The 105,184-nt window shown below is 41.8% G+C and overlaps 4 protein-coding genes and 1 pseudogene across 5 annotated transcripts; 2 read left to right on the top strand and 3 right to left on the bottom strand.

Moving 5' to 3' along the window:
* Positions 1–7,792: 7,792 nt before the first annotated feature.
* Positions 7,793–45,267, bottom strand: LOC144536370 (arf-GAP with dual PH domain-containing protein 1). Its single transcript, XM_078279462.1, has 11 exons — positions 44,921–45,267; positions 28,622–28,749; positions 24,438–24,529; positions 19,544–19,626; positions 17,067–17,179; positions 16,784–16,930; positions 12,707–12,790; positions 11,603–11,665; positions 10,661–10,732; positions 9,011–9,239; positions 7,793–7,920 (listed from the first exon to the last, which is right to left on the bottom strand). The coding sequence occupies exons 1-11, from the start codon at positions 45,009–45,011 to the stop codon at positions 7,892–7,894; spliced, it is 1,131 nt and encodes a 376-aa protein (XP_078135588.1). The 5' UTR covers positions 45,012–45,267; the 3' UTR covers positions 7,793–7,891.
* An 842-nt stretch (positions 45,268–46,109) lies between these two features.
* On the top strand, positions 46,110–49,595 carry cox19 (cytochrome c oxidase assembly factor COX19). Its single transcript, XM_078278818.1, has 3 exons — positions 46,110–46,267; positions 47,805–47,916; positions 49,172–49,595. Exons 1-3 carry the CDS (start codon positions 46,186–46,188, stop codon positions 49,263–49,265), a joined length of 288 nt encoding a protein of 95 aa, XP_078134944.1. The 5' UTR covers positions 46,110–46,185; the 3' UTR covers positions 49,266–49,595.
* Positions 49,596–51,952: 2,357 nt separating this feature from the next.
* On the bottom strand, positions 51,953–55,778 carry LOC144535971 (uncharacterized). The gene is made up of 7 exons (XM_078278816.1): positions 55,139–55,778; positions 54,685–54,841; positions 54,424–54,492; positions 53,898–53,996; positions 53,303–53,459; positions 52,233–52,311; positions 51,953–52,115 (listed from the first exon to the last, which is right to left on the bottom strand). The coding sequence occupies exons 2-7, from the start codon at positions 54,764–54,766 to the stop codon at positions 52,089–52,091; spliced, it is 513 nt and encodes a 170-aa protein (XP_078134942.1). The 5' UTR covers positions 54,767–54,841; positions 55,139–55,778; the 3' UTR covers positions 51,953–52,088.
* A 794-nt stretch (positions 55,779–56,572) lies between these two features.
* Positions 56,573–66,739, bottom strand: LOC144535970 (RNA-binding protein with serine-rich domain 1-like). 2 transcript variants are annotated; one of them, XM_078278814.1, is made up of 7 exons: positions 66,685–66,739; positions 65,206–65,352; positions 64,276–64,440; positions 63,980–64,082; positions 61,998–62,151; positions 60,484–60,625; positions 56,573–58,080 (listed from the first exon to the last, which is right to left on the bottom strand). In XM_078278814.1, coding segments are annotated over exons 1-7 (813 nt in total). In that variant the 5' UTR covers positions 66,687–66,739; the 3' UTR covers positions 56,573–57,980. The 2 variants fall into 2 exon arrangements, with proteins under 2 accessions (XP_078134940.1, XP_078134941.1); XM_078278815.1 differs by having other exon boundaries at positions 64,276–64,434.
* A 300-nt stretch (positions 66,740–67,039) lies between these two features.
* Positions 67,040–70,446, top strand: LOC144536638 (solute carrier family 2, facilitated glucose transporter member 11 pseudogene; annotated as a pseudogene).
* The last annotated feature ends 34,738 nt before the right edge of the window (positions 70,447–105,184 follow it).

Below are 105,184 nucleotides of genomic sequence, written 5' to 3'. Positions count from 1 at the left end.
GACAGGTGACATGAGGGCTGAAGAACAGTTGGAATACATCAGTGCAGACAATCACAGAGGCTGGAAAAAAGACAAGGCAGGAAGTAAAGCAAGACACGACACAGAGGGAAACAGACACTACAAAGTAAAACAGGAAACTGAAGCATAAAACATACACACATGGTAAAACATAGAGAATACAAAAACACATGAGACGGTAAACAACAAGGAAACAGGGAATAAATTAACACCATAAAACAGGAACAACTACAACTGAAAACCACAACCATGACAGGATGTTAACCATCCCAGTTATTTCGCAATACAGTTCTGTTTCTCACACATTTAGGTGACAGGGTGTAGTCTAAATCCTTGACGTTCCACTTCCGGGATTGCTCCAGTGCTGCAGGATTTGTATTTTCTGTTTTATTCCACTTCCTTTGTGTTGAAATTTTAAATTCTGTGGATTTCTGAGGACTATGGTTAACTGCTCCTCAGATCTCTGCAGGGTAAATCCAGACAGCTAGCTAGACTATCTGTCCAATCTGAGTTTTCTCTCGCACGACTATTTTGCAGCGGCTCCGTGCGGAGCTTAGCGCCGCCCATGACTATTCTGATTGGTTTTAAGAAATGCCAATAAACCAGAGCACGTTTTCCTCCCATCCCCTAATGCTGTGTGGAGTAGCCAGACCCTCCTTCTGCGCACTTTGGAGGAGGGTCTGGCAAAGCGAGACTACATCAGGTGCAACTAGGGCTGAAAGATTAATCGTTTTCAAATCGAAATCGCAATTTTGAAAGAATGCGATTAGCCAATCGCGAAGACCGCGATTAATCGAATGTGAAATATTTAGTTGAATGTTTTTGTGTAACATTTGTTTTAACAATTTTTATTTGTCGTTTCATTATTATGTTTACTGTTTTTTCATAAGATACATCCTGTAATAATGTTACATATCCCAGATTGTTTAAAGGAATGTCCTGTTTTCAGTGGAATTTTTCATATATTAGTTATTACTTTTTTGAACATGATTGTAGAAGGTGCAATATGCAGCTTAAAAAAAACCAAACAAGTCGTAATCTCAATATCTGGCCGAAAAATCGCAAATTGTTCAGCCCTAGGTGCAAATGTAGAATAATCGGAAAACTGTAGCTCACAACACGACAGGCTGCTAAAAGGAAGGAACGTAAGGGTCAGAGTCCCAACACACAATGGATTCATATCTGGTATCCTCGCTCATACTGCGGGCCTGTTCCGCTCTCCTGCTGCATTTCCAGTTGGTTTCCAATCCAACAGCTGCTCCTGCTGGGTTTCCTGTGAGGAGATTAGCTGATTTCACAGTCCTGGCTCTGGCTGGAGTGTCGGGCTGCACGGCCTGATGGACTGGACAGCTGGGTTGGATTTTTTTCATGCACTGTAACAAGAAATGCTCCATTGACTTATGGCACACACAAAAAAAAAAACTTGTTGTCACGAGTAAAGTCTGACTAATGAGATTTTAAAATGATCTAAAGCAGGTGTCAGCAACCTTTAGTATCAAAAGAGCCATTTCTGGCCCTCCAAACATGAAATATGTCTGGAGCTGCAAAACATATTTGAGCCTTAGGATGAAGGTAACAGCCTATTAAGTCAACATTAGCTATTTTATCACTAATAGGCCTAAATGGAGTGTTTGTTGCCATTTTTGACCATTTGATCCACTTTAGGCCTACAGCATTGATAAATTAAAACTAAAACGTTTAAAAAAAGAACAGTTATTCATTTCCATATCATTTTTTTTTGTCAAAGCCACTGGAGAGAGGCTAAGGAGCCGCAGGTGACCCTGATCTAAAGCTTTTAAATGAGTTGTAAAGAACATGTCCTACACTCTGTGGTGATTTTCTAAACTCACAAGAACCTGTAATGTTCAAACGTAGAAATAACCAAAACAGAAGTTGCTCCTGCAATATTCAGGCCAGTCTGTATCCACGACGTTCCACTTCCGGAATTGCTCTCGTTCTGCCGAAAATTCCGCCGGATGTCGCTCTTTTCGGATGTCCCTCACCTTCCGCTTTCTTTGTGTTGGCGTTCTAAACTCCGGTGTTTCTGAGGACTATGGTTAACTGCTCCTCAGATCTCTGCAGGGTAAATCCAGACAGCTAGCTAGACCATCTGTCCAATCTGAGTTTTCTGTCGCACGACTAAAACTACTTTTGAACGTACACACGTTCCACCAAAACAAGTTCCTTCCCCGAGGCTATATTGCAGCACCGCCCAAGACGATTGTGATTGGTTTAAAGAAATGCCAATAAACCAGAGCATGTTTTTCTCCCATCCCGGAATGCTGTGTGGACTAGCCACACCCTCCTCCGCAGCGCCGTGGGGGAAGGTCTGGCAATGCAAGACTATATTCAGGCCAAACTACTGTGTACTGAAGCAGCAGCTTTACTATTAATAAATGTCTGCTACACGTGCCAGCACCTTCACCGACTGTATTATCTTTAGGACCGACATGGTGGCTGCTGAGCTGACGTTCCACATGCTTTTAAACACTTCCTGTGTGGGTCCGACCCGCCTGCTGTAGCTCAGTGGCTCGCTTGTCTGAACATTTACCGTGACAACCTGGTTGCCAACGACAACAAGACGGCCAGACAGAAGGAACATTGATTTAACCATAAGGCCCCAGAGCCAGTGGGTGTTATGTGGAAGTTATGAGTGGCGAGATCATCAGGTGACATTAACACCACCAGACCGGTTCACACTCTGTCCCACTGTGAGTGTGCAACCCTACACATGGTGATCTCCTTTTACAAGTGACTGATGAGCGCCATCTACTGTCATATAGAACAAGTGAACAGTATTCCCTCCTTAGGAAAATACTGCACCTTTCTGCAAGGAGTGTTGCAGTTTGCCTTGTGCTCTGTATGGAAACACTTACATTTATTATGTCTACACTCATTTATCCAAGTTTGTTTTTATTTTTACTTTCCTTTAACCTTTGTGTTGTCTTCCCGTCGACCATGCCACTTTTTGAAATTCAAACGTTTAGTTTTGGACGTTTTTTTGTCACTTTTTACGATGTTTTTGTCGATTTTTTTTTTTTTCTTCCAAATTCTTTCCAATTTTTTCCAATTTTTGTCACTTTTTTCAACATTCTTTTATTGGTTATTTTTCAAATGCTATCAAATTGAATAAAACACCCAAATTCCATGAAAGTAGTGAAGTGATCATTTATTTTACTTGTGAAGAGCGTCGTACGGAACCATCCACGTTATTTTTTGGATGATCAATTTGGTTGAAAGAAACCCAAATTTCTCTCGAGGACAACAGGAGGGTTAAATGATGTTCAACTTGTGAAACATATTCCGGGCAGAGAATCAAAGCTCTTATATCTTGTTTCTTTAGTCTGCAAACAAACAAAATGTTTAAAAAAAAAAAAAAAAAGTTACAAACTTTTGTAAAAAACTATGCAATCTTTTTCCTTATGCTTCCAGTCTTTATACAAAGCTAAGCTTTTCCTGGCTCAAACCTACACACCAAAGTCTGTTTACAGGTCTCGGAGAATACTCTCACACTGCACGTGTGAAAAACATTTGCAAACTTTTTGTGGCTTCATAGAGATGCTGTGGGACAGCATCAGTTGTAGCTGAAGACTAGGAAAAGAGCCTGATGTGTGTGAAATCAGAAAGAAGTGAGCTTCCCAGACAAGCTTCTCATCGGTGTTTGGTGTTTTTAAGCCCCCAACGTCGGCACTAGGATTAGGCAACGGTTAGGGTTAGGGTTAGGTGCCTTGAAGTCGACAGTCGCAACGCTGCCTTGAAGTGGACTTTGAAAACACCCTTATGGCCCTTATTTGATAACTCCTCGGTCCTCGACTGAACCGGAAGTTGTTCTGTCCCTCCTCGGTGAAGGCCGTCTCAAAGCTCTTATTTGTGCCCCAAGGACTGAGGAGCGAGCATCGAGGAGGGCTCATCTAGGAGCTATAGCCGAGGACACACGGGCAGCAGCCTTCCCGGAAGCCGTGCAGCTCAAGGAGTTGCTAACTTTGCCCAAACAGCTGACAAATTCATGTGAAGCTTCAGAGGAAAGGACGTCTCATCCCTCTAAAACACAACTGGTCGTTGCCTCTCTCCTCCCATGATTTCCTTGCGTCTCTCCCGTGCTTCCTCGGTGGGAGGGACTAAGAGGCGAGGAAGGGAGGCAAGTGGAGGAGTCAAGGAGGCCATTTAAAGTGCTCATATTATGCTTTTGGCTTTTTCCCTTTCTTTTACAGTGTTATATATCTTTTTATGCACGTTATAGGCTTACAAAGTGAAACAGCCCAAACTCCACCCCAAAGGGACTTACCATCTCCAACAGAAAACACTGTTCACAAACTGCTCCAAACAGCTCTGTTGTAGTCCAGCCTTTACTTCCGTGACGAACACTTGTCACTTTGTAACACATGTTATAATGCTCGCCAAGCTGCTAGCGTGGCACGCCCTCATACGCAGCTTCTGACTGGCTAGTAGTCCTTACCTAGGTAACACCCCAACAAAGATGGAACAGAAGTGAGATGTCTCACTCTGTAGCTAAAACAGAGAGCTCAACACACAGGGTGAAAAGAGGAGCTGCAGCAATGTGCAGTACAACAAAAAATATGGTGATTTTTGAAAATTAAACCATGTAAACCTATTCTGATATAACCTCTAAATACAATTATGAACCTGATAATGAGCATAATATGAGCACTTTAAGGGCTATGGGATGCACCTGTAGAATGGCACACCTGATTCTCTGTCTGCGGTTGAGTTGCATTGTGGGTAATGTAGGTGCCAGCAGGGTTTCTGCAGGTTTCAACAAGTCAAATTTAAGACTTTTTAAGACCTTTATGAATGAAATTTACAACAACGTAAACATAACATAAAAGTACACCGAAATGCAGAGTCGCAAAAGTACTTTCAAAGTAAATAAAATTATTGAAATTGAATAAAAGTGACACAGAGTAATAATGATTTGTACATATACAGCAAATTATATTTGGACACGTGAAAGAAAGAAAGAACTACAAAACCAATATGCATTAGAGGTAGCGTTACATGGACGTAGGAAAATTAAGACCTGTTTAAAACTGTTTAAGACCTAGAACACAATACTTCAGCAAATGTAAGACTTTTTAAGGCCTAAAATTTGGATTTAGAAGTGAGACTTTTTTAGACTTTTTAGCAGAAACTCTGGACAGGGAAGAAGAATGTGTGGAATAAGACCAGAGCAGACGATAATCCTGGTTCTGCAGCATCGATTAGTATACTTTTTTTATTGTCCATTGTGAGTCTGACAATGTCATGGGAGCGCATTATTATTATTATCTAATCTCTTGTAAGAAAGTCTTTCCATCTTCCTTTAATTCGTCACCTGTCTGCATCGCTGTCCAGGAAAAAAAAAAAAAGCCATTTGAAGTAACAGAAGAGCTCCATCTGCTGGATAAATAGAAGTAACTGCACTTTTTATTATAGCATTGCCTTTACAGTGCTCGTGCTGTAAAACAATGGGAAGTTCTCAGGGGCTTTAAAGGGGGATTCTGATTTATTTCAACTTGGGTGTCGAACCAAATTCATTTCTGAGATCTGGGAATGGCGTCACTACAGCGTCACAGTCTGACCAGGCAAGAGACACAAAGCTAACCTGGGGTGTTTGTTCAAAATGAACTTAAAGGAGACATATCCTGCTCATTTTCAGGTGCATACTGGTAATTTGGGTTTCTACTAGAACATGTTTACACTCTTTAATGTTAAAAAAAAAACACACTGTTTTTCCTCATACCATCTGTCTGAATATACCTGTATTCACCCTCAGTCTGAAATGCTCCTGTTTTTGCTCCTGTCTCTTTAAAACCCCTTCCTAAAAAAGGACAATCTGCTCTGATTGGCTTATGAGAAAAATATGGCGCCCCTTTGCAAATGTAGTTCTCAAGACGTTGGACTCACTCAGTCAAAGTCACTCAAATAGGGGGCGGTACATTTTGATCTAGGCGGCCCACAAAAAAACTGATTGGGTCGTCTTACTTTTTGTTTGTAGGGACTCCAGATACCCAAATATATGTGCACAAGCACTGAAAAGCTGTGGTTTTCATACTGTCCCCTTTAACCAATTAGAATCGGGGCCAAAAGTATGACATTTTGACCCAAATTGTAATTAAACAGAATTATCCTTGATTTAATCTACCTAAAGTTGAAAAGTATCATATTTGTACTAGGGATGCACCGAATCCAGATTTTTGGGGTTCGACCGAATACCGAATCCACTGGTTAAGCTTCTGCCGAATCCTACTCCCATCCTCAGTCCATTAACACAGTAAACACATTATTGAAGTAAACAACGTCCACAGCAGTGGTGTAGGGCTAGCAAAGCTAGTAATGGTCGTCTGGTTAACATAACCAACATGACCGTCCTTCATTTGGCGTACCTGAAGTTGCTGCATGTTGGCTGCTGTCTGTAGATTCCTCGTATTCTTTCGGATGTTTCATACGCACATGTTTTAACGGCGGCGATGTTGTGTATTGTTTAGGGTCCTTGCCACCACGAGACAAATCGACAACATGTAGCTCGACTTGAATCGCCTTCTTTTGACTGAAAGTACTGCCAAACAACACTTTTTTCTGCTCACGAGTTCCATTTTCACTTTCTCACAGCCTACGGCATTGAACGGTCCTTCCCGTAATTACCGGCGGTGTCATTACGTCGACCAGCGTAGCGCGCGTAGTTGAAGCGTAGGGTTCGGTGGAAAAAAATTCTCCCCGTCAAAAAGCCCAATATTCGGCCGAATCCTGGATAATTTGGTGCATCCCTAATTAGTACAGTATGTAGTCCCAAAAAAGACGCCGATATGCAAACATATCTTAAACACTGAGGACAACTCAAACACTGCCACTTGATTTCAGGTTCATCTGTATTGATGTTAAGATTTTTTTTTTTCATAATGAAACAAACGATCACTGTGATTTAAGGGTCAACCCAACAATGTGTCTTTAAAACAAGCTGCAAAACGTAAAATTAAACAGTTGTAGGGTAGAAGTGTATAAATTACAATCCTGTCACATTACAATCCTTTAAAGCAGCAATAACGCGTCTACGATGACTCCGTACGTTCAACAGTACAAATAAATAAGAACAGCTGTCAGATTGAGGTCGTAAAAGAACCCATTCTGGATATTATCAACCACCTCAAGCTACGCTAACAGCTACGGTGATCACTGAGAGTTTGTGCGTGTGTGCGTTTTTATGCATAATTTGTTGTTAACAGCACTTTGTAGGTTCGGGTTCCTCAGTGCCAGAGGCTCAACCTCACAGCGTCCTCAACGAAAACGTCACGACTCCACGCGCACACACACGCACACACACACACACACACACACACACACACACACACACACACACACACACACACACACAGTAAGCCACTGTCATCAAAACTGTACATTCAATAAATTAACAATGCATTGTCTTTGTTAAGCAACCAGTGAAATGACTCTAGATTACATAATTACATTAGATTACAGGTAGAATGAACCATTCACAAGACGGAATCTGAGAAAAAGGTTGTTGCAGGGAAAGGGTCCACATGGCTGAGGAATGGTAGGATGATAATGTATAGCACAAAAGTTGGTAGGCGCAATAGTGATGACATCATCTACCCTTTGGCTTCTGATCACTGACGTTTCACCCCATGATTGGGCCTTCAGTCCTATTAAGAGTTCGATGTTTCTACGCGTAGATAGGCTCAAGTCCCGCTTTCTCTTCTTTTTCTTCATCTTTTCTCATGCCGAACCCCCCCCCCCCCCCTCCCCCTCCTCCACCCCAACCGCCTCCCGCCACGGTCTCTGGTCACACATTGGGATTGTCTCAGGTCTGAATGAGACTGGGCCGGTCCAGCTGAGTTGTGGCTTCCTGCAGTCTTCAAGGCTTGTGTTTGAAATGGGCCTCCACTGCAGAGACACAGAAAAAGGTTACGTTGTACAGAACAACGGACAGATAGTTCTGTCTTTCAATTGATGTGTGTTGTTCGAAAGGGCAACAAGCTGCTGAGAGCTAACACTTTAGCTGTGTTCGAAACCGCTCCCTCATTGACTCACTCACTGTTCCCTATGTAGTGTTTATTAAATAGTGAACTATATAGGGAACGACCAAACGAGATTTCGGAAACTCACTGAAAACACATCGTAGCGTGACTTGCGTCAGTAGATGCGCCCGTTGTTTGTGTGACGGAGGCGGGTGCGCCCAGCATCATGTAAACAAACCGAGACAAAAATACTTCTAATACGTCCCTGAAACAAGGCGAGCACTCAGAACAATAGACCTCAATCCCATAGAAAACCTGTGGGGTGACATCAAAAACTCTGTTTCTGAGGCAAAACCCAGTAATGCAGAGGAATTGTGGAATGTAGTTCAATGGTCCTGGGCTGTAATACCTGTTCACAGGTGCCAGAAGTTGGTCGACTCCATGCAACACAGATGTGAAGCAGTTCTCGGAAATAATGGTTATGCAACTAAATATTAGTGCAGTGATTCAAAGTAAAGCAAACCCTCGAGACATTTTTCAGTTTATACAGTCTAATATTCCGTTTTCTTCACTTTCTGTAAAGGTATAACACAAACTTGATCAATTTTGGTCATGTTTTGATTTGGAATTGAATGTGCAGTGTTCCCAATGCATTGATATTATGGAATTAAAAGCTATTCTAAGGATTTTGTGCATTATTCACTTTTTTAAACACACTGCTATTATTCTGAACACAACTGTATGTCTCCCGTTGTATTAGTTTATCGTCTTATGGACATAATGCACAAACATAGATATTCCAGTATATTCAAAAGTGTGTTTTATTACAAAGAATATTTAAACGTCATTTTTTTTGGGCAAATTTTTGACGCTCCTAAATTACAGTGACCTGCTGAAAAAGCAGAAAACTCCAAAGGGTACCTTTAAACATAGAAACGTAAACATTCAAAATAAAACAGGAAATAGGGTTGCCTTAATGCAAATAAAACCCTACAGTATTCAAATGTTTTCCACACCTGCATATTCCTGCGGCCTCATTGGTCGATTGATGACCCTCTGGAAGGCCGATATCCAATCCCGTTGCTCAGCTTCGGTTTCACAGGCAAACAGGAACTTCCTGTCTGGTGTGACAATGGTGATGCCGTGGTTCCAGTGGTAGCCCTGTGTGGAAGAGGGCAAGCCGGACAGGACAGTGTAGCTGTTCTCCTTACTGCCGATGAACACCTCACCACGGGCGTAGGCGTCCTGGGACACAGACAGAGACAGAGGAAGTACTGCAAACAGTATTCAAGTCAAGTCAAGTCAAACTGGCACAGTAGATACGGCTGCGAAACGACCGGAAGTCATTCATTTCCTATGGAGATTCGCAGACCGCATGCGAATGGGTCCGAACCGATGCGCACGAGTGCGGTGAGGAAAAAATCAAAAAAATCGGGTCCGTTGGTCATCCGGATGCGTTAAAAAAATTGAACTCGTACGACAGGCAACGGGCGGTTCCTATCCGACAATCCGAGCGGAAGTTAGCGTTGCTATGGCACTGATAAACAAATCTGAATTCTTAAAGCAACACTAAGTAACTTTTCCCGCTTCGGTCCCCCTACAGGTTGGAAGTGGAATTGTCCATTACATTACATAATGCAAGTTTGCCAGATCTGGTAGCGGATCTGTAGTTGGAATGAACTGGACAATGTAATGTAATGGACAATTCCGCTTCCAACCTGTAGGGGGACAGAAGCGGGAAAAGTTACTTAGTGTTGTTTTAACTTCTAATAAAATAAATAATGATTTCATAACGATATGTTGTCCATTTTCATCTTTTTTTTTCATGACGATTCATTTAGGAGTATGAGAAAAGTTCTTCTGTGCATAAACAATGCATAGGATACCTGCTCTGACTAAGTTGGTTAGCAACAGACATCAAACTATTGACATTATACCGCTATATCACATTTAACCGACCTGACATATCAACATCCTGGGCAACTTTTCTCCACGCAGCAGCCTTTCTGTTTATATCTCTATAGCCCTCAGATGAGAGGTCATAGAGAATTGGACATTCGGGACACTGACAGAATGAGTCACTCTCCACCATTTTTTTTTTTTTTACTCGCTTCCGGCGCTTTCAACGGCGTAGTACGACGTCCACTGGGGTCGCATTGCGTATTACGGAGCTGATGTCAAGTGCCAGTGTGAAGGCGGCATAGAGCTTAATTTATGGTCGCTGCGGCGTACCGGGCGCGAGGTGCGCGTGCCATAAAATGACGTCACCACGACGGTCGTTTCCAGCGCGAAGGCGCCGCAAGCTGTCGCGGCGTGTGGTCGTGCACCTCTGAATTTTTGCAAATACGCGCCCACTGCGCCCGCTGCGCTTTCAATTCAACACGGTCGGCCGGGAAGTCTGTGGCGGTACGTCTGTGTTTAACATGGATGTGTTTACTACTGTTGCCAGGCAGCCTGCTTCCCTTTACTTCCGCTCTCTTCTTCTCTACTGCTTCTTGCTTATTTACAGATTATTTTGACAGTGCGTTGAGCATAAACGTCTCCGTGCATGCTCGTACGCACGCGCGCCATCTACGGGTGCACGGTGTCGCACTCCAGTACACCCGGCGCTTTAGTGACCAGTCAGAACAAAAGGACAGGTCATGATAGCGCAGGGCTCTTCTTACCAGGGGGTCTTTGAAATACATGAGTCTCCTGTCATCCATAGTAAACCACCTCTTCTTGAAGCCCTCTGTGTGCTGTGGCAGACCAAGAGAGACAATTACATTTAGAAGAGAGAAAACAAAAAAAGAGTCAGTGTAACTTGTCATAAGAGGTCTATAGTACGGTGGCCCTGAGAGGCCACTGCACTGCAACTTAAGAAAATACACGCAAACACATCACATCACGCAACATTAAGAGAACACATGAAATAGATCACAACACGCAACATTAAGAGAACGCACGCAAATAGATCACAACACGCGGCCTATTTGCATGCGTTGTCTTAATGTTGCGTGTTGTGGTCTATTTGCGTGTGTTTTCTTAAGTTGCAGTGCAGTGGCCTCTCAGGGCCACTGACGAGAATTAAATGGAAGAATGTCTTGGCTACTAAAATGAGCATTAAAATATCATCAAATAAAATCAATTAAATTATGAATAAATAATGTGCATACCTAGCCTTAGTATTGAATATTCTATATTGCATTGGTATACAAACTGGGGAGGGGGGGTTACAAGATAAATTTGAGGATTTGGAGGGGTTGGTGATTAAGAGTAAAGAAAAGAAAAAAACAAAGTATGTAAGTAACAATGTAAAATACCAGATTGTTTTTACTTTTCAGGGCTCAATTACTCAAATTAATTTATCTCAATTATTCAGACAATTATTATTATTATTATTATTCAAACATTCAGAGACAAAAACAATCATTCAACTCAATGGGTTGAGGGGTTGCAAGTAGACATTGCTCCATTTGAAGTGCTCATACGTAAAAACATTACACTGTACGCGTATAACTGCAGAGATGTGGTCGAATTTGGGCAAATGTAACTGTGAAATTGAAGTGTAACATTATAATTATTCCTGATTTGACTTTGTAAGGGTGGTAGGATCAAGTGAGTGTAACCTTTGGACCCGTTTTCTCCATAAATCCTTCCTTCATGAAGTTTCGGGTCAGTTTGGGCACCAGCTGGAAAAGAAAAGACAAAAGAGAATGAAATGAAATAAAAGCATGCATGTAACATAAAAAAAAATAATGATTGAGATGCACATGTCAACCACTGAAAGAAATCTATCTTAAAGCAGGCGGGGGTTTGATCACGCACAACAAAACAAAACATGCGAGAATGAAATCCGCCCTTGCAATACCCTGGATATAGAGCCACTTGGCCAGGCATGCCAAAACACTTAAATATGCACTTCAGTATTCAATGGAAAATACAGCGCCTTTGAGGCGGAGTTCACTTCGTGACGAAAACAAAATACCTTCACCCAGTAAACGCTTGTTTGTTCCTCGGGAACGTCTTAATCCAAACCACTTCTTTTTCCCTAAACTTAACAAGTCATTTTGGTGCCTAAACTTAACTGTCATCGCCGCCATGACGCTCACTTTTTTCTGGCTAAACTCCACTACCACAGCCCCGGAAAGGACCGACATCTTGCGGTGCCTTGTACCCGGCTCACAGTCGCCTGTTGGCGGCTAAACAACTGCCGCTGGTAGCCGGCGTCCCGGAGCTCTGTTGCGGCTAAATACAAGCAGTAACTGCCGCTCAGAATTTATTGTTCTATCGCACTATAGACTGTTCACGTCACTGCACTTTAGTTTAAAATACTTCTGTTTTTAGTGGACTGTAGACCTTTTTTCACGGCAGACATGTTGACATGTCATAGTAGGAACAGCACAGGTGTGTTCAAAAGCATTAATGGTGGCTGCATTCCACTTAGGAGAGGCCCTGGTGTTGTGCATGCTGACTCACTGAGATAGCTCACTGGGACACTTGATGGAACTGAGCCATCTTTAAGGTTAAACATTTCAGCTGTGCTTTTCCTACTATGACAAGTCAACATGTCTGCTGTGAAAAAGGTCCATTGGCGAAGTAGCAGTGATCACTTTGAGAGGGGGTACACACATAAATAAATATGGAATGTCTGATGTCGCACCCTGCCTTTTACAATTCTTTTCTCGACAACGAGTACCGTGAAACGGTGTGTTGTGCAATTGAATCCTCACCTCCTCGTCACTTGCTCCAGGAAAGGCCACCTGTAGGTAGTGGAACCTGGCCGCTCTGATAGCATTGAACCAGTCGACCATCTCCTGTAAAAAAAACAAAAAAAAAACACCCTCAGTGGCAACATGTCCTGCTGGAATTCACACAGTAGCTCTTCACAGTATGCATTTTGGGCTTGGGGTTCGTAATACAGTATATAGCAGTGGTTCTCAAGCTTTTTTTCAATAATGTACCCCCTTTGAACAGTTTTTTTTAAGCCATGTACCTCCTAACCAGCGTGATAATTTTTGGTAGAAAAAAAAAAAGTCTATATAAAGAGGACAATACAGCGATGTCAGCGATAGATTTACTAAACAACAGCCTTGTACCTGGAAAACATTGAAATGCTGATGAAAAAATGTGACAAAACCTTGGAAAAAGACGGTAGAAAGAAGGAAGTAAGGCAAGAATAGGTCGAAAATAGTAATAAAAACTTTTGAAAAAAGCGACAAACTTTGAAAAAAGTGACAAAAACTGTCACGTTGACGAACGTGACAGTAGAATAAGACAGTAGAAAAAAACCTTCAAATAAAGGTGACAAACTTCAAAAAAAAGCGACAAACTTGGAGAAAAAGAAAAGACAGTAGAAGTAACTACAGCCTTGCAACTGAAAAACATTTTGCAAAAAATGTCACGTACCCCCTGCAGTCCTACAGAGTACCCCCCATTTGAGAATCACTGGTATACAGCATCAGTAAGGTGCAGTCGAAGGCACCTGTGCTGTGTGGATGCTGCAGTGCTGTCGATAACTCCACAGAACAAGAGTGACGGTGACACTGGATGAACCCGATGAACTCTTTCTGTCACAGCCTTCAGTGACACTACTCAGCCAGCAGAGGGAGCAGCGCCATTTCTGCCTCATGCTCCACTAACTCTCCTGAATGACTTTTAATATCCGTCTCTCTCTTCTCTCTAATCTTTTCCTTTTTCATTAACGCTTCCTCCCTCTCTCTGTCTCTCTCTGAAAAAAGACAGAATGCACATATAGATATAAAGGTTTCAAATGAAGAATGGCGAAAGTTCATAATTCTGTTTATGAAATCTACATCACTAAGAAACTATTTCTCAAAAACCCAAATAAACGAGTGGGTAGTAAGTGTGCTGGCTCAAATCATCCATCTGGATTTTCCTATCATTAGTGCAAAATGACTTATATGGAAATTATGGGACCCATAAAACGAAGTGTATTTACACATAATTTCCTAAGGATTTGTTGTCGATCCTACAAACTAAACAGCATTAAACACTTCCACCACTGCCTTACTGTAGATACATAACATGACAAGGATGCATGCATCTGGATTTCAGTCCACTCATGTGGAATAGATTAATATGTGAATATGTACAGCACTGACATTTGGTGTCTAGGCTCTGACCTCATCACTCCCCACAATGAAGCACCACGCTGAGCACAGCAGGGGAGTGGGGTGTGACGTTAATCCCCTTCCCACCCCGGGGAAGGTACAGTATAGTCACACACTACTAGGTAAATGCTGGGGTGGATGTGGGGGATTTTCTATGATTAAATTCAAATCCATTTAAGAAAACAGAGCCAAAATAATGCAACAAAACTGGCTAAAACAGTATATTTCACATTAAACATGCAGTGCAGACAGATTTTCTATTGTGTTGTATTGAGTTTGAGCCTGAAATGGAACAATGCCTATAAAAGGTAAAAGTGTTGACGTTTAGCAATAAGGCTGTTTGAAGTTACTCACATCCATACTGCTTGTACACACCGTAGCAATCACAGTTATCCATAAAGAGTAAGGGCTCCTGCACACTGCCTGCGTGGCGTGTCCGTTTTTATTTCGGCTTCCATGTCAACAGGTTAGAGCTTGCACGCTGCCTGCGTGACACGCCGAAAACGCGCGCATGCTAGAAATAGAAACAGCGCCTATTTTTCACGCGACACGCAAGCGTGTTGGAAGCGTTTCCAGGCAAAATAGAATAGGAAAACATGTTTATATGTCATTTTGACACGAATACATATTCATAAATGACATTTTGATGTTTGAAAGTCTCTAGGTTTTGACATGAATGCAGATAGAAATGTAATTTAAACTAATTATCGATTTTCAAATATTGCACCTGTCAATACAGAACGAAATATTCTGTAGCATATTTTGCCGTCAATACTGCCGACGTTGTCTTTGCTGTAATCAAATCAGTCTATATTTATGTTTAACATGGAGTATACTACTGCTTGAGCAGCAGCTCCGCGTCAGACACGTTGCTGGTGTGCAAAGACATAGAAAACGCCACGCAGCCGCCACGCAGCTGACACGCAATAGAAACGCCACGCTCACGCCACGCAGCCAGTGTGCAGGAGCCCTAAGTCACTCTTTTTCCCTGAATGTGGATGGAGACACCTTTGAATTCAAGCTAAGAGTCAGCACTTTACCCTTGTAGTCATTGTTCCAGAGCCAAAACAACACAAACTGTGCCACTATCCAAACTGCCTGCACTGCAGCTACTGAAGCCACTCATACTACAAGTGAACAGTTACGGAAAAAAAGCCAAAAGGAAATTAATTATTCAAGGGACATTTCCAAGTCCAAGTGGGTTTGGTAGGGCAGACAGCATGCATATTATACTACTAACCTTGTATTAGTGCCCTGTATTACTGCATTCTAGGGCCAAAATCAGAAGGAGTGCTTTTTGCAGGTTGCAAAACGAGAGGCACACCGCACTGGCTTTTTTTTTGTTGAACCCTACAATTTAAAAAAGAAGAACGGCTTGCCTGCTTTTTCTTATTTGTTGCTAGGCAACTACCTGTCAATTCATCCAATTGGACAATGGGACAAAACGTAAATGACGTCGGGAGCTTTTCTGCTCCCGACGTCATTTACAGGTGTTCAGAACGCTTCTGCAGAAATGCAAAGGGGCATAGATCGGAAAAACACGGGGGGGCAATCAGCAACGCAAAAGAAGGGAGCAAAAAGTTTCATTCTCATTGAAAACAATTGCAAAAAGCAGCCTCAGGCTGCTAAAAAGCGCTGCCTGATCGGGGCTTAAGACTTAACATGGAGCATACAGTATGAGAAGAATGGCACTGCGTTGTACAGAACACTTAGGAAAGTTTGTTTTTTAACCCTTATGTGGTCCTCGGGTCAAATTTGACCCGTTTTCAAAGATCTGTATAAAAAATATGGGTTTCTTTCAACCAAATTGCCCAAAAATAACATGGATGGTTCCATACACGAAAACAGGCTGTAATTATGCATCAACATACGTTCCTCTGATCTTAATTATTAGCTAAAGTAATTCATCATTTCTGGGTTTTTTAACTCAAAATTAGGCATATTTTAAAGGTCCAATGTGTAGGAATTTCTCCCATCTAGCGTTGAGATCATATATCGCAATCAACTCTCTTGCGCCGGGCAGTTCAAAGTACGTATTACAGCTACGGTAGCCTTCACGCTTCAAAAAGCCGGTCTCTTGCTCTTTTCAATATCCTTTTTCTTTTTCTGGGCGAAGAAGAAGACTCCTGTTCCTGAAATTTGGATTTTGAATACGTGTGGTCCTCCATGTTTCCTTCTTCAAACTTACCGGGCCGGGAAGCTACGATACCCATTAGCAGCATTAGCAGCACCTGTGAGTTTATCATGTGACAGTGAAAACGTGAAAGGCGGAGCAGTATGTCCTGTATGGAGCGTCTACCCCAGTTCATGCAAACGCAAATGTAAAATTTCAAGCCAATAGGAATACTTGGAATTGATGGTGGTGGTAAATATTCATGGAGAAGGACAAGTTTGTGAACGGGCAACGCAGATTTTGATAATGAACAACTAAACACGCTACACACTGGACCTTTAATATGAATGAGGTTTATTGACCATGAATTCCAAACATAAGTGTAAAACTAGCGGTGACAAGTTGGAATGAAGTCGGCTTAGAAGATGTAACACAGAATTTGAAAATGTATACTTTATGCTTTATAAAACAGGCAAAACAGACCGGAAGACAACGCAAGGGTTAAAGGGCAACGCGTACTGTAATATAATTCAAACGTACAGTATGTGTGTTTGACGGTGTACCTTAGCATCACTGTGGTAGACAAAGATGTTCCTTGTGCTGTTGTCTTTCAGGTAGGTGATCTGCAGGCCACAGGGGTTGCCAATCTTGGCCGGTTGGAAGGTGGCATTGAGGGTCTCAATTTTCATCACTGCTTTGGGATCCCTGGCCTTGGTGGAAGAAGACATACAGACAACAAACAAGGACTTTTGAAGTCTCATATTCCTGAGCATTGCTGGCTTTTACCAACGTGATTTTATTTCTGCTGCAAACACCCTTCAAGATCAGCTGCATCATCTCGCTTACATCCTGCTTGTTGAAGTATTTCAGCGCCCCCTCCCTCTCCGAGAGGATGAACTTTCGGCTGAGAAACTGACCGTTGTCTCTTCCTCGTTTCCATAGAAACCCCTCTCTGTACCCTGGGCAGGGAGGAGAAAAATAAAGTGTTTGAGGTTGGTAGCCTGTGTATGAAAAAATAAAAAACCATCGGAGCAGATGAGAGATTAAATGGAGGAGGCATGTATAACAGTCATGGGGAAAATGTTGTAACTGGTCGGAGTAACGCGATATTTCAGTTTAGCAACAATTAAAGGTCGTTTGAAATCTTATTTAGAAGAGGAGGAGGAAAAAGGAGACGGAGAGAGATAAAACACATCCAAGAGGCAAACAAGAGACAAGAGAGGGAAGACTTTAGCAAGGAAATGCAGCATGAGACAGCACACAGAGAGATTGTATTGTCTATAAAGGCCAAAGAATATCCTTTTCTATGCTAATGATATGCTGTTCTATTTATAGCCTGTAATGTCTTTTTCTTCTTCTTCAATCTATTTTGGTAAAAAGCGCTGCCTACACAGACTCCTTTTCTGTCTTTTCTCTTCTATTTCCGTCACGCTGTGATGTGTTTTCTTTCTAATCTGGATCTATTTTTGTCCCCTAATGGGAGGAAAACATCTAAGCATAATCAGGTGACTCATTTACATGTTAGCCACTTGACTGATGATGTTATCCAGAGTGTTGCATAATAAGCACCAATTGTAGAATAAACTTGCACTAAAAATGACAAGTAAGGGATGAAAAAGCCTCTCCGGGAACCATCACCTTATCGTGGTGGAGAGGTTTGTGTGTCCCTATGAACCTGAGGGCTGTGTTGTCTGGAGCTTTGTGCTCCTGGTAGGGTCTCCCAAGGCAAAGTGGTCTCAGGTGAGGGGCCAGACAAAGAATGGTTCAAAAATCCTATGAAAAATCGAGGAAGGGATGAAGTGACCCTGCCCGGAGGAAGCCCGGGGCCCCCGTCTGGAGCCAGGCCCAGATGGAGGGCTCGTCAGCGAGCGTCTGGTGGCCGGGTTTGCCACGGAGAAGGCAAAGCTCTCAATCTACCGGTCAGTTTTTGTTCCTACCCTCACCTATGGTCATGAAGGCTGGGTCATGACCGAAAGAACAAGATCCAGGGTACAAGCGGCCGAAATGGGTTTCCTCAGGAGGGTGGCTGGCGTCTCCCTTAGAGATAGGGTGAGAAGCTCAGTTATCCGTGAGGAGCTCGGAGTAGAGCCGCTGCTCCTTTGCGTCGAAAGGAGCCAGTTGAGGTGGTTCGGGCATCTGGTAAGGATGCCCCCTGGGCGCCTCCCTAGGGAGGTGTTCCAGGCACGTCCAGCTGGGAGGAGGCCTCGGGGGAGACCCAGGACTAGGTGGAGGGATTATATCTCTAACCTGGCCTGGGAACGCCTCGGGATCCCCCAGTCGGAGCTGGTTAATGTGGCCCGGGAAAGGGAAGTTTGGGGTCCCCTGCTGGAGCTCTGTATTTGTGTGTGTGTGTGTGTGTGTGTGTGACGGTGACTTTCTGACATGAACCATTTACCTACATGGGCATTACCTCATGGATCAATAGCCCTCCTTGTTCCCACCCTTGTCTCCTTCCCTCCCTGACGCTCCTTTTCTTCCTCCTATCCTTTGCATACTGGGTCAATATTAACATTGGCCGCTGTGGAGGCCAAGTTACTGCCAATAGCCAATCTCAGCCACCCGCACACACACACACACACACACACACACACACACACATACACACACACACACACACACACACACGTCATGCACATCACAATGTGTGATGAAGAGAGCATGAACACACAAATATAGATGACAGAATGAGTCATATTATTACTTTCTGTGCATGTGTGTGTGTGTGTGTGTGTGTGTGTGTGTGTGTGTGTGTGTGCACGGTTCTCCACTGAAACAATAAACGAATGAGGTCACTGCAAGCCAATCAGAAAGCTCTATCTTCAACAAGACGTGAAATGTATACTAGTTGACACACACACACACACACACACACACACACACACACACACATCCACTATACACACAAATACTGCACACTCGTCCTCCATACACACACACACACACACACACACACACACACACACACACACACACACACAACACCAACCAACCAACCAAACACACACTGTTTTTATGGCACCTCTATTTTCCTGCATTGACAATTAAAGTGCCACTTTAAACTGCAAACACATACACAACCACTTGGGAGAAGAAGGGTGAAAATGAATGTTTGAACGTCAGTGATAGATGTTTTAGGATAATTGAACTCCAGGAGTTTTCAAGGTTGTGCTTATCAACGGGTAAAAAAAGCAAGATTGGCACAACAAGAGACCATCCAGTTTTGCTTCTTTTTAAAAAAAAATGCTCTATGAGTGTGCTTGCGCATGCATGAATGAAATCTGCAAATCTGTATTGGACGAGGGTCTTCACAAGTACAAACAAACCTGCAGAGTAGGGCTCCTGCTTTTCGATAAACTCAAACTCATTCCTCTCGTACTTGGCTCTGATCCACTGCTCTCTCAGCATCCTGGAGACATAGAAAAACACACACAGTTCAGTTACACACTCACTAACTGCCCCGTTCTACACACACAAAACCTTTTTTCCCCACACAGTATTGCTTTTTACTACACAAACATTATGAAACTGAAAGAATATCCCAGTTTCAAGTCAAAAAACATGTATATTTGACCTACAGTAAGTACACTATGTCATGATATGGTCTCACAAGCAGGTGGATAGAGGAGTGCTTATACAGTTGTGAGGAACAAGACATGTTAAATGAGTGAAGATAAAAACTGAGGGATTGTTACGTTATTATCATCTCTTCTTCTTTGACAATACATAGAAATGTGCTAGTGTCTTTGCTTTCTGTCGCCATGGATCCAACATGGTGATGTGTCCCTGCAGGGTAAAGTATTGTATACTCAAATGGCACTTTTAGTTAGCCTGACGTCGTCATATTTAGATTCTAGTCAGAATATGAGTCTGATACTGCTCCACTGGGCTGTGATTATGGGGCGTGTTTCAACCGAACCAGGAAAGAAAATGCCTCTGCACTCAATTGGATAGACCTACAACCAATCAGAGCAACGGCGACCGACGTCACAGAAGCTGCAAGTCAAAGGCAGGCTTCGACAGAGCAAAGGAAGAGGCGTCAGTTTCCGTGTCGTGAGGACGGGTGTGGCAATGTGTATTCATACGTGATCGCGGTTCTCTGTTCCTCTTTTAAAATGAATGCGCTGTCGATATCTTCTATAACAGACGCGATGGCAGCCATCTTTGTTCAACCCAAGCGCTCTTTGGTGACGTGGTTGATTACGTTACTGTTGATCATCTGTCCATCATTGTATAAAGCCCGCCCTGACAATTTGATTGGTCCGAACAGCTCTGGTTCGAACATAGTTGCTCCACAACGGATCAAGTCCAGACCGAACTTCCCGACCTCAAATGTTGTGGGCAGGGCTAAGTTCGGCTGGCATCCAGGCTAACTTTTAGTCAAATATGACTTAACATCATCCGAAGCTGTGAGTGTATTATCTGCGTTTATACTATTTGTAGAAGTAAAAATGCACCTGGGACGACAGACTGGAGATGACCATCTCTCTAACGACCGACTGCCGGCTGTAGCTTCATATTACACACACATATGAGAGTGGTATTGATTATTGGCAGAGCATTATTTTTGTTTCATTTTTTTTCTATTTTGAACACTATCTCTCTTGTTACTTTAGGATTCTGAATAAACTGAATAACGGAATAGTCTTTGAACTCACGTTCTACAAGACTCCTTTGTTTCCACAGTTTCTACCAAAGCTGCATATAAAGGGAGCGATTTCAATTTCAGACCTTCTTCCTCTTCACTGTGAGGAGAAACAAATGGTAACAGTCAGCACATCACCATGCCAACAATCTCTCTCATGTGGTTTCCCTCTCTACCTCTCCTAACCTTGCAGTCTCCCCTTCAGGCTCCAAACAAGCGTTCTATCAGCATCAAGAGGTAATGGCCCTACTCCGAGCAGATATCTCTTTGAATGACACCTTCTCGTGACACCGGATTGGAACTACAGTCCACCAAAACAATCTTTTTTTTTTTACCCGTCTTCCCTGGATTCGTTTCAAGAATAGTTGCGTCCAAACGGATCCATTTGTAAAAGACTCAACACGCTACTTCATATTCCAGGCCTATAGGCGGCGCTGTTTCTGCTACAGAAATTCACCAAAAACGAAGAAGAGCATCGTCACTTCCACTTCCCATCATAACATGACTAGACTATAACGTTCTCTTAATACATCCAAGGACTATAATAACTTTCACCACTGCTCATTTTTATAAAGGCCGCCGCAAGAAAACGTGTCTTTGTTTACATATTTACAATATGCTGTTGGATTGCTTTTTATTTTGCAATTCTGTCTGCCATCGGACGTGATTGCAGCACGCTAGCTAGCAGAGCTAACGTTAGCGCACTAACACTGCTAGCTAACATTTATAATAAAATGTATTTTATAAACTACATGCGTTTTGTGTGTGAAAATCTTAATTTGTAAAGTAACTAGTAACTAAAGCTGTCAGATTAATGTTGTGAAGTAAAAAGTAAAATATTTCTCACTAAAATGTATTGGAGTAGAAGTAGAAAGTGGCAGGAGAAGAAAAGACTCAAGTAAAGTACAAGTACCTCAAATTTGTACTTAATTTTATTCCACCACTGCAAAGATAGATGCATGGACAGGCCTAAAATGTCCAAGAAAATCTAAGTCACTACATCTGCTTATATAACCAAAGTGTATGAAGTAGGAAAAGGTAGAAAAGAAGTCAAAGTATTCCTAGAGGCAGATTCAAAAAAATATGTTTGTTGGTATACAGAAAGGCCTATACTATACAGCAGCCTCCAGATAACATTCAAATGTATGCATATAGAACTGTAAAGTTTTCAAAAAAGCTTAGGCCTAACCTTAATTTATCTCATGATTCAAAGTGGTAAAACATGAAATAGTCCACGGGGTGTGTGGACACTTTTTATAGGCCTTTTGTACACACAAAGAGGAAGAGGAAGTAATATGTAAGTGATATGCAGTGAGAGGTGTGAAACAGTATGTCTTCGGTCACACTAGGCGTGTCCCACTGCACAACATAGTGTTTGCTTCACTTTAGCACTTATCATATTTTGTTCACTTATTACCGCCTCTGCATTCAATTCAATTCAATTTATTTATTAATGGTATCAAATCAAGAGTTATCACAAGACACTTTACAGAAAGAGTAGGTCTAGACCACACTCTATAATTTACAAAGACCCAACAATTCCAGTAATTCAGCATTTTCTTTTCACGTAGAATTGTGAAGCTCAAACAAGGGCCAATTTGACATAAAGAAATAAGACTTTAAAGCTGCAGTAATCAATATATTTCTCTTTATTATTAACAATAAGTAAAATGACTGTGTAATATTAAAGGCACTGCTCTTTTGTAACTTACCCACAGATAATTACCTAACACACCCGACTCTATAGTATGGATGTATTCTACAAACTGGATACTGTAGACTCAAAGATGGCGCCCTGTCAATTGAATGAATATTGCTCACCCAGCGCATCAGCCAAAAAGGTTTTCCAGCTTCAGGGGTTTGATTCTGTATTGTGCGGCATATGGGCATTAATGTTTCTCCCATTAGCCCCGTCCACACATAGAGCACAGAACAGTGTGGTTCTGGAAGTGAAAATTCCATTCATTTTCTCCATAAGGATTTTGATCATTAGCCATGATGTCTAAAACACCTAAGGTAGACTGACCACGAGCTACGAGGTTGTGAAACAATGTTTTACGCCCCTGTAGAAGCCACAGGTCTATATGATATCAACCTTGTTTTTAAAAAAAAACATTTTTTAATTCACAATGTCATAGAGAAGTACTACACTACTCAAAATCCTAAGCGTAACAGCAACGTCCCTGATTGGTGGAGCTCACTGTTACCATGGAAATGTTTACCGCGAACCAGTGAACGGCTATAGTAAGTTGATACCACTGGAGTCTATTTTTTTATGTACACAGTCTTGTACCTTTGCCTTTTTTTCCCGTTTTCAAATTCATTTTGGCGCCAAATCAAATGTTTTATTGGCTTAAAACTCTATATATAGGCATTTTCTGAAACGTCAATGGAGCAATTGAATGGGTAAAAATTAGGTGGTCACCGTTAAAATCGTACACATTACATTGAGGCGTCAAGCACATAAAGATAGCTTTTCTAAGCTCTCGGGATGTTTTACAAATACAAAACCTCCATAAATTCAAAATTCATAATACAATTAATAATGGACCTGGTTTGCAGTTTGAGTTGTCTTGTCAACAGTTTTAACAAGGGGGTAAGCGAGCATCCGCAAAGCGTACCTCCTATGGAGACGTTTTGATGCTAACAAGCCATCACCTGCTGTTAACATTCCATTGACTGCCATTCATTTTGGCGTCACTTTGACAGCAAATAACACATCTGAAGCATTTAAATACTCTATTTGTCCATTGTTTATTTCTAAAGAAACACGACAATGTATAAAAGATACATTACATTACCTTGTATCTCACGTTATGATATCACGTGTACCGAGTCGACCGTTCTCTGGAATCATGCTAATCGAATGTGACCAGTGTTAGCGCAAACCGCTAATTAGCTTATAACGCTAGTCGTCGGGGCACGGCTAAAGTAAAAAGAAATCGCTATTTCTATACCACTAACAAGGCTCAAAATAGCACCACACTTCCAGGGTAGCATAATGAGGGTCCCTACATGTAAACTGAAGCATTGAGAACTTTGTATGTGTACAGACAGTTTATTAAAAAGATAGTTTACAAAGACAGTACCGTTCACGTATACAGGCAGGCGCCTTCTTGGGAAAACAGTCACGATCAGTCGAACGTAGAACGCCGTGCTTGAGCTATGTTACTGGTTACTGGTTACACGGCGGTCTTCGTTCGAACGGTCGACTCGGTACACATGTGTTATTACAATTGGTTATTAACCCCTAGGTTCATTTTGAGCCGGATTTGTCCTTTAAGTGACACTGATGCCTTTATGAAAGCTCAGTGGAAAACTCAGACAGAATATTTAATAACCATGCGGAAAAAAAGAAGATAGTTGTAAAGTTAATACTGTTATAAAATGTATATATATTGTCTGTAACACTAGTCTATGCTCAGTTAGCCTAAGCAAAGTGTTATCTGTTAGCTAACTAGCAAGTAGGCTAATTCGGTTAGCACATATGCTCTCTTTTCAGACAACAGACAAACTGCTTCATACTGGCTGCACCTCAAGTATTCGTGTTTTGAAAGTGAAAGAACAGCACTTACTTGCAGTCAGAGTGTGTTGGTCTGTAGTAGAAAGCAGGAACCTTCTGCTCATATTTGGCCTTGGCTGCATTGTTTCCTGTAGCTGCCATCAACTGAAAGGGAGACATACAACACAACTGGGTCATCTTAATACTGTTCACAGTTAAATATTCACTATTTCTATCTAATATAATATGCAGCAGTTTCCACAATGCTGCATTTAACATGGTTAGGGTGAATGAGAAGCCAGATATATTTTATCTAACACCACATTTAACCAGTTGTTGTTGACTAGTTTATATCCACGACGTTTCACTTCCGGGATTGCTCTGTTGCCGCTGGAAATTCCGCCGGATTTCACTCGTTTCGGCCGGATGTCCGTTACCTTCCCCTTTCTTTGTGTTGGAATTACTATGGTTAACTGCTCCTCAGATCTCTGCAGGGTAAATCCAGACAGCTAGCTAGACTATCTGTCCAATCTGAGTTTTCTGTTCCACGACTAAAACAACTTTTGAACGTACACATGTTCCACCAAAACAAGCTCCTTTCCACAGCACCGGGCCTGCTGCAGGTGCTCAGTGCCGCCCATGACGATTGCCAATAAACCAGAGCACGTTTTTCTCCCATCCCGGAATGCTGTGTGGACTAGCCAGATCCTTCTCCACAGCAATGTGGAGGAGGATCTGGCAAAGCGAGACTAGTTGTTAACCAGCCAAATAAATGTATTTTATTCTGAAAACCCATCTATCATACCAGCCATAGAGATTCTGAGTGGATCTACACTGCAGAGCTATAATTAGGGTTGGGCATCGTTTTGATTTTAACAATTGTGGTGGAGTTGAAATGGGTCACATGCTTATTTCACAGATAAAAGGGAACATTTTATTTTTATTCAATGGTGATTTACAGTTTTACATCTTCAATGTAAAATAAAGCCACACTTGACGGCTCCGCATACTGTGCTCCATGGCTGCAACACAACAAGTGCCTGCAAGTACAGTGGCCACCACGGAAACCAAAACCTGCGTGTGTTAAATTTTGAACCGATTATCAGATTCCAAACGATTCCAATAAAACGATTTCAACGATTGAAACGATTTCAAGTTGGAACTGGTTCTCGATGCCCAATCCTAGCTATAATAGTAATTTTAATAGCCTATATGTTTCCAATCTTAGAGAAAGACACTGAATATGTCATCTTGTCACTTGGATTTCAAAATAAAATCTGATAAAATAAAATAAAAAAAACATACAGATTTTTTTTCTCATGACTCATGCCAGCATCATCTCCCCCAAAGTCACCCAGTGGTGGTGTTAAAGCGCTGACATGATTCATCCAAGGGACAACTTCACTCTTCCGTAGCAGAGCAAAGGCCAATTTTGTGACTAGTCCTACAAACGACAAGCTTAAAATATGTATTTCTGTGTTTGTTTGTTTTTGCATAATCTTGCACAGAAGTCTTATTTCTTGGTGACATACAGTATTTCTGAATGGGGCATATTTGCGAGGCACACAACAGCTCAGCTTTTTCCTGATACACTGGAGGAAAGTGTAAACAGTCTGACTAATGGAATGGTACTTTATTGATCCCTGTGTTCTTCCAAAGGGAGGTCCGAGGTCAGGGTCAGCTGAAGAGCAAGATTCTTGAGCAGATAAGATTTAATTGTCGCGCACAGGCACTTGAGATGTGTTGAGGCGCTGGTATCAGCCGATTAAAGCATTTTTAGCTGATTGTTATTGGCTATATATTAAGCCAGGTAAAACTGTTCATTGTTTCAGTTGTAACCTATTGTTCTCCAGTTTCCACAACAGCAGTCAGTGGTTTAAGGGGGAGCGTGCCTATGTTCCCATAGCCCTATTTTCCCACATTTTTAAGAAATTTTTTTTTCACTGTAAATTAGGCCCTATGTTCCCAAAGCCCTATGTTCTAACACACCTATGTTCCCACATTTCTTTCTTTTTTTCAACTCTATTTATTTTAAATTTTCACACCAAATGACATACAACAGAAGCCACGGCGAACGAAACAACATTTCTAGGATTTTTTTTCTCCAAAATTAGACCACAATTCCTTTTTCATACATTTTTATCAGATTTGATCCCACCTATTATCCAGTAGCAATGGACTACAGATTAAATGTAACCTAACCCTAACCCTAACATAGGGCCTAATTTAAAAAAAAATCTTAGAAATGTGGGAACATAGGGCTGTGGGAACATAGAGCTGACTCCGTTTAGGGAGATCTGCAGCGACAGCATGAGTAGAGCTTCTTCGGCTCAAAAAAAAGAAGAAATATCCATCTATTTGCCTTTATTTCAGTGATATGTTTACTCATCCTGCTCATCCTTTTCATATTGCTAAGAAATTGACAAAACTAGGTTGTTTCCATAGAAACAAAAAAAAGAATGGTACAGTTTTAGACCCTGGAGTTACCATGGACCCCATACATACTATGTGTCTGTATTGTATTCATATTCCATTCACATATTAAATATGCATACGTATGTTGAACATACTGGGATTTGCACACCATCAGTATGCATATTTTAGGAATTTGGCCACAGTTCATGTCATTATATTGGGCCTCGATCGTGCAAGAACCAAACAGATTCCTTCTTAAAGATATAGTTCCAACATTTTCGAAAATATGCTTATTTCTTGCTGAGAGTTAAATGAGAAGATCAATACCAGCAACTTTCTGGAGTCTATACTGGTTGCCTAGCAACTGGCCTCACCCAAGAAACCATTTGGCAGAAAACCCCTCTACAAAAGAGGGGACGTTTGGCTGAAACTAAATTGCATACTATACACTGCATACTCAATATGTGTACTGTGATTTAACCCATTTTTCAGTGAACAAACAGTAAGCACTAAGCTGTAATTACCACGTCGGTTCCTGAGAGCCTCCTTGCTGGTTGGGGATACATAACCATGGTAACCCGTGCCGACCTCAGCTCTATCGACATGACCAGAATGCTAAAATCACTGTAAAACTAGTCAAATGGTCGCAGGTGACAAAATCACAGATTTTAATGAATAGAAATGTAAATTGAAGGGTTTTTTGATGTTACAGCGCTGCCTTGGTCGCTGTCCGTTTGTCTGTTATGAACGATGTTGATACTACCGCATTGCATTGTGGGATATTCATGAGGGCGTAAAATCCAGTGTTTGCATATTGAAACATTTCACTGGAAATAGTATGAAATTCATATACTATTGGTTTCAAATTAAGGTTTCGGACATACTACAAATCTCATATACTGTTTTAGCTACTAAATATCATGTTAAGCCCTATTCACACAGGACTAGTAGTACCAGGGGACCTCATGCGATTCGGAACACCCCCCCCCACGTTTTTGTTTTGTGCTGCGTATTTACACGGGAAAAGTTAAGTCTGTATTTTACACGAATGTACTGACATTATCCCCGGATATGATTTTAACCTTTCATTCATAATTGCCAACGCAGCCAATACGCTCTCGAATCGCAGAGATGCCGATCCGTTTGGCAAAATATTGTAAATTACAGACATGGCAGATTCACACAGGATTAAGATCACAGACGACCTCCATAATTATTACAATTTACTAGAGGTCCCCAGGTAATCCTAGAATAGGGATATACTATGTATTGTGTATGGATTGAACAAACAAGACATAATACGGTAAGTAGTGAGCTTTAGAGGTGCTGCTAGACAGATGTAGTTACCTTCGAACCAAGCTAGACTGGCTGTTTCCAATCTTTATGCTAAGGTAGTATAACCAGAAGCTGGATGTATAGCTTCATATGTACCAGATATGAGAGTGGTATCAATTTCCTCATCTAATTTTATGCAAGACAGCGAGTTAGGCGTATACCCTAACACTAAACCTCAAAGTGGAACGCATGAGTGATTTAAGAAAGGGTATGCACTCATTAATTTACTTGTGTTTAAAATCTTCTCTTAGGTATAAAGGAGAATCCCTAGTGGTCCAGGTCTGTCGTACAATCCATGTACAGTCTGCCTTTCTGCACATGGGGAAAAAAAACCTTGTTAAACTTGAAAATTATAACGCCTTCAAGCTGGATGAATTTGGACAAAGAGAAGGGGGAAGTGCTGTTTTCTTTAGAATGTGTACATGTTTCCGATAGACATATTAAGTAAGGGTTGTTCTAAGTGTTGCGTTGCGAGTACGATGTACTGTTTGCCGTTATTGCCCTCACCTCTACATCACTGGCATCCCACATGTCCTGGACAGACTTGACCCGGCTGATGTGGGGGATGCTCCGGTGAAGGAGTGAGCAGGCCTGGCAAACAAAGACACCCAAAGTCAGCGACGCCCAGTCCGGCTCTGCAGGGGAGAGAGAGAGAGAGCGAGAGAGACAGAGACAGAAAGAGAGGGAAGGAGAGCCGGGGGAATGTAGAGAGAACAAGCATGGAGGTGAAAGGAGGGGAAGTGAGATTGGGCAGCAAGAGAGAAGGGAGGAAATGAAACCGGGCAAAGCGGCACAGAAGGACGATAGTGAGAATGGTGGCGGGGTTGAAGAGAGATAAAGGAGGAGGGGTGAGAAAGTCTTGTCATAAAAGCTCTGCAACAAAGAGAACACCAGCTCAAGGTTAAGGCTATGAATACTGAAAAGTGCTGATCCTGGCGCTGTTACGGGGGTAATAGGTAAGTAAGTAAATGAAGCAAATATTACAAGGGACTCTGTTTGAGTGTGTCCCTGCTCACAAAGGAGAGCAGGGCAGGCAAATATGATTTTGGGGAAATCCTATTTAGCGTACAGACAGGAAACAGACCGCCTGAAATCTGATAAGAACTCAGCCGAGGTAATTATGAGGTTAGGTATCACCAGACACACACACACGGATGCACCATGCAAAAAGACACACTCACATTTGTATGCCCCATGCAATCTTATATTTTAAAGGACACAAGAAAAACAAAAAAGACACCTGACACGCGCGCATGCATGCGCACACACACACACACACACACACACACACACACACACACACACACAGTGCGTCTCACTATCTTTGTGGGGACCCGTCATTGACATAATGCATTCCCTAACCCCTTACCCTAACCTTAACCATCACAACTAAATGTCTAACCTTAACCCTTACCCTCACCCTAACCAGAACCTAATTCTAACCCTAATCCTAAAACCAAGTCTTAACCCTCAAACAGCCTTTTGAAGTTGTGGGGTCTAGCATTTTGGCCCCACAAAGCTGTCCGGACCCCACAAGTATACTGTATTCCCGGTTTTTGGACCCCACGAATGTAGTTAAACAAGAACACACACACACACACACACACTCACACAGCATCCTCTAAACCAGAGATCTTCAACAGGGGGTCCTCAGAGTCAATGCAGGGGGGCCTCCAAATTAAGTTTTTTCAAAAATTAAATAAAAAATTAAAAAGCAAACATAAATCCCCACTGATAGGTTAACTGGCCTATAGGTAAGGCAGCCTAAGATCCACAGATACAGTAAATCCTAAGGATTCAATGTGTCACATGTACATTATATTTAACAGTAAAAGATGACTTATAAAATCATGCCAACAATTATTAGGCTGTTTTAATATCTCAGTATTCTATGCAAAAAAAAGGGCATGTGTAAAGGCTTTAGGCCGCCCTACACGTTATTTTAGGCCCAGTTTAATAGGTAACCTAATTTTATACAATATATGTAGTAGGTGGTCCCTGCTCCGTCTCTCTTTCAGTTAAGGGGTCCTTGGCTTAAATAACGTTGAAGACCCCTGCTCTAAACGATAGACGATATGCTTTTGTCCCGATTCGATTCTTTCGTAATACATAGGTGCCGATTCGATTTGTATTGCAATTTTCATTTATCGCGATTCTAGAAGTACTGCCATTCGATAGTATTGAGTATTGCGATTTTCTTTGCCTTCTTTAACAAAAACTAAAGTTGAATAATAACACTTCTAGAGACAATATATCATGAGACAGTCAGTCAGTCTGACATTTATTTCACCCCTAATCCCCATTACCAACATGAGCATGTGGCTATGTGGCTAAACACACACTTTGACTACAGCTCCACAGCCTCATCAGCAGTCAGACAGAATGTGCCAAACAAAAAGAGCTTTTTTTTTTCTTTCTGCAGCGTGATGCAGCAGCATCTGTGGGTGTTCAGCAAAGGTACAACTGAGTCACACGCAGACTTTAATTCTGTTCATGCAAATGAGGGAGTCAAAGTGAGAGACACAGAGTGTCAGAGACGGTGACAGAGAGAGAGAAAGCCAGAGTCTAGAGAGCACCGACTGTCAGAAAATGAGGAAAAGAGAGAGGGAGATGACTGAGATGAAAATGCAGACGTTTTTTTTTTCGCACACAAAGGCAGAAATAACTCTCTGATTGGTGGAAATTAAAGCTTAGTGGGTATATAAAAAGAAGCATTTTAAGAGCACTAGTTAGCTAACTTTTAAAAGATAAATGACAAACTTTATATATAAAGAAAAAGAAAAGTGAATATTATATATATTAGTATTTCTCATTCCACTATGAGGGAGAGGGTTTACCCTAGACAAGTTGTTTAGCCCAGTGGCAAGTGTCTTTTTTTTCGTCGAGGGCCCAGCTGGGGCCAGTCACAGACTGATGGCAGCGTTAATGTGGAGCCCAGTAGTTTCTGTGATAACAGAATCATGGACGCAATCGCGAAATTCGGAATTTAAAAAAAAGCTATACAACAGATTACATAGGGCCCTACATTAAGTCAGTGCTGAAGGCTAACTGGAGATTTGAAAATCTGACTACGTCTACGTTTCCAACCGAGCTGCCCCACTGTAACTGTAGTTTAAAAAACAAACTTAAAAATACATTAAAAAAGAATTCCCAGTTGCCCAGCTTGCGATACACTGGGGGAAACCCTGAGGAACTTGTGTTTGTATATGTTTTTATAACTGTGACCATAGGCGGACTGGCAATCTGGAAGTTCTGGCAAAAGCCAGAAGGGCAGATGCACTCTTCGGCCGATTTGGGCCGCTGGAAAAAAGAAAAAAATGCGGCAGCACTGGCGTTTCACACTAGTTTGACATAAATATGCAAGACTGTACGGCTGCAGCCTGGAGCCTCCCGTCTTGGCATGGTAGTTTATTTGAAGGTTTTATGAATTGTGTGCATTATTTAATTATTAAAGCCTGTAAGTGGCCTCATGCTGCTGGTGCCATAATCTCACGTGAATCTAGTTTTTGCAATTATAAAGCAAATAATGTCCCCGTGTGAAATATCACGATATTACCAGATCCAAAATCTCGATATAATATCGATATATTGCCCAGCCCTAGTTAACAAGCATTGTGTATGCATGGTCACAAGCGACCGTGAGTGCCATGTCCGCAACGGGTAACGCTCAAAAGTCACCACGTTTCTCTCTCCATCTCGCTCTCTCTGCAGCTGCCATTTCTCACACAAGGAGGCCCTCAGCGTGTGAAGCCATGTGAAGACACACACGTGCATGTGCAGTGAGAGTGTGTAATTCTCAAGGGAATCATATGAGAGGGCAAAGGAGAGAGAGAGAGCGAGAGAGAGAGAGTAATACAACTCTTGCATTTCTCTGTCCTCTTGAGGCTGGAGAAAGCATAGATGGAGATGCCACAGAGCCGGACTGGGGAGCAGCAGGCGAGAGGGAACGAGGAGGCGATGGCGGAAGAGAGGTAGGAGGCAAGGAGGAAAGGGAAGAGAGCAAGAGAGAGAGTCTGGGTTCTTTATATTGCAGAGAGATGATGTGAGTGCACCAAGATCCCCCGATGGTGTTGCTGGCCTTTTTAAGATGATCTTCCTTCGATTTATCTCTTTTAATCCATGACAAGTAGTCAATAATATTTTATGAATGCCAACTCACCTTTTAATTAGATTAAAAAGTCTGGATTGCGATCAAGCGCAAAGCACTGGAGCTGGCGCTTTGATGTAAACAAATCAAACCACTCTGTTTTGTTTTTTTCATTCGTTACATCTCCTTTTTTTCCATATACACCTACACACGACCCAGCCATTCAGCAGTGAGGTCATCGCTGTCTGAGTCAGGCAGACAGCACTCATGGAGATTAATGTGGCCGCATGACTGACTAACCACACACACACACACACACACACACACACACACACACACACACACACACACACACGTCTCCGAGCAATCGTTGTTTGGTGAAGAGACAACAGAGCTTCTGATTCGACCACACTAGGTTGAAGAAAGAAGTGCCTGTGGCGTTACTGCAGGGCAGATGCGGGATTAATGAATGAGTGCCTGGGAGCATTCGCAGGAACTTTTTTCTGCATCTGCAGCAGTTCATTTGTATGCCTGGACGTACACACACATCAGTCTGTCAGTGGCTGCTTCATGGTGGGGGTTAATGACGAGACAGTGGGGAGCAGCACAGGTTGCGACCCTCTCATGTCTTGGCTGAACCCCTCGGGCACTATAGCACAGTTTTCTTTTTTTTCTTTTTTTTACAGCAGTGGTTATAGTCTTACTTAAATTTTGTTTAACTTCAGCGTAACCTGAACCTGCTTTTGAAAAACGTCAAAAATGCCCAAGGCTTTAATAAGAAAATCATCTCTTCACTGATCCTCACTCTTACAGTTTTTTCCAACTGCTTACACACGTTTTCAAAACTATAGACACAATTCCTAAAACTGCACACACAAAATGCAAAATGCCTCACATCTCCTTCAAAATGAAACGCTGCATTCAAAATACCATAAACACATCTCAAAATGAAGCATTTGCATCAAATGACAAACACTTTTTTCCTAATAGTACATTTTTGGATATACCATGTATACACTGGTGTTCTAAATCTAAAGCTCTTTTGTCTTTCCTAATATCTATATTATTATATATAATATACTATATATATATGCCTATATCTACATTTACAATGTTCTAGAGTGAAAGTAATCTGCTGAGAGGGTTGAAAAGTGCACTGTAAAAAAACTATGTAATGTTACAGTAAAACAGAAAGTATTTATTGGGCAAAACAATACATTTGTAAGAGTAGCACAGTGTTGTATACAGTAGCATGAAACAAGAAAACAAAAGAACAAACATATGTAAACCAAAGGTATCATTTTTAGAATAAAGAATATGTGTGTGTGTGTGTGTGTGTGTGTGTGTGTGTGTCGGGGCGGGGGGGGATTGTATGCACTTTGTGCAAAACAAAGTCTGATTGATTTGTAATGCTGAAATAGTCATTAGATAGTTGCATGCAGTATGGACGCCACTGTAAAGCTACTCAAACCGTGGTTGATCACATGATGAATAAGTGTGGCCCTGATCTCATCAGAGATGGCTCTCCTTCCTCTTCTTTCCTCCTCCTCTTTGTCGTCCCCTGTCTGTCCCTCCTCCTCCCCTTCCTCTCTGTCTATTGTTGGCATCCATTGTTCAAAACAGGTAATCTGACCTTTGACCTCTGTATAGGCCTATACTAAAGCAGCGATTGGTTAGTGTTCAGTTATGACATAATGTGTTTGCACATGTGAGGAGTGTGTGTGTGTGTGTGTGTGTGTGTGCCCGGGTAAATAAGTGTAGCATTTTGATTGGTTGTGTTTAGAAAAGGAAAGCAAGTCACTTCCTGTTAGATTTTTGTGTCTTAGATAGAGAACTGTGTGTAATGTTTTGAAAAAAAGTGTTTTATGCAATTGAGAACTGAGTGAGAGGCTGAGAAATAGCTCATGGTTTTGGAGATTAGCTGTGTAATTTTGCACTTTGAGTGACAGGTTTCACAAATCGTGTGACATGAAAAGATTTTGTGTGTAAGCAGTTTGAAAAAAACTGTAACGCACCAACACACAATTGTCAAAACAGTTCATTTCACGCTAAAAGTCACACGTTGTAAACTAAACTCCAACACTAATTTTCAAAATACAATAATACACTAACACAACACACTAGGTCTACCAGCACAATGCAAACATAGAAACATAGAAAACACTAACATCAGATGGAATTACAGAAGCTACATTATTTTATATGTGTCAGGTCTGTCCTTATACAATACACAATAGTTTATCGTATGGATCATAGATTGTGTTTTGCACTGCAGTTTCTCTTGAAGCCTCTCTCCATTTTTGCTTTGTTGGGTTTGGTAAATGCACGCACTTTGTTTCTTTTGCTGCAGAAATTCAATACAGAAAATTGAATGACCCATCTCAGAGTATCTTTATAGAATGTACGGTTTGACATGGAAAAAAAGAAGACAGAGACAGAATTGTCCCGGTAGTCGTCTTCCTCTCCCTCATGCAGGCATTTTTCTTACTTTCTTTGAGTTCATCTATATTGTTCCTTTTCCTCACAAGATCGGCCCAAATCATTTATACAATCATTTTTAATAATGTATACTCTTTATTGATCCCCAATGGTGAAATTACAATGTATACTCTGTTGTTATTACACACAGGCCTGAAACACACACACACACACACACACACACACACACACACACACACACATGCTCAGGTCCTTTACATGCACTAATGGAGAGATGTCAGAGTGAGTGGGCTGCGACTGCTTTGCGGTTGGAGGTAGGGCTGCAAAATTAATCGCAGTTTTATCGAAATCGTAATATGGACTAGTGCAATATCCAAATCGCAGGGGGGGGCGCGCAATATTTGGGGTTGCAGAGACGTCCTGGGCCTACAAATCCTATCCTACAGACCAAAGGAAAACATCTTTGTTTGGTACAGATTCTTGCCAATAATCACACTACATGACTATAGTACATTTTTATTTGTATTTCAATGAAAATGAGAATGATGATCCAAAAAAATTGATCATTCCCTCTAATATCGGTCAAAATGATCACAATATCATGCAGCCCTAGTTGGAGGGGTCTGGTGCCTTGCTCAAGAGCACTGTGGCAGTGCCCAAGGTGCTAGCATCTCTTCAGCTACCAGTCCACATTCCATACTTCGGTCCGTACGGGGACTTGAACTGGTGACCCTCTGGTTTGTGACCCAACTCCCTACAGACTGAGCTATTGCCCCCATCCTCTTTCACCCTATGTACTACCATACGGTCATGCGATTGAAAGAACCTCAACGCTTGAGGTTTAGAACATGATGTTATCTGTTCTGATATACAGTGTGAAAGCATTTCTAAATGTGGCAGTACAAATCCATTGTTTTGGTCTTGGTTGAGCTTGTGTGTAAAAAAAAATGTTCAAGCATTTTAAATGTGTGTTAACTGTATGCATTTTGTGTCAAAGCAACAAGAAATGTGTTAATTGTATAGCCTACACACAGAAAATTGTCATCGGCAATTGTAAAAACACTGTAATACTGTTCCCCCACAGGGTTTGTAAGGCAGAGACACACTCCCCTTTTTTTTTTTTTTTTATACGTTGCGTATATTTAAATACTAAATCATTTGTATCTCAAAGAATGTCAGATGCTTAAATGGAGCATTGCATTAGTTCAGGCAGAGCAATGAAGTGGGGCTTGCATTAGCTGATTGGCATCAGCTACTTCATTCATGCTTTACCCTCAGTGGCTCATTCATCTCAGCTCCTTGGCAAACAGCAACATTATTAGGGGGGGTATTAGTCTCCCAGATGGACCCTTGGGGGGGGGGGGCATTAGTCTCCCGAATGGACCCTTGTTGCTGCTCGAAATCTTTGAGAGCTCTCTCAAATTGAAGAGCTTTTTCCACCAAAATCTACCTAAGTAACCATGTGCTTTTGAATGTCAATTGCTTGACATAAGTGTCTCTTAATTTGCCAAAAAGGACAGTTTAAAGGTCACAGGCTGGAATCTTTTGGTAAAGTGTGGGTGGACCTCAACCTCCTTGACCAAAGTGCAGCATTTAATAACATATTCCCCTTTTTTCTTATTAAAAACGGTGTTACTTGTAAGCTAGCAATAGTAACAGCTCATCCGTACACTTAGGTATTTATCCCTCAAGAGTCTTGTTTTTACAGTATGCTCAACTTCGGTAACCTAATTTAATAGCTAAAGCATCAGTTTTGCAAACCCTGGGAGCAACATTTGGAGCAGATCTCACTTTCAATTACATTATAATATCACTACATTTCCCTATTTTCACCACTGTAGGTAAGGATTAGACTGTTTATCATGTATATGATACTGCTACTGAAGTACATGCTTTTGTAACTTATTGACCAGTCTGTTGTAATGGCATTTTCTCTGACTTTAATACTCTTATTAAAAGGTTCCAGCACGGATTCTAACCAGTTGCTAGGCCTAGCCATATACCTCCAGTATTAGCCTCCCTGTAGTGCCTTCCTATCCATGTTAGGGAGGATTTTAAATTGCCCCTTATATTGTATTGAGGACTTGCTCCACTATACTTATCAGAACCCTAAATTACTCCAGTAGAGTGGCTAAAATACTGTAATTTTACTGTGTAGCTACTGGATGTGAATACATATGTGCAAGGGTGTAAGTACAAAACAAGACGTTGCTGAAAGAGATGGTTCATTGCCTGTTTGTCAAGCAGGAAAATCTTCCTCCTCCGTATCATAAAAAGTGCACCAGAGTTCACCACTGGGAGTTTCCACTTTAGTGCCAATTTGAAGACAACTTCCTGGTGGTGAACTTGAAAATCTTTTACTTTATAAGTTGACTAGGGCCTCGCCAATGTACCATGAGTTTTGTGTCTCTGAGGCTAGGGGCAAAAACTTGACATGATGCTTTAGACGATCGGTGCATTCGCTTCCACGTAAAATGGTTGCTTCAGTATAGGGTTAGAATTAACAGTAAGCTTTTGGGGAAATAAAGGATGTGGGAAAATGACCAGTCACACCAAAAATGGAATAACGTAATCATACCTTTGCCTTATACTACAGAGAGATGAGAGTTTGACCCAAAGATGTTGCCTTGGGTTAGTAACGTACATATTTAGCTACATAATGAATGCAAGGTATCATGGGGATAGGAATTAAGTGGATAACAATGGTACAAAAATGCTAGCTTTGAGCAGGAGGTGTGTCCTTCAATTTAACGCATGGGGAGAACACAAAGGTTGACTACTGTAGGTGTGCTATGGCTGTAAAAACCTAAGCCTACAAATGTAAGTTGTCACTGAATTTCCGTTTTAAACTGCAAATAAAACAAGACATCTATGGGAAGGTAGGACCCTGAGAATAAAAGCCTCAATTTGCATGCAACAAACACATTACCACTGCTTTAATTGGCTAGGGCTAATTTTTTTTATCAAGACACTGAGTTGCAATGGGAAAGGCGGAAACGTTTTTGTATTTTTCTCATTTTCCCTTAAAAACATTGAAAAACTGTCTGGTCTCCCATCTCATCATAGTTCCTGCTGTTTTCGCTGTTCAACACAGAACGTCCTCACACCTCAGAAGACTGCTGAGGCTTCTCTCTGGAGGGAATTACTCATTTATACGCCCTTAGCGAAGGGCAGAACTACAACGCTGCTGAGCTACAGAGAAACCCTGCCGTATAAGCTCCCAGCTCAGCCTCTCAGCGGTCTCATCTGAGCACACCAGCAGAGAAAAGATAAGGAAGGGCAGGGTAAGAATGACTAAGCATTACAAAAGCACAAGCGGTGTTGCCACTTTGTGTGTTTTAAGACCAATTACAGCAGACTTTCTGACTGGTTAATGAATGCTGTATCTGTGATGGACTAAACTGTGTAGGTCTGCACATTCCCATACAGTATACAGTGGGGTGTCATGTGATGTAATGCAGCAGCCATATTGGAGGTCTTCAGCTTTCTATTGCTTTTATAGTTGGACACTTTTTTGCTGGTTTTGACTGAGGGGAAATATATTATTAATATATGTGACTGCATTTGTGCCTAGGTAATGTCACTTTGTCAGCTATAGCAAATAATGTCAGCTAGCTAGTTTTAACACATTTGATTGATATTTAGAGTTGAATGCGGGATGGGAAAAAATAACAAGCTTCAGCTTCGTCCCGCTCCTTTTCGAACATATTAAACATATTGTTTGTACGCCTTTATAGTTATTGTTTTTCCTTTTGGTGTGTTGCAATGCACTTATTGTGTCTTTATATTTTATTGTATTGCTATTTTTTGTTCGCAAGTGAAAGAAAGAAAGAAAGAAAGACAGATTAGGGGTAACTGCAGTGAATCGTACACGTACACATTTAGCCAGTTAGATTTAATGATGTATTTTTGTAGTTTTCCTCTCGGTTTCTGTTTGTTTAGCCAGGCTTTAGTTTTCCATTGTCTGTTTCCGCCACTCCCTCCTGCTCTGCATTACCTGCTGATTCCTTTCACCTGGCCTGCCCCACCCCAATACTGCTCCCCTACAGCTAATCAGCCCCTCACTATATGGTTTACCGGTTCATTTCCTCAGTTCTTTGCCAGATTGTCTAGTGCGTTTAGCGCGCCAGTGTTCATTCTGATCCTGCTGATCCTGTCTGGCTGGCCCTACTGGATTTGCTTGCTACGCTGACTGACTACCTGGTTTGAGCTCCACTTATTAAATACTGAACCTGAACTGTTTTCTGTGTCGTGCTATTGGGTTCTTGCCTGCCATTTTGTGAAACCTGACAGTTTCAGCCCTCCATCCACACTAAAAAACAAAAACTGAACTGATAAAAGGTGGGGCACCATAGAGAGTGTTCTGACCAGCAGCATCTCTCTGTGGCTTGAGAACACAACACCTAATGCCTACCATACACTAAATGACTTTAAACAGACTTTGAAAAGACTAAAGTCTGACACCATCTCACATCTAAAGACAACCATCTAACATTTAACGTTAAAGACTGTCACACATTGCAAGACTACAACTAGATTCGTTGTGAAAAAATGTAACCTAGCGAGCTTGCTACCGCTAGCGTTAGCTGGTAACTTAAGGGAAAGTTTGCCGATTTTCTGGTCTGCCGTACATGCAGATGAATGGTGACAGTACCCGGAGGTCCTCGTTTATCCGCCAGTAAAACTCCCATTGGATGACACTCTTCAGAAGGGATGAAAATTGGCACCTCTCCCTCTTTAGCGCTTAGCTTAGCGTGGCGCCATAGCAACAATAAACACTGGCTCTAGCCGTTTGCTGCTTCCTGTTTGGAGCTGAAGGGAGCGCACCCATTGGTTGTTGACAATGTTCACATGATTCAACTTTCCTACCAAGACATAAAACTTACGTTTGATTTTGTCGGAATGTCAAGACGGGAAAAAGACTGACTCGGACTGAGTTTTATGACCAACTTACACCAAGCGATTGAGACGATGGCGGCGCGACCCAACTCTAGCAAGACTCTCATGATTTCATTCCGATATTGCAAAGACAAGAAAGCCCTGAGAAGAGTGGTGAGGTCAGCAGAGAGGACTATTGGGGCCTCAATTGTTCTACCGCAGCCTGCATTGCAGCACGACAAGACTCAAAAACAGCTTTTACCTGGCTACTATCAGACTACTGAACTCAAACACCACTAAACTATGCTTTACTATGCAAATGTGCAATACTATTTATTCATTTACAAGTGCAACACATCACATAGTCGTACTGCTGGAAATTATTTATTCTGTTTTTGATGTATATTCATAGAGCTCTGTTTATTATCCTGTTTGTTTGTGTTTTAAAAGGAGCCATGCTCGTAATTTCGTTTATGCTTTACATTTCTGTGTTTTGCTGAGTGACAATAAAAGGAATCTTGAATCCTGGATCTTGTTTACAGTCCTAAACAATACAGTATGAAAATAGCAAGGATACAGAAAAACATTTTGTCTATGAGAATTTAGTTTTCTCGTCTTCTACACCCTTAATTGTCTAATAGTACATTGTTTGACCCCTGATGGGGATTCCAACCCCCATTATGGGAGGGTATGGTTTTTACCATGTCACGTAATCTACTTATGGAAAAGACCTTTTCCAACTTGAAATATTTATACATAACAATGCTGAAATCCCTTTTTGAATGACAAAGTGTTGGTGTACCTGATTTATATAATATATATATTTATTTATTAAATATACACATGCAATTTAGGTAATGTAATCCGATTACAAACAGAGGTAATTGTCATTAGACAATGGGGCAGCTGTGGCTCAGGTGGTAGAGCAGTCGCCTGCCAATCGGAAGGTTGGTGATTCGATCCTTGGCCCTGCAGTCCCTGGTCGATTTACATTTACTCAATTAAAGACAACTAGAAGAATTATATAAACTGTGACATTTAGAAATGACCAGTAAAGAAGTAATTCTCTAATTGGGAAGACATGGAAATGCCATAGACTACCTGTTACATTCTCCTAGGTAACCTTAGCCTTACACCTTCTCCTGTACAATACATGTTTGTCTGTTTACTTTGCTGTGTGGGAGATACTTTGTGGTGTTTTGAGCTGTAATGTAATTGTTCTGAAAAGGCCACAAAGATAAGATCCTGTCCCCATCTGGGACGGAGCCGCCGAGCCGGCATCAATAATTCATATCTTGACCATTACGAGATATGAACTACGAGCTTGGGAATGTCTGATCTGCTAGCGGAGGGATGTAGAAAGATAAATTTGGTTGATGGATGGCTATCCTACCACTTTTTCATCTGTGCAGCCTGCTCTAGTGAAATGTCATGAAATGAGCCCAGCGTTTTCAATGCAAAAACGGAGAGAAAGCAGCTGTTTGATTCGTACTGTTGACCACAAAGCAGCTTCACCAGCAGTTGTGTTTACGTGCCTTGCTAAATGGAATCTCAGCCCTTGTTGTTGGAAAAGAAAGCATATATGAGTCACTTCACCAGCTGAGATTTTCCAAGTCGTGATCCATCAGTCACTCTGCAATTACCAGCTTCTCTGACTATTCGGCAACTGCTGCTCAACACAGAACGTCTGTCCCACCTTCGCTTCACCAAGGCTAAATTTGATTATGTAATGATTGCAAAGGTGAAAGCAGCATGCATGCCTGCCAGGCAAAACTGATGAACAACCTCAGCAGGGGAACAATCTGAGCCAATGTTTCCTCTAGGCACTGTGGATCGTTGCAGAACAGTTAAAGTCAAATAAGGCCATATGTTTTCCGAGATTGTGCCAATTATCCCCAAACAAGGCCGTCTCTGTGAGGCTGTACTAAATGCTAATGCTAGATCAACAACACGCTCACGATGACAATGCTAACAGGCTGATGTTAATATATAAAGTATTTATATAAAGTTTATATAACTTCACTCTCTTCACATACTGCCTTGGTCAGGAACGCTTTTGGCGCCATTTTTCAACATGCAGGGTAGAGTTAGGTTTATATGCAGAAAAACTATGTGGTTAGGTTTAGGAAAAGTTCTTGGTTTGGGTTAAAATAAGTATGTTTGTTACGTAAGTTACATATGTGACGTTAGTAGGATTGGGGATCGAGAACCGGTTCCAACTTGGAATCGTTACAAAAATTACGATTCCAATGGAATTGTTTTTTTTGTTTTTTTTTATTGGAATCGTTTGGAAAATTTGGTTTCGAATCCGATCATTGGTTCCAAATTTAACATGCACAAGTTTTTGTTTCCGTAGCGGCCACCGTACTTCCAGGCACTTGTTGCTTTTACAGCCAGGGAGCACAGTAAGCAGCGCTCTAGTGTGGTTTTATTTTTACGTTGAAAAAGCCCAGTAAAACTGTAAACCACCAATGAATGAATGAAAATAAAATAAATCACAATTGTTAAAATCAAAACGATGCCCAACCCTAGGTGTTAGTTAAGTATGTTACGTAGTGAACTTACGTTAAAAAAAAATGTCATCATAGCTTAGCGGTTAAAGCCTGGTGCGTCTCATATGGACGCTAAGGTACGGTGGCCGACAGGGGGCAAATGCCCTGCAACTTAGGAAAACACACACAAATAGACAAAACACAAGCAAATTAAGAAAACAACTTCATTCATTTGACAACACATGCGCAGCATTCAGCAAACGCGCTGCAAATACACACAACACAACCAAATACATAAACGCGCTGAAAATATGAAACGATGCAAAAAGAAAAGCACACAAACCCAGAAAACAAATGCAACAAAAAAAATGCAGCATCCAGATTACACAACGGAAGTTCTCCAGACCTCTAGAGGGAGCAGCTAAGTGGAACAGCTGGATTTTTGACTCCACGAGGAGAGAGCGCTCTGCCTTTTTATTAGAGTCGGGTATGGCTACAGCCTGGAGAACTCCATAGACTGTATATTAAATTAATATTATTATTATTATTATTAATAACATAATATATTAGTAATATACAGTCTATGCTCCCGTCTCATGCCCTCCCGACTGGTGCCGTCCCCGAGCTTCGGCTTTTCAAAATAAAAGCTCGCGTCTGGTCCGCTATGTGTTTGTACTTTGGTGTTTTGGATGTTTGTGAACTAAACAGTACGGCAATCATGCTAATGAATACAATAACTTTTTCAGCAGATGTCTTACTTACAACACGTTGGAGTTAGCAAAGCAATTTTGTGTTTATATGTGCGAGCGGGATTTATTCAGATTGATAAATCCCACGGTAAATTGGCTGGTTGTATATATGAATACAGATTGATCACTTATTTTGTTGGTAACCGTTGTTGTATAATCACAATATTACACTTGAGGAGGCCTATACTTCAGTGATGCGCCTTTCGGACCTCGAAATTAAACCCTCTCATGTAATATGGCTTAAACAAACGTCAACGTTAAACGCTGATGCAGTTTTAAATGTTTTATTACCACAAGTTTACAGACGTCTCTGCTGATTGAGTATCACCTGTGACCTGAGCCGAGACACACCCACCAAACCAGAGAAAACATATCTCAAACATAGACTTAACAGTCTATTATATAACATTTACAGTCTATGCAGTCTCTCTCTCTCTCTCTCTCTCTCTCTCTCTCTCTCTCTCCCCCCTTTCTCTCTCTCCCCGTGGGGTTGAAAATCCAGCTGTTCCACTTAGCTGCTCCCTCTAGAGGTCTGGAGAACTTCCGTTGTGTAATCTGGATGCTGCATTTTTTTTGTTGCATTTGTTTTCTGGGTTTGTGTGCTTTTCTTTTTGCATCGTTTCATATTTGCAGCGCGTTTATGTATTTGGTTGTGTTGTGTGTATTTGCAGCGCGTTTATGTATTTGGTTGTGTTGTGTGCGTTTGCAGCGCGTTTATGTATTTGGTTGTGTTGTGTGCGTTTGCAGCGCGTTTGCTGAATGCTGCACACGTGTTGTCAAATTAATGAAGTTGTTTTCTTAATTTGCTTGTGTGTTGTCTATTTGTGTGTGTTTTCTTAATTTACAGGGCGTTTGCCCCTGTCGGCCACCGTACTAAAGGGTTCCTTGTGTGTCGGTATCAGACACTGAGATCCACTGAACAAGTTGGTCTTAGCATGCTAACATTTGTTATTTAGCAATTAAACACAGAGTACAACTGAGGCTGATGGGAGTGTCACACAGGGAGTGTCATCAGTTTTGCAGCTATTTGGTCATAAACCAAAGTACTGGGCAATCATTGACCTGATGATGGAACTACAGGAAAAATGAAGGGATCACCTTACAAGTTATTAGGATACATCCTCCGGGGAACCATGAATGTCTTTAAGAAATGTCATGGCGATCTTATCCAATAGTTGTAAAGATATTTTAGACCAAGTGTGAGTAAACTGGCTAAAGGCTGAACTGTGTTATGGATGTTGGGGGTACTAAGAAGCAAAAGGCCATATAGGAATTTTAAATACTTTAAAGCTGCTTGCCATAAACCAACCATGGAGAGAACCATTTCTCTGCCTATTTCTCAACAAGATAACACCTTCTGGTCAAAATGAAATCCCTCTTCGAGTGTCCAAAGCTCAGAAAAAAGCTATCTAATTTTGCGAGAGCTCCTATGGCTCCAAAAGCTGCTCCCAAACAGCCAGTCCTCAGAGGAGCTGTAACCAGGGCCAAGGAACAGGCATCCTGGGCGGGCTCGGCTCCAAACACTGGGCGTACGGCCCGTACTGGAGCCTCGGTGGCCACTCACTGGTTTATTGCCATTTCAGTGAGAAGAAAGGAGGGGGAGGAAGGGGGGGGGACTAGAGAGATAAAGAAAGGGACGAAGCTGCTTAATAGAGAATAACATAACCCTGTTAAAAAACTGAGCCCCGTTTAAATGAAAAAACAAACAAACATGTCAAACAAAAACGCACACACCAATAATTACTGAGCAAGCTGTGTTGCTGACAGTGTAGAACATGATGACACCAGACCACAACACCAGCACACACACACACACACACACACACTAATGGCTGTGAAGGGGATAGTTGGCATGTCTGTGCACCTTGACAGCCACACATAGGAGTGTTTTATGCATTCATGATTCAGACTGAGTCCAGAGTCCAGTCTGTTAGGGATTATTAAACCTACAAAAATGGGAGCTTTTCAGGTGTGTCCTGCCAGGCCTTTGTCATCATATCTGGACCAAATTCTCTCAGACTTGTTGGGTTTTTGAAGCACCAATTTGGCACCTCCCCCCCTCCCCACACCCTAATCACAGCATCTTACATGCATTAGTGCAACTGCAGTTGCATGCACAGGCTCTACATCAGACCAAGGGCTTGGTTGAGGGGTTTCTTACCTGGATTGCCGCAGTCCGCGCACGTTTCGTTGCCCGGTCTCGCCAGCACGTCCTGCAGGAGCCGGTTGTTCCCCTCCGGTTCCAGCGCCATGGTGGCTTTATCCGTCCAGCCTCACCGCGGTGGGAAGAAGCGTGCCCAAGAACATCCGCTGCTAGAGTCCGACAGACAGACACACAGCCGGACTGCTCGGTCACCTGTCAGTCAGTCACCTCCAATCTGGAGTGAAGAGAGAGAGACTGAACGATCCGAGCCGGTGCTGGAGGATCTCTTTCTCTCTCTCACTCACTCACTCACTCACTCACTCTCTCTCTCTCTCTCTCTCTCTCTCTCTCTCTCTCTCTCTCTCTCTCTCTCTCTCTCTCTCTCTCTCTCTCTCTCTCTCTCTCTCTCTCTCTAAAAACCAAGCCTATATGTGACCATCACCTCCTCCCTCCCACCATCCCTCCCTCCCCCGTCTGTCTGTCTTCTTTCCCCTCCACCCCTTGTCATATCTTATGAAAGTGAGACATCCAGCGGTGGACTCCCAGAACACATTTCATGATTTAACAATAGGCCTACAGTACATTTAATGTTTAAAATCCCCATAACCCGTGCTAAAACTTAAAATAGGCCAATAGCCTAGTATGAACAATAAATCATTTCAGACTGAATTCATGCACAAAAGGGAAATATATATGAGAGGCCTACTATTTTTTTTTTTAATCTAAACAAAATTAGTATATTAGGCTATCAAGGTACTTTTATTTTGTATGCCTAGTTCTCAACAGTAGGGGTGTATGCTTTTTTTTATTAAGTCAGTATTATGGTGTTTCATCATTGGGCCATATGGTGTGATATTGTACATGTTAACCTTATATAATAACCTCCATACATAGTTATTATTTCATTATTGAGGCTATCTGATACTCTCTCTTCGGAATGTTTGCAGATGTCCATTTTATTTAGCTCAATCACAAATAAATAAAATAATAAAAGTGTCTCAATAAGCTTATTACTTTATAAAGAACAAAATGAACCTCGATTTAGTTAGGATGTATTAAATTATACCGGGCTAATGTTGTGTTTGGTGGCGATTTGTAGTTCTTTGTGAAGTTATTAGGACTTTTCCATCAATCCTTTTGGATCATCAATGCGATTCAATCGACTAGTAATGTCTGTTTGCGGAGTCGGCCCTGAAACAAAACGTCATATTTACGCGACTGTTGCCACCCTATTTTATAGAAGACTCGCAGCCTTTTAAAACAAAAACAAAAGCCAATAAAACATGTCTAACGCCATGAATTTCGGTACGAAGAGTTTTAAACCTCGGGCTCCTGATAAAGGCGCGTTCCCTCTGGATCATTTTGGTAAGATAAGACACAGACAGTTGTTTAAATGTAGTCTGCAGCTGTTTGATAAACAGCGGTGTTGTCTTTAGAAACATGCAGCTGTTCTTTTACGGATAAAGACAGGACACGTGACGTTAAGGACATTGGGTTCAACTGCATTAGTTAGTTTTCTTTGTCAAATTTTAATATAGAGATATAACATTACGGTATACTGCTCAGTTCTGTAAGACTGTAACGACAATGTAATAATAACGCATGACAACGTTACATGGCATGACAGGCGCAAACTGGAGCTGATGCAGCCTACCGTTTCCTGAAGGCTAGCGCTAAACCCACCAGACTCCATTAAAAAAAAAACAATACTGTTAGCGTGTATAGAGCCAACATATTTTCACATGTAAATCGGTAAACTATTTGTTAATTTCAACCAAAACTAGAGTTGTCATTGTTGGAAAATTGGAAAGACTACCCAAAACGGCTTTTCATAGTTTTATTTACTTTCTGTCGACTTTGAATGAAGTGTATTTTACGATGCTAAAATTACTGCTTATTTACATGGAGTCTGGTGGCTTTAGGGAACGCAATTTTGCGGGTGTTTTTATATTTAAAAAAAGTATTTTACTCTTTAACAGAAAGGTCGACCTCCTTAGACATCTTTTCCATAATGTTGTCAGACACTTAGAATATTAATCTGAGCCTGTCAGTGGCGAAAACGAGCAATTTTGTGGACGTAAATTGAAGCTGCACAATTGCCCTATAAGTTAGCTACGTTGTAGCTTGTTTCGCTGAATGCCGACAGCAGCGGTCTTGCTTAATACCAGAGTCTGGACCAATGTCAAAGATTGTTGTTCCCATCAGTCACTTAAACACAAAAACATACGAAAATAGGGTCCAGGTTACCCTTTACCATTACACACAGTCCAACAAACTGTGAGAACGTCTCCATTCTTCTCTACTACATAGCTTGAGCCCAAGTTGGCTATTTGTCAGACCACAATGGAATGAAACTCCGATGTGTGTCGTTGAAGAAATTGTCTTGTGCGGTTACAACCAGGCCTGGCTCAAGATAATACCAATAGGAGTACAATGGGTATCTTCCATAATAAGCAACATAAACAAATACAGAGGACATTTTAAAACATATGTCAAGTAGGGCTGTGCAGTTAATCGAATATCAATCGCGATTTTGATTTTGGCTTCTAACGATCACAATAATAATGTAATCGAGAAAAAACGATTATTTTGCACATTACGTTTTTGCAAGTAAACTCTTATTTTAAACTCTTGTGTTCTGAATGAAAAGAGAAAAAAGTATTAAAGGGACGTTTCACAGTTCACGGACGTTTTTCACTGTTTTTAAAATTACAAAAAAACTGCAACGTCTTTCCAAAAGTCAATGAGTCAACGTTTTAAATAATCGTGATTCCAATATTGACCAAAAATAATCGTGATTTTTTTTTTCCCATAATTAAGCAGCCCTAATGTCAAGCAATAATGTCTAATGCTATGCTCCATGGCTGGACCTTCACGCTGAAATGGGCCTTCTTATTTTCAGGAGAGTGTAAAGCCTTCAAGGAGAGGTTCATGAAATGCCTGAAAGACAACAGCTTCGACAACTCCAAGTGCCGACTGCAGTCCAAAGACTACCTGGAATGCCGCATGGACAAGTAAGAAACCTCATCAAAAATAAAGCCTAAGGGCTCCTGCACGCTGCCTGCGTGGCGTGAGCGTGTCAGCTGCGTAGCGTGTCCATTTTTATTCCGGCTCCCATGTTAACAGGTTAGAGCTTGCACGCTGCCTGTGTGACGCGAACGTCTCCGGCGCAGCTCGAGCCGCGCCGAAAACGCGGGCATGCTAGAAACAGGACCGACGCCTATTTTTGGAAGCGTTTCCAGGCAAAATAGAATAGGAAAATATGTTTTTATGTCATTTTGACACAAATACATATTATTAAATGACATTTTGATGTTTGAAAGTCTCTAGGTTTTGACATAAATGCAGATAGAAATGTAATTTAAAAAAAATAATAAATAATTATCGATTTTCAAATGTTGCACCTGTCAATACAGAACGAAATATTCGGTAGCCTATTTTGCCGTCGTTATCTTTGCTGTTATCAAATCAGTATATATTTATGTTTAACATGGAGTATACTATATATATTTTTTGGGGGCCCTTTATTTGGAAGTGGATAGACATGAAAGGGGGAGAGAGATGGGGGATGACACGCAGCAAAGGGCAGCAGGTCGGACCCGAACCCCACGCCGCTAGAGGACTCAGCCAACATGGGGCGAACGCTCCCACTGGGTGAGCCAGAGGCCAGAGGCCGCCCCGTCTGTAGCCTATTTCGCCGTCAATACTGCCAACGTTGTCTTTGCTGTAATCTATTATTTCATTTTATCAATGGGAAACATACAGGTGTACAGACAAGGCTAGCAGCAGCAGCAGCAGCAGCAGCGCCGCGTCAAACACGTTTCTGGTGTGCAAAGACATAGGAAACGCCACGCAGCCGCCACGCAGCTGACACGCAACGGAAATGCCACGCTCACGCCACGCAGCCAGTGTGCAGGAGGCCTAATACACCTCTTATAGTACTTATGTGGTGACTCTGTAAAGTGAAACACATTCTAACAATTCTTTTAAATAGAGCTGCAAAGATGAATCAGTTAGTTGTCAGCTATTAAATGAATCACCAACTATTTTGATAATCGATTAATCGGTTTGAGTCATTTTTTATTTTTTATTTACCGATTGACATTCTTCACCATTTTATAGACCAAACAACTATTTGATAAATGGAGAAAATAAATCGACAGATTAATCAGCAGTGAATAATCGTTAGTTGCAGGCCTACCTTTTTAAACGAGAATTGTCATTTTTCATAATTTCTAGATAGTTTCCTTGTTATGTTGTGTTTTCCAGTCAGCTGATGGCCAAGGAGCCTCTGGCCAGACTAGGTTTCAAAGACCTGATGGATCCTCCTCCCAGCCAAGCAGACAGAGACACAAAACCCTGACCCCGCTACTCCACCACAGCCGCCGTGCCAAAACTGGCAAGGATGGCGTCGCTGACTGTGGACAAGACATATCAAACTATTTGTTTTTGATGTCAACACAGGTCCTACACCAGCATATTAAAAAGGCAAAGACTGCTGTGAGTGTGGAGCTGAGAAGAATGGCTTCAAGGACTGTGAGAATGTGGGCCTGCAAGAGGATAGTGTGGTTTGCATTGTGGCCTTAGAGAAGTTTGAGGTTGCAGAGAAGAAGTGTACTGTGTACATATGATAACATGTATTATATATGGAGATGCTATTTATGTGAATAAAATATTTAGTTTTTAAACTAAACTGTGCACGTCGATTGACTCCGGTGTTTGATAGTTTATTATTGATTAGTGACATCTGCTGGAAATGTGTCGGTGTTGCATTTGTATGGATGGATTTAATCCACTAGTACAGTGCCCGTTCAAAATGTGCCTGTTTGGAACGGGCCGATTGCTTTTCATTGAGTTTCCTCTCAGCGAAATGATCTGAGTGAATTTAAGTTGAGCTTTTACTGTAAAGGGTAGACGGCATGTGTTTTTAAATTTGCCTCAAAGTTTTGTGGATAACGCGCTGGGCACTCCATTTAAATGTAAATGTAAATGGCCTGTTCTTATATAGCGCTTTTCTAGTCTTAACGACCACTCAAAGAGCTTTAACGTAGTACAGGAACCATTCACCATTCACACGCTGTGGCCGAGGCTGCCGTACAAGGTGCCAACTGCTCATCAGATAACACATTTAACGCACATTTACACTCCGATGGCGCAGCACCGGGGGCAACTTGGGGTTCAGTGTCTTGCCCAAGGACACTTCGACATGGGACTGCAGGGCCAGGGATCGAACCACCAACCTTCCGATTGGACCGCCCTACCACTGAGCCACAGCCGCCCCATTTAGCAAAGAAAATCCCAAGATCTTCTCCATTAACATTTAATACAAGTATTAAGAATGCGGAGATACATATTCTCACTGTATGAAAATAAATTGTATTATCCAATTTTTTTTTTTGGGGGCATTATCGGCCTTTATTTTGATAGGACAGCTGAAGACATGAGAGGGGGGGGAATGACATGCAGCAAAGGGCCGCAAGTCGGAGTCAAACCCTGGCCCGCTGCGTCGAGGAGTAAACCTCTATATATGGGCGCCCGCTCTACCAACTGAGCTATCCGGGCGCCCCAATTAGTTTTTTTTTTTATATCATACAATTTCATATGATATGACTGGACTGATACACATTCGAAATTCAGTCTGTGCCTATAAACATGCTATTTCACACTGAGTATATTATTCTCAGCTGCCCTTAAAGGACTACTAGTAGTCAAAGCCACACTCAGGAGGATCAGCAACATAGTTAAATACATGAGACACCCTTCAACACTAATGGAGAAAGGCATCCTGGGTGCCAGGATGTGGTAGAAGAAGTATTGAGCTCCTTTACTTAAATGTACTAATACCACACTGTAAAAATACTCTGTTACAAGTTGAAGTCCTGCGTTGAAAATGTTACTTAGCCTAAGTAAAAGTATGTAAGTAGCATCAGGAAAATGTATTTAGAATTACATAGTATTAAAGGCTATGAACACCCACACAGGTGTTTTCAGTTACTCTGGCTGATTAGACCTGTGCTCAGATTGAAGGTGGGCCGGAGCTTAGATGGGAGTTCATTAGGTCACAGATCCTTTCTACCAACAAGAATGATACAGCTGTCATTTGTCCTGGCCTTACATGTGCAACAGAGCTAACAAAAGGCTCAGGAAGATGTTAATCAATCAGTCTATACACACCCACACAGTCCTGGGAATAGATCTGATCAGCCAGATTCACTGAAAACACCTGTATGGGTGTTCAGGGCGTTTAAAAGTAAAAGTACTCAATGCAGAAAAATCCTCACATTTTAGAAACTGGAAACGATCAAAACAGTTCTGTGTTTAACCGACGAATCATTTCAGCTGGACTTGTAGGCCTGTATATGGCTGGGTAGTTTGATTCATAGTAAAACGTATTTTATGAACTGCATGTATTTTATGTGCACACATCTTAACTTGTAAAGCAACTAGTACCTAAAGCTGTCAGATTAATGTAGTGGAGTACAAAGTACAATATTTACCTCCGAAATGTAGCAGAGTAGAAGTAGAAAGTGGCATGAAAAGAAAAGACTCAAGTACAAGTACCTCAACATTTGCACTTAAGTACAGTACTGAAGTAAATGTACTTGGTTGGATTCAACCACTAGTTCCAGGTACTGTAGGTCTCTGTACAGTATAGTGGAGATGTGGTAGTAGTGAATAATGAAGTGCCTGATTCTGGAAACTCACTGAACAAACATTTGGTGAACCATGTGTGTGTTACAGAGGGGACTATGTGCTCAGGGAGATGAGACGATCTGCAGCGCACCGCTGCACAGCTGCAGAGAAAGATAGTCAAAACATCTGGATTGGCAGTTGTAAGGGCTACAGACTAAGCAATATACGCCTCACCTGCAAATTCCAGGTTGCATGTGTTTGAAATGTTCCGTGTGAAATTCAAGATGGGTTGGGTCATGGCACATAGACATTTTCCCAGTCTTAAGTCTTTGTCATGTACACATGTAAAAAGCCAATAAGATACCTGGTTACGAAGACAATACAGATTCCTACAAAGACAATGTTAACAACTGCACATGTATTTAGTAACAGAGCGACTTGATCATTCGGTTTTAATTGTTTAAAAAAAAGAAGAAAAGAAAGAAAATAACGTTGTAGATTTCTGCATAGGAGCTCATGATGCTTGATCTTCCTTGTGGCTGCCAAAGACTGTTCAGAGGATTTGGCAATATATTCCTCTCTGGGGTAAAAAAAAAAAAAAAAAAGTTAAGTTAGAAGTCCCATATTATAGGGCATCATAATAAAGAAAATAAAAACATGAATAATCAATACAAACAAGCTGTGAAATCTTACTTACCCGCTCTAACCTCTTGAGTCTTTGTTGGAGCCACCAGGCTCTTGGGTCCACACACCGGTCACCATTGTTAGTGCTAAGGCTTTAGGGGTGAAAAGACAGGTAAGAGACCAAACACACACAAAGGTGACATTGATTAGGGCTGCAACTAACAATTATTTTCATTGCCGATTATTTTCTCAATTGAGTAGTTGTTTGGTCGGTAACACTTTACTTGAAAGTATCTACATAAGAGTGACATGACACTGTCATGAACACGACACAGTCATGACACATGAACCCTAACCCTAACTTGTCATGACTAACCGAATGACACTTACTGACAGAAGCGTTATGTCATAAACGACTTGTTTATAATGTTCATGACAGTGTCATGTCACTCCGTTTGGCTTCAGCGCTTCTTTTGTTTGGGCCTTTTTGTCTGAAGTTTTTAAAGCCGCCGGTGTGGTCGACATGTTTGTTGTCCTCTCTCACTTGTGGCTGTGAAGCAGATACGTTACCTATTACGTAGAGGTTATAGGTTACGCAGGGAGGGCAAGAACATTCAGTTCATCAGATGTTTCCTAAAAAAAGTCCAATCAGTAACCGTTTGGTCTATACAATGTCAGAACATGGTAAACATGTTGTTCAGTGTTTCATAAAGCCCAAGATAAAGTCTTCAAATGTCTTGTTTTGTCCACAACTCAAAGATATTCAGTTTACTGTCCCAGAGGAGTGAAAGAACTAGAATATATTCACATTTAAGAAGCTGGAATCAGAGAATTTGATGTTTATTCATAAAAAAGGACTCAAACCGATCAAAATTGTTGGCGATTAATTTAATAGTTGACAACTAATCGATTAATCGTTGCAGCTCTTGTATTGATCTTCTCATGTAACTCGCGGCAAGAAAGCAAATACGTGTATTTCCCAAAATGTCGAACTATTGCTGTTGTGCCAAGGTTTCTGCTGGCCTCTCTCTCTTGTTCACATCACTCTTGTTTGTCAGCTCGGGATCAGCTGTAGGAGGAACTACCTGACTCAACACAAACACAGACACAAAATGAAGCTTGTGCGAGTGTACTTTTACCTACATGTATGCATGTATTTTACAAAGAGGAAACGTGTGTTCCTCATGTACATAGCAGGCGTTGACAGGTTCCTTAATGGTGGCATTGTTGGCTTTCATACAGCAGCTGGGGATAGGTCCTGATGGACTCCTGGACCTAGGCAAGTCATACTGAGGACACACTACAATGCACACAAAACAGAATCAAAGGCTGAATATGTTTTAAGAGCAAACAAAATTGTATGTTGCTAGTTTTATACCCTCCCCCCTCCCGAAGTAGGCAGTTTTCAGAATGTACAAGGAAATACAAATACAGGGCACAAATAGCAGATATTACATAGATAAAACATGTTAGTTAGTGAGCTAGCCACGGGTGCCTGGGCGGCTTAGTGGTGGAGCGTGTGCCCATATATAGAGGCTCAGTCCTCGACGCTGAGGCTGCAGGTTTGATTTCTGACCTGCTGCACTTTCCTGCATGTCATTCACCCTCTCTCTCCCCTAAAGTCCTAAATGCCAACAAAAAATGTTTTAGCCAGGCTAGATTTTATTCTATTATTATGCTATAGGCTAAGCTGACAGCTAGCTTCACCGTACAGACATGAGAGACAGACCACACTCACCTTGTGTAAACAGTATGGTTAAACACATGAGAGACAGTCCATAGTGAAAGCAGAAAGGCATCCTGGGTCCCAATATGATCGTCTCCGTACAGTAGAAATCTGATTATAGTGATTAATTAACAACTTTATTCTGGAGAGCCAATAATTCAACACTTGTCAGTGAAGTAAACAGTGAAGCTCTGACTTGCCAGAGGAAAAGTGCTCGATATAAATGAGGCCAATGTGCGGGGACACGTACACCCCCAGAGTCCAGAAAAGAGTAAGACAGCTGTCTGTTTAGGGATTTTACATAATGAACAGTCAGTGTTTGCTCCCTTTAGGGTGTTTTGGGTAATGGTGCCTAATAAAAAATCCTAGTAAAAATGCTTGTTTGTTACTGAAGACTTAAAACTCAAGTTACACTTGCAGTATGCAGAATTTCTTTTTTGTCCGACCAATATGTTCCTCCCTGTTCCCCAACGCATTTGCGTTGAATAATGAATAATTTTTACAAACAAGCTGTGAAATCTGACTTACCGCCTCTAACCTGTTGAGTCTTTGTTGGAGCCACCAGGCTCTTGGGTCCACACACCAGTCACCATTGTTAGTGCAAAGGCTTTAGGGGTGAAAAGACAGGTAAGAGACCAAACACACACAAAGGTGACATTGATTAGGGCTGCAACTAACAATTATTTTCATTGCCACTTAATCTGTCCATTTTTTGTCCTCGTTTGTCAGCTCGGGATCAGCTGTAGGAGGCACAAACACAGACACAAAATGAAGCTTGTGTGAGTGTACTTTTACTTACATGTATGCATGCACTGGACAATGAGGAAACGTGTGTTCATAATGTACAAAGCAGTCGTTGACAGGTTCATTAATGGTGGCATTGTTGGCTTTCATACAGTTAGGTCCTCCTGCATTCTTGACACTGTCCTTATTAGTCCGGTAACACTAAGGACACACTACAACGCACACAACACAGTCATATTATCAGTGTGAGGGAAAAACTCTTTCAGGCTGATTGTTTTTTACTTTACTTTGTTGCTATTTTTATCCCCCACCCCTCCCAAAAAAAGTATTACATTTTCAGTATGTATCAAGAAATCCAAATAGAAGACAAAGAATAGCAGTTAGGATACTACATAAATATAACATGTTAATTAGAGAGCTAGCCAGGCTAGTTTTATTCTGTTTTTATGCTATAGGCTAAGCTGACAGCTAGCTTCACCGTACAGACATGAGAGACAGACCACACTCACCTTGTGTAAACAGTATGGTTAAACACATGAGAGACAGTCCATAGTGAAAGCAGAAAGGCATCCTGGGTCCCAAAATGATCGTCTCCGTACAGTAGAAATCTGATTATAGAAAATAATTAAGAATGCTATTCTGGAGAGCCAATAATCCAACACTTGTCAGCGAAGTAAACAGTGAAGCTCTGACTTGCCAGAGGAAAAGTGCTCGATATAAATGATTTTAATACGCCTCTTTATTCCAGATAAAGAGGAACACAGCTGTCTGTTTGGGGAGGTTACACAATGATTTCATCACTGTTCTCGCCTTTTAGGGTGTGGTCAGTGAGGGCGCCTAATAGAAATTCTTAGGAAAAATGCCTAAAAGTGACATGTGACTATTACGGTTTTAATTTGTGCACTTTTAACCGACACTAATTCCCTCATGTTGAAACAAATACCACTATTCAAATAGCACTGAAATATTTAACTTTGAACCTATCTGTCTGAATTTATGTGGTCAGAAAATTCCAATATTGAAAAATGGTTATGTTGGATAGGTCAAATTCAGACACCAACTTCCAACCAGAACACAGTCAGAAGACCTCACATTATGTTGGTGAGAGTTGGGCAGATTGTGTGTTCAACACCTTTCAAGGTCTTGTTTAGCATCTCAAATTTAGCATGATACAGACACAAATTGAGAGTGGCTTTTTTTCAATTTAAAACTGAACCTACATCATGTATTTTCCTAAACATTAAAATAATTTGTTCTACATTTTGGGTAATAGGCTTATTCACTTGAGTTGGATAAAAAACACTTATATCTGTGAGATAAATATGACGCTAAAGCCAGCAGCTGGTTAGCTTAGCCTAGCATAAAGCAGAGATGGGGACTCGAGTCAAAGTCTCACACACAGTGACTTCAGACTTGACTTGAGACTCGGACTTGAGATGCGGGACTCGTGAACAATCTTTTTCTTTTTTTTAGGAAACATCTGATGAGTTGAATGTTCTTCCCCTGATAGCTTAGCTAGCACACATGTTTAGCTCTGGTAACGGTAGCTTGCTTCTTGCTTTAGCCAGGACCCGCGGGGGGTTAACTCCGACTGTCGTTTGCTAAAGTATGAATAAGCGTTGGGGGTAATTTACGTAACCATTTATGTCCCGCTGGCAGCCCCTATGTTAATTATTAATGCTGGCTGCAAATCCGTTGCAGGTTTATTGTTGATCATGTAACGCTACAGTTTTATTTAGCTAACGTTAACACTGGGTTTCATAGTCTCGGGGATGTGCGTGTTGACTTACACTAACTTATAAATTATTAGTTGTAGAGTCTACAACTAATGACATCCGGTGTCTTTGTCACCGGATGCTCAATGCTCCTCCCTGCAAAGATAAGAGTTTAAGTAAACACTGAGTAATAGTGTAATGTATTAGAGTCACAGAAAGACAAACATGTTTGTTTTTTTACAGTTCAAATCATGAACTTTATTGTCACGCCATGAATGTAATCCCAACCACTTAGTTATCTATACACAATATGATTTGTGGGGAAAAAAAAAAATGAAGACACAGTTAGACTAAAACCACAAACATCTGGACGATTTAAAGTGTGACACAATAAAAATTGAGGAGAAAAAAAAAATCCTGATGCACTAAGTAATCCGCGCAATAACCCTCTGACCTTTATGTACTGACCATGTAATAATGACTATGTCATTTTCAGATTTCTATTAAAGCAGATGCATACTGTTAACTGGTGTTTAACTTAATCTGACTCACTTGTATAGCTGCCTTTGTAGTTTACTGTGAGAAGTGATGCTGGAGAATCAAATGAAGAGGAGGGTTACAGAGGAGATTGTTTTAAAACAGTACACTGATTTAAACTTAAATTAAGAGAAGTAGCACCATCTCAAATCTGCCAGTCAGTAATAGTAATTAATTACACTGGTGGACAGCACTAAAAAAAGTGAACATCTGGGCCCCTGCCAGACCACTGATTGCCATATTGTGGGATTATTTTAGGACTTTTTTTTAAAGTAATTTGTCAATTTACTGGTCAAGATGAGAACACAGACACTAGAATCACTTGCGTGATCCCAATTGATGATGTGCTCGATGCCAACCCCGGAATTCCCCCTCGTCTGCGCCGCGGTTATGTTCGGTCGTCCGCCATGCCTCATACTGTACCACAGCGAGAGCGTCACAGCAGTGGAGCGTTTTGCCTGCCCAACTCGCAGATTTTGTTGTTTTGGTAATGTTTTCCTGAAGATTTGTGCTTCTACCATAAAAGTGAGTAGCCTACATAGTTAAATGGTTTCTTCCATTTAGTCCAGTTCAGAACGACACGGATCAAACATTTGTGGCTGTGTTTTAGTTGTCAAAACAGTGTAGTTACGTGATATACGGTCGGGAGTCTGCACAGGCGGTTTATTTTGAAAATTGACCGGATGCTCTGGCGCTTCTACTTCCTGCCCGGCCTTTGCAACGCCCTGCGGCTCCGTCAAAAGACAGCCCAGGTGCGTATTTTTATATGCGCATTGTTTTGAGTGGGCGCGATTGCTGGTGGCGCCACCGGATACACAGCACAGACGCGCCTGGGGGATTCCAGGAGCTACATGAAGTCAATATGTGACGCTGGGTGCCTGTAAAACAGGAAAGTACATTTCCACTCACCTGTTTTTTTTGCGCATTTGCACACTGGCTAAAACCATTTACTCAGGGATACAGTTATGATTTGGCGTCTATGCTGTCACTAAAATGGCTCATGATTAACCGGAAGGTTTGGTCACACTGATCAATGCATAACACAGCAGCAGAGCAGATCCAGAGGGGAGGAAGGAAGGGGAAGGAGAGTCCTTTTTCCCTAGCGGGAGGAGTTGGAACTAGACCGTGACCGGTGCCGGCGGCGGCCGGGGGATCGAGACCTGCGCCGTACTGGAGAGCGTCGCCGTGGAGACCGAGACCTACAGTAAGAGAGAGCGAAAGACAGCAAGAGGGAGTGAGAAAACAGATTGGAAAGAACAATTTTACAATATATTATAGAGTTTGAATATCAAAGCAACCAACTAGGGCTGGGCGATATAGACCAAAAATCATATCTCGGTTTTTTTTTGGGCTGAATGGAGCTCAAAGACGAGAGCTAAGTAGCATGCAATGGACTTAAGTGTATGATACAAAAACCTTTCACTGTACAGTTCTCTGGCTTATCAGGGAAGTGTCTCAACTACACTGCAGAGTGGAGTCTCTACTCCCAGAGTGACAGCTGACTCATTATGAACGGGTCCAGCGCGGGTTCAATTGCACATCGGCAGGTCATAGGCGTCATGACATTTTTCAGAGTTTTGTCACTGTGCTGCATTTTCATGAACTATGATAACCTTGTCATAGGTCACATCTCTCGCCCCAGTCCAGGCGCCGCCTTACTCGCTCTTACTCATAGAAATGAAGCTCAGCGTAAATTCTTTCAGGAAGACTTACTAAACTTCATCACCTCTCTCTCGCTTCCTAAAACTGATCAGCTGTTTCGAGGCGTTCACTATTCAGTTAAACCAACCGGAATTGGCCATGAATTTCACGAGCCAATCACAGCCCGGCATCCCTGCTTTAATTCTGTTCGTCTCTCTGCTGCTGTCAGTTGTCATTTCAGGCAAAGCGTGCAACCCTCCCCCTCCCACCTCCGGTCATCGTCACCCACGGCACCCTGGGTCCTCCTCTGGCAGACTGCTCCCGTCGGCTCCTTCGGTCAGGTCTTCCGGGCTCCTTCACCACCACCAGTGTCTAGACTCTATCCGGGGGGGGGGATATGCCTTGGCTTCTCTACCCCTTTAAAATTATTTTGTAACTTTGGAGTCTAATCTCCAAAGACTCTGTACATTTCATATTATGCATATGTACAAATACACTTTTGCATATTTGCAACAAAGTCTCTCCTGATTGAACTGAAGTTAACGTCGCGGAAACACTGGTACAATTACAATTCTCTTTGGCCTAAGAAAATATAGAGCCGTGCAAATAACAATTGAAAATGTAGGCAAATGTCAGCAGTGCGGAACAGCTCTGTGTCCCCTCCATGTTGCAGGAGAACCAGTGAGCGAGTGGGGGAGGGGTTGCCTGGAGAGAGTGAGAGACGCAAACACCGGCACGGCTTTACGGAAGAAATGGGTCGTGTGACGCAACATCAAACTACATCCATATAAACAGTAGTCTTGTAGAAAGTACTTGAAAGCAATACTTACAATACTAAAAGTATCTTACCAGAAAATGACTTTGGTAGAAGTTGAAGTCTCCTTTTAGAATACTACTTGAGTAAAAGTCTTAAAGTACCCGATATTGTGGCCGGGTCGGCTCAGTGGGTAGAGCAGGCGCGCATATACTGAGAGGTTTATGCCTCGACGCAGAGGTCCAGGGTTCGAATCCGACATGTGACGATTTCCTGCATGTCTTCCCCCCTCTCTCTCACCTGGATCTGTCCTATCAAATATTGGCGGAAAAGCCCAAAAAATAATCTTGGGAAAAAAAAAAAAAATGAAGTACCTGATATTTACTGTACTTAAGCATTAGAAGTAAGAGTAAAAAAAACTTGAATTATTAACTTTATGGCCAAAGGTGTGTAACGTTATCTTCATCGTCTGTTACTGTGGCGGCAGAGCCTGCAGCAGGTGCTTCCATGACACCATCAGTCATTATGCTTCATCCTCTTTAGTTTTGGCCTATGTTTTTTTTTTTCCCCCCTTTGCAACAAACAGGCATCACGTCACCAACTGGAAGGGAGCCTGCATTATCTTGGCAATTTTGGAGCAATGATTCGCCAAACCTGCTTTTTTCCAGCAACAAATTTCTTCTGATTTTATTTTGTAGTAACGAGTAACTAAGATGCTTAGGGAAAATGTAGTGGAGTAAAAGTATACATTTTATTTAGGAAATGTAGTATAGTAAAAGGAAAAGTTTCCAGTTCTGCCTTTCTGTCGCCTTTTTCTTTCTTGCTGCTAAAATACAGCAAATTTCTTGTTGAATTTAAAATGTAAAAAACAATGTCCAACATTTTATTGAACAAAGTGAACATTAAGAACATAAAAGGCTCCATTAAAAAACTGTTTTAAAGTGTAGTTTTCTAATGATACTCTCTTTCAACTAACCCCCCAAAAAATTTGTTTTTTGCCATGTGTTTATTGCGCGAGTTGATATCGTGATAACGATAAAAAGCAAACAATATATTGTGCAGCCCTGATCGATGTACCTTACAAAGTGGATACAGCCCAGCCCAACAACCAGGAGTAGCAGCCAATGGATCCTCTGCATTCATTGCTCCCCAAACCAAGCACTGCTGCACCATTCCCAGCCCCCGGCGCTCATCCCGCGCTGCTTACCTTCTCCTCATTCGAGGCGGAGTGCGTCGCCACATTGGTGGAGGGGGAGGCATCCTGCGGGGAGGGGACAGCCGGCGGGGGGGAGGGCGCACTGTCGGAGACAGCACAGCTGTGACTGTGATCTCCTGACCGTCGATCTGACCTGGGAGAAAAAACATCCAGGAAATTGAGAATACTGAAGAATTGGCATTTTGACATAATTGAAAAGGAGTACGTTCATTTACATTAACAGGGCTCCGGACTAACTTTTTTTTTAGGAGCACTGTAGCCCCTAACTACAAAAATGTGTAAATGTAGGGGCGCTCACCTTAAATCGACCTGCAAAGCAATTTTTCCCCATTTAAACTGTATTACTGATACATGCTTTGGTAATAAATACAGAAACTACAATCCGTTGTCTTATTTTAGTTCACGGTCACATTTTAATTGAATGGTGCGTAACAAATGCACATTCAGAAATTTTAACAAAGTATTATTACTGTCAGTGTACTGTATTATTGCCTCTGGTTCTCCCTCCCTCACTGAAATATCTGATCATATGATATGAAATCATATCTAAAGTGATTAAACTTCCTTGGAAAGGGGAGTACTGTATCTAACTCATACAGTGTGGGAAATATTGAGGGATTCAGAGAGAGAAGAGCTCACGACACTTCCATAAGCACTATTTGATTTAGTTAGATAGAAATAGTTATATATATATATATATATAATTTTTTTTCAAAGAAGCAGTCTCCGCTCTCTGCTGACACTCTACCTCTCTCTTTCACCACAGCTTACAGTCTTTCAACACAGTTTACAGTTGTAAAAATTACTCACACTATCTCAAGAAATTGTCCAAAATGAGACCACTTTGTTGCCGATGTATATTACAATAAAAGTGCCAGCCTTTAATCTCTTCCACACACACAATCAATCATCTATCATAATTACTCTAACACAATGTTTATGCAATCTATTAACTTAGCTCTGGGGAGCTTAATAACAGACCGTAGAGTGCCACAAGTAAAAGATTTTTTTTTTTTTTTTTGCAATGATTTTTAAAAATCAATTCCTTTCACTAGAATATTCGCTAGATATTTTTTGATTCACCTAAATATTTTCTGTTTAAACAGTACCGCCGACGGCGACTACATCACATCTGTTGCCAGCAAAACGGAGCGAAAGAAGAAAATGCCAAAATGACGTGTTATGTACTTTCTTTACAAATGAAATACATGTCAGACTGACTGACTGTGATGTGCATTCTTCTTATAAAAACAATTAGTTTTTAGAAATGTCTCATGATACATTGTGTCTAGAATCGCAACGAATGAAAACCGCAATACAAATCCAATCGGCCCCCATGTACTGTGAAAGAATCGAATCGGGACAAAATCATCACCGTCCCAGCCCTATCATCTGCAATGCCTTATACAATCATCCATCCATCTTACCCAATTGCTCTAAAACAACGTTTATGCAATCTATTCACTTTCAATCTTCCATGTTCATGTTCCTCAACACGCGCTTACCTCCGTCCATGTGTTTCAGGGCTTTCTCCGCCTCCTCGGGGGTCTCAAACTCCACATAGGCGTAGCCTTTGGACAGGTTAGGGTGCACGCGGTTGATGGGCATGTCAATCATCTTGATCTTGCCATAAGTGGAGAAGATCTCCTGGATGTGTTCCTGCAAAGGCACAGCAGAGAACGCTTTGAACGCTTTTGACACATCTAGACACAACAGGATCCTCATTGGCCTCTTTTTACGGGAGGTACAGGAGCTGGGTAAACAGGAGCTATTCGGTCCGGTAGATACCGGTCGTTTAGGCACCGGTGCCATATTAGCAGGGTTCGAATTACGTGGGAGCCAGTGGGAGCTGAGCTCCCATAGGGAGAGGATGAGCTCCCATGAAATTAGTAAAATCGTACACCTGTGGGGGTCTCTAAAAATCATCAGCACCATTATTTAAAATCACAAATAAAGCACTTTTCCCCAAACACACGGAGCTCTGAAGCAGACCTGTGCGTCGCTTAGTGTCCACTCTCGCTGTAAAAATAGAGCTGAGCAGCGCGCTTTCTGTCCGTAGTCTGTGCAGCTTCAGGTTTATAATGGAGGCGCGCGCTCTGCTGTCGAGATGCTGCGTCGTTTCGGTCTCCCACCCCCGATGTAGAGCAGCGTACGGCCACTTCCCTCATTCAGAGACCAGAGTCTCAAACGGGGCTCTGAGTCTGTCAGGAGGTCTGAGATCTACCGCATCAGCAGAGCAATCACGTAATGCACAGCAGACTGTGGTGCAGGTGGATTATTTTCTGAAATATAGTGACTTTATTCTTGTAATAGCCTATTATCACTTTATTTTTCTCAAAATATCACGACTCCTCCAAAACTCACAGAGAGCACAGATGGGATATATTTTGAATGTGCACAAAGTTTTGAAGATGAGCAGTAATCTTGCTCAAACACATCTGAAATATTACAGTCCAGGACTTTATTAATCCATTCAAATGAATGAATGTATCACTGAGGTGAATAATTGTCATATGCACATTTAAGGAGGTTACTTCCTCAACAAAAGACGCAAAAGAGGAGGAAGGAGTAAATGATGCTAGGCTTACATGTGTGCTGACTCAGATATAATTAGAAAAGGCGATCTACAGGAGCATAAATAGCAATACAGAATGCCTGAGAGCCTTACTGTAATATATTCCATTATGTTTTTATATTTGGATTGTATTCTATGTTTCCCTTTACATAAAGATATTTGCAGCATACATTGATTCAGAAAAAGGTAAATAGGTGCATACAAATTCACCAGAATGCAGGAAATGAAATGTTTAATGCTCAAAATTTGCTGCTCACAGACTACTTTTTTTTTTTTTTTTTTTTTTTTGAAAAGAGACCACCACAAAGATGAAATCATAATTCGAACCCTGCATATTAGCACCGGGTTTCGGTACCCAACGTTATATGTGTGAGGAGATAATGTTACATCCTAATATCAGAGAGGGTTTTCCCTGGGGATTTAGAGCCCAAATGACATCATTCGCTCATTTGCATATCAGTGACATCATCGCACAATTATTTGCATTAAGCTCAGTGGTTGCCGGTGGCAGTGAGGGCAAAAAGCAAAACTTGGAGGAGCAACTTGTCAATGAAAACAGCTGGTCCACCTAAAAGCCAGCCCACCTTAAGTTTGTGAGCTTGTGCTGAAGCTGTCGCTAGCTCCTCGGCTGCTAACCCCCTTTACTTTAAGAAAACAAAAACGTTAAGGTGCTGCCCCTAAGCCGTATAATGGCAGGAAAAACCCCCTGTTAGAAATGTATTCGGGGCTTGTTGTTGCCTTTCGCCCTGGTGCCCGATGCCTCTACGGATCATGCAAAGACTCCAAACGGTTTTATGTGATCCCCCAACAACAGTCAGTCAGTAAAGAAGCACAAAACAGCAGCAGCATCGCTACGAGCAGCCGGCTCAAAGACACGTGCCTCAGGCTCCGTAGCTCAGTAAAAGCATTCACCTTGATAACATTTCTGGTCAGCCGGCCCAGGTAGACCTTGGTGGGTTTGGGTGTGGGGCTCCTACGCCGTCGGTCCCGGTCATCCTTCTTTGCTGATTTTGACCTAGAGTGACATTTACATCTCCTTTAAGATCGTAGCCCATAACGAGATGCTCTTATCCAGAACATTTCCTAGTGTTCCCTGACTGCAGTGTGAGAGATTCATAAGTTCCTCAGTTATACAAGAACAAATTCAAAAGATACTACACGACTTGCGTCATTTTCCTATAAACAAGTCGCAGTGACTCATTGCGTACTTTGAGCGTGAGCGTCGTCTGTTGTTGTGGCGCTGGCGGCTGGGGCTGGGTGAGGAGGACGAGGAGGAGGAAGAGGAGCGGGGGCTGGAGGAGCCCGAGTGGCTGGAGGCCGAGGAGCTGGAGCCGCTGGACGAGCTGGAGCCGGAGCTGCTGCTGGAGCTGGACCTTAACGAGAGCAAATTATGGGATGGGCTGAACTGGGGCTTGGAGATACAGAGGAAATCAGATACCACGATATCTTTGACCAAATACCTTGATCTTCACAATGAGATTTTTGATAAATAATCATCAGTACTGTGTATATAATGACTAAGTGGGTAAAGGCAAACAATAGAACAGCTACAACAGTCTGGTAAGTTCAGAAAATAGCATCACTTTACTGGAACGAAGCATGTAAAACCAGGAAATGACAACACTGTCATATTACAATATTACGATATCCCAAATCTAACACGATATCTAGTCTCGGAATACAGAGTAGGGCTGCACGATATGAGGAAAATATGCGATATGCGTTAACGTTACTACTCGCGATAAATAAATAGATATTAAAATGTTTCTGCTGCTTTCAGTATTCTGCTAAAATACAACAAATTGCTTGTTGAATTAAAAACAAATGAAACCAAGTGCAGTTTTCTACTGACATTTTCTTTCAACTAACACAAAAAAAAATCTCTTTTGCGATGCGTTTATTGTAGCAGTTGATATTGCGATGACGATAACAAAAAGACGATATATTGTGCAGCCCTAATGCAGAGCATCTGGATATTAACAGACAGATAACGAGTGTTGAAATTAGACCACCTTTTGCCTAACATTTCCTTCTCATCCAATGAAAAAAAAAGGAATTCATTGGGAAAAATAGAACAGGGAACCAGCAAACTGGAAGATGGCAGCATCTGGTGTTAGTTTACGAGAGCGGCCTCTGACCTGCTGCTCCGACTGGACGCGCTGCGCCGTGTGCGTTTCTTCTCTCGGCCCCGGTCTTTGTCAGCTCCTTCTTTTGTGGCGCCTGACTTCTCCTTAACTCGCTGTTTACTCTTGTCATCCTCCTTCCTCTTTGTTGGGGAAGGCGCCCTGAGGGAGGAGAACAAAGTAAACAAAAGTCAGGATTTGAGACATTGGACAACACTAGGGATGTAACGATATGAAAATGTAACCTCACGGTTATAGTGACCAAAATGATCACGGTTTTCGGTATTGTCGCGGTATTTTGAAAAGTGTGGTGTACAAATGAACTTAACTTGCACTTACTACAATGATGGTAATAATTTAATGAATAAGCTTCAAGTGAACATGTGTGTGTGTCTTGTCTATCTGCTCTTTGGGTTACTTACCTTTACACAACAAGTATGTATGTATTGAGTTGATGTAAATTAATGCTTTTTTGTTTTTTTTATCCGATTCATCGATTAATCGAAAAAATAATCGACAGATTAATCGATTATTAAAATAATCGTTAGTTGCAGCCCTAGTAATTGTTATCGTCAACATTTTTATCGTGGTTTACCATTACACCGGTAATCGTTACGTCCCTTAGCAGAAAACTGACACTTTCAGGCAGAAAATCCAAGAAGAGATGTGTGGTAGCTAATGTATATGGTGTTTGCAAACAATTCCATCAAAACTTCCAAACTGACTATTCAGTAATCTTGAAAGATGCATAGGTAGGTATCAGCGTACTAAGTAGTAATAAAGCAAATATAACTGCACTTTTATAACATTGAGCAATAAATAAAATGTCAACATTATTTAGATTGGTTAAACACTATTACGGTTGCAAAATAAATTGTGCTTATTCATACAACGTAGGTTTAATTTAAAAAAAATAGATATAATGTCAGAAGACATCGCATATGGCACTTGGCACATGAAGCGGATAATTAATTTCAGTTACCATTGAAACTGAAAATAAGTTAATACTTAACAATAATTAATTAATTAATAATTTGCACCACACTCAGTGCTACGCGCCGTTTCAGATAATTCAGAGCCAGAACTGACTGCTCAGAATTTGACTTGTCCCATAAATGAGGGCGATATTAAACGAAAAGTAATCACTTCGCACACAAAAAATACATTATGGCATAATTTATTTCGACTATACGGTTGTGCATTTTCTTCAAGTGGTTCCTCTGAATACAAATGCTACTTGACTACAGCGATCCACTCGGAGCGGATTAAATACGATTTAACGGTAATCAACGTTAGCTTAAACACTTGTTCATGTTAGCATTAGCTAGTAAGCTAATATTGCCTTATTACGTTGTGCTGATATTCAGATGCGCATGTTTGAAAACAAAATACTGCAGTACGACTCTGACTCGATAGCGTTGCTATTTAATACATAAATATATAGATTTTAAGTAAGCAACGATAAGTGGTACTGAACTGTTGCCGTTTACTCACATCTTTCCACCTACTCGCGACAGTCGTATAAAGATGACGTAATGTTTTTAGTTCGATGTAAACCAATCAAAAGACTGGCTGTACACACGCACAGCTATGCGAAAGCATAATTTTATTTCCTCAATTCGGTCTGCCAGGTTTTATTTTCCTATTTTGTTTAGGTATGTAGACCGTGTAATCTCAGTTTAATGTTTAATGGTAATAGTTGAATTTAGACACTGCAACAATTTTACCGTTCGAACTTTTCCACTGGCTTGGTGTTTCAATTTGCTTGGTTGTTGTGGCTGTGTCAATGAAGCAGATTGCCTGACAGGTAAACTGAGGGGAAAGAAATACACAATTAAAACCGGCTTTTACAGGCGAAATCAGTTTTCCCTCGCAGGACAGCAAAACGTTAGCTTGTCTACAGAATACCAACGACTCAAAATGCCATATATTTAAACACGAAAGTTATCTTTTAAGCTAAAGCTAACTGTAGTGTGTGTAGGGATATTAAGTGCCAGTAGGACACAGAGGAAAGGGCACAGACACGCCTTCTTCCCCTCTGGGACAACCTGGCTTCAGATGAACTCCACAGAGGAGCCAGAAGAAACCAGCAAACCATCAGGTGGTGACAGGACACTTGCTTTGGCTGTTTGCTCTGCTGCCATTGGAGGCACCTTCCAGTATGGCTACAACATCTCGATTATCAACGCTCCTACCAGCTACATCCAGAGCTTCATCAATGATACCTACATGGAGCGCTGGGGCATCAGCTTGGAAGCCCCTCAGGTGACTTTAATGTGGACTCTGATTGTGTCTGCCTTCTCACTGGGCGGTTTGCTAGGAGCTCTGCTAGCAGGGCCTCTGGCCGTCCGCTTTGGCAGGAAGAACTCGCTGCTTCTGAACAATTCTTTCCTGTTTGTTGGTGCTGTGTTGGTGCTAGCGTGCAGAGTGGCAAAATCATTCGAGATGATCCTATTTGCTCGTTTCCTGGTGGGGATAAACTCGGGAATCAGTATGAATGTCCAGCCTATGTACTTTGGGGAAAGCGCGCCTAAACACCTCCGGGGTGCTGTGGCGTTTTCCTCTGCTGTTTTCACTGCATTTGGGATCTTCTTGGGTCAGATTGTGGGACTCACTGAGCTGTTGGGCACAGAGCCTCTTTGGCCCTACTTACTTGCTAGTAACGCTTTGCCAGGGTTGATCCAGCTCCTTACCCTACCCTGGTTCCCCGAAAGCCCCAGATACCTTCTCATTGACAGGGGGGACAGGGAAGCGTGCGTCCGGGCGCTCGGAAGGCTTCGGGGTGGGGATGCGCCTGGCTTGGAGATGGAGGAGATGCTTCAGGAGCAGCAGCAGCAAAAATCTGCAGCCTTGGAGTCTGGAAACGCGGCTTCTGCGAAGACGCCCTGGACGCTGTTTAAAGACCCCGACCTGCGTTGCCAGCTCAGAACAGTCATGGCGGCCAGCAGTGCCATGATGCTCTGCGGCAATGACTCCATCTACTTCTACGCTTACTACATCTTTCTCGCCGCAGGGATCCCTCCAGAGAAAATCCAATACATCACCATAGGCACGGGGGCATCTGAGCTAACTGCCTCTATTCTGAGTAATCTGCTGATTGAACGTGTTGGGACGCAGGCACCTTCTTGTGGGAGGGTACTCTCTTATGTGTTTCTGGACTGTGGTCTTCACTATAGCTCTAAACCTCCAGATGGCTTACCTCAGTATGGCATGTGTTTTCGCCTACATTCTCAGCTTCGGCTTGGGCCCTGCAGGGGTGACGGGGATCTTACCCGCTGAGATCTTTGACCAGGCGGCGCGGCCGGCAGCGTACATGGTAGCTGGCTCGTGTATGTGGATCAGCCTGTTCTTGGTGGGCATGCTGTTCCCCTTCTTCGTCAGAAGCCTGGGGGACTTCTGCTTCCTGCCGTTCTTGGCCGTTTGTTTGGTGTCCGCTGTGTTTTTGGGGCTCACCTTACCAGAGACTAAAGGCAAGACGCTGGCTGAGATCACTGCAGAGTTTGATAGCAAGAATGGCGTGAAGAAGGAGAGGTCGGGCACGCAAGTGGAGGAGCCCATTGGGGAGGACTACCAGCTGGGTAATGCCTGCTCCTTCACTAGCCTAACACAAGGTCCTGGCTCTAAACCTGACCCTGGCCTCAGAATAGAGACTGATATTTGACGTCCAGTGCAAGTGGAAATGAAAGTGCCTTTGTGGCTTCTTTATGCACTTACAATATAGAAAGGATTACTCCGTAGTGGAAATCTGAAGTGTCTTATTTATGAAAGGTGATCTCTGTGTAATGACAAGTGCTGTCCTCGACCAAGAAATTCTTCGTCGACTAACACTCATATGATTTTGTTGACTAATTATTCAACAGATCTGTAAATTGGAGTTTCTCCCCAATGAATCATGCAAAAGCACCACTTTAAATCGGAGATGTGCTAATTAGTTTCTCGTAAATAAGTCATTCAGCATGAAATAGAATGAAAACATAAGTAATTGACTCAAGAAATTCTAGTCGACTCTGACCAAAACGACCGATTAGTCGACTAATAAACTAAGAGGGGGCAGCCCTGGTAATGACGGATAATTTAAAGCTTTAGTGCGTAACTTTATTATATTAATGAACATCTGTTACCTTCAATCCATTGCCAAATTAGTTGCTAATTAAGACTATCAGCTCCACACAACTCTCTCTGTATTTCTCAGTATGGCTATGTTCAGAAACTGGTGTCATCCGGCGACATTTGCGCTCAGAAAATCGAGATATAGATAATGACCTCTTCTCCATCATTTTTTTTTTTTAATCCTCCGTGTCCTACTTGGCAACTGCGTGGAGGAAGGGTGGCAGCTGTGCACGATCACGGAAGGCTTGTATCATGTGGATGCGTCAACAGTTTTGTTGTCATTACTTAGAATTCCTCATGGGGGAGACAGAAACTACGCACTATAGCTTTAAGCTAAGTCATTGGAAAGTATTAAAATGTCCTGTTCAAGCAGAAGTGTTTAATTGACTACGCCCACTCAAAGCAAGAGAGTTAACTTGTGTTTAGAACACAGGATGCTCTTTTATAGACTTCCTTGTTAATTACCTCCTGACAGTTAATCAGTCCCTCCAGGATTTCGCGATGTCGCGATCGCAAAAATTCACGCAAATTCAACCAATCACCGTGAATTCGGTGCGACTCGCAATTTTGACCAATCACTGCAACTTTTCCGCAAATTTGACCAATAACCGGAGTTTCCCACGACTTCAACCAATCCCAGTAGTCCCACGTACCAGACTTCGTGTCAGTATGTGACTCTGAGAGCCACTGACGAAGCGGTAGTTAGAACGGGTTGACATAACACACGTACGTCGCCAAATGAATTTCCTTGTTTCTGATATGAAGACCAGAGGTGTGTGACTCGAACGTCTCACATTTACCAACAAAACGTACAGCGAAAGACCGTGCAAAACATTTCAGTTCCTCCCGAGACTGACGTGCGCACACACACGGTGGATGCAGGAAAAACCGGAGATGAGACGTACAGGATGACCTAAATTGAGGACAGCTACGCTCCTTATTGTAAGTACAACGATAAGTCCAATAAGTGTTTTATCAAACCGTATGAATGTGTGTCCTAGGCCAGGTTAGGAGATTAACTAACAATGTAAAGATCAACAAGCCACTGACACATATGTTCAAATTTGATTAATTCAATAAATTATTATTTTTTGTCTTTAATCCACCAGCCATTTTCATATTATACCAACATTTGCAGCATCCTGAGCTTTTTTGCTAAGGTTACTGGGAAAACTCAGCCCAGAGTAAGTTTCCTTTTATTTTTAAAGAAGTATACCAAAAAAAAAAATCACATTTCTTTTTTTCTTTTTTTACAATTTTCACTGTCTCCCGCAACTTCATTGCAACAAAAATACAAAAGACATGGCATATTTTATCGAATTTTTTTTAACAAAAGCTGCCACAAATTCAGGCATTTTGGGCTGCAACAATCTAAAAAAAAGGCCGCAGAATCCTGGAGGGACTGATTAATTCACTCTTAGTCAGTCAAAAAGCAGTGTCATTGACATTATAAATTTTGGTACCTCTGCTAATTCCAGAATCAGAAAGGAAGTTATTGCCACAGTTTAGGATTTAGGATAAGACTTTATTGATGCACTGTCACTGTGAGGTTCCAGTTACAGGGAAGATTATATACGTCAAATGTAGCCACATAACTCACATTCACACTCACTCAAACTCTCCGAAGGTGTTAATAATATAGATGGGTTTTTATTTAAGTGGAGTGGGTAATCATTTGAATCGCATGTATTAAAGGATTACTCTAATTCAACACTTCTGTTCCGTTTTGTTGACATACCTATCCAGTCGAGTGATCCATACTTGTTACATTTCACTGTTCAGTGATCCAAGTGGGAATGTTACCTCTGTAAACTCAGGTTTAGTGTCACAGGACTGATGATTTATGCATTTTTAATTTTTACATCAACTGTACTGTATTTATATTAGTTGGCCTCCCATCCTAGTTTTTTACTAGTTCTACAAATTGAGATGAATGTTTTTTTGTGTGTACTCATGCACTGATTTTTATGAATGCAGCTCTGCCAAACAGCCAGTAGATGTAGCCATTGTCATTGTCCTTTGCCTCTTCTTCGGTCGCTTAAATATGAAGCTGTTGAACATGAAAACGACTCACAGATGTAACACCCAGGCCAAGATGACACAGAGCTTGCAAAGCCTTCTGTTGACCATCTGTCACAGCCCCCGTATGCTCCCTTTTTTGGCCTTTTTAGATAATGTCTTAAGACTGAATCAAGATGGAGCAGATATTTATTATTTTGTATTCAAGAGGCTTTTTCCAAAGATATTTATTTTTTATTAATAATCCAAATCACCCTCTCTTGATCCTACTTTTCTTGCTGGATTTCTGGTATAAAAAAACCCACTTCTGTAGCATGTCGAAGATGCTGTGCACTGACTGAATGAAATATTGTTATTGTTTGACGCTGTCGTTCCAAAGTATGCCATGACAAACCTTGATGATAATAAGGATTCTGTAAAAAGCTCACTGTACAGGGGTGGGGCTAGAAGGGGGTGGGGGGGGGGCCCAATCCATAGAGTGCTGTCATTCTGACTTGTGATTTGCATTGGATCAGAGTACTGTCACTTGGCTGCCTGATCTGCCAATTTTCCCAGCCATTGTCACATGACCAATTCATGTTGTATCCAATATCCCCCACCCCCCACCCCCCTGACTGGTTATTGGTACATCCTGTAATCGCCCCTGTCACTGTATGGTGCTGCTCAGGCTTTATTTTGAAGGAATTATATATTTTGTGCATTGCAATTATGTATGTATTAAATGGTATTTATTCAATGAGAAATACTACTGTATGTACAACAGTAAAAAAGTGCTAACCAACACCATTGTCTTCTTTGCGATTGAATTACTTTGACTGATTCCACCTGTCTGGTCCAACTGCTTTCTTAATTACATTCAATCACATTAGTTTGGCTCCCTTCGTTTCTCTGCACTTTAATCCAACTGCTCCTACCCACTCCTATTAAAACTGTTAGCCTCATGCTGTTTATTTAAGGAAACAAGTGCTGTTTCAGAACATCTCACTCGAAGTGGGGGTAAGGTTTATGTGTGCCGTTTTATTGGACTCTTATTACATTATTTCAGCACAAAAATGTAACACAGAGCAAATGTCTCCTAGCTGTTTCAAACGACAGAATACACTCATTTTAAGTATAGTTTGTTTTTTGGTAAGTATGGTTTGTGTGTGTATGAGACATTCAACATACCTGCAAACTAGACGCTTTTCGTCGTTTTGAATGGGTTGTGTCACATTTTTCAGCCCTTCTGAGTTTGCAGGTATGATTCAAGGTAAAAGTAAGTAGACTTTGGACTTTATTGTCCCCGAGGGGAATTTCTTATTGACAACACTACATTATGGACAGCTTACACAAAAACGGAAGTACACCATAACCGAATGACACAAAATAACACAAAGTGGCACTGATGGGTTTTATATGTGTGTTTTGTTAAGGGCTCCATTGGCTCCAGGCACCAGGCATTTACCATAGTGAGCTCTCTTGCACCTCAGGGTCCTGTACCTGCGCCCAGAGGGCAGAATGGTGAAATGGCTGTTTAGCTGGTATGTGTTGTCCTGTGCTATTGTGGTTGTGATGCTTGTAGTCTATATCCACGACGTTCCACTTCCGGGATTGCTAGAGTGCTGTTGGAAATTCCGTCGGATGTCAGTCTTTTCGGCCGGACGTCCATTACCTTTCGCTTTCTTTGTGTTGGAATTTTAAACTCTTTATTTAGATTTAGTTATGCGGACTATGGTTAACTGCTCCTCAGATCTCTGCAGGGTAAATCCAGACAGCTAGCTAGACTATCTGTCCAATCTGAGTTTACTGTTGCAAGACAAAAACAACTTTTGAACGTACACGTTCCACCAAAACAAGTTCCTTCCCGAAGCTATTTTGCAGAGGCACCATGGCTCTGTCCGGCGCTTTGCGCCACCCAAGACGATTGTGATTGGTTTAAAGAAATGCCAATAAACCATGTTATATAAATAAAGCTTGTTTTTCTGCCATCCAGGAATGATGTTTGGACTACCCAGACCCTCCTCCGCAGCGCTGTGGAGGAAGGTCTGGCAATGCGAGACTATGATGCGTGTGATGGCCTTGAAATTGAGCTTTGAGAGTGTGAGAGATCGATTAAATTGGCAGCAATGTTGGTTACAAGTACGTGTTATGGTTCAGTCCGGTGTGCTAGGGAGTAGGTGTGGTTTTAGCTTGATTGACAGGGTCAGACTGACGTGCACATATGAGGGTTGTGATGTTTGACTCAATTAAGCCCAACAAGCTGCCAGCTGACACACTGAAAGAGGACACTGATGAAGACAAAAGGTGCATCTTAATTTCCTTATTTGATAGCTCCTCGGTTGAACCGGAAGTTGTTTTGTCCCTCCTTCATGAAGGCCGTCTCAACGCTCTTATATTTGCTCCGAGGAGCTAGGAGCGAGGAGAGATCTCTGAGGCGCTATGAGCGAGGACACACGAGTGCAGCCTTCCCGGAAGCCGTGCATCTGAAAGCCGTTGCTAACTCCACCCATACAGCTGACGGAGTCATGTGACGCTTTATAGGAAAGGATGTCTCATCCCTCTAAAACACATTTCCTCGTTTCCTCTCTCCTCCCATGATTTCCTTGTGTCTCTCCCATGCTTCCTTGTGGGAAGGGCTAAGATGTGAGGAAGGGAGGCAAGTGGAGGAGCCGTGGATGCAATTAAAGGGAAGTGAGATGTACCTAGAGAAGACTGAAGACTGAACAACTAGACTAAACTCTGAGCCCAGTGGTGGAGTGGGTCTCACTGTCAAGTATAGTTGTTGATTTTGGTAAGTATGGTTATTGGCTTTCTTGCAAAGAATTAGATGAGAAGATAAATAGCTGTCTGTAAAATATGAATCTACAGCCAGGAGGTGGTTATCTTGAGCTAGCATAAAGACTAGAAACAGAGTAACTGCTAGTCTGGCTCTGTCCAAAGGTAAGTAAAATCTGCTACAAAATGTTGACAGTTGGATTGGAAAAAAACGTCTACTACGCCAATTCTTAATTTGCTAAAAATCCTAATTAAAGGGGATGCACTCGATATAAAAAAAAAGAATTGGGCTGGGATTGCCTCCACACAGCTATCACAGACCGTGCCCCTTAACTCACTATATACCGGCGCCTTGTCACGGCCCTCGGCATCTGATACCGATGCACAGGGCACTTACATGCACTAACACACATGCGCAGCCGGACTGGCTATCAAAACAAAGAACAGAAAAAGCTCAGATTACAGCACACACGCAGAGGGAGTGTAGTCTTGCTTTGCCAGACATTCCTCCACAGCGCTGTGGAGGAGGGTCTGGCTGGTCCACATAAGATTCCGGGATGAGAGAAAAACGTGCTCTGGTTTATTGGCATTTCTTTAAATCAATCACAATCGTCTTAGGCGGCGCTAAGCCAAGGACAGAACCACAGTGCCGCTGCAAAATAGCCTCGGGAAGGAACTTGTTTTGGTGGAACGTGTAAGTTCAAAAGTCGTGCAAAACGGCATCCGGCCCAAAAGAGGGTCATCCGGCGGAATTTCCTGCGGCAACCGAGCAATCCCGGAAGTGGAACATCGTGGCTATACTGTAGACTACAGGGAGTGTGACTTAATTCTCTCCTCAGAAAACCCATTACTAAACTATATTTATAAAAAGCAAATAGGTTACTGCTATATTAGTGTTGTGATGCCCCCCTGCTGTGTTTATGTATTGTGTTCGAAACTGTACGGACATAGTGTACACAGCGTAGTGGACAGCGTATTTGAATTCTCTGCGGTTCATTTCATTCACTATATAGTCCACTATAAAATACCCACAATGTACTGCTAATTTAAGCGTACATACGATGTACCCTACATTTTACTCCTGTATACCACAATGCAACGCGGGTGTGTTTTCCCGGAGGAGAAGAATAAATGGAGGTCACCGCGAAAACTGAAAAGGAAAAATGGACCAAGCTTTCGTTTTGAAACATTGGAAATGTAACATGCAACATATATATATATATATATAACCTTTTACTATTCTTCTGAGTGCTCGCTTTGTTTCAGGGACGTATTAGAAGTATTTTTGTTTCGGTTTGTTTACATGATGCTGGGCGCACCCGCCTTTGTCACACAAACAACAGGCGCATCTACTGACGTAAGTCACGCTACGATGCGTTTTCAGTGAGTGTCCAAAATCTCGTTTGGCCGTTCCCTATATAGTTCACTATTTAATAAACACTATATAGGGGATAGTGAGTGGGTGTATGAGGGAACGGTTTCGAACACAGCTTGTGATTCACCTGTTGTCGTCTTCTTCTTCTTCTTCTTTATTTAATGGCGGGCTACAAACTAACTTTTAGGTGTATGGCGCCACCTACTGTATCGGTGTATGTAACATCATGACCCTGTTGATTGTAATGGAAAAAAATAAAAAAAACCTACCTACCGTATTTTCCGGACTATAAGTCGCACTTTTTTTTCATACTTTGGCTGGTCCTGCGACTTATAGTCAGGTGCGACTTATATATCAAAATATATATAATTTAACATGTTTTAAATGTTATTTCATGCTGAAAACATTACCGTCTACAGCCGCTCTAGGCGCTCTAGGCTTGTGACAACTATATGCTGCTCCTAAAGACAACTGAGAAAGAAAAGAAACTGGCGACTGCAGGTAGTAAAATTACGCAGCCGAAAACGGTAATCGAGCAGCAGAACGAAAGTTTGGAGTGAGTGAGAAACTTGTGAGGGACTGGCGAAAAGGTTAGTCTTACTGCAATGAAGAAAACAAAGAAAGCTAGTCGCGCACTGAAATCCAGATGGCCAGAGCTGGAGGAAGGAGTCCACAGATGGGTGCTTGAACAACGTGCTGCTGGAAGAGGTTCATCAACAGTGCAGTTACGTTACGTTAACATACCGGACACCTACCGTATTCAGCCCCTTGTTCTGTGTGCTATTGTGTAGTTTAATAACTTACCTTTCCAGATTAAATGTCTGTTCTTGGTCTTGGATTTTGTGAAATAAATTTCTAAATAAATGCGACTTATAGTCCAGTGCGACTTATATATGTTTTTTTCCTCTTCATGACGCATTTTTTGACTGATGCGACTTATACTCCGGAGCGACTTATAGTCCGGAAAATACGGTACTCATATTGTATTTATGTATTGTATTTTGAAATATGACCTTTTCACCTCAGATTTTCTCCTATGTCTAATATTCCGTTTGTACTCCGTTCCCTCCCCATTTCCACCACTCTGTCTTTTAATCTTTCCTTTTCTACAACAAACTTATTACACCGAATTAACACATTTTCTACTGTTTCCCTACATCCACGTACTTCACAATTTTCCGATTTTTTCACCTGTGTCTCTGTTGACGCTGCAGTTGCTCGTTAGGGTAACGAGGCTGGAACACCTGGGTGTTCAGATACCCACACAGGTGTTTTCAGTTACTCTGGCTGATTAGACCTGTGCTCAGATTGAAGGTGGGCCGGAGCTTAGATGGGAGTTCATTAGGTCACAGATCCTTTCTACCAACAAGAATGATACAGCTGTCATTTGTCCTGGCCTTACATGTGCAACAGAGCTAACAAAAGGCTCAGGAAGATGTTAATCAATCAGTCTATACACACCCACACAGTCCTGGGAATAGATCTGATCAGCCAGATTCACTGAAAACACCTGTATGGGTGTTCAGGGCAGGCTGCAGTGCTACTCTGGTTTCTCTCTGCCTGCCTTTCGGGTCAGTTGCTGCCTTTTCCAGCTCTCCCTGTTTCTCCCTTGGTTTGTTTTGGTTTGGTTATCTTTGTTTTAGGTTATCTTTATGCGTTGTTTGCACTTTACACTCACACATATACATACATCACTCATGCACACTTACACCACTGACTGTACTGACAACCACACCTCTCCATAATCATTTCATTTGGTCCGATTTGGTTTTAATCTGGTAGATGAAGTATATGTTTGTAAAACTTTACCATGGTGTGTCTCCCATTTGTAGGGCTGTGTATCGTTAATAAAATTCCGATACTGGTACCGATACCAATGCTGTGACTTTGATACCGGTTCCTAAACAATACTTTTTTTCGATACCAATTTTATAAAATCCATTTTAACAAAAAAGGAAATTACAACATTACGGGAATAATCTTTAAATTTGTCCTGCCTGCCTCTACGGCGTGTAACATTAGACAGCCAATCACAAACATTATTAGAGCTTGGTAGAAGCGTGCTGCATGCTTATTGGTTCACTGACGCTGATGAGATTTACTCTTTAGGTATTGAAATTTGGTATTGAATGACGAGGCATTTTTCCGTACTCGATACTAAGGAGGAAATTCGGTCGGTGCCTAAAAAGTATTGAATTCGGTACCCAGCCATACCCATTTGTTGTGGCCTAAGAGCCGGTTCATACCAATGTTCTGAACATTGAGTACAGCCCCTTAAGTTTACTGCCTAATCGTTTAAAGCTAATTTAAGTCAATCAATTTATTTGATACAGTGTTTGAGCTCAATTTAAATGTCAATTATTTTAGCATTCTGGCAACCTGCACTCAGTGGCCCTCATTTATGAAACGTGCGTACGACCTAAAACAGGCGTAGGGCGGGCGTACGCCGATTCCTACGCAATGCAAGGCATTTATCAATTTGAACGTGAGCGTAGGCTGCGATAAAATCTCACGTCTGGTCTGAACTCGTGTACGCAGGTTTTCGAGTCAGTGTGGACTTGCGGTGCAGCATATAATCAGTTTAACAGGAGAAGGAGAAGTCATCAGTTGATCACTTATCAGCAATGGCAGATCTGGCTCTTTTAGAGGACCTCTATGAGCCGGTAACAGTGCACAAGTACGCGCACGGGCCACGGTGGGGCGCTCCATCGGATTGATTAAGGGCAGATGGCTCTGTCTCGCATCAGTGGGGGGGACCCTAAGTCTGCAACATCGTTTTAGCCTGTGTGGTTCTGAACATCATCGAGCAGGAAAACAGGGTGCCATAAATGTAGAGATGGAGCCAGATGACACGATGCCCACGGGTGGCGGAGGACACTGTCCCTCGCAGCTGTTGCCTGGCTCTTACTCATGGAAAAAATAAGAAGTAAAATAAAAGACACTGCATAAACTCCGCTACTGTGTGTTTATTTAAAGCGCCCATATAATGCTCATTTTCAGGTTCATAATTATATTTTAAGGTTGTACCAGAATAGGTTTACATGGCTTAATTTTCAAAAAACACCATATTTTTGTTGTACTGCACAGCTCTCTCTCACTGCTGCAGATCCTCATTTCACCTGGTCTCTGTTTTAGCTACAGAGTGAGACCTCTTTTCTTCTTCTGTACTATCTTTGATTGCACTCGCATATGCGCAGTAGCTCAGATGTAGATCATGTCAGCTAGCTAGCTCCATAGACAGTAAAAGAAAGGCTGTTTCTCCAACTTCGGTCAGTTAGAAGGCAGGATTAGCTGGGAGACTTCTAAATGAGGGCGCACATGTAAGTAGTTCTTTTGTAGATTATGGTGAACTTGTGTGTGTTGTAGCAGTGCTTTGCTATTGCAACGAGGTAGCATGCTAACGCTAACGCTACGAGCTAACTGTTGCGGTTAGCCAGCTCGTTTCGGCTTGTGATGTCACAAGCCGTGCCGATTTTGAACAGCTCACCCAGAGACTGAAGGAAGGACACATTCAGAAACCGTATCTCACTCAAAACAGCATGGATGGATTTTTTTCAAAGTTTGTATGTGTGTGGAAGCACCAGAGACACAAAAGAACACCCCAAATCCCAGAAAAAGTGTTTTTTTCATAATATGGGCACTTTAAATATAGGTACACCATGTATTAATAAAATTAATAATTAATGAAATAAACTTCAGCTGGAGTCCGATTTACTACGGCAACACTGTTGACTGCATCAGTGATCTCTTTCAATTCCACATTCTTTCTACAGCCTTTAATACCAGTTTTCAGGCTGCCTAATAGTACACACGTTGGTGCAAATGAACCTGAGATATCAGGGTTTCAATCTCCACCTCTGAAAAGGAGGATTACGTCTCGCCATGTCGTAAATTATATGGGCGGGGCCTCAAAACAGAGAATACACTGGGGCGTGATTTTTAAATTACGATCGTTTCCAGCCGCTGCATTTATCAATGTACGACCATTCTTACGCTCTGATTGGTGTGATACGAACGTTTCATGAATCACACGTGAAGCCTGTCGTAAGAGGATTTCTGCGCTCATATCTGTGCTGGTTTCTACGTTAGGTTGATAAATGAGGGCCAATGTATATGTTAGTGCACTTGACAGCCCCCTGCTCCAACTTTTTTTTTTTCTTTTAATATACTTTCTCAGCACCACCCTTTGTCGTTTTGCTTTCCGTTTTGCATACGTTTTTATTGTCGGAATTCAACAGGATGCCCGTACGACTGTATCAATCTGGGGAGCAGATACTGTAGAATCATTGTGTGTTTTTGAATGTGGAGACACACAGGTCTTTGTGCTGGCCCAAAATGGTAGCAGGCCATTGGGATTTTACCCAGCCCTCCTGATTGACACTCGGCCGCTGTCTGATGCATTAGTTATTATTATTGCAATTACCAACAAATTAAATGTCACGTCCTATCAGTGATCTTAAGAGAAAACATCCAGATCTCAATATCCAAATCTCCAGTCTCTATTTTTATAGAGTCTCCAGACTTAAAAAGTGGTGTACAAGATGATGACATTTGACATTTAAGGCCTAATCTCTTCGGGCGCTTTCAGACCTATAGTTCAGGGGACTCGGTGCGATTTGGGGGTGAAGTTGCAACATTTTGCAAACACCAAATTTATAACGTCTTTGGTTTTCTGGTTCTGCTTTAGTGTTTCTAATATTTTAGAAGACGGCGAACAATGAGCAGCTGACAGACAGCGAGTGAAGGAGAGAGAGATGATGATGTGTGATGTGACCAGTGATGTTTGATCTGAACAGCTTATGAACGTTATCATCCCTTAAATCATATATAAATCCGTGAATAAGGTTGAAATTGCAGGCTAGTAAATGCTCTGTTTTTAGTTCACTTCCTGTATTTGGGTCAGATCGCGTTCTCACCTGAAGTAAACCGAACTCTAGTTCTAGGAACCGAGACCCCCGTTTTCAAGAGTTTCAGAATACGTTTGTTTGATGCTACCAAACGCTCCAGGGTTTGTTTTAAAAGGCCCAAACGAGGTAGGTGTGAAAGCAACCTTCATCTCACTGGATGAATGGTTTTGTCAGTGTTGGAGATGGCAGAAAATACTGTATAATATTTGACAGACATCTTGATCTGACGTTCCTACATTTTAATGAAAGAGTTGCATCACATTCAGCTCTTTTAATGTGTCTAATTTGCAAAAAAGTGCAGTTGTTTACTCTATGTCTTTGGTCTTTTTAGGGGAAAGTGGGCTTGAAGAAGTGGTTTGTGGTGAAAGGAAGCGACGATGAGAGTGTGCTGCGTGTCTATCTCCTGCGATGAAGATTTGGTTTTCTTTTGGCAAAGTGGAGTGCAGAAATACTGGAGGTAAGAGCCCGATACCTTTAATTTGCACTTCCTGTGTTCCATGTTTCCATGAAGACATGAGAGGATGTTGCCAGGCACCTGAGGGAGTATAAGACAATGAAACCGAGCTGTAGCATAATTGCATGGGCTGGAAAAAAACAAACAAAAAAAACTACAGAAAGACAAAAAACAATATCAGATGCTATTGTCTCTCTGCCTCTTGACTGTTGTGTTCGCGCCTACACCCGTGTGTCATGGACAGTAATAATTTGCAAAATAAAAGCTGTCTAGAGGTGTTGTCTCTCTGTATGCCTCTTCGCAAAAAAAACATGCTGATGATGCTATTATGAATCAGAAAGCGGCTCACGGTGGACTTGCCAGAGAGCCTCATCATCATCACCATTATCTTGGACGCAGACTGGCCTGTACCTTCGATATGAGCACATTCCATGGAGAAACTCAAGTCGTTACTACTGTTTGACCTTTTGTCTGTGTAAGGAGGAAACGGGGAGAGTTGTCATTTTCAGGACTGGTCCAAAACTCTGCCAGGACCTCAGGTGCAACAATTGACCCACTTCCACCACTAGGTGGCGCTATAGCAGAAAAAAAACGTGTTTTGTGCTAAAACTCCCACACCGTACACCGGACATTCAGAAACCATATATCCACACCTTCCCTGGATCCAACTGAATTGCCTGATATAGGCCATTTCCGCCTAGACTTTTATGCCTGAAAAATCGCGATTTAGCAAAAACCTATTTTTTCGATCTCCTCCTAGACCGTGCGACCGATCTGCACGAAACTTGGCAGATAGCTTCTCCAGACCGACCTGACAAAAAGTTATCAAAAGAATTTTTATAGGATAAAAATTGCGCATATTACGCACAAACAAATTTGTGTAGCTAACTATGAAAACACCAACTTTGCCATATCTCGACCAAAATAAATGCTATCAGCGCGAAACTTTAGATTCTTGTTTGCCATGACCCTCTGGAGGTCCCCCACACATTTTACAAATATTGGCCACCAGGGGGCGCTACAAGTACAAAAGGTTTATATCTCATGAACGGCTCATCCGATTTTTACAAAATTTAATGGGTACCATCTAGGGCCAATCCTGAGGCCACCCCTACAGTGTGATACTTATTGGTCAAAGTGGCCGTGGCCAATGGGACCCACGTTTAGATTCACCACTTCCACTAATGTAAACAACTTTAAATTTACAGGGTAGATTTACAATGGGTCATGGACCTCACTTACCACAAATTACACATGTGGACTACTAGCTGGCCCTATAATGGTTTATTGCCTTTAACTCCCACATTACACATTAGAAATCTTTATATCGTGTTTCTTGAATTAGGCCGAATGTGATGATATATATAGGTCACGCCCATTTCTGCTGAAAACTTTTTCGCAATATCGCTCAATGCGCAAAACCAACTAGTAATTATTACAATCACTACAATTAACCTAGTATTTTTTAACCTACGCAAAACGTCGCCTGACTTGAGGACAAAGGTAGGCTTTTTAACCAGGCGGGCTAGGGCTATCTCTGTAGTTTCATATGCACAAGCAAGCCAAACAGTGGAAGCCTAGACTAGTGGTGCACTGATCCGATATTAAGATCGGATATCGGCCCCGATATTGACAAAATAGCTGGATTGGGGATCGGAAAAATTATTAAATTTAAAAAATATTAAATCTTTTTTTTCTTTTTTTTTCTCCGTCGCAGCACTGGGACCCCTGTTAACTGCGTACCCTTCTCACTCATGGTAGTAACTTTATAACACAACAATTAATAACCCACAACTAACTTTGGTAGCGCTGCATATTACGGCTCGGTAATAAGATGGTAATAGTGGGGTAACAATGTGATAATAAAGAGGTAATATATAGGTAATAACATGTAATTACCAAAGTAATAACTGGGTAATACATCACAGTAATAAGATGTAATACTGGGGTAATAAGGTGATAAGAAGGTAACAGATGTAATAACATGCAATTACCAATGTAATAAGTAGGAAAGGGTTCAATAATAACCATATGTATATCTGGGTAATGGTAATATAGTTATATTAATATTGTAATAACATGGTAATAATGGGGTAATATATGTTGATTTTTTCACAGTATTATAGGCTACTATCAGCGTAATACCTTCCAAATTAGATAAAACTTTTTGGAATTTAAAATTGGTAATTACAAACTGCCTGTTTCTATTGTATTACAAGGTAATATTAGAATAACAGAGGTGTAGAGATTTCCTGGAAATGTTTCTGGTAGTTTCTGTGTAATTTCCATGAATCAGTGTTGCAAAATGCAAAACAGTTTCAGCAACATAATTGTCGAAAATCGGGATGTGTATGAGCTGGCTTGTATAAGATGGCTTTTCTCCATAATTCCACAGTAGATATGGACGTGTTGGGCATCCCTAGAAAGGTGAAGAGCTGTAGTATGCGAATGATGTTTCAAATTCAATGGGAACCCATATTTGGCTGTTTGGGGGCAACGCAAAGTCAGGAGGTTTAGCAACAGAATTGTCGAAATCTGGATTTGTTTAAGTTGGCTTTTTTCTGGCCTTTCTCCATAATTCCACAGTAGATATGGACATGTTGGGCATCACTACAAACATGAAGAGCTGTAGTATGCGAATCAGGTTTCAAATTCAACGGGAACCCATATTTGGCCGTTTGGGGGCAGCGCAAAGTCAGGAGTTTCAGCAACATAATTGTCGAAAATCGGGATGTGTATGAGCTGGCTTGTATAAGATGGCTTTTCTCCATAATTCCACAGTAGATATGGACGTGTTGGGCATCCCTAGAAAGGTGAAGAGCTGTAGTATGCGAATGATGTTTCAAATTCAATGGGAACCCATATTAATGAACCCAGGAGTTGCCAAATCTGCTGACAACCCTCTGCCACGCCCACCTGCACTATAATGCAAGGTAAGTAGCCATATAACATGGTGGACAGGGTCGTCACAACTGTATATATCCTGTGCAAAAAGTAATTTGGGTTGGTTTAGCTAATGGCTAAATGTATTGCTAAAAATTTTCCTTCATGGGCTGAGAAAATTCTACCACTTTGTAAGCTAAGTAAACAACTAAAAAAACCACTGGATTATATCTGTGGCAAAGCTGAATACAGAAAGACAGCTGTTTTTCTTACCTCGTGAAAAGTGACATGGCTTTCATAGGACAGCAACAAAATGGGAAAAGGGTATTGAGATGTAGTGCAGAGGGAAGCTGTAAATGAATGAATTTAGGACAACAGTACGGTGCAATTTTTCAATGAAGTCTCAGGTGTTGATTTTGTCTGAGGCACAAAAAAAGTTAAAAAGAGTGGAAATTCCGCTTTGACACACACGGCAGCAATTATCAGAAAGTCATCCAAACTGAATTAAAAACACAGTCACGACCAGCTGTTTGTCAATTCAAAATAAGCCACGCACCACAGAAAGTAGTAAGAGACAAGAGTAAAGAGATTAGTTGTTTCTAAATATGTTATCCATCCATCTTCGTCCGCTTATCCGGTATCGGGTCGCGGGGGTAGCAGCTCCAGCAGGGGACCCCAAACTTCCCTTTCCCGAGCCACATTAACCAGCTCCGACTGGGGGATTCCGAGGCGTTCCCAGGCCAGGTTGGAGATATAATCCCTCCACCTAGTCCTGGGTCTTCCCCGAGGCCTCCTCCCAGCTGGACGTGCCTGGAACACCTCCCTAGGGAGGCGCCCAGGGGGCATCCTTACCAGATACCCGAACCACCTCAACTGGCTCCTTTCGACGTGAAGGAGCAGCGGCTCTACTCCGAGCTCCTCACGGATAACTGAGCTTCTCACCCTATCTCTAAGGGAGACGCCAGCCACCCTCCTGAGGAAACCCATTTCGGCCGCTTGTACCCTGGATCTTGTTCTTTCGGTCATGACCCAGCCTTCATGACCATAGGTGAGGGTAGGAACAAAAACTGACTGGTAGATTGAGAGCTTTGCCTTCTGGCTCAGCTCTCTTTTCGTCACAACGGTGTGATAAATTGAATATAATACCGCACCCGCTGCCCCGATTCTCCGACCAATCTCCCGCTCCATTGTCCCCTCACTCGCGAACAAGACCCCAAGGTACTTGAACTCCTTCACTTGGGGTAAGGACTCATTCCCTACCTGGAGAAGGCACTCCATCGGTTTCCTGCTGAGAACCATGGCCTCCGAGTTAGAGGTGCTGATCCTCATCCCAGCTGCTTCACACTCGGCTAAATATGTTATATAATATATAAATAATTCCACTTTGAAATCACAATTTTCCAGTATGACTACATTGAGTTGTCAAATGACTATTGCAGGGTGCAGCTATAATTGTCTTGTATGAAATAATCAAATCTTTACTAATCAGAAAGAAATGAAATGTATAGGAGCATGCAATTTAACTCTACTTTAATCACTACTTTATTGAGGAAATGAATTTGGTTTCTATTAAATGTTCCGTGTCTTGGAGATTGGGAAAAAAACAAATAGTTGATTAGTTTTTTAGCTGTTTCGGCTCACTGCTCAACCCCTCTTAATCTTCATTAACTGGAAAATATGTTCTACTGTGGCTTGTTAGAAGTTACAGAAACTGAAAAAAATGGTATTACTTGTTATGAACCACTGAGGTAAAACAAAAGCTGTATTCAAGTTTTTCAAGTAGGCTAGCCAAGCATGCATAATAGAGGCAGAGAGCACACAAGCCTGGATACAGCAGAGATTCCTTTAATTTTTTTTTATTCATACTAAATTTGAATATCAAAACGCACGTAAATGATTATGTTATATTATGATACAATATTATGGGGTATATAATTGAAGCATGATACGGCCTTAAATCAACACGGGACTGCCGTTTATTATAAATCCAGCTTCAGAGTGGATCATTCACAACAACAATTAAAGGTGCAGTAGGTAAGACTTATAAAACTAACTTTCTGTCATATTTGCTGAAACTGACCCTATGTTCCAGTAGAACTACATGGAGCAGGTAATTAAAAAAAAAATCCAGCTCCTCTGGCTCCACCTACAGCCTGTAGTGAGATTTGCAATAATCCACAGCTCCCTGTTCAGATGCACCAATCAGGGCCGGGGGGGGGGGGTCTAACTGCGTGTCAATCACTGCTCATGCACACGCATTCATTCTCCCTTGTGGGGGGAGGGGCTTAGGAGACCATTTTGGGCTTTAGCAGAAAGGGGAGAGGGACTGAGAAGTTGTCGATGTTCAATTTTTTTGGCTAAGTCCTGGATCTTCACAATCCTACCTACGGCACCTTTAATCCAAGTTCAAAGAAATAGTTTGACATTTGGGGAAATACACGTATTCACTTTCTTGCCAAAAAAACTGCAGCCAGTTAGCTAGCATGTAGACTGGAAACAAGGAAACGGATAGCCTCGCTTTGTTCAAAGAAAAAAAGTTTTATCTTTTTTGTTTAATTGGTATAAAAAGTTAAAAAAAAACAAAAAAAAAACGTTTTGGTTTCAGTTTAACAGGGTTTTTATGTGTCAGACTATATTTTGACCCCCCCTCTATGCCGGCGCCCTTGCTCGAACCACACCCATCTTCGAACTCTGCCATCATTTTAATGTCGACACACCTGTACATTTTCGTGACTGTATCTTGCACAATTATTGGCCCAGGGGCGTAAAGCTGTGGAGCGATGGCCCCTTCCGTACTTCCTACTCTCCCACTTCCGCCGCCATTGCTCGGACCACACCCGCGATAGAACTCGGCCTTCATTATGATCTCAACTACACAACTGTAAAGTTTCATGACAGTTGTGACGCTATCGTGGTGACAAAATCTGTCCGCAGACAGACCAGACAGACATTTAAACACCAAGCAAACTACTTAAAACCGATATGATGACACACACAGACTCCAAAGGTGAAAACAATACCAGCGTCGCTATCACACCTCTCTAATGTTACATCACAAACTTAGGATAGCTACATCGGTGTGGCACACCATAAACATTTCATGACTTTTAAGCATTAAAATAAAGGTGTGTTGTAAACAAATACAAATAAGTGTTTGTTGCCCCAGTTTGGACACATTGAACACAGGTTCAAATCAAAATATTACCTTTCCTTTGGCTCATTTTAACTACAATGTTGCTGAGGCGCAGCTTGCACACCCTCAAAAACTGTAAAAGATGAATATGAAAGTTATATTCCAACTGAAGTTACCTGAATGCTTCTATTATTCAAACACTGCTCAGACACCCCAAAATGTTTACAGTGAGTTATGTCCAAGGGATGGAAGGCTATCAAGTGAGACTAAGTGATCTCAATGGGACATATACTAGTAAAAGAAAAGTGTTTGTTGCTGTTGTGGGAAATATTCTCCTAAATGTTATATTTTCAACAAAAACAACTTGTTTCACGCTGTATTTTCATTAATTAAATTGGTTTTCTCAATTCATAGCAATTTAATGTATTTTTTATTTTCTATCCAGCCCCACCTTTGCCCCTCTTTCTTCCCTCTCTGCCCTCCCCGACTGCAGGAAAAGCAAAGCTGTCTGCTGGTTTCGTTGCTGTTGCCCTAATGACATCCTCCCTGCCCAGTCACTGGCCATCTGGCTCCTCTACTATTGGTATTCATTACCAGTGACCTCCAGGAGAAACATGCGATGAGTCATTGTGCACATTTTAAAAGCATTTACCCTGGTTAGACAGACCACCAGACTGGAGAAGGAGATGGTAAACGAGAAAGGGAGGGATTAGCAGAGTGGGCGAGGATGAGTGGGAGGCTGGGGGGAAGACAGGGAGGAGTGGGGGATGGAGGGAGTAAAGAGTGATGGGGAGGGAGAAGAGTAATGACAAGCGAATACTGGTGATGAGAAATTAGCCTGTTCAGTTGGGCATCGATGTAGAAACCAGGGAGAGGATGAGACAGCTGAGGGGGTGGTGGGGGGGGGGGATTCCTGGGATGAGTCACCACAAAGCCCTTTGTTAACTTTAATCCACAATGTCATCCTTTTACAGCACTATCGAGGCAGTAAGAAATGTAATACAAATGATGCCAAAGGGAAAGCACAGCTGTCAGGGTAGCAGTTTAGCTGTCTATTGGATGACCGATAAAAACATGCTTCATTATTGTGCTGCTGCAAAGCAAACGCAATGGAGCAGGAATACAAAAAAATCTAATTACAGTGTGAGAGAGGACTTTAATTCTAGATAACTTCATTCCAATTGCAAACATTATTACAAAGGTGTGGCAAATTAGGTTAAATGACCAATTAGTAGCATTTGTGAGTTGAGTCAGAGACACTTGGGTCAAGGAATTGGCCAATTATAGCAAATGGTTCTGCAAATGGTTAGACAGAGAATGCTCTGCTCTTTGAGGGGGCTCTCAAAGAATCTAATCAGCTCCAGGGATTCTGCTGAGAGAGCTAATTGCATGTTAAGAAAGACATACATCAATGTCAAATCTTAGCTTAATCAACAATACCAAAAACCAAATACTAGCACATAAGGAGGAGTATGGTGCATCAACGTAGAAGAATCAGGTGTTAATGGCCACATTGGACACCTGCCTGTGTGAATATGATTGAACGATACTAGTGAGCTGGGAGAATCCGTGTATAATTCGCTCTTTTCATATTCAATTGGACATCCAAAATCGTTGTTTTGTTATTCATTATGAATCCAACCAACAACAAAAAAATAAGAATATCGATTTATTTGTCTTACTTCAATTTGTATGCTCAAGTCAAAAAAATAGAAATGAAAAAATGGGCTACGGACCGAATTTTGATTTTGATATTTAATGTGTCTGATTTGTGCGACCAGGAAATTGCTGACTTCTTCGTGTGTGTTGCACTTCATGAACTTACAGTGAATCCGCTAAGGTGATGGCGCTACCTGATTTGGTGTAATGATTATAAGCTTCATAGTGAGGTTCAAGACGGCAAGGCCCGCAAATCTTAAAGATGCTTAGGAACGGGAGGTAGTAACATAGACTCTGCTATGTTCACCAGTTAGTTGCAGTTGTCACCAGGTGTTGTCAGGTATAGTGTACGGTGGATTAATTAGACCAGGGATCTTCAACAGGGGGTCTGTGACCCCTATGGGGTCCTCAGAGTCAATGCAGGGGGCCTCCAAATTATGGTTACATTTTTTTAAGTTTTAAAAAAAACAACAACATATTATTAGAAAATATAAATGCCCACTGATGATAGGCTTACTGGCTTATAGGTAAGGTAGTCACTAAGGCCATCCACAGATAGTTATTCCTAAGGATTCACAGTGCCGCATGTATGTTTCACATTAAATTAAACAACTTGGTTGGTCCCAGGGAACCGGAAGGTAACACAGTGTGAGAGTGTGGAGGGAGGGAAGACAGACGGAGGAAAATAGTATTATTTTGATAAAAATATTGTACTAGTTGCTTAATTTTTTGTTTCTTTTTAGCCCCCTGGTAGCCTTTAGTCTCTATAAAGAGCCAGCATCTACGCAAATCTACGTACCTGTGCATGGAGGACCGCCCATTTTCTACGAGTAGTAAACATTAGCTTCAGGCTAACGCCAGCTCCATGGCTACCTCTACACCTGGCGAGTCCCCACTTCCCCACAGGATTTCCTCGTTGCTTGAAAATGTAAACAAAGAAATTGCTGACCTTAGGGAAGAAGTTCGTCGGCTCTCCGAGGACTTAAAAACCAAAGATGCCTTGTTAACCGCCTACCTGGACGTTGCTTATAATCAATCGCTCCAAATCACAACTCTCTCGGCGGCCTTCCAGGATACTGCGCCTTGGGATCCATCCGCCTGCCCACACACATCTTCTTGCTCGACACCGGCCATCACGTCATCCTGGACTGAAGTGGTTTGCGGCCGACAGAGAGCATCGGTAGGGCTCCATCGCCTCCTGCCCTCAGCCTCTCCAGTCGCTTCGATGCCCTGTCGAAGCCGAATGTTCCCCCGGTAGTGGCCGATGTGGTTACCCGGGCGAGCCCCACTTCAAAGCCGACTGACCAGCTGTCGTCACAGGAGAGGACCGCTGCCTCGTGGCGAAAACTTCTGATGGATGCGGTAGTCAAACGGTCCGGTGGCCTCCCTTGCCTGAACTGGCCAAATGACAACGTTCCTCAAAAACAATCTCCCCCACCGAATGGTAAGCAATATTCCTCTTCTTTTCCTTGTCCATCTGAAACCGATACTGGCTGTTTTGTTCCCGCCACCGGCCATTCATGCCCCCCCACTCCTCGTCCACTCTTCCCCCCAACCACAATAATTATTGGTGACTCCATCACATATACGTTTTTTTAATGCTGTCACACACTGCTTTCCTGGAGCCAAAGTTGCAGACATCCTGGCTAAAGCTGTGGACCTGATACCCTCACTCCCGACCTCTATTAAACGCATCGTGGTCCATTGTGGACATAACGACATGTCCTATCAGCAGAGTGAGCGCACAAAGAAAGACTTTGGCACTCTCATTGAAGCTTTAAAAAGCACTGGGAAGTTGATTTTTATTTCGGGCCCACTTCCATCTCGAGGTCGCGGAGTATGCCTTTTTAGCAGACTACTCAACCTTAACACCTGGCTCCAGCTTACATGCAGCATTCACAAGATAGGTTTTATTGACAATTTGAATCTGTTTTGGGAACGTGGCTCCCTGTTCAGCAGGGATGGGCTTCATCCCAATACACGCGGCAGCCAGATGCTATGTGGGAATATGTGGCATCCCATAAGCTCTCACTCCTTTACAAATAACTCTGCTAACCCACAGACCAGCTATATCATTCCAGTTAGAATCAATAATATCAGTAATCAGAGGTACAGCGCTACACGCTCCTCTGTGCTTCCTTTGGAGCAGCCACCCATTCATAATCCCATAACTACGGTGTCTGTCCCCCGACTGAGATCGGTAAAATCAAACGTAAACCAACGAGGTGCTATACTTAACAACCTATTTGGAATTAAAACAACCACTGCAACGATAGAACAGAATAGGAGAATCAAATGTGGACATGGCTGGGCCATGAAGAATATGTTAGTCTAAATAAAGCCACTTCTCCCAGTCATAATAATACTCAAATTCCTAGAGGCTCAGGCCGAGGAGGGGGAGTTGCAGCCATATTTGACTCAAACCTGTTAATTAATCCTAAACCTAAACTAAATTATAACTCGTTCATTCTGCACCAAGGCTGAATTTCAGGAAAGAGACTTCAGATACAGTATTAGGGGACCACTAAGGTCTATATAAAAGAGACTTTAGATACAGTATTAGGGGACCACTAAGGTCTATATAAAAGAGACTTCAGATACAGTATTAGGGGACCACTAAGGTCTATATAAAAGAGACTTCAGATACAGTATTAGGGGACCACTAAGGTCTATATAAAAGAGACTTCAGATACAGTATTAGGGGACCACTAAGGCCTATATAAAAGAGACTTCAGATACAGTATTAGGGGACCACTAAGGTCTATATAAAAGAGACTTCAGATACAGTATTAGGGGACAACTAAGGTCTATATAAAAGAGACTTCAGATACAGTATTAGGGGACCACTAAGGCCTATATAAAAGAGACTTCAGATACAGTATTAGGGGACCACTAAGGTCTATATAAAAGAGACTTCAGATACAGTATTAGGGGACCACTAAGGCCTATATAAAAGAGACTTCAGATACAGTATTAGGGGACCACTAAGACCTATATAAAAGCATCCAAAGAGCACCATGTCATAGGACCTTTAAAACAACTATTTTAATAGCTTAGTATTCTATGCAGAAAATGGATTTATAAAGGTTTCGGGCCACCCTACATGTTATTATAGGCTAATTTTAATATGCAACATTTTATATATGTAGTAGGGGGCCCCTGCTCTGTCTCTCTTCCAGTAAAGGGGGTAAACCTTGAAGACCCCTGAATTAGAGTTTTTTTTACTGAAAACCGCAACCAAAAATAAATGATTCCCCTTTTTTGCACGGGACCCTGTGGAACCCACCCTCAAGGACCCCTGGGGGTCCCAGGACCCCACTTTGGGAACCACTGCTCTAATTCACTAGTTTGGAGCAAGCCATCTGAGCCATCTATAAATCCTGAATGAATCTTGTTTAATGGATTACATGTGCAGGATGTAACACGTTACATACAGTATGCTATATTAATTGAGTATTTTCATTATTTATATTGGGGCAGGATAAGTGTTTCACAAAATACACACAGTATTTCACTCAAACTCTGTTTCTTCCTTTTGCGTAAAGGCAATATATTGAAGCAAATATTGTTCTGTCTACAGATGTCATGCTTTCTGAAGATAAAAAAGAAATGCACTTTGCAATAATGCATATTCTGGTGGTCAGACAACCACATTGGGGACTTTCATCTGACAGAAGCAAACATGCCATCTTTCATGATGCCTTGGTGGATAGATGGCCTTTAACTTCAAAGGTTGCTGTTTCATAAATGTCTCAGAAAATGCTTTTCAGTTGCTTTTAATCATCTAAGGACTTTCTTTGTGTATATTGCTGTCAAAGTTTTCAGACTCTGTCCATTGTGCCGGGGGCATGCTCTCCAGGGGAGATTTGTTTTTCCATTTACAGCAGATAGATGCACTATTTTCAACCCAGTTGATAAAAAAGAAAGAAAATCATGCTTAAACTATCTATTTGTTCTCCAACATTCTTCATCATTCTGAAACCAGAACGCAACAAATGTTGAGGATGACTCATCATTTTCACTCCTGCTACCTAAAAAGAGGCAAAACTGATGTTTCTATTTTTAAGATACATACAGTTGTGTTCAAAATAATAGCAGTCCAACATCACTAACCTCATAAATCAATTTTTTTGGTAGAAGTGATATTTCTACATGGCAAATAATTTACTAGTAAGTGTTGTAGAAAACCAACAGACCCAACAGTCATGACATGCATACTGCTCATTCTGTGAAAGTCAAAATAATAGCAGTGTTGTGTTCAGTTAGTGAGGTGATTGATTCTGTGAAGAAACAGGTGTCAATTATGGCCCATATTTAAGGAAGGAAGGAAGCAAATGTTGTGCATGCTGGTTATAGTGCATTTCACACTGAAATACTCAGCAAAATGGGTCGTTCCAGACATTGGTCTGAGGAACAGCAGACTTTGATTAAAAAGTTGATTGGAGAGGAGAAAACATATAAAGTGCAGAAAATTATAGGCTGCTCAGCCAAAATGATTTCAAATGCCTTGAAACGGCATCCAAAGCCTGAACGACGGTGGAAAAAAACGGTCAACTACCATTCGAATGGATCGAAGAATAGCCAAAATGGCAAAGGCTCAACCAATGATCAGCTCCAGGAAAATCAAAGAAGACTTAAAGTTACCTGTGAGTACTGTTACGATCAGAAGAAGTCTATGTGAAGCAAAGTTATCAGCTAGAAGCCCCCGCAAAGTCCCTTTGCTGAAAAAAAGACACGTACTGAATAGGTTGAAATTTGCCAAAGGACACATTGACTGGCCAAAGGAGAAATGGGGCAACATTCTGTGGACTGATGAGAGCAAAATTGTTCTTTTTGGGTCTAGGGGCCGCAGACCCCCCCATGCACTGAATTCTAGCCACAGTACACTGTGAAGACAGTAAAGCATGGTAGTGCAAAAATCATGTTATGGGGATGTTTCTCATACTGTGGGGTTGGGCCTATTTATCGCATACCAGGGATCATGGATCAGTTTCAATACATCAAAATACTTGAAGAGGTCATGTTGCCTTATGCTGAAGAGGAAATGCCTTTGAAATGGGTCTTTCAACAAGACAATGACCCAAAACACACCAGTAAGCAAGCAAAGATTGATGTTATGGAGTGGCCAGCCCAATCCCCAGACCTCAATCCCATAGAAAACTTGTGGGGTGACATCAAAAATGCTGTTTCTGAGGCAAAACCCAGTAATGTAGAGGAATTGTGGAATGTAGTTCAATGGTCCTGGGCTGGAATACCTGTTCACAGGTGCCAGAAGTTGGTCGACTCCATGCAACACAGATGTGAAGCAGTTCTCGGAAATAATGGTTATGCAACTAAATATTAGTGCAGTGATTCAAAGTAAAGCAAACCCTCGAGACATTTTTCAGTTTATACAGTAAATGTATGAAATGTTGAACAGCCTAATATTCCTTTTTCTTCACTTTCTGTAAAGGTATAACACAAACTTGATCAATTTTGGTCATGTTTTGATTTGGAATTGAATGTGCAGTGTTCCCAATGCATTGATATTATGGAATTAAAAGCTATTCTAAGGATTTTGAGCATTATTCACTTTTTTAAACACACTGCTATTATTCTGAACACAACTGTAAGTAGGGTAGGAATTCGGTGTAAACAGCATTACTAATCTTGAAACCTGAAATTTTTGTTCCATTATGCTGGAGTAGAGTTCACAAAATGAATATTCAGCTGACAAACCTAGATTTAAATCTAAATGCCGTAATAATCTGGGTTGCTTTAACCGCAAATGCCAAACATTAGGCTCATTCGAGATGAACTGCGCCTCGTCTGTAAAGTGAACGAGAGGAGGCCGGGGGCGGTGACAAAAATCAAGTCAAAAATCTGTCAAGTCGGGCAGTTTCCAGCCGATTCCAGCAGCCTTCAGGCTGAACAGAAGGTCAAAGAAACACTGTGGTCCGATTTAATAAAATGTTATCAGACCCATATATCAGCTTGTACACAGTCTACAGTTGTTTTAATTATGACAGAGTAGCTCTCAAAATGCTCTACATGCGATCTGTTGCTGATTTTAATTAACACACTGTAATCTCTCTGACTTCTAAACATACTGTATCTCATAACTATCACCTACACAACATGTGTTATGTATAGAATAAGCCTTTAAATCACACAAATAGCAGTTAAAATCCCTCCAATTCAAAATCAAGAAAAAGGTTATATAAAACATCATCATGTTGAGTCGATACTGAACCAGTCGGCTTTTAGATCAGCTGAGAGGCCGGCGTTTCCCAGCATGCCCTGGGTCTGCCTGGGTCTTGCAGTCGGTGAAAAGCAACTGCGTTGCCTGCGTCTCAGAACTGCGGCCGCCTTGATCTCGGTAGGTTATCGTTGCCCACGTGTGCATGACGTCAGAGCAAGTCAGGATCAAGTCGGACACAAATCTAACCGGCATGCATTGGGCGGCGATCGCCGGTGATCGACTCTGCGCAGACCTGGCTCATCTCGAACGAGCCTAATACCAATTCAATCAGGTCTTCAATACTATAGCACAGTAGTAGTTCTAGAACAGCTGAAGGTATTTTAAAAACTTAAATGATTCTGGGCTTTTGAGAAAACATTTGGGGCTGGAACCCCAGACGCCAACAATCATGAAGAGGCAGTGAGATTGGTGCTCATCTGCAGCTGTGACTGCAGGCATTTAACAGAGAGGGATTTCGGGTAAAGCAGAGAGTTGTTTCTCATCACATCTTGTGCACGTACACAACCTGCACACACACCACACCACGATGACTATCTCTAATCCATGGCTGATTTTGCACCTTCGTGATACATTACACTGAGAAGGTAAACAGATATATGCAGCTATTTATCTTTCTCGACTCTCATCCCTGCTGTTTCTCTCTTTTTCTTTCACACCACAACCATTAAAATGAATTATTCATGACATCTCGGAAGTGACGCACAGCAAAAACATTCTGTGGACGAGGGAAGAAAAAAAACATGCAGCCCATTTATCCATCAGCTGGTTGCATATATGAGTCATCAGTCACTCCTGATCGCGGGAACTCTATTCTATTTCTTTTTTTTTAACACACAGACGGACAAAATCGCGCAGGTTGTTTATTTCTTTGCACTTTATTTGCTTTGTCTCTACCTAGGACAAATCAATTCCCAAAGCCAATTCTTTCCACAGACAAAATGGGATAGTTAATAATACAGGGAAGATGCGCCTGTAATGACCAGCAAAAGAAAACACCTGCGACTGTTTGCGGATGTTTCTGTTTGTGTGTGTATGGATTGAGCCAATGTCCTCACAAGGATAGAAACGTGAATGTAGGGTTATTTTTTTCTGTATATTATTCTGTTTAGATGATTATGGTTAAGAGTTGAGACTAGGTTTAATTTAGGGCAAGGGTTAAAGAACATGTATGTCATGTCTGCTTACGGTTTAAAATCACTGCAACTCAATGCACAGCTTTTATAATGCTAGCTTTATTATCACCCAATATCACCCTATAATAGCTGGCAGCACGCCAGCCTTTAGGGGGGAATGAGAGGGGGACGACATCCACAATGATTTCATTTCCTAGGATGTCAAAGGCATGACTTGCCCTATACTCTGCCTCTGATTGGCTTACCCTAACATTTGATCCTTACCCTAAACCAGGGGTTGGCAACCTTTTTAATATGAAGTGCCATTTAAAAATGTTCTTGTGTTCAGTGTGCCATATCAGCATTAAGCCTGTCATCTACTGAGCCTGCTCAGGCAGTGTTATTTATTTCTTTCACTTTCCTTCACCTTTAATTCTGTGACAAAGGCAAAGAGTACTTGCCAATCAGAGGTAGAGTAGGGCGGGTCTTCATGTAATGAAGATGGGGGAAAAGTCAATCAAACTAGTGTAAATAACAGACTGTGCTCCTACCAATGGCTGTGAAAGAGGTCATTTGGCATACGGTTTGGAACATTTCTGAAAAACTCTCGCACACTTGCTGCTAGTGTGCCATTGGTCAAGTTACGGCGTGCCAATGATGGCACACGTGCCTAAGGTTACTGACCCATGCCCAATCTCACTAAACCTAACCAACCCAACCAATGCAGACAACAAGTATTAGCCAGTCAGAGGCAGAGTAGGGCGCGTCATGACTGGGGCTGGGTACCGTTTGGACTTTTACGATTCCAATGCCAAACCGGTACTTTTAAAACGATTCCGATTCCTAACCGATTCTTGAAAAACTGAAAAGAAGTGACATCAAAGAAAGGCTCTTTTATGGAGTTTTTTTAAATTGAAAATGATTTAAATTTAATAATATATTAACGTTTTAAAGTACTTAAATATATAATAAGTAAACCTAAGTCACTTAATAACAATAATAATAATAATGTATACTTTATTAAAATTACAATACCTAACAGATAACTACAATAATTTAACAAATAACAGTTACACTATTAACAAGTAACAACAAAATAAATGTTGTTGAGTTGGTATGCCAACCAGCTTCAAACTTTAGCAGTTCTTTTTTAGAAAAATGACCATATTTGCCTTCTCTGGCAAGATACACACCTCTCCTGACGTATGGCATGTCCTGCACAGGAGAAAACTCTCTCAGACGGTGTCTAAGAGGCCTGGACACACAGGTATGAGTTTGAAAGGGCAGACAATTTGGGGATTCTGTTCCGCCACCCCCAACCACCAGGCTACAGGGTCTTGTCCTGAACGATAGGCTAGCAGAGCAAGTGTAATATGTTTACTAGCGATCACGTGCAGTGAATGGTTAATATGCTTTTACGTCCGTTTTGGTGAGCCCAGAGGGAAAATATGACATTTTAAAAGTAGCCTACATTTACGGTAGCTTGCTAACGGTAGACTACAGAGAGAGTGTGATATTTTTACGTCGGTTTCGGAGCGTGTACAAAAAGCCGTCTATCAGCCGTGATTGTAGAGTGCACGTTGGAGGAATAGCGCGGACACACGCTTCACAACGTGAATGTTAGGCTATAGGCTTCCAGACAGTTGTTTACTTCATAGTCCATAGCACATTTTATACTTTTAATGTTAAATGAATACATAACAGAAAATAACTAAGAGATTTTAAAATGTCGCAAAAAAGAAGAAAAAAAAGAAAATGTGAATAAGAAGCATTTCCATCAACTGGTTTAGAGCGAATAAACTACAATACGCAAAGCGTAGTCTTGTCACAAGTTGACGTTACACATGGTTGTACAGTAGATTGCAAACCGGCTTGCTAAATAAAGAGTTTAGAAGCTAAGTTCTTTGGCTAAATGGAGAGAGGTAGCATTGTACAAGTTGGCCACCTGTGCAGAATACAGGGTTGTGGCAGAGACATTTCGTGTCGGCGAGATAACCGTTCACCGTTGTGTATACGCGGTGTGCAGGGCCATACGATTCAAACTGTTATAAATAATAACCCGACGTGGCTGAGGCACAGGTTGTATTGCACTGTATCCGATGGATACCGGGACTATAGTCATGTGAGTTACATGTTCGCTACATCACAACTTATTCGGCAAAGATGTTTCCATCTCCCATTTTGCGCATTAACTCTTTTGCGAGAAAGGCACAAACCACCTCAAGCGAAAAAGTTTTTTCGAATTTTGCCGTTTCCATCAACATTTTTAAAATGTGCATAAAAATACAGTGATGTAAACATGACTAGTCCATCCATCTTCGTCCGTTTATCTGGGGTCGGGTCGCGGGGGTAGCAGCTCCAGCAGGGGACCCCAAACTTCCCTTTCCCGAGCCACATTAACCAGCTCCGACTGGGGGATCCTGAGGCGTTCCCAGGCCAGGTTGGCGATCTAATCCCTCCACCTAGTCCTGGGTCTTCCCCGGGGCCTCCTCCCAGCTGGACGTGCCTGGAACACCTCCCTAGGGAGGCGCCCAGGGGGCATCCTTACCAGATGCCTGAACCACCTCAACTGGCTCCTTTCGACGCGAAGGAGCAGCGGCTCTACTCCGAGCTCCTCACGGATAACTGAGCTTCTCACCCTATCTCTAAGGGAGACGCCAGCTACCCTCCTGAGAAAACCCATTTCGGCCGCTTGTACCCTGGATCTTGTTCTTTCGGTCATGACCCAGCCTTCATGACCATAGGTGAGGGTAGGAACAAAAACTGACCGGTAGATTGAGAGCTTTGCCTTCTGGCTCAGCTCTCTTTTCGTCACAACGGTGCGGTAAATTGAATGTAATACCGCACCCGCTGTGCCGATTCTCCGACCAATCTGACATGACTAGTAACAATATAAAATAGGGATTAAAAAAAATCAAAGCCCCCTATTCTCGGGTAACTCAACTACCAACTGCTGCTCATACGACGGAGCTCTGTATGCTCGATTAGCTGCAGTCACGCACACATAACTAAATGCATGATGGCGGAGATGATAAAGTAAAGAGTACTTTGTAATGTGATAGTGTAATGTGATGTGTTCATACAGCAGCTGCCAGCCTAGCAAACCGTCATATCAGAATCATTTATTATTTAAATTGTCACAGGAATTTGCATTGGTGTATTTAATAAACACAAAGGCAATAACAATATGGCAAAGTAGTGCAACAGCCAAGAACATACATTTAGAATAGATATACCACAATATAAAGTATGTTAAAATACATTATAACAAGATAATAATATGTACAATATAACTGTTTTCGAAAAGGGAAAGAGGAGAGGCTATTCCGTTAAGAGCAGGGTTTGCTAAAATGTTGATAATGAATATTATGATGTTTAGTGTGTAGCAAAGTAACTGAGGCTGGGGGGTTAAGAGTTTCATTATTCATTCTGCTGCGCAGTCTTTACAACTCCACACACTGCAAATACACTCTTTTCATCGCTGTTTGCTGCTGCAGCTCCTCCCTCCTTATGTGTTCTTCTTGATCTAATATTCATGTATGTCTTTGTTATGTATAGTGGGTAGATTGTTCTACGCAGCAGAAACCTTCCAAAATAATCCTTTTTTTTGAGCTGCCTCAAAGTCTTTTCCTATAAATCTAACTGTATAACCATTTGGAATAAAGTCAGAGGACTAGTTTGCCTGTTTCTATGTGGTTGGTTTCTGGGTAAATGCCCATTTTGTGCTGTTAACTCTCTTCCAAGTGAGGAAGCTACAGGACGCTATGAAGGTCAAAATAGTTTCCAAGTAAATTTACACCCTCATTTGCGTCTAAGTAGCTAATATGTAATGCAATTAAGAAGGGAGCAATATGCACTATGGGAAGTAGTGCCATTCAAAAGCTTGCTAGAGTTGTCACTAATACACCAATCCATGACTAAAGTGAATAGTATAATATATATATTGTGAAGGCAGTATATCATTAGGGGTGGGGGAAAAATCGATACAGCATAGTATTGTGATATCTTCCGTGGCAATACTATATCAATACACAGACGCCAAGTATCGATGTATTATTATATATAAGTTGCTCAGTTTGTATACTTGACAGTCACATTTTGCAACAACAAAATTGTGGGAAAAGTTTCCTTTTGGGGACATAATTCGAAATTGTGAAAAATAGGAAGTGGGGAGTGTTCAAAACAAATTGCTATATTGCAGAATATTGCAATATGTTTAAAATCGCAATAATATCATATCGTGATGATATAGTATCGTGAGGCCTCTGGTGATTGCCACCCTAATATATCAATGGTGTCTGGGGAGCAAATTCCTACTCAAACCACTCTTTGTTACAGCTTGTAAACATCATGCAATGAGTCACACTGGCTACAAGTGTGTGTTCAATGGTAAACAGGTACCTTTGAGCCCAAGATGGCTGATTGAAAAGCAACGCCGAAAAATACCAAGGACTAACACACCTCTCCTCACCATTTACTGTAAAGGTGATCCTGCCCTGCACTGTTTATGAGAGCCACTTGAGGTACAGGTGCTGTACTCCCTCTGCTGCTGCTGCAGTGTACTGAGCATTAAACAGCCTTAGTGTTGAGTAACTGAAGGAGCATGTGTATGTCACAGGAGAAGTGTTTTTGGATTCGTTGCTGGGATTTTATGCATTCTATTGTGTTGTGTTTTTATTTTGCTTGGTTTGTTATTCTGGCTTTTACTGACTTTTTACGCCCTGTTGACCTATATAATTATTACTGTCTGCGCCGCGTTATTATGGAACCCACACAACTTTTAGGCAAGACCCGCCCTTTAATAGCATTCACACACTACTATTGGCCAGGTGTCCATGCTTACGCAAGGTAACGTAACCCCTGACCAGCTATCCTAACCTTAACCACTCAAGGTCAATGCCTAACAAGGAGAGTGTGGTTGGAAAGGTAAAGAGAAGGAAATGAAGATGATAAAAGAAAAGGGAAAGATTGAAGAAGTAGACAGAAAAGCATGAAGCCTCTCTGATTGCCTGTGCTGGCGTTCCCTCTGTCATCCCATTCTTCAAGAAGGTAGAGCCTTCTGAAGAAGAACATGATTGAGCTGTGCAGAAGGGTGTCTTTGCATACAGTACCACACCATGCGACACAATCATAGTTACAGATCTATGGACTGCACATCACAATTGACACGAAAACGTTTATGAGCCAAAGTTTACACGTGCTAGCACCATGGGCAACTTTGGAACTTTAGGACCTAGACCAGGTTGAATTTATGTTCCTGTCCATTGATGCGTGCATAAAGCTGCTGCCAAGTCAGTATTGTAAGATATATGATGGCAGCACATCTGTGGAAACAAAACTGCTTGGTTTTGTTGAATTGAAAGGAGCAACAGCAGAGGAAATTGCAGCTGAAGTCCCGGTGATCATCAGAATGTTTGTCTTTTGTTGAGTTTGTTGGCCAAGAGTATCATGACATTTTAGGACAAAGCAATGTTCGCTGGCTGAGCTTTCTCCTTGAAAATGTACGTGCCGTTGAAATATTTTCTTTCTGAAGACAAATACCCTGTTGTCCTGCGAACAATGTTCGACGATCCACTGACTGAACTCTGGCTGGCCTTTTTCCATGGAAACCTGATCATATTCAGTGACACAATCGAGATGCCTGAAGGCCAGGACCGCTGTGCTGCAAGTTTTGAAGACAGGTAAGAGTAACCCTTTTTTTCATTGGTTGTTGCGTTAAATCTTACCCAGATACAATAGTGCTATTTGGCTATTGTGTAGCCCCTTTTTTTTTTTTTTTATTGACTGATAAGTGGCAGGCTCGACTAAGAACTCCTGGGGAGACACGCTTGATTCCTGCCGGTTCCATAGTGAGAGCGGCGCGGCCAGAGAAATTTTGGGCGCTGCGGCATATTAAATATATTATAAATAGTTTTTCCACGTGAGAAATACAATGTGTGGCGGGAGTGCGTGACAAAAGACCGAAATGCGTGACACTTGAGACCCCTTCAATTCTGAGAAACATTGAGGCAAAATTGACTGCAAGATGCGATGACAAGGGTTGCAGGAGTTCTAAAAGGGGTGCTTCAAGAATGGAAAACATCTGAATCACCGCTTAGTCAGAGATGGAGCACGGTGGTTAATTACATCGACTGTAACTGCACAAATAGAAGCACATCAAAATCCAAATGGCTTGACCGCAGTAAGCCTCTGGCTTTACAGTACAACTACCGTACATCTACGGCAACTGCTTTCACAAGTTCATCTGGACCTCCCACACCTGTTTCACTCTGCCATTGTCTTTCACATGAAGCCCAACGTTAGCTATGACAACTGATATTAGCTAACGCTATTCCAGCCAACCTCTGCCAGACAGTTTTGAAAAAACAACGGCAGAAAGAAACTTTAACTTTTAAAAAACTGTGTTGCTGTTTGGGAGTTCCAGGTGAACTCATGAAAGACATTATGCTAGCTGCAGTGATGCCAGAGGCTTCGGAGTGGGCGGTTGGTCCAGAAGAGTGACAGTCTCTCCTTAGATTCCTTAAACTGGAAAAAAAAAACATACTTTCGCTGTTCTAGCTACATAAATTCCCTCCATCAAACTATGGATGATGTTGCAGGCACTATGTATTCATGTCTTTCTACAGTTTATATTTGGAAGCTGTTCAGTTTTGTTTAGAACCTGAGCATATTATATCACTATTGAGTATTATTGCATTCACATTTCATTGGGATTCATCCTGATTCACGTCTTCCCTGCTCCCAGAATCTGTAAACTTATGTGGATGACCAAATATCGTAAACATTTTTAACCAAGCCTACATCCCATATCCATCATTGCCACACCAAAAACGAGACATGTTAGCAACTTCCACCAATTTTGCTCACACTCTGCATATGGAGGCCCCAATCTGACACATAGGTTGGCCAGGCAGACGAGGATCAGAGTGGTAATGTCTGTTGACGTTAATTCACACCTTACTCTCAGCGGCCGTGGGCGCAGCAGTGAAGAAACTAAGCGTGCTGTAAGAGGAGCCACAACTCCCCCTGCCGCATAAGATGATGCAGAGAGTGTAGGTGCAAAGAGAGTAGGGTACTTCATGACAGACAAAGAAAGGAGGAGAAGTTTTTTCTAAAGTGATCTCATTATACAACTCACACAGCACCTTCCTCTGCACATGTATGGTTGATATGGAGCCTACACAAACTCTGTCGTGTTAATAGGCAACAGTGATTTATTTTGCTGGGAAGCAAATACATTTTTTGGGGGGTTTACCTCACATTTTCTCTTTCCAGATCACTTCAAATGGCTCCAATGAGGTTGGGCATGTGTGAAGCAAAAGTCCCACTGATATTTTCATGATACCAAATCAATGTAGTGAGGCTGTTGACTTTTTGTTGACTTCTTTCATTCGTGCAAACAGTTACATCACACGCCATTCATTTGTGTGTTTGCTAAGTGACAAAGATGGCTAGCCACGTGGGTAAACCAATTTCCGCAGAAGATTGAGTACATTACTGCATGAGCTTATGGGAGACACTTAAGATGATTAAAAAAGCATCTCAAAGCCAATTGAACACAGACTGCTGCAATCATGAGAGACACACACACACACACACACACACACACACACACACACACACACACAAAGAAACGTACAAGACCACACACTTTAGGAGTATGCAGAAGTGCGCACACCCACACTCGCACACGCCCCATTGCAAATGAGTCATGCATCAGTTTAAAAGGAAGATCAATGTCAACCCCAGCACTGTTTCCTCCTATCCATTTCTCGTTCTGTCTTCTGTGACATTTTCTCAGACAACCCAGGAACACACATCCAACCCACCCACACTCGAGCTTGAGTGTGTAAGTGATTTATGGCAACGCAAAAGTGCAATTAAAGTAATAACGTGTGACAGTTTCAAAGAAATAAAATGTCTGTTATGCCTCTTTTAAATGAAAGAACTAACCGGTATTGTCCCTAAGGGAATTTGCTTTGCACAAAGAATCTAAAGAATGCCATTTGAGCCATCATCAGACACGTAGCACTGAGGAGTTATTTCCAAATCTTAATTTCCTAATGAGGCCAGATAAGAAGAAAACAAACTGACGACTGTAAACACACATTTTTGTGCAGTGTGTTTGAGAATAAAGAGCTGCCATCCACTCTTATTCTAGCCTGGCTCCTCCCTCCTACGTACTCCTGCTCAATTTTCATTTTCCTTCAGTACTACGTCTAGGTTTGCGGTATATTCTTGGGTTTTTTTCCGGCCAAATCTTTGGCGGTCCAATTAGCGAATAGAGGGAGTGGCTGAGAACGATGACGGTGAGGTCGTGCGCCAGTTTGAGTTGTAGTTCTGTAATGGCGGCGGCGAAAGATGCGAGCGAAGCCGTTCGGTTCGTTGTGGCAACGCTGCCGAATATCCAGAAGTTAAAGCCCGAGCAAGAACAATCTTTGCTGAGTTTTGTTGGTGGCCGTGATGTTGTGGCCCTCCTCCCCACGGGGTTCGGGAAAAGTTTGATTTTCCAGCTCGCTCCGTTAGTGGTGAAGGAGTGGCTAATAGTGATGCTAAGCCGACGTCACGACCAAACGTCAGCGATTGGTTATGGCAGATCCAGAGCGGCTCTGGGCAGATCCAATAGTTTAAAAAAACTTCAACAGAGTACCCGCCTTCAAAGAAGTTAACACTTGTCAATGGAGAGTGGCCAGACTCTCTGTACAAATGAAATGTACCAGAGTCTGGTAGGACCAGGCTTCTCTTATTCACCCAGGCCGGTCTAAATATACAGGCTGAAAAAGAGGCTTTGCAAAATAATTATTTGGGTGTTACTTGTGCCTCGGCTCTTCTTTTCATTCGTTCTAACATAGAGACAGTGATATGTCCCCTGCCTTTCCACAAGCAATGCTGGAAAGTCTGAAGGGGCTGACATAAACCAGAATGTATCATCCGTCAGAGAAAGCGTTATTAAAAAAAGTCTCACCAATGGTGCAGCAGATATTGATTGTAAAAGTTTGGAAATCAAACAAAAATTTGAAAGACACACTTTTCATGGAAGGACATAAAACTAGCTATCAGTCACACTTCCATTTTTCAAAGGAGGGTTAAACCTTTTGTGGATATATTTATGGAAATGGTTTCTAAGCTTCAATCTCTGGATGGGTTCCGATGGCAGTGGTTGACTGACATCTGAGAGTGTTGCTAGGAAACGCATATTACGTGGTGTGCTGTAATATTTGGAGCACAATAGCCCTGTATACTTCTTCTTTTTCCTCCTCTGATAGTTTTGTTTATGTACTGCAATACTGTAGTGATTTAGGATGTGTCCCTTTAAAACAATAAACATTTGGAAGGACCATTGTTGC

This window comes from Sander vitreus, chromosome 21 (genome assembly GCF_031162955.1).
Source record: "Sander vitreus isolate 19-12246 chromosome 21, sanVit1, whole genome shotgun sequence".
NCBI classification, from domain to species: Eukaryota; Metazoa; Chordata; class Actinopteri; order Perciformes; family Percidae; genus Sander; species Sander vitreus.
The sequence above is the reverse complement of the archived record's forward strand: the minus strand, read 5'-3'. Positions and strand labels throughout refer to the sequence as shown.

Excerpts from the sequence above, each read along its gene's own strand:
- cox19 (XM_078278818.1), top strand. The coding sequence starts at position 46,186 with ATGTCTAACGCCATGAATTTCGGTACGAAGAGTTTTAAACCTCGGGCT. Across the intron at positions 46,268-47,804 it reads GTTCCCTCTGGATCATTTTG|GAGAGTGTAAAGCCTTCAAG; the intron begins GTAAGATAAGAC and ends TCTTATTTTCAG. Across the intron at positions 47,917-49,171 it reads CTGGAATGCCGCATGGACAA|TCAGCTGATGGCCAAGGAGC; the intron begins GTAAGAAACCTC and ends TGTGTTTTCCAG.
- LOC144536370 (XM_078279462.1), bottom strand. The coding sequence starts at position 45,011 with ATGGCGCTGGAACCGGAGGGGAACAACCGGCTCCTGCAGGACGTGCTG. Across the intron at positions 24,530-28,621 it reads GGGATGCCAGTGATGTAGAG|TTGATGGCAGCTACAGGAAA; the intron begins GTGAGGGCAATA and ends TCTCCCTTTCAG. Across the intron at positions 12,791-16,783 it reads TCTACCACAGTGATGCTAAG|GAGATGGTCGACTGGTTCAA; the intron begins GTACACCGTCAA and ends TTTTTTTTACAG.
- LOC144535971 (XM_078278816.1), bottom strand. The coding sequence starts at position 54,766 with ATGCCACCATTAATGAACCTGTCAACGACTGCTTTGTACATTATGAAC. Across the intron at positions 53,997-54,423 it reads CTCCAACAAAGACTCAACAG|ATTTCTACTGTACGGAGACG; the intron begins GTTAGAGGCGGT and ends CACTATAATCAG. Across the intron at positions 52,312-53,302 it reads TGTAAAATACATGCATACAT|CCTTAGCACTAACAATGGTG; the intron begins GTAGGTAAAAGT and ends TCACCCCTAAAG.
- LOC144535970 (XM_078278814.1), bottom strand. Across the intron at positions 64,441-65,205 it reads GCGTCCAGTCGGAGCAGCAG|GTCCAGCTCCAGCAGCAGCT; the intron begins GTCAGAGGCCGC and ends GCTCTCGTTAAG. Across the intron at positions 64,083-64,275 it reads AGACGACGCTCACGCTCAAA|GTCAAAATCAGCAAAGAAGG; the intron begins GTACGCAATGAG and ends ATGTCACTCTAG.